Here is a 144179-nt window from a genome sequence, read left to right on the forward strand (position 1 = left end):
CATCCATGCAACAGAAAAAGCACAGGAAATCCGTCAGCCCCCACCACCCCAAAGATGTCACAGTTCTCATGGCGAAAGCAACGGAAAGAAACTAGTTGGCCATGGCGGCCGGAGTGTGCACCTGAACTTCTTGAGCAGCTCGAGGCCGCGGTAGAGCGCCATGAAGGCGTCGCGGATGTTCTTCTCGGCGTGCTGCACCTTCTTCCGGTGGACGAAGGCGGCGGCGGGGTCGGCGCCGTCCTTGCGCAGCACGTTCACCAGCTCCTCCCACACCTTGAGCGCCGCCCGCCCCGGGTTGCTCGCCGGGATGTCGATGCGCACCGTCGACGGCAGCTGCAGCCTCCCGCCCCTGCCGCTGCCCTCCTTCTTGCCGTCCTTTTTGCCGGGCAGCCCCACGAAGCTGACGCCGTTGCGCTCCAGCGCCGCCATCACCTCGTCGGCCACCGCCGCGCCCTCCGTCATCTGCGCCTGCTGCAGCTCCACGCTCCCATCTGCACCGTGCCATGCGTGTCAGTGTCAGAGACTCCGATCGATGGATCGGTCGAGATGGTGCTCACGTGCCATATTGCCATGCACACGCGTAAAGGATGATCGGGAGGCCGGTAGTGGAGTTCATGTGCTGGGACGTGACGTGGGTTGGTTGGGTGTCGTACGTCGACACCAACGGACGTGCGTGTGCGCGCACCGGTCTCGAGTATGGACACCTACCTGACATGGACTGCGGCGTGGCGAGGCCGGAGAGGAGGTACCGCCCGGAGCCGCTAAACGCCGGCGAGGGCGGCGCCACCGCCGGCATGGAGCGGCTGCGGCCCAGGAGGGAGCCCCGTGCGCGGCGGGTGGCCGCGTGGTCGGCGAGGATGCGCTTGACGTCGGCGAGGATGCGCAGCTGGTCGATGAGCGCCTCGCCACGGCCCAGCAGCTCCGCCTCCTGCGTCGCGTAGAAGGTGTTCACCTTGTCCAGCTCCTCGTCCGCCTTCTCCAGGAACTCCCGCTCCTGCACGGCATCAAACACTTCAGTTTCTTGCACAATTCAGACGGATAATCAGCCGCAGGTGCACCGATGAATGCATGCATGCATGCTCACATGCTTGTCCGTGGATCGAACGAGCTCCCCCGAATCGCCGCTCTCCTCGTCATCCTGCACGCAGAAATGCACGTCAGTACCGTGCACGCACGCACGTAGCCAGATGATCAACTCGTATCGCCTGACGCGCGCACGCACGCACCATGGAGGCCTGCACCCTGGGCGCGAACCGGGCGGCGAGGGCGCGGACGGGGTCGAGCACGGAGAAGCCGGCGCCATAGCCGGCGCTCTCGACGCCGGCGGCGAGGGCGGCGGTCTCCGGAGAGGAGTCCCCCGCGCTGCTGTCGTCGGCGTCGCGCCGTTCGACCTTGATCCTCTTGATGAGCTTCTTGAGGCCCCTGTAGTCGACGAAGGCGGGCTTCCACTCGGGGATGATGCTGGCATCGTACTCCCGCGAGAACTTCACCATGTCCTCCGCCTCCTATATACCACCACTCCAGCACTCCACTATGATCAGGCCGATCGATGGTCGGGGGTTGAAGCGGGTTGCTTCTTGTCCGAGCCGATCGATGGAGCGAGCTGCTCACATGCGGAGGACAAGAGGAGGAGGGAGGCCGGAGGGGACAGGGACAGGCAGGAGTGATGGGAGAAGCAACCGTGCTTATATAGACCGAGGGAGGGACACACGATCGGGGAAGCTACGAACGATGGGCACTCTTTCCCTCCCTTCTCTCTTTTTCCCTCTCTTCCCACTCACGAACGAACAAATGAATGTGTGTGTGCACACGATTGAGCACCAAAATGGGAGGCACTAGTGCTCGCGATGAGGGCTCGATCGCTAGTGCCGCGGAAAGAGGGAGGAGATACCCAAAAAGTATTAGGCCGGACGAATTAAAAGGCGGAACTAATCGTAAAGCAGCGGGGCCGATCGAGAAAGTCGACGAAAAAATTGTAGTGGACACAATGCGGTACGCGATGTATATATATTGCTGCTCGATCTGTAACTGGTTGCAATTTGCATGCGTCACTCAGGAGGAGAGAAAGCAGATGCAGCAAGGAAAGGGTGGCCAGGGGTAGACGAAGATGAAGATGAGAGAATTAAAGGTGGCACGTACTACGTTGCCTTGCCTGCTTTAGTTCGTTCGTTCGCTCGCTCGTCTCATATAATTTTGCTTCTGGAGCTGGCTAAGCTTGGTGCGGTGCCCCCATCTTTTGGGCGAAAAGACAGGGGAGCACGAGCGATTGCAGGGAGGGCAACACGCTCGCTTGGGCGACCCGCTCACGCACACACTCTGCCACTCATCCGGCCTGCCTGAAAACGCCAACCAACTGATCACAGCTGGACACATCACACGTTGATTATTACGTAGATCCATACGGTATGTATATGATGGATCCGCACCCCGTGCCGTGTCGCTATGGCCGTGTGCATCGCAATGATATATTAAGTTTTCTCAACTACAAGTATTTCGGTACCGAGGGAGTAAAGGCGAAAATCTCGGGGTCTCAACCTCTTTCTTTTAGAAAAAGAAAGGTACATACGACATGTCACCGCCATATCATGCATGCATCGTTGTTGCCTGTTGCCAGGATCATCATCGATGCGTAGCGTAGTAGCTAGCTAGCAAATTCGTTCTTGGGGAACACCGGGTTAATTAGCTAGGCAGGTAGGGCCTCAGGGCCGGGTTCAGTGGCCGGAGCACCCAAATTATCAGGGCAATCTGGTTTCTTCTACTTCTAGGTTAGCCTGATTGATTAATGCCGTGTGTAACTACATAATCACGCTTTCATTTAACTAATTTGGTGCAATGGCGCACGTTGTATGTGGATGGGTCGATGGGTGTGGTGTGCTTTACACATTTCGTGGGTGGATTGGGCGGCAAAGATCGACGGATTAGCTGCAAGTTGGAGGGAGATCTCCATTAGTTGTACGTACGTGTACGTGCGAGCGAGCAAGCACGCACTCACGTACGCCAGCGGCAGATGGTGGTGGCGGTGCGGGCGCGGCAGCGGGTGGTGGCGAGCGGCGGGGTCTTGACGTGGCCGTGACGCGCCGGCGACAGCCTCCGCACCTGACTGCGTGCATGCATGCATGCACAAGTGGGACGTGCCCAGCTTTTCGCCCTGCACGGGGCACACGCCCACGTGGCACACGTGCTGCTAACAAGGCTGTATCGGTCAAAACTGGTGTAAATATACCTTGTAAAAAAAGCAGACCGTGTCTAGCCAAAGAACTAAACGATGTCAGAAAAAAAGAGAGGAAAAACTACCACTACATGTCATGGACACGGCTCAAGTCAAGGCATTGGTGATTTTTTTTTCGAAAGGCAGCAAATGGCATTTTATATTTGATAGTTACGAAGGAAAACAGCAGTGAAAATAGTATGTATAATGAAAAGGCAACAAGGCACAAAACATCCCATAAAAACAAATACTTTGAAAACCGTACTGACCCTCTTAGGCCATCAAGAAAGCAAGTTAACGCTAACGACCCATTTGTCTGATCCGAGCAATGACATGTGTGCTTGTGCGAAAAATCCTCATCAGACAACCGTCGATATCGACCGAGAATAATCATCTGTAAATTTATGTAGATATTTGCTCCCATGGACATTGTTGTTCTAACTGCCACGGTTCGTCTCTTCTTCGTTCCCCCATCTACTATGGTAGTGTAGTGTCGTAGCTCGGCGTACGACAACCATGCCTCCTCTCCACTTCTCCTCTCGGATGGGCCTCCAACCCTCGACTCCTTCCGGCACGGCCGCCCACTACTCATATGCTCCGCATCTGGCTGCCCCACCTGTCGTCTCCTTCCAGCGCAATGGCCATATGCCTTGAGATATGGTAACTTTATTTTTTCCCTCATTAAATAGAGTGCCACCTCAAAATTTTGTTAGATGGCATGTTTAACATATACTCCTTCCGTCCAAAAAAACTTGTCCCTCAAATAAATGTATTTAGCATCAAGTTAGTGTTAGATACATCCATTTAAGGGACAAGTTTGAGAAAAAAAAAACCAGATGAAGGAAGTAGTACAGGAATATATGGTAAAGCATCAGGACTGCCATGAGACTGTGCGGCAGTGAGGCTTTGTTGGGGCCAGGGTGTACGCTGACCGCGTCGATCACCGGAAATTTTCAGACTCTACGAGTGCTTTTGACTCCTTCTAAACTCCTTCACGGTTGTCTCGAAGGAAATGCTTAAAGAAGGTGACAAGAAGAGAAACTTATTAGTAGTTGGGACCATCGGCCACACAGAAAAAACATTACCTTTTGGCAAAAAGAAGAGGAGAACTGCTCTGACCGGTGGGCCCGTAAGTGGATGCTAAGGAAGAGCGTGCGTGCGTTTTACACTTTGTCTTTTTTTTTTTACACTTGTCACCACCGGTCCATGTTTTCTAGACTCTGCGTATGTGCCGCGACGGAGCTTTGTTGGGGGCCGGAGTTGGTCCTGTCCACCTAGTAAATCACTGACAAATTTAGACTCGCTTGACCCCTTCTAAAATCCAGCCGAAGCTTTGAAATGTGCACGGCGCACGCACGTACGGCGGAACGGAAAAACAAGGATTGTTCTGATCGGTGGGCCCGGAGGTGGATTCGGGGGAAGAATGTTGCATTGCAGCACGAGTCAATGGCTGTTTTGTTTTGTTGACCCTGCGTGTGTGTGTGTGTGTGTGTGTGTGTGTGTAGTGCAGGCTGAGCGTTGTCCCACCTCACTGGAAATCTTCACTCTTTTGGACTCTTTCGAGTTTTGACCGCCTCCAAAACGCCGCTGCATGCAGGGTCAAGCTCTGCCACAACGGTCGCAGTGACCGGTGTGTGTGTGCCCCACGCTTCGAACGGTACGTCGTTCGTGCCCTAATTAAGCAACCTCCAAACCTTGGGCACGTCCACGCCTGGCTTCCGCTGTCCATGACATAATAAAACTACTGTATGTCCTTAGACCGTACCGTGTCAAAAAACAAGACGACCCGCTGCTCACTGGCGACGCTTCTCTCATTTTCCTTATAGTCTTGTGTGTGGGGCCAGACGTGGGCCTTGTCCCCCAATTTACTGTAAACCTTGACGGTGTCATTGATTCATTGTGTGCGTACATAACACAAAATTAATATTGCCAAATATGACGCGAATTTTCCAGAAGGGTGTGGGCAGGTCTCAGTCGTCGTCTGAGAAATCTCAATCAAATGACAAAGCATATAAAAAAGAAGAAACAAATATTTTAAAAGAAAACTTTACACGAATCTTTACACACAGGATCTCACGAACATAGCATCCACTTAGATTTAGCAATGCCGTTTGCGAAAAGTGCACATGATGGCCGAGCTTCAGGGAGCCATTTTATTTTTTCTTTCGAAGGAAAAATACTCTTTCCACTTCACAGATATTTGAACATATGTGATGTATATTAAAAAGATAAATACATGGATCAAAATTATATTTTTCTTTGTTGTATTTGGACCACATTTTTTTCCTGTAGCCTGCAAATAATTACATTAGTTAATGAAACTTCACAGATATTTGAAGAACATGTACCATATGTAATCGTGGAAGAAATTTTTGATATTTTCTAGACTTTCAATATACATTCGCAACTTTATTGGAAAACAGGCTCACTGGAGAGCCCATCCTATATAAGGCCGCTCTCTCGATATTTCAGAATATTCAATACTCCCTCCGTTTATGAATATAAGCTCTTTTAGAGATTTCAATACGGACTACATACAGATGTATATAGACATATTTTATAGTGTATATTCACCTATTTTGTTTCATATATGATCCATATTGGAATAGTGTATTATATTTAGGAACGGAGGGAGAGTACTCTTTTGACCCCTTCTAAAGTAAATCCTGTCGTGCGTGTGCATGCATGCATGCACGCACTGGCAAGCTCTGCCAGTGACTCCATGCCGGCACAGCGCGTGTGTGACATTTCTCTCGAGACCCGGCACATTGTTGGTGCCCTAAGCAACCCCGATCAAGCTTTGAGATATACTCCTCCATGGCATATATAATATGCACGGTGTCAAAATGACGGGACGACCCGCTGTCCTTCTCCGCGCCCCGAATCCGTTTGACTCGATCGGGCGCCACCGACGGCCGGTCACCCACGGCGAGTTCGTTCTCACCCAGTGGCCAGTGCGACGTGACGGCGGCGAGGGCGAAAAATCGTTAAAGCCCTCTAGCATATATACATGCACGCAATGAGCGGTCGTGGCGTGCACCGCGATCCGTTCCGTTCGCCCGGCGATCGATCGAGGTGGCGCAACGGAAAGCTTGTCCGGCCTGGCCGGTCGGCGACGGCACCGTCACGGAAAAGCAGGAGGAGCACGTACGTCACGCGACGCAAGTAACGGCGCCGTGCGTGCGGGCGTGACACGCGCGCGTTGGCTCGTTGGTTTGTTCTCGTCGCCGGTACGCATCGCTGTCACCGGCGCCCCTGGTTGTTGCCGCTGGCGACGACCCGACGAGATCTCACGTATTCCCCTCGATCGACCGGTTCCAAAATTACCACGGCGTTCCAAGGTCCTAAAGCACGCCCCAGATGCGATTATGATGTATCGTCGGTTTTATAATGAATTTCACTTTGGAATCCGTTTTTTATGGAAGCCTTGATGCTTTGTCAAACGGAGGTTGTAGAAATAGCTCTGTTTTTTCAATCCATTTGTCAAACGTTCAGAAGCTCCTTTTTGCGACGAATGCAGTGTCTTTTTTTTACGGACCGAAAAACATTTACATCCTTCTTTTGACAACTATTACCTCCGTTTCTAAATAAAAGCTCTTCAAAGATTTCAATATGAACTACATACAGATGTATGTAGTCATATTTTAAAGGGTAGATTCACCTATTTTGCTCCGTGCGTAGTTCATTGAAATCTCTAAAAGGACTTATATTTAGGATCTGAGGGAGTAGCAAGGCATGTACTCCAGCTCGCTGTACCAGTGATGATCTGATCGCAACCGTAGCCACAACAGACTAGTCTCACGTGTGCGTGTCACGTGATTCGTGACGTCATGTGTTTATGTCACATAAGTGTTTATTGTGTTTGCATCTTGTATTTCATATTTTTCCGCAATAAAAAAATGGCAAACCGCTTTGGTATGTCCGGTGGCACGTGGTGGCGTTGGCCTCTCCGACTGAAAATGATAAGCATACCCTGGCTATGTACACACACTTTTTAGTAGTTCGTATATACTCTTTTTCATTGCGGGGGCACACTCTGTTAATTATGCATATGCATTGGCTATCCATGCGTTGCCTCTCTATGTTACCTAAATATCAAATTTCAATATTTTTTCTATTATAAACATGGCATATACATTTAAAAAAAGAGATAAACTAATACAAACGTTGATGCTCACATACATATACAAGCAATCACTGCTACACACAGATAAGTAGAAATTGAAATTCATAATCAAGCATGATACTTCGCGAACACAACAGTTTTATAAAAACCCGAAGTATTATATTTCTCTCGTTGTAAGTCCTATCTGTATAATACTAACTCTAGTGTTTGGCGAAAGACCTACGGACCGCCCCGAGAATAAAAGCATCAAATGTCACACCTAATTGTAAGACTACACGATTCATCGTCTGCCTTGCGGCATACAAAGATGCACACAATCACATGAACCGTGTGAACATATAACTGAAGGTGTGAAATTACTTTTGGCGGATTGAGCACGATGATAAGAAAAAATTAAGAACAAGTGTCATATCATAGTAACTTCTATTTCATCACGTCAAGTATGCATTCTGCAATCTTTTTTCCTTCCTTTTGAGTCCCGCCAAGATTAAAGTTCATTCGCCAAGTGTGCACGGGCACGACATATGATTGTGGCATTTTGGTAGAATATTCTTTTCTTGATATGTTTCATGAGGTAATCAGGTACCATCCGCCTCTGCATGCAAAAATGCACACAACCACATGAATCGTTAAAAAGTATAACTGAAAGTGTGGAATCATGTTTTGACTATTTGAGCACGGTGATAACAAATGTAAGAACAAGTGTCACGCCATCGAAACTTATCTTTGTCATGTCTATTATCCATTGTAATCTTTCCCCCTCTCCTTTGAGTCCTGCCAAGATCAAATCAGTAGCCAAGTGTGCATGCGCACGACATACATTTGTGCTCTTCTTGATATGTTTGACGAGAAAATCACGTACGATCGGCATCTACATATGCAAATGCACACAACCACGTGAGCCATGTAAAAATATAACTGAAAGTATGAATCATGTTTTGGCTGTTTGAGCGCAATGATAAAAAATGTAAAGACAAGTGTCGCGCCATAGAAACTTCTCTTTCTTCACATCTAGTATGCATTCTCGATCCACACCCCCCCCCCCCCCCCCCCCCCCTCTTTGAGTCCTGCCAAGATAAAAATCAGTTTGCAATCAGAGCCAAAGTGTTGTGCACGGGCAGAACACATGATTGTGGTATTTTGGTAGAATATTCTCTTCTTGATCCGTTTCAGGAGGAAACCAGGTCACTGAGCACAAACCGTAAAGCCTCAAGATGAGGCTACAGGGATATCTTAATTAAACTTGAACATATACCACCTAGCACGCAAGTCACTGGCCAACGCCTACTTTATCTGAATTTTAATGCTCCCTGTAGACGAAAATGCCAAAGCCTAAGATGAGAGAGAGGGAGAGAGCTTTCTCCAGAAAGGAAAGATCGTTGTGAGCTTGCATGCTTTCTTCTGATAATTAAGGGCACCCTCTTATTGGGCCGTGCTTACACAAATCCAAGAAAGGACAACATGAAAGCTCCATCGCACTACGCTTAATTGTATAAAAATGTATACTTGATGAGTTGGCATCGTGCATGCATGCATGTTTAGGCTAACTCGTGCATCATTAGCATTGTGTGGGTTGGGTTGTGCTGATTCCAAACCGTGCACGTCTTGTTTTGTGTCCATATATGTTAGCGGGGAAGTATTCACATAGCACCAAGAAACCATGGCCAGTTATGGATGTAGCTTTACCTTGCTTGCACTTTAGTTTGTTAATTTGGTACTGTGGATAGGGTTAGTGTAGCTTAGAAAACTATAGTTTACTTTTGGAAACTAAAGGCGCGTTTGGTTACACGCACTCGAGTCTGAGGTTACGTGAGACAAACCACGGAAAGATCTTAGCTCTTTTCTTCTATAACGGAGATACATATGTTTTTTTTAGTAAACTACCCGCGATTTACTAGTTAGTCCGCGAGACTTCTCATTGGAGTGTACGTGTAGTATGAGCTAAAACAGGATAAACGCCGACCCAACAAATCTTCAGTGAATAGCATGTTGGAGGGTTTGTGACATCGGTGCACCCCGAGTAATAGGCCGTTGGTACACTTGTCGGAGGGTTGTATTGCGCGTTTCGTCTTCTCGGTTGAACACAAAGGGATGGAGCTATCGTGTAGCAACATGGGGCTCCGATCTCCTAGTGGTGTATAGTTCCGCCTCTATCCAGGTTGTTAAGGTATATTGCCCGCCTCTCTCCATCAGTTTGGACATTTGGATGAGTTGGCTGGAGGCCTGGAGCATGAATTCAATATGGTATTGGAGCCAGGAGGTCTTAAGTTCAACACCCTGCCAACGCAGTATTAAAAAAAGAGATTCTGTGGCCTACATAAATCCCACACCTAAGAGCTAAATAAGCCTAGACGTGAGGGGGGGTGTTGAGGTATATTGCCAGCCTCTCTCCATCAGTTCGGACTTTTGGATGAGTTGGCTGGAGCATGAATTCGATACAGGTATCTGAGGATGATGTTATGTTCAAGCACATCATCTAGCAAACAAAACTGGCCAGAACTGCCCGACAACCTGAGATAGTAGTGCAATTGTTAGTATTTGCCCAATATGGCCCGATTAGCTAGATAAAAAATGAATCTGCAAATACTGGAGGGTTTCGAACAGTCCGAAAACCCCGTTTATGAATGCCCATACCTACACATCCTCCCTAATGAACTTCTATCCTCACTCCCGCGTTGTCAAACAACATTTCTTATTTCGGCTTCTAGAATAAAGGTAGTATATAAAATAGGCTTCTGCGCCACTTTATAGATATAGTCAGGCCAACACAATATATAGGAGGAGCTGAGGACAAACCCCATACGGCCGAACCACTAGAATATGGAGCTTATTTGTTGAAGCTTCCGAAGTAAGAATAAAATAAAAAATAAAGTCAACTCCAGAATTCCACCCTCTCACTGACTCATGCCTACACACGATGAAAAGGTCAAGAGAACTAAAATAATGATATGAAAAACTCAATTTGAAAGCACCTTCCTCCTATTGGTTCATGCCTACACCAATGACATGAAAGTCAAACTGAAATGGCATCCACTTACTGGTCCATGCCTACCTACACAATTAAGAAAGTCCAATTGGGTTTTAACTCTTACTTGATGTGTCAGTGTACGTTGCATGTTTCGGGTAACCGCTGCTTAATTTTGCCCCGTCCGTAGCTACTTTTGATGCACTCTCAGCCTGATTTGCACACGTACAGGCTTCTTCTACATACCAGGTTTGTTCTTTCACTGGTAACATGGGACAATATGTGTACACTTGGAAGACACCGTCAAATGCGAGGTTGACAAGCTGTACACTGTAGAATGTTTGTTAGTGAGACAAAAAAAAAGGTTGCTTTCAAATGACACAATCTTTTTTGTCTGTTACTGGGAAGTTTGTCTACTGACAACAAAAATTTGGTTTAATTTGAATTGTTGACAGTGTGCTATCCTTTTAGTAAGATTCCCTTTGCCGATGGAAAGATCCCTTTTACGTATAAAAAGATTCCCTCTAGATTCCCTCAAAGATTGCTCAAGTGAAGAGCAACTTTTTTATCTTGTTACTGGGCAGCTTCTCTAATGACAACTGAAATTCAATTTAATTTGTTTTGTTGACAATGTGCTATCATTTTAGTAAGATTCCCTTTGCGTATGGAAAGATCCCTTTTACGTATAAAAAGATTCCCTCTACGTATGAAAAGATTCCATCATAGATTGCTCAAGTGAAGAGCAACCTTTGTTATCTTGTTACTGGCCAGCTTGTCTAATGACAACCGAAATTTGGTTTAATTCGATTTGTTGACAATGTGCTATCCTTTTAGTAAGATTCCCGTTGCGTATGGAAAGATCACTTTTATGTATAGAAAGATTCCTTGTACGTATGAAAAGATCCCATCAAAGATTGCTCAAGTGAAGAGCAATGGTGTAACATGAGATGGCAAAGGAAATTACAAAACTAATAATTTATGTCTTGTAAGAAAAGATGAGTGGATACTACCAATGGTGTTAGGACACTACTATTCATCTGGGCGCACAACCAAGAGGTGCAGTGGTCATCTCGGCGGAACATTACCCGCTTTGGTGCCGGCAAACGGTGTCACAATGCAGCCTCGAGGGTGGCCGTGACTCTCCTAGTTCTGCAAGGTGTAGAGTGATCCCTGGGCAAGCGGGCTGCATTTCCTGTTCGTTTTGGCGCGGATCGACCTAAACTCAGTAAGTGGCGCGGATCGACCTGGATAAGTTTGCATCAAAGGATACTAGCAAAAGAATGTGCGAAATGAAAAAGGAACGTGCAGTTCTTTTGACATTTTATCCGGATAAATGCACTCGCATGGATCTGGGAGAGTTTAACACGTTCCAGTAAGTACCCATATCTAGGAGCAATAAGAACCGACCTGAAGATGATAACGGAAGTTCATCTTGTAGCCGGCTTTGTCAATCCACCGGTTTGTTCACACCATTAGTTGTCGGTACAACCAAGCTGAGACAGCATGTTTAAATTTTCAAGAGAAACATACGTCTTCGAACTCTGCAGATTTTCTACTAATCAAGTGATGATGCACACTCTACTTCAAATTCCGCAGATTTGTTACTAATCAGGTGACGTACGACCTGGAATTCTGCAGATCTGCTACTACAAAAGAACTTGCTTAGCATGGAGGATTTACGAGTGAGTAATCGATGGCATTGCTGTCTACCTCTTCTTTTAATTAGGAAAAGCTTGAAGTGATAGGCGCTGTGTCGGGGACGATAAAGGAATTTGGTCCGGGGCCAGGCTAATGATTCGGCCCTTTTTTTTAGCAACGTACTAAATTTCCGCGTGCTCTTTTTTTCTGCAATAGTGGCTGAAATGGTTACTGAATTTTAGCTTTTCGCTTGAGAAATGAAGGTGTTGTGTGTGGGAATTTCCGTAATCCAAGGCTGCTCAAAATGACAATACTCAACTAAAGAAAATGTCAAAGCGGTGTTCCTTCATATGACACAATCTGTTTTGTCTTGTTACTGGGTACTTTGTTTGATGACAACCAAATTTGGTTTAATTTGATTTGTTGACAATGTGCTATCCTTTAAGTAAGATTCTCTCTGCGTATGAAAAGATCCCCTCTACGTGTAGAAAGATTCCCTCACACGTATGGAAAGATTCGACAAAATATTGCTCAGGACATAGAGAGAGTATTCTAGAGAGCAGATCTTAAGTCCAAAAACTGAGACACGTCTAAGTTTCTTAGAAAATAAATAAATACAAGTGAAGCGAAGACAAGTCGTAACATGGGAAAAGCAAAAGAAAACTCGAAAATTAGGAATACATGTATTGTAACAAAAGACAACAAGTAAATGGTACCAGTAGTTGTCAGGATAGTACATTCATTTGACTCCTGTCTGTCTTTTGCTTACATGTTATAGAATGCGCCACCTCAACTCAATATGCGGCGATGGGTCGATCTCGACAATTTTGCATCAGAGGTTACCACCGAAAGATTGTGCGAAAAGGAAACGGAATGTGTGGCTTTCAGCATTTTCTCCGGGTAAATGCGCATTGATCTGGGAGAGTGTCATACGTTTCTATAAGTAGGTTCAAGCAATAAAAACCGATCTGAAGATCATGACAGATGTTCATCTTGTTGCCACCTTTGTCAAACCAGCGTACCAAATTCAGACGTACGGCATGTTAATCAGGTGATTCACCAAATTGGTTTGCTCTACTTACTTAACATGAAGGATTTATCATTTATGAGTGAGGGACGACATTTCTATCTACCTGTCTTTATTAGGAAAAGCTCGAAGCGATTGGTGCTGTATCGTGTGCGAGAAACAAATTTCAGCTGGGGCCAAAAACTATTAATTCAGCTTTTTTTAGCAATGGTACTAAATTTTCCTGTACTCTTTTCTGCAAAAAGGCGTATAGTGCAACTGAAATGGTCACTGAATTTAGCTTTACATCCTAGAAAAGAAGATAGTGTGCGTGTGGGCGGCGTTTTCGGTAATCCAAAGCTGTTATCATTGCCGCAGTTCACTACTTTCAGTCACATTCCTTCTATATTTGCTTTAAGATCACCTATTCTTCTAAAGTATTTAAAAAATGGATGGCAAAAGCTCTGCCTACTCATATCACACACGAAAAGAATAGTACAAACATAGCCATATGTCCCAAAAAGACATGTTGAGAAAATTAAAACCATTGCACATATATATGATACTATAGGTGGAGTGAATTGCCGCTTTTAAGAGTAGATCATGATTTTATTTTTCAGAAAATAATAGTAGATGGTGATGCATAAATGTGTACACACCCAAATCCCATTAAGTGGGCTGTGCACAGGTAGGTGTGCTCAGAGATTACCAACAAGTTGTTGCAATATTTTTTTTTTTTTGCAAAGGAGGTTCAAACAAAATAATCTGCTGATTCTGATCTGCACTGCTGAGAAACTTGCAGCTGCTATGGTGAGCTTCAGACAGGGACTGCACTTAAATAGCTACCTTAATTCAGTGGGCAGGATGAGCCTAGCCGGTGCAGGTGTTAGTTGGGTGGAGGCTGACGTCCCCCAACTCAAGTGCCGCTCGCCTCTGCTCCTCACAATTCCGGCTGATCTGATGATACACGGCAAAAGGCGCCCGATATAGCGGTTTTCAGCTGTAAAGAGAAACGGCTCGTCTTTTTCTTGTTCTCCTTTTCTGCATTTTTTCTTCTTATTATTTCTATTTTTGTGGGAAATTAATCGTGAATGAGACACCGACCGACTCGACCAGATTTGCGACGCATCTGTCCAGTGAAGTTGTTCAGTCAGTTTATGGCCTTGAGATAGAGGCCAAAATTTTGCCGGAAATGCTTTGGCCAGTTGCAGTGAGCTGACCTTGGGGGGGTCTTGTCCTAGCGACTGAAACTGTTGGTGGCTTGCATGCTTTGTCACCAGCATGCAATGCAACCTCTTATCACCATGAGTGACATATCACATATCCATATCTCATATTTTGGCAGCATTTGGGTATTTGTTTTCCAAGGAGGGAAAAAAGGATCACCTGCTTTGTAGCGGTAGACCCTTTCTTTTCCATCTTTTCATTTGGAGAAAACAAAATTGAGTTGATTGTAGCCTACAGTCCAGATGAAAAGATGCATTCCACTCAGCAAAAGAAAAGGAGAAGACTGCACTCTCTTGATCTCTGTTTTTTGCTTTAGTTTCTTCAGAGCAACCTTGAGTTCCATCAACATACCAGTTTTTCCATGCAGTGATAGGCTGCTATGTAGAATCTCCACCTGTCAGATAAGGATGGCATCCATCAGGTACTCTCATGAGAATATACCACTATCTGATACCTAACATTGCCATTGAGGCCATCCCAATAATTTAACCATGCAGCAGTGCACACACTTTCTTCAGAAAGAGAAAAATGCAGTGCCCTTCTACTGCTTTCTGAATTTCATTGCATCCCAATCCAATTCACACAGTTGCTCCCACAAACACAAACCATTTGCTGACTGAACCCACTGCTGCATTGCCCCTCATCCAAGCTGAATCACCAGGTCAATGGATCCACCGAGGCGCCATGACGCTCTTGCGCCTCGCACACAGTCGACCGGTCGACCCATTGCCGACTTGGACCCGAAAGGAGCCTCACCACCCCACTTGAAGTGGCCAAGTGGGGAACAAGCTGAAACGCAGTGAGCTCATGGCCACTAGCACCCTGATTCAGATCATGCGATGTGTTGCACTCACCCGGTACTACGTTGTGCCGTCTTTTCCTTGAGGGCTGTTACAGTGTCCATTTCAGGGTCCATCCATCTATCTCCCGAAGCAGTGGGTGAATGGATGGTTGAGCAGGGACCAGGTGCGTCACCCTTGGCAAGGATCTGCATATTGACATGGAAAAGTTTGGACAACAATCTGAGTGCATGCATGCATGCTATACCATTCCTTTCTCTATTGAGAAATAGCACATTTGACATTCTTTTCGTATCACTTGCGACATAGGTTTCACATTCAGAAATATAGCACATTTGACATGCTATACATAGGTTTCATATACACTGAATGTTGGCCCAAATGACCACTCAAAAGTTAAATTTAAGTAAAGATGAGTGAGTACTTTCTCAACCTAGAGATGACCCATTAGTTATATTCACTACCTGAAGTTGGTGGGTAGAGTTTTCTGGTAAGATCTTGAGGAAATCAAATGGTTGACAATTAAAGAGGGAAAAGGCTCAGGTTATTCCAGGTTGCAGGAAACGTGTGCCTGTCAATCTCTTTTCCATGGGGGCAGCCGTTACTGTCGTACTACTATAGAGAAGTTGTGTAATTGGATCTCTCGTGTACCACTCATCCGCATTATGCGTGCCACTGAAAATCGAGTAAGTGCATCCTCTTTTCCTCAATATGTTGGTCCTCCAAGATAATATATGTGTATGGCCTTCAGTGGATACCAGATCAAAAGACATGGGCCTGATTTGATACCACAAGTACAGCATGCTCTCCTACCTGGTTCATAAGTTTCGTCATGGGCTAAAGGCTAGTACCTATATTGCTCTACAGACAAGCAATCAAACTGTGACATAACATCTTATATTTGTGGGCGCGACGAGACGGTCGACAAGGCATTGCTGCTTTCAGGTTGCTTACTTACCAGAATCTATCTCTGTTCACCGGTAGATATTTGGACACGACCTTTCCTCTGGCGTTCCTCATTCCATCGACGAGGTAGCACCACGTCGATCCCAGCACTCGGACGAAGGAATCTGCTCATCATGAAGTTGACGAGGGGGTTGTTCGTGCCGGTCTCGCAGCCTAGACTGGCTTCGTGCATCTCCGTGGTCACGTTGCTGCCATGTTGCGCCACGTTTGTGAAGTAGAAATTCCAGTTGGGATAGAGTTCATTCAGTTCTGCCGATAACTTCCTGCGTTTCAAACATTATGAGAGCTGAGGTTCAGACTAACTGCAGAAATGCAATAAAAAGCAGGATATATTGCAATAGCACCAAATGGAGGAACTGGGAGCTAAGTTTTGCCAGATGTTCCTGAGACTCCTTCGGCAGAGGCACGCAGCCACTGCCATTTCACAAGCCTTGTCCCCCATCCTTACATGCATGCTGAGAAGAGGTCTGGGTATACATGGTTCATGCTCTGACCACACAAGACGTCAGACGTCAGATTCCGAACTTCCCACAATATTGTTATCCTGCAATTGTGACTCTTCTGTTTACCTAATCTGAAAAGGTAGAACTCAGAGCAATAAAATTAGATGGCAGCTTTCGCTGCAGAACCTCCAGTGGATCAAGATCGTTCTGAACATTTTCAAGAACCAACTTTGCCACCTGCATACCGAATGCAGAAAGCCTGGACACATTCAGTAGTCTGCACATATACTCGGTCCGGAACATCATTAGGGGCCAGTTCTTTTGGGCGGCTTAAAAAATAAGCTGCCTCTCCCCGGCTTAAAAAATAAGCCACTCCCAAAATTTGTTGATACTTCTATATTAGTTATCCCATAACTAGTTCAGAAGCCCCAATGAATGAGGGAGGCGGCTTATAGAAAAAGTCGGGGAGGAGACGGCTTATTTTTTAAGCTACCAAAAGAACAGGCCCTAGGTATCTTACTGGCTGATGCATGCAATCAATAACATTGTCATAAACAGTGATGGCCAATCACATAAATATAGAACCAATGCTGTTTGGAATAGCAAGGCATACATAGAGGGAGGCACAGCTTGGATCAAACTAGTGCAGCTGCAAATTAGATCAAATGGGACCACAAGGCTCGCTCAACACATAGGAAAACAGAACACTGTTGTCCAAAGTAATTGGTTCTATGAATTTCGTACCAAGTAGACTTAAAAAATGGGAAGGCAAATCTGAATAAGGGAGGAACCCCTAGTAAGAACTAATTGGTATTACACGTTGCTTTGCAAAAGCAACATATATGTCACTCAATATAACTCCTGGAGCAATCCCAAATCTGGGCAGCTGGCAGGCAGGCATAGCAAAATTATTTGTTTGACTCAACCAAAACTACATGCGGCCACCTTTCTTCAGGGGAAGATACTCTCACTGTAACAATACTACGTAGGATAAGACAGCATAAGCTCCATTTCCATTACACATTCTAACTGACCTGGTGCGAAATTCTGTCTTAGAAAATCCAAAGTTCCAACCTGAAGACACCGCAGACAAAAACGTCGTTTCTGGACAGCACCCCCATGGCAGTTTTTTGCTACATCCAGTAACTTTCTGGCATCCTTGTTCTTCACATGGCATTTCCGTGGAACAGCAGGCAGAGGGTAACTCTTGCATCAGCAACTTGCAACGCATGTCTCAGCTATGCAAAGGGCGTGATCTGGATAATTTAAGAGGAACGAAACAAATGCATTGCAAGCACCAAAAATATGGAAGACTAATCACAGTTGCTGATGGAATCCATTACCCGAAACAAGACCTCCGTTCGCTTTGCAGAAGGTAATCATCACCACGGTTACTCCGCTATCATGAAAAAAGCAACGCATCCTTCTGTACTGAATAAGAAATCACATCATTCAATGGTGTAAACTGGAGATGTGGACTATTGCAGTAGAGCAATCTCAATTGCAGTACAGCAGCCAATCTCAGAGTGCACGGTCGCCGGCGTCTCCCAATGCTCCGTTCCACGTGCGTCTCCGCCGCGTGGAGCTAGGATGGTTAATCCCTAGCCGAAGCGCGCATCGCCTCCATCTCCCTCGCCCTCTCCGGTCTCCGGCGAGTCCTCCCCCGTTTCCGGCCGGCCACCTCTTCTGCTCCGCGGTGGCGCAGGCATCCTCCAAGAGGTCAGGGATGGGTAAGAAGGAGCTCGCCAAGGGGATGGATGAGAAAGAACTCGCGGCAGCGGCAGCGGCGACGGAGGGTCCCGGCCGGCCGGCGGTCTGCGCGATTTGGGGACGAGGCAGTGTTGGGTGTTTTTTTTTCTCTTTCTCTTTTTTTGAGGTTTTTTTTTTCTCTTTCTCTGACGGGAATGACGAGGCAGCGGTGTGTTTCTTTATGCCCACTGGTCCACCTATTCTGGTCCACTATGATCCAGCCCACGAAACAGCCGAAGGCCCAATAAAATAATCTCTTATTTTCTTCTCAAAAAATAGTAATCTCTTATTAATTTCTGCACACGCATCCGAAAATTTTGAAAAATGATAATTTTTTTTCTAAAAAGGAGCATATATATATATATATATATATATATATATATATATCGCTGGCATCTCATTCCCCTCTACATTATTGATGTTTCCGGTATATAAAAAAAAGCATAATTATCCAAGTAGTCGTTGTTTTCTTTTTAATGACTCATCAGGGAATTTTCACCTGTCTATACTACTCACAGGTGCAAACGAAGTTCAGTGTGAGAAGTGGTTATTATGACGCCATGACATGGCGTCTACCTTTTGGCGGAAGACTTAAACGTCTCTTCGGAACCTTTGCGATCATGCCGGCTTGAGTTTGGTCTTCTATGGATTTTCTGTCATAGTTTTGGGAAATATCAAGGTGCAAAAGATGAAGACTATAAATAAATTTGAAGGGCTTTGATATAATCTGTAGCTTTATCACAGACTCTTGTTGTTTACATGTGTCCCGGTTTAGTTGTTTGAACTCAGTACATGCTTCTACATTAGCTCATATACTCACCCTTATAAACACACGCACACCCTATCCCTACATAAATCTAGAAAAATACGAGCACGAGCGCCAAGTCTAGAATTTGAACCCTGATGGGCTGGTTCCACCATAAAGAACCCAACCATCTGAGCTAAGCTCAACTCGCATGTTCCAGTAAATCGAAGTATCCAAAGACCGTTTTTTTTTGGGAAATGATTCAATACGACCAACCGACCCAACTTTGCGCCGGCTGCTTCGTGCGTCACTCGATCTAAACTAATTGTGCCTCTCACAACCCGCCTTAGAGCGTCTCTAGGAGATCCCGTATATCACGGTACCGTAAAAACATTACATGGGAAGCCTAAAACCTGTTTTGCGATCCCATGCAGGCTGCAGCGGAAAAAATCCCGTAAAAGTTTACTGTAAAACTGAATATTTCCCATGGTCTTCTTCTTCTTCTTTCTCTCTCGCGTCTGCCCGGCCGCGCGAAATTTAGTTAGCCCCAATCACCAAAAACCGAACATAGAGTTGAGAGGGACTCGTAGGCATCCACCTAATGACACTGCACGATGAGAACTAGTGCAGCACGGAGGGACATGGTGGTCGCGACGCACTCTACTTCCGCTCGTTGCGGGCCACGAGCGCCACGCTGCTTCAATTCGCCACTGCCAAGGCCGACAGCCTGCAAGGCTCACGGCCCCGCATGGACCTGCTCACCCAACCCTGGTCGCCAGCATCAGCTGCGCTGGAGTTCCTCCGCCTCGTGTCGGGTGACAACGAGACCATGTCCAGGACGCGAAATCCAGGTGGCTGGGCAGGGCGGTGGCTGCCGAATCCGGGCGGGGCAGCAGGCGGAGCGGTGTGGTGCAGAGTCGACGGGAGCGCCCGGATCCGGTGTCGACGGGATGGGAAACGAGGAGAAAAGCTTGCGCTTTAATCTCCGCGGCCTTGTAAATCAGAACACCCCGCTGTGGCTCATGGGACTTATATATCCGGACTGAGGTAGAACCGTGGAACGCGGCGCCACGGCCCGAAGAGGCGACGCACCGGTGACGCGGGTCGGTGCAGCCGGGAGAAAAACCACGGGGCGGCGGCGCTGCGGTCCGACGGGGCGACGCAGCGACAGCCCGTTGCTCGATCGATGGAGAGGCGCGCTTGTACTCGATACGGTCTTCACGGGACCCGCGGAGGCACCCGCAACAGACGGGCCAAGTCGGTCGCGCGGCGGCAAGTGGGTGATCAAGCCGATCGCGCGCGAGGTCGATGACGCCGCTCGATGAAGGCGGGGTGGCGGCGGAGTCCGAGAGGAAGCCGCCGACGACGGACGGCGTTGGATGACGTGCGGACGAGTGCATCAGCATCGAAACCCAGGCTGCCAAAGCAGCGCCGGCGCCCGGGCAGCAAGGCCCGAGCTACCAACGGAGTAGCGGCGCCCAAACTCGAGGCAGCCGACGAACCTGACGCAGCTGGGAACGAGGCCGGCGAGGCACACCATAGGGCCGCCGTGCAGACGCGGTGGAGGCGGGAGCGATGGATGGCATGGATCGATGGGCGGGCCGGTGCGCGAACGGCGGCTGTGATGGGCCGCCGCATCACGCGAGGCCGCTGGGTCGGGGCGATGCAGGAGTCCAGTCGGAGCAGGGCGGTGATGGCCGGCGCAGGGCGACGGCGGGCCGATGCGCGAACGGCGGCTAGCCCTGAAGGGCTGCCTCGACGCGCGTGGCCGCCAGGTCGGAGGAGAGGTCGGCCGATCGCGCCGGTGTTGAAGTAGAGGCGCGCGACGGGGGTCGACGGCGACGGCGGGCGACGCAAACCGATCAAGCATAGATCGGAAAACCAAAAAGAAAACACCGATCAAAACGAGCGGCGAGAGAGCGAAAAAACCCGGAGCAAGGGCTCGGGAAAAAGACTCTCTAGAGCAGTCGGTCAACACGACCGGCGGACGAACGCTAGGTACGGGCGGCGTGGCCCCCGTCGGCGATCATGGAGGCTGACCGTCCCGGGAGCGGCGCGCGGGTGCGGAAGTGGCGGCTAGGGTTTAGGATCGGGGTAAGGCTGATACCATGTTAGAAGGAAGAGAGGGATTTGGTGGAATAGTTCGTTATATTGATTGAGCCTCGTAGGCATATACATAGGAGTACAATGACCAACTTGGGATACAAGACAAGGCATGACCAAATCCTAGTCTATCATATACTTCCTAATAATCATATACTCAACATCGAGCACCGCTGGACGAAGCCCGTGCGGCACTGGCGGCGGTGGGGCGGCTGGTTCTGCTCCTGTGTAGCACTCGAATGGCACGGGATGCTCAGCTGCGATGGGAGACGGGTCTCGTCTAGGCAAGCGGCGGCTGGTCTCGGCGGTGTGTGCATGTCATGGCTGACACACCAGGTGCGCATCGTGGCGGCGACGCGCGTGGGGACCCAGTGAGATCCGGTGGACGTGGTGGATTGTGGGACCTCCCCTTACGGGCCGGTCTCTAGCCAGATCCGTCTGGATTTGGCACGGGAGGGGCATTGTGCATCAGGCTCTCTACTGGAAGTGGACCGCGGCGGCGAGGTGCTGGCCTTCCACGCATGTGATGGCCACCGGAGGCGCTACGGTCCACAGCTTGGCGGTGGTGATCTAGATCCGATTGGGCGGATGGTGGTGACTGCAGACTGTACTGCAACGACTTCCTACGACTCCACGACAGTGGTGGTTATCAAATGGTCTTCGTGGAAGGTAATCTCTTCTGATCCGATGGTTGAATTTGTCAGTGAGATAAAAATTATGGACGACAACTTGACGCAGAGTTATGGTGGTGCAGTGGCAGCGGCCCCATCATATGTAGCTGCCGGGATTGTGGAAAAGTGATGGTAACAACACATAAGGGACATCGATGGTTGTGCTACTTGGCCACCCGGTCTCGAGCTCCGCGGTGAAATCTAGGCCTGGCCGAGGTGGTTATATCTGACAATGACGATGTTTTTATGTCGTTTACCTTGTTGAAGGCATTTCTCGGATATGCTTGGACTGGTTTTCAGGGTGAAAAGTCTAGATTCTAGCCTTGAGTGGTTGGATCCGATAACGGTGGCGCTTAAGCGTCGCTCCGTTCCTATAGGCGATGTTGTTGAAGAACCTTATTGTTGGTGTGATGTCATTAGATGGTTGGTGTGGATATAATCATTGTTATAGTCTGTTGATCGTGATATGATCGCTTTGTGTTTTTCCTCGCCGACACATAGCTTTGGTCATATATAACTGTGCTATTTGTCAACGTGTTTTTGTGTGCGTGTGTTGGTGTTACCTATATGCATCCTAATTATGCAAAAGCCGGTTGTGAGTTCATTATGTTTGTATTATCTTGATGATCCATTTTAAGCCAATAAAATTCATCTTTATCATAAGAAGTACAAGTTTGCCAATGAGTGCAGCTAGTTGTACAAAATAAATTAATATGTACTCCTTCTCTTCCGGTTTATAGGGATCGATTCAAAATCTCATCAATCAAGATAGATGATGACTGATGAAATATTTTTTATAATTTGCAGAAGTACTCACCTAATGCGCTTGTTTAAAAAAAATGTATTTACCAATGCATTAATTGCAATGCATGCATGTGTGGTCAATAAATAACCAAGTAGTTTCACATGCATAGGTCACTTTTATCATAATTTTTGTTTGCAAAGATTTAATGCACCTTAAAATCTAAACATATGATGAAAAGTAATAAAAATAAAATTTATAAAATGAAAAAAAATAAAATTTTGAGACGAGCCCTATACACCATAACCCAGAATGAAGGTAGTAGAATGGGAGTTGCGCTTGACCACCTAGCTCTGTGATGGTACCCTCAGTGACACGCACACGAAAGCAGCCAGGCTTTTCTCTTCAAGTTTTTTTTATTTTGCGGGGTGCTTTTCTCTTCAAGTTGGTGCAATTGTAAATCAAGACAGAGACTACATCGAACCACGACACGATCACTCTGCCAGAAAGGACATGGATAGCGAGCGTTCGTTGGCTTATCCGTCCTCCACAGCACACACACCCCCAAAAAAAATCACCACCCGGTCCACCATGCGCAATCGTAATGCAAAAAATCACCACCCGGTCCACCATGTGGTCTCCCTGATTAGTTTCGTACTCCATGGTAGTGACGCCACAATGATATATTAGGAGGTAATAGCATCCCAGATACCCTAACTTGCACCCAATGTGATGATTCAGTCCCAAAGTTGCAAAACTTGACCAAACCGTACCCCAACTTGCATCTCATGTGATGATTTAGTCCCAGGCCAATCAGAGCTCGCCAATTGGCTGGACCGGTCAGCGCACGCAGTTTTGCACAAAACCCCCTGGCGTTTCCCTGAATCAACCCGCAGTATAGCACACCTGAATTAAATCTGTCGGAGGAATCGAGTTCACGTCCGGTCCAGATCCAGCTCCACTCGTTCCCCATCTGCCCCCTTGCCCCCTCAGCTCCAGCATCAGCTTCTCCACGCCGCCAGCAAGCTCGCCGCCGCCGTCCAGGTCGCCCCCATGGTATCTTGGAGTGAAGGATCGAGCTCGTCGTCCGACGGCTACTCTCTGACAAGTGAGGTTAGTTCTTGACTATGTCTGTGACAGTTAGGGATTGAGCAAAAATGGGGAAGGGTGTATGTTCTTGAGTAGCAAAATTTCAACATAGATGATGCCTGCCTCTTTGCTGACTAGAATATGTTGTAGGCTCCTGCTCCTGCCACCATTTTCTGCTCTGAGTGGACAGGCCTTGCTCCAGATCTTGCAGCTAGATGTGAACACCAGTGTGTGTGTGAGAAGTTTGTGTGCTTTGAATCAGTTGATAGTGGAAGGAGGTATCTTGCTTGTGCACAAAAGGTTAGTAGATCTACCAAACTTGCAATGTGTCATCTTACTTTGATCTGTATAAGAGTGTGCCATCTAAATGTGGAGGAGTGCATTTTCAGTTAAGAGCATCTAGTTTGTGAACTTAATTGAATCTTTGAGTTAACAGCATCTTGTTAGTGAACTTAACTGAATTCAAATGAACTAACTGAACTGAACTGAATTTAAATGAAATAACAGAACTTAACTGAATTAGAATGAAATAGCTGAACTTATCTGAATTTAAATTCAGTTAACTGAACTTAACTGAATTCAAATGAACTAACTGAATTCTATCTTATCTGTTAGGAAATACCTAAATGCAAGTTTGTGGAGTGGATTGACCCTGAATGGCCTGCCACTCTAAAGATGAGTTTAGCCAGGGTTTGGGGCATGTATGATGATGAGAACAAGCTAAGGCTCAGGGAAAGTGTAGTTCTTGCTGAAGAAAATTTTAGGGTTGTGAAAGAGAAGGAAAAGATGGAAAATGATCTGAGGTTTTTTAAACTAGATTTTGCTAAGATGGTGGGTGACAAGGAGTAGGCAATTACTGAATTGGGCAATGCAAGACTTGCTCTTTCTGACCTAAAGGAAGAGCTTGAGAAGAAGAAGATGTCTGATAAATCTACCACTAGCATTCATCAGGTTGTGAGGGCTAAGGCAGAGAAAGAGAGGGATGAGATGAAGCAACAGATGGACAGCATGAAGGAAGAGTTGGACAAAGTGGTGTCACAGAGGGATGAGCTGAAGAAGGAGAAGAAGAAACTAGAGTATATGATTGGTGATCTATTCAGGCACAAGGAGGAGACCAAGAGCAAGATAAGGAGGGTGAAGGAGATCTTAGATGAATTTGAGTAATTCATTGTTGGTGCAATGCTGCCTTAAGTTGGAGCTATTAATTAGTCGTACTTCTTTACTGAACTTGGTTTATTTGTATGCCAGTATCATCTAAGGCACTGAATTTGTCTGACTGCTTTTAGTTAACTGAATTTGTATGACTGCCCAAGTTATGTTGTTGCAAGGTGTTATTAGACTGAATTTGCTTTTAGTTAACTGAATTTGTATGACTGAATTTGCAAGGTGTTATTAGATAACTGAATTTTTGACAGTGTTACTGAATATTCAGTAAACTGAATGACCAGTTCACTGAAGATTCAGTTACATGCAAATGTAGTTAACTCAATTTGTCTCTCTCTGTTTGCATGTCCAGTTTCCTGAATTTATAGTTAAATGAATTATGAGTCTAACTGAATTCTAGTTAACTGTATCAGTTAACTATACAGTTAACTATATTTGTTTCAGTTAACATGACTTTAACTGAAGATAAGTTATTTAACTGTATTTGTTTCAGTTAACATGAGTTTAACTAAACTCTAGTAAAAATGTGCAGAATTGGAACTAAATAGAGAATAAGTAGTATAGATTTAGTACATACTTACCACCTCCTTCTTGACAATGTCAGGCACCTCTGGCAGCAGGTCCACGCCAATGGGGAGGTCCCTATCGCCCTCGTTGCCGACGACGACGGGAGCCAGCATGACGACGTCGTCCGGCTCGTCGTCAGATAGCACCACCACCTCTATCTCCTCCTCGCCTGAAGACTCGCTATCCGGCTTGTAGCCAGAGTCAGAGTCGAAGTCGTCAGAGTAGGATTCATCGTCGGAGGAGGGTTGGACGTCGGAGACGTCGTCGTGGACGAGCAGGTCGGGCTTGAAGCGGTCCCAGTAGGCGGTGTTGACCGGCGCGGGGAGGGCAAGGACGACGTCGTCGACGCGCTGCATCCTGGAGGCAACGCGGAACGGATCCGGGTGCGGCGACGGCGTGGTGGCGGAGCGGTACATCCACCACCGCGCGCGCTGCCTCGGATCGTCCGACCGCGTCTCGGCCATTGCGAAGCGCAAGACCAGGACCGGAGCTATGCCGGGTGCGGGCATGGCGCGACGCTTCTCGTGGTCAGTCATGACCTTTACGAGGCCACGCGCGTGGTGGAGGAGCATCTCGCCGAAGGGGAACCACCGCGCTATCTCCTTCAGGTCCGCGCGGAGCGCGTCGTCGTCGCCGGCCAGATCCTCGATGGCCCTCTGCCATGCGGGGGTGTTGTCCATGGCGGCGGCGGTGGCGTGGAGCTCGGCGGCGAGGGTTTTCTTGGTGGAGCGGGGTGGCGGGGAGACCGAGGAGCGAGCTGCGACGTGGGTGGACTTGGAGCGAGGTGGAGTTGAGTGGAGTTGAGGTGGTTGGCTTTAAAGGCCTAGGAAACCGAATCGGCGGAGCGACCGAGCTAGTGGAACGGTGGGTCTGCTTAACTATAGTGCGTGGTACTATCTAAACAAATCACTACTACTATCACACTGGCAATGCAGTTAGGTTTGCTATTCACAGGTCCTGGGTTTGATACCCAGGACAAACTTTTTCAAAAATTATTTTTAATTAACAACAGCAGTATTCACTCCAGTACTCACTTAACAACAGCAGTATTAACTCCAAAACATTTTTTAAAGTTTTTTTTCAGTCAATAGCAGCAAAATTCACTTCAGTTAACACCACAGAATTCAGTTAAATTCAGTGAACAGCAAAATTCAGATATGTTGCAACATTCAGATATCTTCCAAGATTCAAATGTCTTCCAGCATTCAGTTAACTCATAATTATAATATTTAATTACAAAAAGGGCAATGTATGCCATGGTTTGCCATCCAGAAATTAGGCAATATATGCCACATTTTGCCATCAAAAAAGAGGCAATTTATGCCACAGTTTGACATAACAAAAAAGGCCAGTTTATGAGTTACATAAGTATAGGCCTTGTCAAAAAATGGTGCCTGAGAACTACCACTAGATCAGGCAGCAGGAAAATCATCAGGAGGAGCATTTTGGTCAGGAATATGACTGGCAATGTCATCTCCAAACATCAGCCACCATGCCCTCTCACCTGCTTGGCCTCCTCTTCCTCTCCCTGCATCTGAATTTTCTCCTCTCCATGCATTCACATTACTACCTCCTCTCCCTCTCCTAGCACCTGGATTTGCTCCTCTCCCTCTCCCAGCACCTGGATTTGCTCCTCTCCCTCTCCCAGCTTCTGGATTTGCTCCTCTCCCTCTCCCAGCACCTGCATTTGCTCCTCTCCCTCTCCCAGCACCTACACTTCTTCCCTCCACTGACCCTGCATCTGCACCGGCACCTCTTCCTGGAGCTGAGACTGCACTTGCTCCCCTTCCTCTTCTTGCATTTGGATGTACCTCTCCTCTGCCTCTCCTTTTCTTTCCTCTTGCAATGTCAGCTTCAGTTCTTGCCCTTGTCTGCCTAGCAATATTCATTTCTGTAGTCACCCTGGGTTGTGGTATTTCAGCCCCAGCAGTAGCAACAAATGAAGAGAGCTCAGGCAGTGGGCCATGGACCCTTTGAGGAGGTCTTCTTGCTCTTTCCCTGCTGGCCATGTTAAAAACCATACTAGTTGGTGACTCAGTAGGATCCAACCTAGGATCTGGCCTGTTTGGAAAGATGTTCTGCAAAGAAAGATGTTCAGATAAGCTCATTTTAGGGAGTTCATGCATTAGAGCCAACTGTGCAAAATGAGATGCAACAGAAGCATACCTGAAGAAATGTTGGATCATCATAGTTATCATCAACAAGCTCTACTCCTTCTGCAACTAGTGCTTCCTGCCACCTGTAGTGCCCTTTCCTGTTGTGGTCAGCTCTGCCACAAATTGAGCAGTGCATTGCCACACCTTTTTTGTTCAAATATCTAACACCATTCCTGCTTCTCTTTTCTTCTGGTGTTTTCTTCCTGTTTTTCTTTGGCCTTCCCAACTGTTTAGTGAAAACTGGTGGATATACTTTGTCTCCATTCTGTTTCTCCCAATGCTTTGGATCTCTAAGTGGAACCAGAGTGTATCCATATGCTTTCAGATAATTCTCCACAGTGTAGCAGTCATGAACCATTGTCACTGGGTCAATTCTCTCCTCCCTGCAGCATGCTATACTATGGCCACATGGTACTCCAGAGAGCTGCCATCTCCTGCAGTCTCAAGTGTGCAAGCACAAGTCAACTGTATAACTAGAGTTACCAGACTGAACTCTGAACAATTGTTGGCCAGCTTCAGAGACATGGCAATTAGCAGCAAACTCAGTGTTCTTGTCTAGTTTCTTCTTGATCTTTGGGCATATTCTCTGCCCTGCCCACTTCTCTATGGCCTCTCTCTGTTTACTCACTAGCCTTTGCATGATCTTGTAAAAAATGTATTCCAGCATGGACAACACTGGCATCTCTCTGCCCTCCAGAATGTAGCTGTTAAATACTTCAGAGTTATTGTTCAGCAGAATATCACACTTGGGAAAGACACTAAAAATGATTTACACCATGTCTTTGGATCAAGTCTTTCAGTCCAGTGGATGGCAGCTGCACTGTGTCCATCCATTTTCTCACAGTTTTGGCTCCACTTAACCCTGTTTGGTGCTCTTGCAATGGCCCACAGATCTTGCTTCAGTTGCTCTCCTTTGTGCTTCTCATTGAAATTCTGATAAATATGCCTAACACAAAACCTATGCTCAGCATCTGGCCAGATTTTTTGCACAGCATTGATCAAACCTTTCTGCTTGTCACTCATAATAGTGAAAGGAGCAGTATTTGTGATGTTAAGGTCATCTCTCAATGTAGTGAGAAACCACTCCCAAGAACTGGTGCACTCTACTTCTACCCAACCCATTGCAATGGGGAAAATGCAGTCATTAGGATCAATACCCACTGCACTAAGCAACACTCCTTTAAACCTATTTTTCATGTGACAACCATCAATGAGAATAATAGGCCTGCATCCCTTGAGCCAACCCCTTTTGCATGCATCATAAGACCAATATAGTTTCAGACATTTCCTGCCCTGTGGGAAATCTTTGTCTCTAACAACCTCAGTTGACAGAAGAAATGTAGACCCAGGGTTGGTATTCCTCAATTCATGACCATAGTCCCTAAGCCTACTGAACTGTTCTTCTTCATCACCATGGATCTCCTTAGTGCTGCAGTTCTTGCCCTAGCTAGCTTCCATCTGTTAGGGGTGACATGAAATTCATTGGTGATCTTTCTTGAAAATGTACCTAGTGACATCTTCTGGTCATCTCTGAACTCATTTATGAAATACTTGCACAGGAATTTTGCTGTCAGTGACCTTATCTTCCATTTCTTCTAACATATATGTTCTCCATAGTAAGTCTTGATGACAAACCCCCCCTATCCTGTTGTCATTGCCAGCATACAGATACCATGGGCAACCATTTTCACAAACTGCTTCAAGTCTCCTCTTGTCATTCTTTATCTTCTTGATCTGCACTCTGTTTCTAACTGAATATGCAGTAAGTGCATGTCTTAGCTCAACCACATCAGCAAATACCATCCCTACTTTAAACACAGGGGAAATCATGTCCACCTTTGCATTGAAAGCTTTAAACTTGTACCTAAGTTCATCTGCTTGCTCAGTTGATAGGTTGAGATCTTCATCCTCAAGCAAGTATTCAGGCTCCACATCATCCTCATCTTGATCAGCTTCTTCATCAACATCAAAGTCAATGTTGTCATCATAAAGATCATCATCACCATCATCTATGTCATAGTCACTGTCACTGAAATCAGAATCTGAAACAACTACATCTTCAATAACTGTTTCTCCATCTTCAGTTAGCATGTTGTGCTCAGCACCCTCAATAAGCAAACTATGTGGGTCTGTTCCAATTGGTGCAATCTCTAACAAGGGATCTTCAGTTAGCATGTTCTGCTCAGCACCCTCAATAAGCAAACTCTCTGGGTCTGTTCCATTTGCTGCAATCTCTGACAAAGGATCTTCTACAAAGACTGAAACTAGGCTATGGGAAGGGGATGCACTTGCTGCTGCAAAACTTGTTGTTGATGTTATGAAAGATAGGGGCAATGTGCACACCAAGTCAGACCTGAAGTTGCTGATGAAATCTGTATGGTCAACCATGACTACAAGCATCTTATGCTCAGCACTAGCTCTGATAATATGTTGCACATCCTCATCACTGCTAATTCTGATCAAACCATCTGAGATTGGTTTATTTGGTTTGCTGAAGTAAATGATGTGCTCACTCACAGGATATCCCAACCAAACCAAGTGTTGTTCAAGGAATGCATAAGAGAAAGTGCCAGAGTCAACAAAGTCTAGCACCTCAACAGAAGGGTTCCAGTACTCCAGGTTTCTGATTGGGCCACAGAAAATTCCACCATGCTCAAGTTTCAGTGTAAAAAATGGACTGTCCACCCTTTCTCCATTTGTTGCATCACACACTGTATTCAAAACAAACATGCATCAGTTGAGAAACAAATATTCAGTTAACTGAATATTTAGTTAACTGAATAAATTAGTCAATTGCATCAGATTTAACATACTTGAACAACAGCTTAACCTTTCAGTTACCTACAGTAAGCTGAAAAAGATTCAGTTAACTACAGTACTTGACAAAATTCTGATAACTACAGTAACTGGAAAATATTCAGTTAACTACAGTAACTGAACATATTCACTGAACTACAGACAACTGGCATATTCAGTGAACTAAATATAAACTAACCATAAATGAATACAACATTAGCACAACATTAACACAAACCATTCAATTCACTGAAACTTAGCTGCACATACCATTAGCATTACCAAAAAACTCACTAAACGGTGTAACAAAATAGCCAAGTTTATGTTGGGGAACGTAGCAGAAATTCAAAATTTTCTACGCATCACCAAGATCAATCTATGGAGTTTACTAGCAACGAGAGGGAAGGAGTGCATCTACATACCCTTGTAGATCGCGAGCGGAAGCGTTCAAGTGAACGGGGTTGATGGAGTCGTACTCGTCGTGATCCAAATCACCGATGATCCTAGCGCCGAACGGACGGCACCTCCGCGTTCAACACACGTACGGAGCAGCGACGTCTCCTCCTTCTTGATCCAGCAAGGGGGGAGGAGAGGTTGATGGAGATCCAGCAGCACGACGGCGTGGTGGTGGAAGTAGCGGGATCCCGGCAGGGCTTCGCCAAGCGCAAGCGGGGAGGAAGAGGTGTCACGGGAGGGAGAGGGAGGCGCCAGGGCTTAGGATGTTGCTGCCCTCCCTTTCCCCCACTATATATAGGGCCAAGGGAGAGGGGGGTGCAGCCTTGGCCCTTCCTCCAAGGAAGGGTGCGGCCAGGGAGGAGTCCTTCCCCCCCAAGGCACCTCGGAGGTGCCTTCCCCCTTTAGGACTCTCCTTTTTTTCTTATCTCTTGGCGCATGGGCCTCTTGGGGCTGGTGCCCTTGGCCCATATAGGCCAAGGTGCACCCCCTACGGCCCATGTGGCCCCCCGGGGCTGGTGGACCCCCTTGGTGGACCCCCGGACCCCTTTCGGCACTCCCGGTACAATACCGATAAAGTGCGAAACTTTTTCGGCGACCAAAATAAGACTTCCCATATATAAATCTTTACCTCCGGAAATCCTCGTGACGTCCGGGATCTCATCCGGGACTCCGAACAACTTTCGGGTTACCGCATACTAATATCTCTATAACCCTAGCGTCACCGAACCTTAAGTGTGTAGACCCTACGGGTTCGGGAGACACGCAGACATGACCGAGATGACTCTCCGGTCAATAACCAACAGCGGGATCTGGATACCCATGTTGGATCCCACATGCTCCTCGTTGATCTCATCGGATGAACCACGATGTTGAGGATTCAATCAATCCCATATACAATTCCCTTTGTCTATCGGTATGTTACTTGCCCGAGATTCGATCGTCGGTATCCCTATACCTTGTTCAATCTCGTTACCGGCAAGTCTCTTTACTCGTTCCGTAACTCACATCATCCCGTGATCAACTCCTTGGTCACATTGTGCACATTATGATGATGTCCTACCGAGTGGGCCCAGAGATACCTCTCCGTTTACACGGAGTGACAAATCCCAGTCTCGATTCGTGCCAACCCAACAGACACTTTCGGAGATACCTGTAGTGCACCTTTATAGCCACCCAGTTACGTTGTGACGTTTGGTACACCCAAAGCATTCCTACGGTATCCGGGAGTTGCACAATCTCATGGTCTAAGGAAATGATACTTGACATTAGAAAAGCTCTGAGCAAACGAACTACACGATCTTGTGCTAGGCTTAGGATTGGGTCTTGTCCATCACATCATTCTCCTAATGATGTGATCCCGTTATCAACGACATCCAATGTCCATGGTCAGGAAACCGTAACCATCCATTGATCAACGAGCTAGTCAACTAGAGGCTTACTAGGGACATGGTGTTGTCTATGTATCCACACATGTATCTGAGTTTCCTATCAATACAATTCTAGCATGGATAATAAACGATTATCATGAACAAGGAAATATAATAATAACCTATTTATTATTGCCTCTAGGGCATATTTCCAACAGTCTCCCACTTGCACTAGAGTCAATAATCTAGTCCACATCACTATGTGATTAACACTCATAGGTCACATCATCATGTGACCAACATCCAAAGAGTTTACTAGAGTCAACAATCTAGTTCACATCACTATGTGATTAACACTCAATGAGTTCTGGTTTGATCATGTTATGCTTGTGAGAGAGGTTATTAGTCAACGGGTCTGGACCTTTCAGATCCGTGTGTGCTTTACGAATATCTATGTCATCTTGTGGATGCTACCACGCGCTATTTGGAGCCATTTCAAATAATTGCTCTACTATACGAATCCGGTTTACTACTCAGAGTCATCCGGATTAGTGTCAAAGTTCGCATCGACGCAACCCTTTACGACGAACTCCTTTTCACCTCCATAATCGAGAAAATCCTTAGTCCACTAGATACTAAGGATAAGTTCGACCGCTGTCATGTGATCCATTCCCGGATTACTATTGTACCCCTTGACCAACTCATGGCAAGGCACACTTCATGTGCGGTACACAGCATAGCATACTGTAGAGCCTACGTCTGAAGCATAGGGGACGACTTTCGTCCTTCTCTCTCTTCTGCTGTGGTCAGGTCTTGAGTCTTACTCAATACTCACACCTTGTAACACAGCCAAGAACTCCTTCTTTGCTGATCTATTTTGAACTCTTTCAAAATCATGTCAAGGTGCGCGTTCTTTGAAAGTATCATCGGGCGTCTTGATCTATCTCTACAGATCTTGATGCCCAATATGTAAGCAGCTTTTATCCAGGTCTTCCTTTGAAAAACTCCTTTCAAACAACCCTTTATGCTTTCCAGAAATTATTACATCATTTCGGATCAACAATATGTCATTCACATATACTTATCAGAAATGTTGTAGCGCTCCCACTCACTTTATTGTAAATACAAGTTTCTAACAAACTTTGTATAAACCCAAAAACTTTGATCACTCCATCAAAGCGTATATTCTGACTCCGAGATTCTTGCTCTAGTCCATGGAAGGATCGCTGGAGCTAGCATACCTTTTAGCATCCTTAGGATCGACAAAACCTTTCTGATTGCATCACATACAACCTTTCCTTAGGAAAACTGGGAAGGAAACTTGTTTTGACATCCATTTGCTAGATTTCATAAATGCACCTAATGCTAACATGATTCCGACGGACTTAAGCATCGCTATGGATGAGAAAATCTCATCGTAGTCAACTCCTTGAACTTGTGAAAATACTCTTTGCCACAAGTCGAGCTTCATAGACGGTAACATTACCGTCCATGTCCGTCTTCTTCTTAAAGATCCATTTATCTCAGATTTCATGGCTTCGAGCCATTCGTCGGAATATGGGCCCACCATCGCTTCTCCATAGCTCGTAGGTTCAGTATTGTCCAACAACATGATATCTCAGACAGGATCACGTACCACTCTGAAGTAGCACGCATCCTCGTCGTCCTACGAGGTTTGGTAGTGACTTGATCCGAAGTTTCATGATCACTATCATAAGCTTCCACTTCAATTGGTGTAGGTGCCACAGGAACAACTTCCTGTGCCCTGCTACGAACTAGTTGAAGTGACGGTTCAATAACCTTATCAAGTCTCCACCATCCTCCCACTCAATTCTTTCGAGAAAAACTTTTCCTCGAGAAAGGACTCGTTTCTAGAAGCAATTACTTTTGCTTCCAGATCTGAAATAGGAGGTATACCCAACTGTTTTGGGTATTCTCATGAAGATGTATTTATCCGCTTTGGGTTCGAGCTTATCAGCCTGAAACTTTTTCACATAAGCTTCGCAGCCCCAAACTTTTAAGAAACGACAACTTAGGTTTCTCTAAACGGTGTCGTCTCAACGGAATTGCGTGGTGCCCCTTTTAAAGTGAATGCGGTTGTCTCTAATGCCTAACCCATAAACGATAGTGGTAATTCGATAAGAGACATCATGGTATGCACCATATCCAATAGGGTGCAGTTATGATGTTCGGACACACCATCACACTGTGGTGTTCCAGGCGGTATTAATTGTGAAACACTTTCCACAATGTCTTAATTGTGTGCCAAACTCGTAATTCAGATATCTCTATGATCATATCATAGACATTTTATCCTCTTGTCACGACGATCTTCAGCTTCACTCTGAAATTACTTGAACCTTTCAATAATTCAGACTTGTGTTTCATCAAGTAAATACACTCAGCATCTACTCAAATCATCTGTGAAGTAAGAACATAACGATATCCACTGCATGCCTCAGCACTCATTGGACTGCATACATCAAAATGTATTACTTCCAATAAGTTTCTCTCTTGTTCCATTTTACTGAAAACGAGGCGTTTCAGTCATCTTGCCCATGTGGTATGATTTGCATGTCTCAAGTGATTCAAAATCAAGTGAGTCCAAACGATCCATCTGCATGGAGTTTCTTCATGCATATATACCAATAGACATGGTTCGCATGTCTCAATCTTTTCAAAAACGACTGAGTCCAAAGATCCATCTACATGGAGCTTCTTCATGCGTTCTATACCAATATGACTCAAATTGCAGTGCCACAAGTATGTGGTACTATCATTACTATTTTATATCTTTTGGCACGAACATGTGTATCACTACGATCGAGATTCATTTTAGGTGCAAGACCATTGAAGGTATTATTCAAATAAACAGAGTAACCATTATTCTCCTTAAATGAATAACCGTATTGCGATAAACATAATCCAATCATGTTCAACGCAAACACCAAATCTCGATAGTAGAGGGAGCATGTGATGCTTGATCACATCAACCTTTGGAACACTTCCAACACATATCGTCATCTCACCTTTAGCTAGTCTCCGTTTATTCCGCAGCTTTTATTTCGAGTTACTAACACTTAGCAACTGAACCGGTATCTAATACCCTAGTGCTGCTAGGAGTACTAGTAAAGTACACATTCATATAATGTATATCCAATATACTTCTGTCGACCTTTCCTGCCTTCTCATCTACCAAGTATCTAGGGTAGTTCCGCTTCAGTGACCGTTCCCCTCATTACAGAAGCACTTAGTCTCGGGTTTGGGTTCAACCTTGGGATTCTTCACTAGAGCAGCAAATGACTTGCTGTTTCATGAAGTATCCCTTTTGCCCTTGCCCTTCTTAAACTAGTGGTTTTACTAACCATCAACAATTGATGCTCCTTCTTGATTTCTACTTTCGCGGTGTCAAACATCGCGAATAGCTCAAGGATCATCATAACTATCCCTGATATGTTATAGTTCATCACGAAGCTCTACTAGCTTGGTGGCAGTGACTATGGAGAACCATCACTATCTCATCTGGGAGATTAACTCCCACTCGATTCAAGCGATTGTGATACTCAGACAATCTGAGCACATGCTCAACGATTGAGCTTTTCTCCCTTAGTTTGCAGGCTTAAGAAACTTGTCAGAGGTCTCATACCTCTTGACGTGGGCACTAGTCTGAAATCCCAATTTCAGTCTTCAGAACATCTCATATGTTCTGCGACGTTTCAAAACCGTCTTTGGTGCCACAATTCTAAACCGTTAACATTACGCACTGAACTATCACGTAGTTATCAAAACGTGTATGTCAGATGTTCCGCAACATCTACAGACGACGCTGAGGTTTAGCACACCGAGCGGTGCATTAAGGCATAAGCTTTCTGTGCAGCAATGAGGACAATCCTCAGTTTACGGACCCAGTCCGCATAATTGCTACTACCAACTTTCAACTAAATTTTCTCTAGGAACATATCTTAAACAGTAGAACTAAAGCGCAAGCTATGACATAATTTGCAAAGACCTTTTGTCTATGTTCATGATAATGAAGTTCATCTGAATGAACTCCCACTCAGATAGACATCCCTCTAGTCATCTAAGTGATACATGATCCGAGTCAAACTAGGCCGTGTCCGATCATCACGTGAGACGGACTAGTCATCATCGGTGAACATCTCCATGTTGATCGTATCTTCTATACGACTCATGCTCGACCTTTCGGTCTCTTGTGTTCCGAGGCCATGTCTGTACATGCTAGGCTCGTCAAGTCAACCTAAGTGTTTTGCATGTGTTCCGAGGCCATGTCTGTACATGCTAGGCTCGTCAACACCCGTTGTATTCGAACGTTAGAATCTATCACACCCGATCATCACGTGGTGCTTCAAAACAACGAACCTTCGCAACGGTGCACAGTTAGGGGGAACACGTCTCTTGAAATTTTAGTGAGGGATCATCTTATTTAAGCTACCGTCGTTCTAAGCAAATAAGATGCATAACATGATAAACATCACATGCAATCAAATAGTGACATGATATGGCCAATATCATTTTGCTCCTTTGATCTCCATCTTCGGGGCACCATGATCATCTTTGTCACCGGCATGACACCATGATCTCCATCATCATGATCTCCATCATTGTGTCTTCATGAAGTTTTCACGCCAACGATTACTTCTACTTCTATGGCTAACGCGCTTAGCAATAAAGTAAAGTAATTTACATGGCGTTATTCAATGACACGCAGGTCATACAAAAAATAAAGACAACTCCTATGGCTCCTGCCGGTTGTCATACTCATCGACATGCAAGTCGTGATTCCTATTACAAGAATATGATCAATCTCATACATCACATATATCATTCATCACATCTTCTGGCCATATCACGTCACATAGCACATGCTGCAAAAACAAGTTAGACGTCCTCTAATTGTTGTTTGCAAGTTTTTACGTGGCTTGTATAGGTTTCTAGCAAGAACGTTTCTTACCTACGTAAAACCACAACGTGATATGCCAATTTCTATTTACCCTTCATAAGGACCCTTTTCATCGAATCCGTTCCGACTAAAGTGGGAGAGACAGACACCCGCTAGCCACCTTATGCAACTAGTGCATGTCAGTCGGTGGAACCTGTCTCACGTAAGCGTACGTGTAAGGTCGGTCCGGGCCGCTTCATCCCACAATGCCGCCGAAACAAGATAAGACTAGTAGCGGCAAGAAGAATTGGCAACATCGACGCCCACAACTACTTTGTGTTCTACTCGTGCATAGAAACTACGCATAGACCTAGCTCATGATGCCACTGTTGGGGAACGTAGCAGAAATTCAAAATTTTCTACACATCACCAAGATCAATCTATGGAGTTTACTAGCAACGAGAGGGAAGGAGTGCATCTACATACCCTTGTAGATCGCGAGCGGAAGCGTTCAAGTGAACGGGGTTGATGGAGTCGTACTCGTCGTGATCCAAATCACCGATGATCCTAGCGCCGAACGGACGGCACCTCCGCGTTCAACACACGTACGGAGCAGCGACGTCTCCTCCTTCTTGATCCAGCAAGGGGGGAGGAGAGGTTGATGGAGATCCAGCAGCACGACGGCGTGGTGGTGGAAGTAGCGGGATCCCGGCAGGGCTTCGCCAAGCGCAAGCGGGGAGGAAGAGGTGTCACGGGAGGGAGAGGGAGGCGCCAGGGCTTAGGATGTTGCTGCCCTCCCTTCCCCCCACTATATATAGGGCCAAGGGAGAGGGGGCGCAGCCTTGGCCCTTCCTCCAAGGAAGGGCGCGGCCAGGGAGGAGTCCTTCCCCCCCAAGGCACCTCGGAGGTGCCTTCCCCCTTTAGGACTCTCCTTTTTTTCTTATCTCTTGGCGCATGGGCCTCTTGGGGCTGGTGCCCTTGGCCCATATAGGCCAAGGTGCACCCCCTACAGCCCATGTGGCCCCCCGGGGCTGGTGGACCCCCTTGGTGGACCCTCGGACCCCTTTCGGCACTCCCGGTACAATACCGATAAAGTGCGAAACTTTTTCGGCGACCAAAATAAGACTTCCCATATATAAATCTTTACCTCCGGAACTCCTCGTGACGTCCGGGATCTCATCCGGGACTCCGAACAACTTTCGGGTTACCGCATACTAATATCTCTATAACCCTAGCGTCACCGAACCTTAAGTGTGTAGACCCTACGGGTTCGGGAGACACGCAGACATGACCGAGACGACTCTCCGGTCAATAACCAACAGCGGGATCTGGATACCCATGTTGGCTCCCACATGCTCCTCGATGATCTCATCGGATGAACCACGATGTTGAGGATTCAATCAATCCCGTATACAATTCCCTTTGTCTATCGGTATGTTACTTGCCCGAGATTCGATCGTCGGTATCCCTATACCTTGTTCAATCTCGTTACCGGCAAGTCTCTTTACTCGTTCCGTAACTCACATCATCCCGTGATCAACTCCTTGGTCACATTGTGAACATTATGATGATGTCCTACCGAGTGGGTCCAGAGATACCTCTCCGTTTACACGGAGTGACAAATCCCAGTCTCGATTCGTGCCAACCCAACAGACACTTTCGGAGATACCTGTAGTGCACCTTTATAGCCACCAAGTTACGTTGTGACGTTTGGTACACCCAAAGCATTCCTACGGTATCCGGGAGTTGCACAATCTCATGGTCTAAGGAAATGATACTTGACATTAAAAAAGCTCTGAGCAAACGAACTACACGATCTTGTGCTAGGCTTAGGATTGGGTCTTGTCCATCACATCATTCTCCTAATGATGTGATCCCATTATCAACGACATCCAATGTCCATGGTCAGGAAACCGTAACCATACATTGATCAACGAGCTAGTCAACTAGAGGCTTACTAGGGACATGGTGTTGTCTATGTATCCACACATGTATCTGAGTTTCCTATCAATACAATTCTAGCATGGATAATAAACGATTATCATGAACAAGGAAATATAATAATAACCTATTTATTATTGCCTCTAGGGCATATTTCCAATAGTTTATACTCTGTACAAAACATCTTCAACAGCAAAAAGGAGTTAAATTTCACAACACGAACAGATGCTTGAGTAGAGTACATGCTAAAGCAGAACGAAAAGCCAACTACAAAGGCATTAACATCTAATTTGTCCGCCATAAACCCTAGCTATCGTGTCGAACCCAAACCTAAATTCATCGGCCGAAACCCTAGCTCCACTTCGCCATGCATGACCCTACTCAGAAAACACCACTAGATGACCCCGATTCGAGCACAAATGGACGCGATTCGAGCTGCAAACGGCGGGGCGATGAGCCCAGAGGAGCAAAGCAGAGGAGAGGAGAGGGAGGAAAAGAAAGCGGGGCGTCGAGCTCACAGTAATCAGGAGGGAATGCACCCAACGGCCGGACGAGATGAGTAGATGCCGGCGTCTCCACGCCGCTGGCGAACGGCGGCGACGACGCCTCCGTCGATGATGTCACTATCGCCCCGCCAGCCCGTGAGCTCTGTCGCCCAGACAGCGACCAACTGAACCCTCTCGAACGGACGTGAAGTGGATTCCGACAGATTTAATTCAGGTGGGGGTGACTGCGGGTTGATTCAGGGAAACGGCAGGGGGTTTTGTGCAAAACTGCGCGCGCTGACCGGTCCAGCCAATTGGCGAGCTCTGATTGGCCTGGGACTAAATCATCACATGAGATGCAAGTTGAGGTATGGTTTGGTCAAGTTTTGCAACTTTGGGACTAAATCATCACATTGTGTGCAAGTTAGGGTACCTGGGGTGCTATTACCTCATACATTAGTAAATTTCTGCACACTTATCAAAGAAAGTAGGATGAAAACGTGTATCAATCCTTATGCCTAGGTTACCCAATGTCACCACGGAAATCCGCAAGTTGATTACCAAAACATACATCAAATGATCTTAATAAATTACCCCATTGTCGCCACGGGTATCCACAAGCAAGACATACATCAAGTGATCTCAAATCTAGAGTATTCAATCTGATAACAAAAAGACCTCGAAGAGTAATACTCAATTCACCACAAAAGAGATAGAGGAAAAGAACTTCATATGATCCAACTATATTAACAAAGCTCATAATACATCAAGATCATGCGAAATTAAGAACACGAGAGAGAGAGAGAGAGATATCAAACACATAGCTACTGGTACATACCCTCGGCCCCGAGGGTGAACTACCCCCTTCTCGTCACGGAGGCACCGGGGATGATGAAGATGAACTCCGGTGATGACTTCTCCCCTTCGTCAGTGTGTCGGAACAGGGCTCCAGATGAGATCGCTTCGGAATAGATGCTTGCGGCGGCATAAAAACTCATCTAGGTTAACTTCCGGGGGTTCTCAATTTATAAAAAAATTCAGCGTCGGAATCACGCCATGGGGAGTTACGGGGGCCCCACAAGCTCAGACAACACTCCTGACACCCTGGGGTACACCATGCAAGCTTGTGGCGTCCTCGTGGATCTTCTGGTCTCTTATCTTTCAAAAATATCACCGTAAATTTTTATCACGTTTGGACTTCGTTTGGTATGATTTTTCTGTGAAACAAAAATATATGCAAAGAAACAGAAACTGACACTAGACATTAGAGCTATCAAACAAGCATCCTTCTAATAAAAAAGAGTAACGCAACCACTATCTCCGGAAATCTATTCTTATGGTATTTTTTTGGTGTGCACGTGTTGATCCATGACGTACCTCTACATTACTACTCCCTCCTTTCCGGTTTATAAGGCTGGTCATAGTGGGGAGTAACTTAGACTAGTGTCATGCATATGACACTAGACTAAGTTACTACCTTCATAATGCAAAGTAACATAGTAGTAGTATCATAGATGACTTCATTTATTAGCTCGTAGACTCATCTTGTCTTGAAAAGTGTTATGTTACAGTAACATATTATGTTACCACCTCTCATTAATTACTTGCCACATAAGCAGAATTTTCTCGAAGTGCGGTATGTTACTAGCTAAGTTACTCCCACTATGACTAGCCTAAGGCTCAATTCAAAAATCTCACCAACCAAGGTAGATGGTGAGTGGTGGAATACTTTTTGTAGTTTGCAAAAGCACCCAATTAATGCTCTTGTTTTCCTCAAAAAAGTATGTTTACCAATGCATTAATTGCAATGCATGCATGCATAAATTACATGCATTGGTCAATTTTCTCTTTATACTTGCATGCAATGATTTAATGCACCTTGGAATCTGAACATGTGATGGGAAACAACCAAATTGAGCCTTATAAAATGGAAAACTAAAATTTTGAGATAAGCCCTATAAACCAGAAAGGAGGGAGTAGTGTGTACAATAAATTGTGTGCATTGATGGGAACGTATATCTGCATGCTACATGATTATCTATATAGGTCATTAATTTGATAAATAGTATTTTAATGTGGCAAATTCAATATAAAACGGCTTGTCCATTATGTTGGTTCTCCTTCAGAGCTCACAGATTAGGCAACTATCGGCAAGTCTTTCCTTCAACTCAACAACTAGCTAAGATGAGGTGTACCCAAATGTTGCTCCTGCCCATCGCCTTCCTCGTGCTATCATCAGGTACTCATTTATTCATGTAATATGTTTCTTCGAAACCTCGTCCAATAAATAATGATCATGTTGTGATCGTCTCTTCCTCATGTTGGGATTTTGCAGATGTGATAATGGAGGCGTCGGCGGGCATTGGCATTGATCCCATCTCCTGTATGTCAAACATTATTCAGCCATCGCCAAAGCCATGTAATAACCAAACTTGTCGTAAGGCATGCGTCGAACGTATAGGGTATGGCACAGAAGGCGAGTGTGTTACCAAGGGGTGCAAGTGTACGTACTGCACAAACTGGCCTCCACGACAATCAACAAATGAGCCCTGATTTAGATAGGATGGGATGTCATGTTGGATTGAATAATGCAAAAGAGATCATAAATGGTGTAATAGCAAGGTTGTTCACTGATAAGTCATATGAAGAATCATGAATTTGGACTTGCTTCTTGAATTATTTGAGGTTGTGAGGTGAGTTATGTGATGTTTACACGTACCTCTACAGAAATATTATATGTACTAGTAGACTGCCCGTGCGTTGCCATGGGCCAGCGAATAAATTTGCAAACAATGCTCAAGTAACCCTTCCCGAACAAAGACATTGCACGCAATGTTCAATCAAAACACAAATGCAAGTATCTTCTCTCTATTCCAACAAATGCCATGCACCCCATCTAGCCTCTCTTTTCTGTTGAACTTCTCCCTAGCCCTCTTTGTCCATACATCAACCATCCTCTCAATCTACTGCCCCTTGATTCTGCATGTGGCTTCTATGTCATTGTTTTGTTGTCTCGCTCTACTACGTATGTTAAAAATATGGCATATACAAGGCACCTCACCTTGGTAGAAATAGTAAGAAAATGCGGCATATGAACATGAAAACATTCTTTCCATCACAAGTTCATTCACAAACTGATAATGCTCTGTTTATCTCTAGGCTCTGCTTCCATCTCCACCTAAGATGCATCTCCATCACTTTATCTCACTAATACATATTTTCCTACGGACCTCAAATATACATACAAGAATCACACGACAAGGTTGCATCATTGTCATTCCATCTCTTCTTTCACTTTGGCTCTTTTTAGAGTCTCCACACAAATGGAACCAGGGGTGGAGGCAGCATTCTGCCACTCCCAAAGCTTGCTTCATATTGTAGCGACAGAATGTTGTGCAATGATACTACTGGAAACTTGTGTGCGGTCGCCGTGCGGCCCTAGGTGACCTGGTATGGACACTTATAGGATCAACTAAAGAGGAAGTAATTTGCAAATCTACATTTTTGAAACCAACCCCAGCCATGGCATAGGAATGTAAGGCGAAAACAACACAAGAACTATAATATTTTACTTGCATAGAAGCATCCTTATTGCTCTACTGCTAACATAGGACAATGAACGTGCATTGGTACAGGAAAAATACGAGAATTGCCTCAAGCACACTACAACAAGCGCTAAAGTTCGTCTCTCCACATCTCACCTTTTCATCGACCATTGTGATTCCCAAACAAGCTTAAGTTTTGAGATCGAATGGGAAATTCAAATTGAAGCACTTCCGAAGAGAAGCGAATGATATGATACAAGAGTTAGCTACGTTCTTGGATTTATTATAAAAAGCGTCATAATCGTGTCAATGAACCCCCCTCCCCCTTCACTTTTTCCATGTAATATCATAAATAATGTAATTATTATTGATAGTAGAAAGCCCGTGCGTTGCCACGGGCTTATGGATACATTTTTTGATGGTTGCACATATGAACATAATGCATGTCAAATGTCGCGTGTAATAAAATGATAGCCATAAGTTTTTTTTAATCCACATCGCTTGTGATGTAAGTTGATAAAAAATCTAATAGAAAGTTGTGTATATAGAGAGAGCAATGATCCAACTAATTATTTGCTACAAACTTATATCTACTTGATGGGTTTCATATATTTTCATAAAATGTGAGCAATGTTGTCTTTACCTTCGTTTGCATCGTACAATGTCAATCAAATCCCTATTTTAATGAGATATAGATTGTAGGCTACTTATACATCACTTGGATAGTATTTCCTCTAAAAATGTCTTGTTAGGGTATGTGACATTTATGTCACCGCATAACAGCTGCTCCTTTCTCCTCTTCTTGAAGGAAAAAGAAAGCAGACACTCCTCTCACTCGCACCGCATAGCCGATTCCTTCTCTCCCCACAAAGACAGCCAACAACGAGGTGTCTCTACATCTCATCTCCCATCTCTTCTCACAACCCCCCTTCCAACGTAGCTCCCCCTCACACAAGCTTTGTAATTTTGTTGTCGATTACATTAGGTTAAACTCGCTCCCTTCAATACTACAATCAAACTACAGTTCCTTTCTCTCTCTCACCACAATATAAAAAATCAAACAACAGTCTCTCTCCCTCTCAAGCTCTCTGTAGCTCTACATGTCTCTCTCTTCTCTCTTATCTCTTCTGCACAATGTTACAATCCACTCTGTCAAGAATTTGTCGCCTGTATTTGAAAGTTCACTGCCAACTTATCATATGTGGCCACATGTATATGTAGTTGCAAGCGTATGCAAAGGAAAGCTACATAATATCAATGAACAACCGCTGCAGCACCTGCATTTTAGTATTTCATAGAGCACCACAATCACTCTTTGGTGTTCAACCTACGTAGACTCAAGCTCATTAAGAAATCCTTTGTGGGTCTCTCACACACAAAGGAACTACACTACTTCCATGATCGCCCTGAGCTTGCAAGACCATCACTCAATCTTGTGTATCACCTTGAGCAGCATGCACAAGTGTCTCCTCTTCTTACAGGAAGCACTCATAGAGCGTCGTAACGGGGTTGGTTGGGTGGGGGGGAGCTTTTCACATCCCATCACATATCTCCCTAAGAAAGTTTGCAATTTCATTGTTTTTATATTGTAGGCCCAAAATCGTTTCGGCATGTTCCATCAGATATCTCCCTGATCACTTTGCAAATATTTGGTCACGAAGACATCTTCAGACCACTTGCATCGTCATAAAAAAATCTGCAAGAGGTAGAAGAAATTTTGCGTCAATATGTGATTGTCAAAACTGAAATACCGATATGTTGAATTCCTACACACAAGCATTCAACAGTTTTCTGTGGACAAATAGACCTTCCCAAACCAACCTACACCCTTTTGCACAACCCTATGAGCCTTAAGCCCTGATCAACCAATGACCAATCATGCACTTAATCAACCACATTATCAATGAGCGAAAGGGAGTGTACATTTGTCAGAACAAAGGGAAACCAAATCCAACAACACCCAAAAGAGTACAATTTTAGGGAAAAGAAGAGAAAACAATTCCATACCCGGTGGCCGTTCATGCCGACTACTTCAAGATCGTGTCCTTCTCCAGCAGCACATCAGCCACACTCGTGGCACCATGCTTCACCACTCACTGCAAGTGAGGTGCAGCGCCATCTACTACACATGATGTTTCGTTGCTGTCTCAGACCAACAAAACACACATGCGCGTGAATCAATCAGCAAGGATGGTGGTACAATGATTTTCTCATGTTAGCAAACAAAGACAGTTATAGTTTGCAGTAATAACTCAACACATGCTTACGAGGTATATATGTTGTCTACCATGCAAGGCCAGGAGCATCGCCTAAGCGGGAGGGTCGTTCGACGGCAATGAGTCACTATTGTAGCGCCCTGTACCTAGTTGCGCCTCCCTGCCGCTTCACATCTCTCCAGGAACATCATCGCCGCTACATCCAGCAATGAGAGGTTCTCCTGCATGGCGGCAGCGATGGGGACATGGCAATGATTGCACCCTCAGTGGAAAGTGACGTGAGCTAAGGTTAAGCACACTGGTATGGATTCCCTTGAAGAATGATTCGGCGAATAACCAATGAATCAATAAATATGCGGTGCTACTTTGATAATCTATTACTGTAGGCAAACAAATAATCGACCAAAAAAAGAGTGTTTCATCATTTACTGAAATGGTAATTTACTCAAATGCATTTTGATATGGTGTTTTGCAAGCATAGTTAGATGTTTTGAAAGTTCTTTTGACATCTTAGAGTAGTAGTTATTACTATACGGCTATACCATAAAGCACAACGTCACTTTGATTATTCCACAAACTGTATGAATCATAAGGCTAATTAACTTTGCATCAGAAGACAAAGTGGAAAATAAGAGCCTATTGGGCAACGACTGGACATCTTTTTTCAGTTGGAACCTTCACATGTTGGACAGGGTTTTTTACTCAATTGTAAGAAACTGATTAGCAGTGACATTTAATGACATAATGCAAATATCAACAATCTATGCACAATTGTTCCATGCAAGAACCATAGTGATGGACAACTTCAAATTTTCCATTAGCACATAATGCTGAAATTTAGGAGGGTTATCAGATTGTGCTAATCTTAGAACATGGATACACTATTTTGTGCTAATTCTGATTTTGATATTTAAATGAGAGACCACATATTTAATCCGCCTATGTTTCAGTAAATTAGTTGATGCAAAATCTTTTTTGCAGCTTTATGGAGTTCATAAAAATAGCCAATTACTATATAGCTCAAAAAGGCAAAGGCACCTTCTACAAAAAAAGAGAGGCAAATGTACAAGCAATAAGCTATTATTACTTCCTAATTATAATAAATAAATTCACAAAAAAACTACTAACAGACATTACAACTGCCAAACACATAGATGGTTACTACGTGTGTGAACTTTTGATTAGTGAAAAATGTAAGATACCATATCATCCACATGAATTCACATGAGTTGCAACAGGCCAGGTTGCTCCCCTTTAATAGTGAGCATGGTCTGTAGACAGAGAAGAAGATGTCAACAAACAAAGTAATACCAACATGCAGACCTGCTTAGGAAGACGCATTCACACGAGGGAACAAAAGAACGTCTTGAGAATAAAGAACTCGCATTGTTGAAGCAGATTTCAACCAACAATAGTGAAAAAACAGAACAGTTGTAGACACACAATTAATAACTGTTAAACTTGCACATTGTGTAGTAAATAGATGTTATGCTAAGTTTTGTAACTTCCTCTCATTTTATCAACATTACAATCTGACAATATATCTGACAGTACATATATGCTTATATACACAAGCTATGAGGCACAAAACTTCTTAGAAATAATGCAAACGCTATACTCAAAATAGTTGAAGCATGAGTAAAATCTGAGACCTACCTTTAAGGCTGATTTTGGCTCAAAATTACCTGTCTGGACATCACAGCCAGCTAGCCTCCAAAATACCACAATGATGATAAATCCACAATGCTTTGCCCCCTAGAGATAACATATATGTTCCCATGTTGTACACACGCTGAAATGCAAAATGTATTGGGTTGAATCAGTAGCGTCAACAGCAACAAGAAGTTGTTCCTTTCAATTTCCTTACTTCTTCCATCACTACTCACCCTCCCACTCCTGTTCTGAATCCTGCACAAATGGCACACAAGATCAGCCCAAGATGTTCATGCCACCGATCCCATGCCTTTCAACTAAATTGCGCTAGCTCTAGCATGACCACTTCTGCTTTTTCTAAAAGCACCCCACAGATACCTGATCGCACTTTCACAAAGTATAAATTAACAAGACCAGATCATGAATTAATGTATAATGAAAAATTCTTTTGAGTGAGTTTCCCGTGGGCATCTGGTGGTGCTCGAAGGCCATGCACCCAAGGACACGACCATCCTGATGGGCAACTTAAACGCGGCAAGCACCAAGCCAAGGTCCAAAACAATCTTGTCCTTCACATGTGGCACATATAAGCCCCACGAATCCTCACAGTGAGATACTGAGATGTAGGAGGCACCTAGTTGAAGAAGCTGATCTTACCTTGCACCTCACATGGTGGTGGCCGTTGAATTGTTCTACACCCAGTGCCGCACGCACACGCCCCATCACCAACCTGATTTCTTTCCTCATGTTCGTGTTCCCATGTAGGATGTGAAAAGCATGATGCCCGCCTTCCTCTCCCTGCTCCTCGTCGTCTCAGGCATGAGGCCCGCCTTCATCTCCCTATCTCATCATTTCAGGCATGAGGCCCACCGTCCTCTCCTTCCTTGTTCTTGAGGCAGGTGGCAGTCCCTTCGATGCAAAGTGATGGAACTTGATCTTGTCTTCGCCATGCTTTTAGGGGATCGGAATCCCATCAGACTTCTAACAACGATCCTCTTTGAAAAGAAATATGTTAATAGATATTGGAACAAAGCTTTGACAACATGAGGTTTGTTATCCTGCACCAATCTTTGAAATGAATAAATGTTAACAATTATACGAACACCGGAAGATGAACAACACTACTGGTCTCTCCATCACATACATCGATAAATTCTAGTCTCTAACAATCTAGAATAGCTGCGCTCTATGGTACACGATAATTAACAGTTTAACACTACTCAATAAACATAAAACTTGGTAGTGATTATGAATGTACGAAAGAATGACTCTTTGCCAAATAGTGAAGATGAGAGAAGTAACACAAGACAGTGAAACTTGCACAGTAATACTTCACCATGGTTTTGACTACCCCTGAATATCAGGTGAATCATGTCTCCAATCGTTTTCAATCTAGACAGAGTGGACTTTGTCTTAACACCCGCTTTAGCTTCACAACGAAATTCCTGAATATGTAGGAATAAAACAACAAAGCTCAGTACTTTGCAAAAACCATGAAAATCTATAGAAAGTCCATTGTGTTCAACTGAAAAATAACACATCAGTATAGAAAGAACTATATGTTTAATAATAACTAATCCAAAAGAAACCCGAGTGCATTCAATTGGAAAAAAGAATGAAATAGAAAAACTATTAACTTCTTTGATTAGTAGAGAAGCACTATAGAAAAACTATTGACTATCAATATTTAAATAAGCTTTTTGGATATTTGAGACATGATATTCAGTACAGAGAGGTGGACATGGCTGAGGTGATGACGCAGGTGGCTTTCGTCTCACCGTTTCTTACATAACTCAGTAGTGAAGCATTATCATCAGTCCAGAGAGGCGGACATGGCCAAGTCAAGGTCGTGTCTGTCTCACTGTCACGGGCTCACGGTCGTCCCCAACTACAAGAACAACAAACAACACATCAATTCACATTACTACTTTGCTTGTCAAATTACTGGGTCCTGATATTTTCAGTTAGCAGTTCAGTGGATAGGCTGCCAAGGTCTACTCAATCTAAAGTTTACCAACATTAGAGGAAATGCATATAACAAAGGAAAGGAGAAGGCATTGGCATCACAAACAAATATGTGCTAATACAACAAATAATATGAGCTAAAACTGATAAAACAGAGTAAAGGAGTAGGCATTTGCATCACGAACCTTCTCTGATACAGAACGTTGTGTGATGTAGAAGTTGACGTCGAAGTCAGCTCCCCCCAAGCCACCAGCAGCGCCAGGGCCCGCTGCAGCCCGATCTCGGGCATCCGAAGCGCATCTCGCCACAGCGCCTACGCCTCCCGTGCACCTCCTCCTTCTTGCTCGCCCCACCAGGGAGGACGCCACATGCGCGCCGCCGTCACCGTGTGACCCAGCCGCCAGCCAGCCTCCGGCAAGCATCGCCGCGTCAGTGAGCCCCTCCCCGGTCCCTTCCTCTTGCCCTCCCATATCCTCCTCTGATTCCTAGCCGCACCTTTGATGCAGGACGCGGCCGCCACTGTACCTCCGATGTGCGCGAGCGCCTCAAACCGCCCCTGTCCAGATCGTCGTCGGCCCTATGTAGCCCGACTGGGGATCGCCACCAGCCCCGCCCATGTCGACCGATCTGCGTCACAGAGTGGAGGGACGCCGTTAGCAGGAGGAAGGGGAAAAGAATGGCGTGAAGCTGCAGTTAGGGGAGGAGGGGAGATCAGCGGCGGCGGCGGCGGCTAGGGTTATCGGGAAGGAGACCTGCGTCTTCGTAGGTTATTCGTTGTGACGAGCATGGGACTGAAAATAGGTGTGAGGCAAAAATAAACCAATGGAAGTGGCGGTGGTGGTGGGAGGCTGGACGAAGAAAAACCGGACAAAAAAAAACCAGACGAAAGTGGTGGGACTATTCAACCAACTCATCCATTAGGAGTAGAGATTAGGCTTGAAACCATGAAAAACACTAAATCTGGAAGGGCCACAATGTATACTGTATTCCACTAATGCATGAAAAACACAATGCTCTTCTTTTTTTATCTTTACCGGATGTATTCAAAACCATATATAAAAAAATCGGCAGCACAAGGAATAATTTTTGTATTTTCTTCTTAAAGCATGACAATTGGCCTAGCTAGTCTGGGATATGTGTGCTACATCAAATGTATTGTCTTAATATTTTGTTGTACAAGAGCATTGGGCAGACAAACTTACATGTGCTGCATATCCAAGCACAACTGCTGACCACTGAAGCTCCTTGTGGCTGTAAGTCCGCTGCTTTGTCCTGGGCTTTCCAATTTGCCAACCAAAAAATGTCAAGGGTCCAACGCTGCTTACATGTGCTTTGTCCTTGATAACGCTGAGCAAATGTGTTCCATTTCCATTCTCTTGCGTAAGTGCCCCATTCTCTTCCGAAGGTATTCGACACTCTCCTGAAAATGTGGTGTAATATGGCTACAGGAAGCAGGAAGTTCTACAAGGATCGATTGAAGTTGTACATCATGTGGTGTAATTTGCCAACCAAAAAAGAATCATATGACAAAATGATTGTTATTGCTTATATGGGCCTATGGGGCACACACGCTAAAATCATGCACATTATATCAGACACTGTTGCTCAGGGGAGGCACATGGATACTGAATTCTCACCATTGGTACGGGAATGGTGGTTTTGTGCAACCGGCAGGTCACGGAAGACCCTGACAGGGTACAGGGCGGCGACCTGGGCTACCATGGACTGCTGCCTCGTCGTGAGCAGCCTCTGCAGATCCCCAAGCCGCGCCCTCTCCACGGATAATCCCTCCTTGGCATCCTGCAATCGGCAGATGATATTGGACCAAACGCAGGCAGCCACAATAGCCAAAGCATTCCAGTCTCGCGTTGAGAGGAAGAAACGGGCGGGCAGGGAGGTACCTGCACTTGCCGGTGCGCGGCGGCGAGGGCCCTGGAGAGCGGCAGCACCCGCTCGATCTGCGCCTGCATCTGCTCCTTGCGGCGCTCGACGCCCTCGGCGGCCCTCCGCCTGGCGACGAGGAGCTCGTCCGCGCGCGCCCGCCGCCGCTCGAGCCGCCGCCTCAGCTCGTCCAGCGCCGCGCCCTGCCGCACCGACTCCCTCCTCACCTGCTCGAGCGCGGCCTCGAGGCGGCGCGCCAGGTGTGCCCGTTCCTCCGGCGATGTAGAGGAGGGTGGGGGTGGCTGAGCGGGTGATAGTGGAGGCGGGGGGCGGCGGCGGCGGAGCGGGGAGATTGGGGCGGCGCTGCATCGCTAGACGAGGGAGATAGGGCGGCCGCATCGGGTGGATCGAGAGACGGATGGTGGCGTATGTTTTTTTTTTTTTTTGGTTTTGCACAGGGTGGTGGGAGGTGGGCGAAAAATAACCGAAGAAAAAAACCGGACGAAAATGGTGGGACGAAAATAAACCCGTAACGGAGACTATCAACTGAGACATTAGGAGTAGAGATTGGAAAGGGAAGAAATAGAAGCGGATACCCTATATGCTTCTAGTACTATAAGAAGATAATTTGGTCCCCTGGAAAAATAATTTGGTTTATGGAATACAATGCTTAAACACTGGTTTGGTTATTTGGACCAAAGGCTAGAAGACATGGTACCGGCTCGGTTGGAGAGTGCTCTGCAAGTTCGTAAGATGTACTACCTTTTTTTAACAGCTCTGCACATAGGAGCTCCTATGCGACGCATTCTGCGACAAAGGCATGCCCCATCGCACAGGAGCTCCTATGTGACGCCCATTTGCGGTGCGCTGCAAATGCATTGGTAAAAAATCAAAAAAGTTCATTCGCGGTAGCTGGGATTAAAACGCACGCCTGCCTGCTCAAGCACGCTTGCTGCTACCACAACGACCGAAGAGGTCTGGTGGCAGATATGCATCGCAAGTATTAAAAAGTATAATGGGGATTTGTAACTTCCTTACCTGAGGATTTTAGCATTAGATCCGAACTACGTGATCGCCGTTGGATGCGCTCGCTACGCACGCCGCCAGTTTCCTTTTTTTTGGCAATTTTCTTTTATTACGGTAACTATTTAGTCTGCGCATATAATTATATTTCCTTTTTCTATTTAATTTCTCAGTTTTCTTTTTCCCAACCGTTTCCTTTTTCTCGACCAGGCAGTTTCCTTTTTTTCCGGCAATTTTCTTATACTCCCTCCGTATCAAAATACTTGTAGTTGGGGGCGACCGTTTCCTTTTTTTCGATCACTAATTTCTCAATCGCGCATATGTTTACTTTTCCCTAGCTGGGATTCGAACCTTCTACCTATAACTAAGCTCACAACCCAATAGAAAAAGGAAAAAAAAATCTCACAATCCAATAACCACCTGAGCGCGAACCAACCTGTGGTTGAGATGGTTAGGTGGATAGTGGTATTCCCAACCCACCAGGGTTCAAAGCCTGGTGCTCGCATTATTTCTGTATTTATTTTAGAATTTCCGGCGATGCGCTTTCAGTGGAAGAAGACGTTCCCATCGACGACGATGCGCCTACGATGACTTCGTAAATCTCAAGATGATATGCCGGCTCAGTCTCTCGGATGTGCTCATAGGGGTAGGGTGTGCGTGTGTGCGTTCATAGGGGTGAGTATATGCACGTGTATATGAGCGCCTGTGTCTATACTGATGCTAAAAAAATAACCACATGAGCTATCACGATTTTGTGCTTAAATTTTGTTTAGTTTCGTTTTTGTACCTTCTGATGCTAAAAAAATAACCACCTGAGCTATCACGATTTTGTGCTTAAATTTTGTTTAGTTTCGTTTTTGTACCTTCTGATCTTTGGCCAGAAAAGAAAAAAAATCTCACCTTTGTGAATGGTGCGTATTCGAACCTGAATTTTCTAAGCTTATGTGTACATTTTATATGAACACTATCCTTTTTAATACAAGAAAAACTAAAAAATATTACTAGTATCGAGAAAGCTAATTTTCAAACCACGTCGTTTTGTAACACATATGAACGATGTCAGATATGTATTTGATGGCCACTGTTTGTCTTATGTGGAACGTGCAGACGAGGGGGGGGGGGGGGGGCAGACTGGAATTTGTTGAAGACAAAACCCTGATAATTTACGCGCACAACGGAACTGATAGCCTGTCTATGACCACCTCGATAACTTTCTACCTAAAAGAGAGGGGGTTGTTGAAAACATACCAACCGATAACTTCTGTGTAACAACAAGATAATTTGCGCACACGGAGCTGCTAACCTACGTACAAACACCGCGATAACTTTTGATTTAGAGGGAAAAGAGTTGTTGAAAACATACCCCGGTAACTTCTGTGTTAAATAGCACGGTAATACACACACAACAGGGCTGGTAGCTCACACACAAATATCGTCGACCTGATAACTTGCATATAAACACCACGGGGACTTTCACTCGGGGAAAAGTTGTTGAAAATACCTTGGTAACTTCCGCGTTAAATAGCACGGTAATACACACACAACAAGGCTGGTAACTCACGCACAAACATCGCGGTAACTTCTTGACCCGAGAGAAAAAGATTTTGAAAGACATACCACGATGACTTCCACGAAAATAACATGGTAATATACGCACAACAGAGCTGATAACTTACTCAGTCATAGTGTGATAATTTTTTGACCCGGAGGTAAGTTGTTGACAAACACCCTCAGTAACTCATGTGTAAGTAAGACCGTAATATACGCACAACATAGTTAAAAATATTCCCCGATAACTTCTGTGCAAATAACACGCTGATGTATGCACCGTAGAGTTGATAACTCACATACGAACACCATGTTTACTTTTTGAACCGGGTGAAAAGTTGTGGGATCCATGCCCCGACGACTTCTACCTAAATAGCATGGTATTGTACACACATCGGGCATGGTAACTTACTGACAAACACCAAACTTTGACATGGAGAAAAAATAGTTGTTGAAACCATACCACCGGTAACTTCTGCCTAAATAACATGGTAATATACACAACGTGGATGTGGTTACTTATGGACAAATAGCGCGGTAACTTTGACCCAGAGAGAAAAACAGTTGTTGAAACCATACCCCTGGTAACTTCTGTGAAAATAACATGGTAATATATATATGCATCGTAGACCTGATAACTTAGGTACAAACACCGTGATAACTTGTTAACCCAGGGGAAAAAGTTGTTGAAAGTTGAAACATATGCCCCGGTAACTTCTATGTAAATAACATGGTAATATACTAATCATTGACCCGACTTATGCATAACCACCATGGTAACTTTTGACCGGGGCAAAAAAAGTTCAAAACACATATAGTAAATTCTGTATAAATAGCATGGTAACATACACATACATTACTAGGGAAAAGCCTAGTAGTAGCGCGGATTTAATGCCTACTAGTAGCCCGGGGCCCCGCGCTACTAGTAAGGCGCTACAGCTATTTCTTAGCAGTAGCGCGTGTAACACACGCTACTGCTAAGACATATAGTCGTAGCATGTATTATTTCCAGCGCTACTGCTAATCTAACTATTAGTAGCGTGCTTCCTGTCCAGTGCTACTAGTATTCTGTTTTCCAATTTTTTAGTGTATTTATACGCCATTAAACAAATTTTGATACAGTACCAATTAAGAGGCTGTTATATCATTATGCCCATGATGAATTAATATATCATTGTGAGGAAGAAACATGGATTAGATTCATTTGGATGAATCAAAAGTTGAATTAGGACGACGATCCTACTAATTCAACTTTTGGTCGCTTTTGATACATCCACATGAATCTAACCCGCTTTCCTTCCACCAATGATATAATAACTAATCATGATCATAATAACAAATCATCATGATAATCATGATCAACATCATCATCATATTAATATAAAAACTCTTGCATCATATCGTCACCAACAACACTAGCTAATAATCATCATAGTCATTACCACCAACACTATTTAAACATCATAGTCATAGTGTAGCTATCTAATCAGCACCAACACTAGCTAATCATCATCATCATAGTCATTACCACCAACACTAGCTATTTAATCATCATAGTCATAGTGTAGCACATCATCATCTTCAAACTCATTCTAGCTAGCTAATCACTCATGCTGCTCTCTCTCAGGTAAAACAGCATAAAACATTTGTAGCACTCCTGCTTCATCATATTGGAGAATGCAGATGAACATGTCTCCTAATTGTGGGTTGCGCTTCTGATTGCTGCCCCTAGTACTTCTCTGTTGTGATCCTTCACAATTTTGCTCTAGTCTTTGACTATTAAGACTTGTTGGCTTTGAGAAATCATGAATGCACTCATGTGCGATGCAGGATATCTTGGCCGTAAGCTAACCATTGTCATGCGACCTTTAGGCTCGATCCAACAAGGCACAACATTCATCGGGAGTCCCAGTTGAAGAACATCGTAGTAACATACTTAGCAATGAAGTTCAGCTTAAAAAATAATGTATGAAAAAGATGCACTGAGGACAAATAGTAAAAATCTTACCATTTTTCCTAAATAGATGTGACCGTAGTTCAATAGCACACTAGTGGTCGCACATATTGAGTACTAATATTTCGAAGTCCAGAAAAATAACCTCTCTTGACAGTATCAAGATCCTCAAGCCATGAAACATAATGACTTATCTCCTCGCAATTTAGTTCAGCCTCGGGACAGTAGCAGGTATTGTCTACCAAGCGCCGGACATGTTTGCTTGAATGGAAATAAGTTGTCAATAGAAATTAGTTGTTAACTATTTTTAAATAAACAATATAAATTACTTAATAAATATGATTGAGAAACTCACATAATGGTAGAACTGGAGGCGTCTGCACATCGACCCAGATGTCGATATTACCTTCAATTTCATCTTCCGGACAAATATCAAAGGTGATAAGCATATTAGGCTCAAATGCATAGCCCTTTTATAGTGCTTTCCAATTTTTGCATTCAAAATAGGAGTAGGTGTCTGCATTGTATAATTTTACGTCAAAAGTATAACCATGCTCGGTCCTCAAGTGAACTCTCTTTACCTCCATACTGTCCATAGTACTGAAACCAATCTTATCCAAGACATAAATTCTTGCATGGCAGGGGATACGCTAGTAGAATTGTAAAAAATAAAAATTATAAGTTGAAGCAAAAGAAGCAGAAGTCATGCTTAATTACGAAAAATGACTTGTCGTTGTGACTTACTGTATCCACTTCGGATGTCTCATCCAGTATGATGCTGAAGCGCCTACCACCAACTAGGTGAGGCCTTTCGTCGTCAGACATTTCCTATGTTCATAGTTGAAACATTGAAAATCGATTGAAGGCAACTACCAGGAAACTCAACACACAGATCAACTCGTTCCATATATCGAGCAATGATATAGAAAAAATGCCCTATGTTTTGTCGAAATATCATTGAATTCCCGTTCTAGAAAATCACAAGCACTCGATATGTCCTACATTGTAGCACAAGTCATGCTAAAATTCATGAAAAAATTCGGCATGACCTTTGCTAAAGACAAGACATAACGAGCGCCTGAAATTTGCCGGAACGGGAATGAATCAACATTCCAGCAAAACATAGGCCACTCGGAGGTACATTGCAAACAAGAACACCAAGACACCCTCTATATTCAGAATGCATCATCATCGACATCAATGACATGGCGACTAGCACTAGCATTTTCATCATCGACATTTACAACACATTATCATCTATATCAACAACATGGGGATTTGGCTATTCTCACCTATAGGTCTTAAGGGGTCGGCGATGGGGACGACTGCGGGGATGAGGCAGGGGCAAATACTTGATTTCTGCATAAACAAAATATATTCTATCAACATGTATCTGAGTAGTCTTTAATCACTTATGTTCTGAAGCATAACTAAATTTGGCAATATAGGTCTCTCTCTCTCTAAACTAGTTGTATTAAGCACTTACTAAATAAACTAGTTGTATTAACTACTTACTAAATAAACTAGTTCTATTAAGCACTTACTATAAATATACTAGTTCTATTAAGAACTTATTAAAAATAAACTAATTATTAACCACTTACTAAATAAACTATTTGTATTAAACACTTGCTAAAAATTCTAGTACCTTAGTTCTGCCCTAAATGTTCTTACTTCTATTTTATTCAAAACACCTAAAATAGTCTACATTTAAATTACCTACATTCTACAAGAACAGAGACAAGGGAGGGAGGGAGGAGGGAGGGAGGAGGGGGAGGAAGGAGGGAGGAGGCGGGAAGGAGGGAGGTAGGAGGAGCTACCTCGGTGGCGGTGACAGCGGGGGGAGGGGTGACGGCGGCGGGATGGAGGAGGGGGATGTAGGAGGGAGCTAGGGAGGGGGCGGCGGCGGCAGCAGCTGGCGGCAATGCGGCGGTGGCGGACGACGGGGTGCGGGGGAGAGTGAGTGGAGTGGAGAGGGGAGAGTAAGGGGCGGCCGGGCCGGGGGGAGAAGATAGGATGGCTTTAGCAGTAGTGCTCTTTAGGGCAAAGCGCTACTGCTAAGCTCAATAGCAGTAGCGTGTTTACTAAACAGTCGCTACTGCTAAAACTAGTTTGGCGGCAAGGTCGTGGCAATTATAGTAGTAGCGTTGTTTCCTACTAACGCGCTACTGCTATGTGTATATCAGTAGCGCGTTTTGTTGACGCACGCTACTGCTACCTTATTTTAAACCGTGTTGCTGGTAAGATTCTGCGTATAAGGTTTTCCCTAGTAGTGATAACAGAGCTGATAACTCACGCACAAACACCACGGTAACTTTGACCCGAAGGGGTTGTTTAAAACCACACCCCTAATAACTTTCGTGTAAATAGCTTGGTACTATACGCATTGTATACATGATAACTCACCAAGAAACACTATGGTACTCCCTCCGGTCCTTTTTACTCTGCCCATTGGATTTGCCGAAAGTCAAACTTTGCTAAGTTTGACAAAATTTATATTAGAAATTATTAGCATCTATAATATCTAATAAATATAATATGAAAATATATTCCAAGATGAATATAATGATATTGGTGTTGTTATGTGCATGTCTATAAATTTTTATATAAATTTGGTCAAAGTTGGATGAGATTGACTTCAGACAAACCTAATATGCAGAGTAAAATGGACCGGAGGGAGTAACTTGGACCAGGCATAATAAGAAGGTTAGAGAAACCAGTTTTATTTCGGACAATATCTGTGTAAACAACATGGTAACATATGTAGCACATGCGTGATAACTTACATAGCCCAGCCGTGGTAACTTTTGATCAAAAAAAGTCGTCGGAACATATGAACATGGGTTCTAGTTTCGACTCGTTATGATGGATTTTTTACGTGAAAACAATTTTTCGATCGGACTGACGGTTTGAGCTACAAAATATTTTGAAGTTTTGAAATAGGGGATCTAGGATGACATCAAATTTTTGTCTGCTAGATCATTTCCACATCGGGAGAAAGTTGGAGGACCATTTTTATGCCCCGGTAATTTATATATAAACAAGATGTTAACTTAGTTATCACAGACGTGATAACTTACTCAGCCTGGGGCTGGTAACTTTTGACTCAAAAAAAAGTCATCGAAACATATCAACATGGAATCTAGTTCTGAAGATCTCGTCGCGACGAATCTTTTATGTGAAAACGGTTTTTCGATCTAAGCGACGGTTAGAGCTACAAAATATTTTGAATTTTTGAATTCAGTGGAATCTTTGTTACATCAGCATGTTTGTCCTACATGCATGCATGCAACAATTAGGAGGGAAGTAATAATATTGTGTTTAGTTTTGTCTAAAAAAGGAAAATAGGACAAGATTAACCACTCGATCGATCGCTCGGTTTGGTCGTTTGCGCACTTGGCCTCGCGAAGTACTGCGGGTTTGATCGTTCGGATCAATCCTAGAGATACAAATGCTTCGAACATATCACTGTCCAAAACTAATAGCCGTAGCCAATGCTCTCATTAGATGGGCCAAGCCCAAACTTTGCGCTTGCTCGGCTGCTGAATCGGAAGCTAACACTATTTGAAAAGAATCCCGAACAATATTGCAAAATTTGAGTTATTTTCTGAACTAACGAACAATTTTCTGGAATGGCGAACACAATTTGCAATTTCCAAACTTTTTTCATAAACATGAACACTTTTCAAATTTGTGAATAAAATTCAAATGGGAACGCTTTTTAAAATTGTGAACATATTTTTAATTTGTAGAACAAATTTTAAAAAGGAGATCAATTTCGAAAATACTAAACAAATTTGAAACGTGATTTTTTTTAAACGTGAACAAAAATTTGAAAACAAGGAAAAAAAATCAGATTTGTAAACAATTTTTAAAAACGGGGACATATTTTGAAGTCCCGGTGATTATTTGAAAAGTTCTGAAAATTTTGAACAAAAATATGCCAAACATTTTTTTAAAAACAAGAACAATTTTCTAAATGCCCGAATTTATTTTTTGAAAATGCAAACATTATTTCAATTTATGAATACTTTTTTAAAAACATGACCATTTTTAATAAAAAATGAAAAAAATCTAGAAGGACGAATTTTTTTAAATTTTCTGAACAATTTTCGGAACATGATTTTTTTAAATAAAATAAAAAATATACTTGAAAAGTAAAAAATAAAATAAACGGTAAAGGAAAAGAAAAGAAAAAGAAAGAAAAAAAGAAATAAAGAAAAAGGAAAAAAAGAAAAAGAAAAACCAAGAAGAAACAAGAAAATCGGTAAAATAAAAAATAACCGGTTCAAGGAACCTTCTAGAAGATTCCTAAAACAAGAAAAACCCGGCTAGGAAACTCTGGTAGGTTCCCAAAACCGAAAAACGCTGCAACACACAATGGGCCAACCCAGGTCACTGCTCGATTGCCAGCTCTGTGTGTTGCGTCGACGGTTCGACACAACAAGCGGCAAACAGGGAGTTTATTTTAACTTTTTTAGGGGTAAAGCCACATTTTATTGATCAAAGTCCATAGAAAGTGGGATACAGACTGGATCGTGCGGCTGGCCAAGCCATACATGGCACCCCTGAGCTAGAGTAAGAGCAAACTTAGCTAATCTATGAGCTTCAAAGTTAATAGCAGGACTCTCAAAAGTATAGATACAAGAAAAAGGAGCTGATCTAGACTTGATTTCATTGATAATCGTTTCGTAAGCACCTTGGTTGCCCTTCAAAATGTCACTCACCACTTGCTTACAGTCTTAAGCTATTATGAAGTTGTGGATTTGGAGGTCTTCCGCCTATGAAATTGCCTCACAACAAGCTATGGCCTCCAAAGTTGCAGGATCACACACACCTCAAACAACGAGTGCAGAACTTAGCAGATAATTATCATGGTTGTTCGAACTCCCGCATCCACGTGTATCTTAGCGAAGTTCTCTGGGGGAGCCTTTGGACGAAGGGTAACTCCTGCACCCACATTGGTCGCCGTGTGGTGCGGTGGCCTCCTCTCCCGAACTGCATCTAGATCAGCGATAAACCTCGTTATGAAAGATTGTTCTGTATGCGGGGTTTGAAAGATGTAAGTGCATCTAGTGCCCCTTAGTGATTTTGGTGTATTGAAGACTTATAGGTTAAGGGACTAATGCGTTTATGAGTGTACACAGGTCTATAAGTCTATGAGGAGTTTGATATTTACAGAGAAAGTCGACCCCTAAAAATGAAGTTCTTCGACTGAAGACTTTGGATTTCTGAAGAATTTCTGAAGACTTTGAAAGTGAAGAAATTGGGGGCCCTGAAGACTTGGTATTCATTTGAGGAATATGAAGCGTGAAGACTTTTGTTTTCGTAGTTTCATTTTCTCTTTCTTGAGTCATAGGAAACACCGTACTGTTAAAGGGGGTCGAGGAAATACTGAGGAAAAATTTCCATGTGATGCTCAACTCAAAATCCTACACCTACCAATTCCTTCGAGTGAAGCCATTGAGTCATAGGAAACACCGTACTGTTAAAGGGGGTCGAGGAATTTGTTCTGACTGAGGAGTTAGGAATTCGCCAGTGCGAATTGCCTACACAGTGAGGAACATGATAGCCCTGAGGAATTTGAACCTCAAATTTCCGACAGTTGTTGTTCTATGCGCCAGCTGTCCCAAAATATCTACCCACCTAACGGTCATATCATTGAAGGGCATTTATGTCTTATCATGCGGGCTGCTCCCTAGGCTATAAATAGCCACCCCTACAACCACTAGCTGGTTGGCTGCTCCAAGAGAAACTGACACTTTTCATTTGAGAGCATCCCATCCTCCGAGGACTTTGAGCGAAAATCATCAAGTGAGGAAAACCCAAACCCAAACACCTACAAACCCAAAGTGATTGAGCATCACTGAACAGATTGATCCTGCGTGGATCCGACGCTTGTTACCTTTGAAGACTGTGCTTCTTCCAGACGGTTAGGCGTCATGGTCTAGAGCATCCAAGAGGAAATTGTGGATCACCGAGTGACCGAGTTTGTGATGGTTCGGAAGTCACCTGAGGACTTACCACGAGTGATTGGACGAGGTCTGTGTGACCTTAGTTCAAGGAGAATACGGTGAGGACTAGGTGTCCTGGACTGTGTGTTCAGGACTGGGTGTCCGGGACTGTGTGTCCTCAGGTTTAAATACCTAGCCGCTCCAACCAGACGTACAACTGAGACAGCAGTTGGAACTGGTCTACCAAATCATTGTCTTCACCAAGCCAACTGGTTCTATTTCCTCAACTCTTTCATTTCCTCATTCCTGTGTTGTGCAATTGTTCATATCTGTGTTTGAAGACTTTGACTGAAGACTTTCTCAATTTCCTCAGTCTGTTTGTCTTCATCCTGTGTTATCCTGTGTTTACGCTTTCTGTACTCTGTGCTTGTTTTCATTTCATCATGATGACTATGCTTGTGTTCTGCTATGCATACTTTTGAGTACTTATTCCGCTGCAAGTAGTTCTTCGCTAAGGAATTTCCTCACCCACAAATTCCTCAGTGAAGAATTCATAAAAATCGCCTATTCACCCCCCCTCTAGTCGATATAACGCACTTTCAAAAGATCGCCTCATGGATAGCTTTCCGTCTTGATGACCAAATCACCCATCAGGTTACTACCATGCAAACAAACTGCTCATGTGATAGCGACTCTCGGAGGGTGAAAACCCGTTCTTCGCGCTTGGTTCTGTGGTCACCACCAGATTGCATCTGAGGTCCTCATCAACAAGTGCCCATGTACATCGTGAGATTGTGCACTCGAGGAGAGAGTGCCGCCAAGAATCCGGCGCACCATACAGTCCGCAGGAGCACATGGGAGACATAGGATGATGTGCCCTGACATCCTCTGTTGGGAGGGAGTGTTTAGATAGTCTCCGAAATCAGACACCAGTCCAGATGAACGTCCGGACTTGTTCCCCAATTCAAAATCCGGCCTTGAGCCAATCCAGACGCATACCAGTCCGGATCCGAGCCCTGCACGATCGAAGCCGGACACGGCTCAACCACCCATTAAGGATAGTTGATGACCCACAAGTATAGGGGATCTATCGTAGTCCTTCTGATAAGTAAGAGTGTCAAACCCAATGAGGAGCGGAAGGAAATGACAAGTGGTTTTTAGCAAGGTATTCTCTGCAAGCACTGAAATTATCGGTAACAAATAGTTTGGTGATAAGATAATTCGTAACGGGTAACAAGTAACAAGTGTAAATAAAGTGCAGCAAGCTGGCCCAATCCTTTTTGTAGCAAAGGACAAGCCTGGACAAACTCTTATATAAAGCAAAGTGCTCCCAAGGACACATGGGAATTGTTGTCAAGTTAGTTTTCATCATGCTCATATGATTCGCGTTCGTTACTTTGATAATTTGATATGTGGGTGGACCGATGCTTAGGTGTTTTCCTTACTTGGACAAGCCTCCCACTTATGATTAACTCCTCTCGCAAGCATCCGCAACTACGAAAGAAGTATTAAGGTAAACCTAACCATAGCATGAAACATATGGATCCAAATCAGCCCCTTACGAAGCAACGCATAAACTAGGGTTTAAACTTCTGTCACTCTAGCAACCCATCATCTACTTATTACTTACCAATGCCGTCCCCTAGGCACAAACCATGGTGAAGTGCCATGTAGTCGACATTCACATAACACCACTAGAGGAAAGAAAACATACATCTCATCAAAATATTGAACGAATACCAAATTCACATGATTACTTATAACAAGACTTCTCTCATGTCCTTTTTTTTTGGCCTCTTTTTTTTAGTTCGGAGTCTCATCCCGACTTGTGGGGGAATCATAGTCTCCATCATCCTTTCCTCACTTGGGACAATGCTCTAGAAAATGATGATCATCACACTTTTATTTACTTACAACTCAACAATTACAACTCAATAGTTAGAACAAAATATGACTCTATGTGAATGCTTCCGGCGGTGTACCGGGATATGCAATGAATCAAGAGTGACATGTATGAAAGAATTATGACCGGTGGCTTTGCCACAAATACGATGTCAACTACATGATCATGCGAAGCAATATGACAATGATGGAGCGTGTCATAGTAAACGAAACTGTGGAAAGTTGCATGGCAATATATCTCGGAATGGCTATGGAAATGCCATGATAGGTAGGTATGATGGCTGTTTTGAGGAAGGTATATGGTGGGTGTATGATACCGGCGAAAACTGCGCGGTATTAGAGAGGCTAGCAATGGTGGAAGAAAGAAAAGTGTGTATAATCCATGGACTCAACATTAGTCATAAAGAACTCATATACTTATTGCAAAAATCTACAAGTTATCAAAGCAAAGTATTGCACGCATGCTCCTAGGGGGATAGATTGGTAGGAAAAGACCATCGCTCGTCCCCGACCGCCACTCATAAGGAAGACAATCAATAAATAAATCATGCTCCGACTTCATCACATAACGGTTCACCATACGTGCATGCTACGGGAATCACAAACTTTAACACAAGTATTTCTCAAATTCACAACTACTCAACTAGCATGACTCTAATATCACCATCTCCATATCTCAAAACAATTATCGAGCATCTAACTTCTCATAGTATTCAACACACTCATAAGAATTTTTTTTACTAATCTTGAATGCCTATCATAATTAAAGCAAATTACCATGCTGTTTTGTAGGACTCTCAAAATAATCTAAGTGAAGCATGAGAGAACAATAGTTTCTATAAAACAAATCCACCACCGTGCTCTAAAAGATATAAGTGAAGCACTAGAGCAAAAACTATATAACTCAAAAGATACAAGTGAAGCACATAGAGTATTCTAACAATTTCTGAATCATGTGTGTCTCTCTCAAAAGGTGTGTACAGCAAGGATGATTGTGGCAAACTAACAAACAAAGACTCAAATAATACAAGACGCTCCAAGCAAAACACATATCATGTGGTGAATAAAAATATAGCTCCAAGTAAAGTTACCGATGGAAGTAGACGAAAGAGGGGATGCCTTCCGGGGCATCCCCAAGCTTTGGCTTTTAGGTGTCCTTAGATTATCTTGGGGTGCCATGGGAATCCCCAAGCTTAGGCTCTTGCCACTCCTTGTTCCATAATTCATCAAATCTTTTATCCAAAGCTTGAAAACTTCACAACACAAAACTTAACAGAAAATCTCGTGAGCTACGTTAGCGAAAGAAAACAAAACACCACTTCAAGGTACTGTAAAGAACTCATTATTTATTTATATTGGTGTTAAACCTACTGTATTCCAACTTCTCTATGGTTTATAAACTATTTTACTAGCCATAGATTCATCAAAATAAGCAAACAACACACGAAAAACAGAATCTGTCAAAAACAGAACAGTCTGTAGTAATCTGTAACTAACGCAAACTTCTGGAACTCCAAAAATTCAGCCAAAATAGGACGACCTAGAAAATTTGTTTATTGATCAGCAACAATTGGAATCAATATTTTATCACGTTCTGATGATTTTTAAAAATTATTTTCGTGATCAGAAAGTTTCTGGAATTTTCAGCAAGATCAAATAACTATCATCCAAGAAGATCCTATAGGTTCAACTTGGCACAAACACTAATTAAAACATAAAAACAAATCTAACCAGAGGCTAGATCAAATATTTATTACTAAACAGAACCAAAAACAAAGAACAAAAATAAAAATTGGGTTGCCTCCCAACAAGCGCTAACGTTTAACGCCCCTAGCTAGGCATGATGATTTCAATGATGCTCGCATAAAAGATAAGAATTGAAACACAAATAGAGCATCATGAAGAATATGACTAGCACATTTAAGTCTAACCCACTTCCTACGCATAGGGATTTTGTGAGCAAACAACTTATGGGAACAATAATCAACTAGCATAGGAAGGCAAAACAAGCATAACTTCAAAACTATAAGCACATAGAGAGGAAACTTGATATTATTGCAATTCCTACAAGCATACATTCCTCCCTCATAATAATTTTCAGTAGCATCATGAATGAATTCAACAATATAACTAGCACCAAAAGCATTCTTTTCATGATCTACTTGCATAGAAATTTTACTACTCTCCACATAAGCAAAATTCTTCTCATGGATAGTAGTGGGAGCAAACTCAACAAAATAACTATCATGTGAAGCATAATCCAATTGAAAATTAAAATCATGATGACAAGTTTCATGGTTATCTTTATTCTTTATAGCATACGTGTCATCACAATAATCATCATAAATAGGAGGCATGCTTTCATCATAATAAATTTGCTCATCAAAACTTGGGGGACAAAAAATATCATCTTCATCAAACATAGCTTCCCCAAGCTTGTGGCTTTGCATATCATTAGCATCATGGATATTCACAGAATTCATACTAAACAACATTGCAATCTTGTTCATCATACAAAGATTTAGTGCCAAACAATCTATAGACTTCTTCTTCTAGCACTTGAGCACAACTTTCCTTTCCATCATTCTCACGAAAGATATTAAAAAGATGAAGTGTATGAGGCAAACTCAATTCCATTTTTTTGTAGTTTTTCTTTTATAAACTAAACTAGTGATAAAACAAGAAACTAAAAGATTCGATTGCAAGATCTAAAGATATAGCTTCAAGCACTCAACTCCCCGGCAACGGCACCAGAAAAGAGCTTAGTTGACGGGGTGTGAGTGCCGCTTACCTAGCCTCCCCGGCAACGGTGCCAGAAAAGAGCTTAGTTGACGGGGTGTGAGTGCCGCTTACCTAGCCTCCCTGGCAATGGCGCCAGAAAAGAGCTTGATGTCTACGCAACCTTCTTCTTGTAGATGTTGTTGGGCCTCCAAGTGCAGAGGTTTGTAGGACAGTAGCAAATTTGCCTCAAGTGGATGACCTAAGGTTTATCAATCCGTGGGAGGCATAGGTTGAAGATGGTCTCTCTCGAACAACCCTGCAACCAAATAACAAAGAGTCTCTTGTGTCCCCAACACACCCTAATACAATGGTAAATTGTATAGGTGCACTAGTTCGGCGAAGAGATGGTGATACAAGTGCAATATGGATGGTAGATATGGGTTTTTGTAATCTGAAAATATAAAAACAGCAAGGTAGCAAGCGATAAAAGTGAGCGTAAACGGTATTGCAATGCTAGGAAACAAGGCCTAGGGTTCATACTTTCAATAGTGCAAGCTCTCTCAATAATAATAACATAATTGGATCATATAACAATCCCTCAACATGCAACAAAGAGTCACTCCAAAGTCACTAATAGCGGAGAACAAACGAAGAGATTATGGTAGGGTACGAAACCACCTCAAATTTATCCTTTCTGATCGATCTATTCAAGAATCCGTAGTAAAATAACATGAAGCTATTCTTTCTGTTCGATCTATCATAGAGTTCGTACTAGAATAACACCTTAAGATACAAATCAACCAAAACCCTAATGTCACCTAGATACTCCAATGTCACCTCAAGTATCCGTGGGTATGATTATACGATATGCATCACACAATCTCAGATTCATCTATTCAACCAACACAAAGTACTTCAAAGAGTGCCCCAAAGTTTCTACCGGAGAGTCAAGACGAAAACGTGTGCCAACCCCTATGCATAGGTTCATGGGCGGAACCCGCAAGTTGATCACCAAAACATACATCAAGTGGATCACGTGATATCCCATTGTCACCACAGATAAGCACGGCAAGACATACATCAAGTGTTCTCAAATCCTTAAAGACTCAATCCGATAAGATAACTTCAAAGGGAAAACTCAATCCATTACAAGAGAGTAGAGGGGGAGAAACATCGTAAGATCCAACTATAATAGCAAAGCTCGCGATACATCAAGATCGTGCCGAGTCAAGAACACGAGAGAGAGAGAGAGAGAGATCAAACACATAGCTACTGGTACATACCCTCAGCCCTGAGGTGAACTACTCCCTCTTCGTCATGGAGAGCGCCGGGATGATGAAGATGGCCACCGGTGAGGGATCCCCCCTCTGGCAGGGTGCCGGAACAGGGTCCTGATTGGTTTTTGGTGGCTACAGAGGCTTTCGGCGGCGGAACTCCCAATCTATTCTATTCTCCGATGGTTTTAGGGTATATTGGTATATATAGGAGGAAGAAATACGTCAGGGGAGCCACGAGGGGCCCACGACGGTGGAGGGCGCGCCCAGGGGGGTGGGCGCCCCCCCTGCCTCGTGCCTTCCTCGTTGCTTCCCTTACGTACACCCCAAGTCTTCTGGATTGCTTCCGTTCCAAAAATAACTGTTCCGAAGGTTTCATTCCGTTTGGACTCCGTTTGATATTCCTTTTCTTCGAAACACTGAAACAAGGGAAAAACAGCAATTCTGGGCTGGGCCTCTGGTTAATAGGTTAGTCCCAAAAATAATATAAAAGTGTACAATAAAGCCCATTAATGTCCAAAACAGAATATAATATAGCATGGAACAATAAAAAATTATAGATACGTTGGAGACGTATCAAGCATCCCCAAGCTTAATTCCTGCTCGTCCTCGAGTAGGTAAATGATAAAAACAGTATTTTTGATGTGGAATGCTACTTGGCATAATTTCAATGTAATTCTCTTAATTGTGGTATGAATATTCAGATCCGAAAGATTCAAGACAAAAGTTTAATATTGACATGAAAACAGTAATACTTCAAGCATACTAACAAAGCAATTATGTCTTCTCAAAATAACATGGCCAAAGAAAGTTATCCCTACAAAATCATATAGTCTGGCTATGCTCTATCTTCACCACACAAAGTATTGAAATCATGCACAACCCCGATGACAAGCCAAGCAATTGTTTCATACTTTTGATGTTCTCAAACTTTTTCAATCTTCACGCAATACATGAGCGTGAGCCATGGACATAGCACTATATGTGGAATAGAATGGTGGTTGTGGAGAAGACAAAAAGGAGAAGATAGTCTCATATAAACTAGGCGTATCAACGGGCTATGGAGATGACCATTAATAGATATCAATGTGAGTGAGTAGGGATTGCCATGTAACGGATGCACTAGAGCTATAAGTATATGAAAGCTCAACAAAAGAAACTAAGTGGGTGTGCATCCAACTTGCTTGCTCACGAAGACCTAGGGCATTTTGAGGAAGCCCATCATTGGAATATACAAGCAAAGTTCTATAATGTAAAATTCCCACTAGTATATGAAAGTGACAACATAGGAGACTCTCTATCATGAAGATCATGGTGCTACTTTGAAGCACAAGTGTGGTAAAGGGTAGTAGCATTGTCCCTTCTCTCTTTTTCTCTCATCATTTTTTTTATTTGGGCCTTTTCTTCTTTTTTTGGCCTCTTTTTTTTTTAGTCCGGAGTCTCATCCCGACTTGTGGGGGAATCATAGTCTCCATCATCCTTTCCTCACTTGGGACAATGCCCTAGAAAATGATGATCATCACACTTTTATTTACTTACAACTCAACAATTACAACTCAATACTTAGAACAAAATATGACTCTATGTGAATGCCTCCGGCGGTGTACCGGGATATGCAATGAATCAAGAGTGACATGTATGAAAGAATTATGAACGGTGGCTTTGCCACAAATACGATGTCAATTACATGATCATGCGAAGCAATATGACAATGATGGAGCGTGTCATAGTAAACGAAACTGTGGAAAGTTGCATGGCAATATATCTCGGAATGGCTATGGAAATGCCATGATAGGTAGGTATGGTGGCTGTTTTGAGGAAGGTATATGGTGGGTGTATGATACCGGCGAAAAGTGCGCGGTATTAGAGAGGCTAGGAATGGTGGAAGAAAGAAAAGTGTAGGCATTCCAACAAGCGCTAACGTTTAACGCCCCTAGCTAGGCATGATGATTTCAATGATGCTCGCATAAAAGATAAGAATTGAAACACAAAGAGAGCATCATGAAGAATATGACTAGCACATTTAAGTCTAACCTACTTCCTATGCATAGGGATTTTGTGAGCAAACAACTTATGGGAACAATAATCAACTAGCATAGGAAGGCAAAACAAGCATAACTTCAAAACTTTAAGCACATAGAAAGGAAACTTGATACTATTGCAATTCCTACAAGCATACATTCCTCCCTCATAATAATTTTCAGTAGCATCATGAATGAATTCAACAATATAACCAGCACCAAAAGCATTCTTTTCATGATCTACTTGCATAGAAATTTTACTACTCTCCACATAAGCAAAATTCTTCTCATGAATAGTAGTGGGAGAAAACTCAACAAAATAACTATCATGTGAAGCATAATCCAATTGAAAATTAAAATCATGATGACAAGTTTCATGGTTATCTTTATTCTTTATAGTATACGTGTCATCACAATAATCATCATAAATAGGAGGCATGCTTTCATCATAATAAATTTGCTCATCAAAACTTGGGGGACAAAAAATATCATCTTCATCAAACATAGCTTCCCCAAGCTTGTGGCTTTGCATATCATTAGCATCATGGACATTCATAGAATTCATACTAACAACATTGCAATCTTGTTCATCATACAAAGATTTAGTGCCAAACATTCTATAGACTTCTTCTTCTAGCACTTGAGCACAACTTTCCTTTCCATCATTCTCACGAAAGATATTAAAAAGATGAAGTGTATGAGGCAAACTCAATTCCATTTTTTTGTAGTTTTCTTTTATAAACTAAACTAGTGATAAAACAAGAAACTAAAAGATTCGATTGCAAGATCTAAAGATATACCTTCAAGCACTCACCTCCCTGGCAACGGCGCCAAAAAAGAGCTTAGTTGACGGGGTGTGAGTGCCGCTTACCTAGCCTCCCCGACAACGGCGCCAGAAAAGAGCTTAGTTGACGGGGTGTGAGTGCCGCTTACCTAGCCACCCTGGCAATGGCGCCAGAAAAGAGTTTGATGTTTACTATGCAACCTTCTTCTTGTAGATGTTGTTGGGCCTCCAAGTGCAGAGGTTTGTAGGACAGTAGAAAATTTGCCTCAAGTGGATGACCTAAGGTTTATCAATCCGTGGGAGGCGTAGGTTGAAGATGGTCTCTCTCGAACAACCCTACAACCAAATAAAAAAGAGTCTCTTGTGTCCCCAACACACCCTAATACAATGGTAAATTGTATAGGTGCACTAGTTCGGCGAAGAGATGGTGATACAAGTGCAATATGGATGGTAGATATGGGTTTTTGTAATCTGAAAATATAAAAACAGCAAGGTAGCAAGCGAGAAAAGTGAGCGTAAATGGTATTGCAATGCTAGGAAACAAGGCAAGCTCTCTCAACAATAATAACATAATTGGATCATATAAGTATCCCTCAACATGCAACAAAGAGTCACTCCAAAGTCATTAATAGCGGAGAACAAACGAAGAGATTATGGTAGGGTACGAAACCACCTCAAATTTATCGTTTCTGATCGATCTATTCAAGAATCCGTAGTAAAATAACATGAAGCTATTCTTTCCGTTCGATCTATCATAGATTTCGTACTAGAATAACACCTTAAGATACAAATCAACCAAAACCCTAATGTCACCTAGATACTCCAATGTCACCTCAAGTATCCGTGGGTATGATTATACGATATGCATCACACAATCTCAGATTCATCTATTCAACCAACACAAAGTACTTCAAAGAGTGCCCCAAAGTTTCTACCGGAGAGTCAAGACGAAATCGTGTGCCAACCCCTATGCATAGGTTCATGGGCGGAACCCGCAAGTTGATCACCAAAACATACATCAAGTGGATCACGTGGTATCCCATTGTCACCACAGATAAGCACGGCAAGACATACATCAAGTGTTCTCAAATCCTTAAAGACTCAATCCGATAAGATAACTTCAAAGGGAAAACTCAATCCATTACAAGAGAGTAGAGGGGGAGAAACATCATAAGATCCAACTATAATAGCAAAGCTCGCGATACATCAAGATCATGCCGAGTCAAGAACACGAGAGAGAGAGAGATCAAACACATAGCTACTGGTACATACCCTCAGCCCCGAGGTGAACTACTCCCTCTTCGTCATGGAGAGTGCCGGGATGATGAAGATGGCCACCGATGAGGGATCCCCCCTCCGGCAGGGTGCCGGAACAGGGTCCCGATTGGTTTTTGGTGGCTACAGAGGCTTGCGGCGGCGGAACTCCCGATCTAATCTATTCCCCGATGGTTTTAGGGTACATTGGTATATATAGGAGGAAGAAATACATCAGGGGAGCCACGAGGGTGGAGGGCGCGCCTAGGGGGTGGGCGCGCCCCCCTGCCTCGTGCCTTCCTCGTTGCTTCCCTTACGTACACCCCAAGTCTTCTGGATTGCTTCCGTTCCAAAAATAACTCTCCGGAAGGTTTCATTCCGTTTGGACTCCGTTTGGTATTCCTTTTCTTCGAAACACTGAAACAAGGGAAAAACATCAATTCTGGGCTGGGCCTCCGGTTAATAGGTTAGTCCCAAAAATAATATAAAAATGTATAATAAAGCCCATTAATGTCCTAAACAGAATATAATATAGCATGGAACAATCAAAAATTATAGATACGTTGGAGACGTATCACCAGGGGGCCCACAAGGTCGGGGGGCGCGCCCAGGGGGTAGGGCGCGCCCTCCACCCTTGTGGCTGGCTGGTGGCCCCCCTCTGGTGCTTTCTTCGCCCAATATTTTTTATTAATTCTAAAACCGATCTCCGTGAATTTTCAGGACTTTTGGAGTTGTGTAGCATAGGTCTCTAATATTTGCTCCTTTTTCCAGTCCAGAATTCCAGCTGCCAGCACTCTCCCTCTTCATGTAAACCTTGTAAAATAAGAGAGAATAGGCATAAGTATTGTGATATAATGTGTAATAACAGCCCATATAATGCAATAAATATCAATATAAAAGCATGATGCAAAATGGACGTATCAACTCCCCCAAGCTTAGACCTCGATTGTCCTTAAGCGAAAACCCGATATCGAAAAATATGTCCACATGTTTAGAGATGGAGGTGTCGATAAAATAAAATACGGACATGAGGGCATCATGATCATCTTTAGAACAACAACATATATTGTCATATAATTTCTTATGATAAAGTAACAATTCGTTCACAAAGCAAAGTATGAATTAGAAGTTTCATTGAAAACTAACAAACAATGATCTCAGTCATCGAAGCAATTGCAATTTATCAAAACATCGGAAAGAGTCAATATAAGAGCTTTTCAGCAAGTCCACATACTCAACTATCATGTAGTCTTTCACAATTGCTAACACTCACGCGATACTTATGGGTTCAAAGCTTCAATCGGACACAGAGAAAGATAGGGGCTTATAGTTTCGCCTCCCAACCTTTTACCTCAAGGGTAATTGATACGTCTCCAATGTATCTACTTTTCCTAACGCTTTTCCTCTTGTTTTGGACTCTAATTTCCATGATTTGAATGAAACTAACCCCGGATTGACGCTGTTTTCAGCAGAACTACCATGGTGTAGTTTTTGTGCAGAAATAAAAGTTCTCGGAATGGAACGAAACTTTGCGAGGAATTTTTATACAATAAATAAGAATTTCTGGAGCCAAGATCCACCGGAGAGGGGCACCTGGGTGGGCACAACCCTCCAAGGCGCGCCCCCCTCTCCTGACGCGCCCAGGTGGGTTGTCCCCACCTGGTGGCCCCGCAGACCCTGAAACCGACGCTATAAAATCCTATTTTTCCAGGAAAAAAAATCAAGGAGAAAGAATTATCACGATCCACGAGACGGAGCCGCTGCCACCTCATATTCTTCATCGGGAGGCCAGATCTGGAGCCCGTTTGGGGCTCCGGAGAGGGGGGTCTTCGTTCTTCATCATCACCAACCCTTCTCCATCGCCAATTCCATGATGCTCCCCACCGGGAGTGAGTAATTCCTTCCTAGGCTCACTGGTCGGTGAGGAGTTGGATGAGATTCATCATGTAATTGAGTTAGTTTTGTTAGGGCTTGATCCCTAGTATCCACTATGTTCTAAGATTGATGTTGCTATGACTTTGCCATGCTTAATGCTTGTCATTTTGGGCCCGGGTGCCATGATTTCAGATCTGAACCGTTTATGTTATCACCATTATATCCATGTTCTAGATCCGATCTTGCAAGTTATAGTCACCTACTACGTGTTATGATCCGGCAACCCCGGAGTGACAATAGTCGGGACCACTCCCGGTGATGACTGTAGTTTGAGGAGTTCATGTATTCACTATGTGTTAATGCTTTGTTCCGGTTCTCTATTAAAAGGAGGCCTTAATATCCCTTAGTTTCCAAAATGGACCCCGTTGCCACGGGAGAGTAGGACAAAAGATGTCATGCAAGTTCTTTACATAAGCACGTATGACTATTTACGGAATACATGCTTACATTATATTGACGAACTGGAGCTAGTGCCGTATTGCCCTAGGTTATAACTGTCTCATGGTGTATCCAACAAGTCATGGTGAATGCATGCTTGAATTTATCTTATATTGTTCTTGCTAAGTTACTACTGCTATCATCACTCTTACACTTGCTACAAAATTACTGCCATCACTGTTACCGTTACCATTACTGCTTCTACTATTATCAAAACTATCATACTACGTTGCTACTGATCACTTTGCTGCAGATAATTAATCTCCAGTTGTGGTTGAATTGACAACTCAGCTGCTAATACCTTCAAATATTCTTTGGCTCCCCTTGTGTCGAATCTATAAATTTGGGTTGAATACTCTACCCTCGAAAAGTGTTGCAATCCCCTTTACTTGTGGGTTATCAAGACCTTTTTCTGGCGTCGTTGCCGGGGAGCATAGTTATATTTGTTGAGCCACTTGGGATTATTATCATATTATCACTATGAAGAATCTGAAGGATGCTAAGACTAAGATATTTCCCTCAAAGATGAGGGGAGGTAAGGAACTGCCATCCAGTTCTGCCTTAGATTCACCTTCTGTTAGAAGTAAACTTGCAACACCACCACATGCTATCAATTCTAATATGTCGCAAGTTGTTGATGATGCTACTTTTGCTATGAATGATGCTAGTACCTTGCTTGATAATGATGATGTGCCACTTGGTGAATTTCTTGATGAACAAATTTCTAGAGTAATACAACATGATGTTGTTGAATCTGAAGATGAACTTGAAACTGAATCGCCTGAAACACCTGCTAGAACTAGCCCTCCTAGATATGAATTGCCTAAGGTAACGGAAGGTTATGTTATGAGTGAGGAGACACCTAGAGATATTCTTGCTTGCAGAGATAGAGATGATCTAGAGAAATTATTATGCAAGTATGAAGTAAAATCTCTGAATGCTAGAATGAAATATGATCCTAAGTTTGCTACTTCACCTATCTTTATTGATGATAAGGATTGTGAATTCTCTGTCGACCCAGAGTTAATTACTTTGGTTGAATCTGATCCTTTCCATGGTTATGAAACTGAAACTGTTGTGGCACATCTTACTAAGTTGAATGATATAGCCACCCTTTTTACTCATGATGAGAAGACTCACTATTACTTTATTCTCAAATTATTTACTTTCTCATTAAAGGGTGATGCTAAAGCTTGGTACAATACCCTTACTCCTGGTTGTGTGCGTAGTCCCCAGGATATGATTTATTACTTCTCTGAAAAATATTTTCCTGCTCATAAGAAAGAAGCTGCCTTACAGGAAATATTTAACTTTGCTCAAATTAAAGAAGAGAGTCTCCCAAAAGCTTGGGGGAGGCTTTGCCAATTACTTAATGCTTTGCCTGATCATCCTCTTAAGAAAAATGAAATACTTGATATCTTCTATAATGGACTAACCGATGCTTCTAGGGATTTAATAGATAGTTGTGCTGGTTGTGTTTTCAGGGAACGAACTGTTGGGCAAGCTGAAGAATTATTGAATAACATATTGAAAAATTATGATGATTGGACTATTCCTGAACCACCGCCTAAACCTACTCTGAAGAACAGGGGTATATTATATCTAAGTCCTGAAGATATGCAAGAGGCAAAGCAATCTATGAAGGAAAAAGGTATTAAAGCCGAGGATGTAAAAAATTTACCTCCTATTGAAGAAATACATGGGCTTAATACACCACCACTGCCTAAGGTGGTAGAGGTAAATTCTCTAATGAAGGTCAGTGATAATGACAATCCTCACAATATGCACCCTAGCCAATGCCTTTATGAGTTTGAAAACTGTATTAGGAAACAAGATCACTTCAATGCAAATGTTATGAAACAATTGAAATACAATACTGATATGATTGCTCGCTTGAGTGACTTGTTATTTAGAATCTCAAATGATGTTAGAGGTGTTGGAAAGCATGCTTCTATGGTTCAAACTCAGTTAGAACAAGTTGCTAAATCTCAAAACGAGTTGCTAGATGAAATGAATTATAATAATATACATGACTTTGCTGTTAGAGTTGCAACTAGAGGAGGTAAAATGATTCAGGAACCACTTTATCCTGAAGGACACCCAAAAAGAATTGAACAAGATTCACAAAGCGTTAACACTGATGCACCTAGTCCTTCTAGAAAGAAAAAGAAAAATGATAGGACTTTGCACACTTCTAGTGAACCTGAAATAGAAAAACCTCCTGATAATGATAATGAAACTTCTATCTCAGATGCTAAAACTCAACCTGGTAATGAACACTCACCTAGTGATAATGAAAAAATATAATGATGATGTTCATGAAGACTCTCAACCAAATAATGAAAAAAACCAGATAATGATGTTGAGATAGAACCACCTGCTGATCTTGATAACCCACAACCTAAGAATAAAAGGTATGATAAAAGAGACATCATTGCTAGAAAACATGGTAAAGAAAGAGAACCGTGGGTTCAAAAACCTATGCCTTTTCCACCCAAGTTAACTAAAAAGAAAGATGATGAAGAATTTGAACGATTTGCCGAAATGCTGAGGCCAGTATTTTTGTGGCTTGACTGATATCTTGAAGATGCCTCCTTATACAAAGTATATGAAAGACATCATCACTAATAAGAGAGAAATACCGGAAGGTGAAATCCCCACTATGCTTGATAATTACACTTTTAAAGATGGAGTACCGAAAAAACTTGGAGATCCGGAAATACCAACTATACCTTGCTCTATCAAAAAGAATTATGTGAAAACTGCTTTATGTGATTTAGGAACTGGTGTTAGTGTTATGCCTTTCTCTTTATATAAAAGACTTAACTTGAATAAACTCACACCTACTGAAATATCTTTGCAAATGGCTGACAAATCAACTGCTATACCTATCAGTATCTGTGAGGATGTGCCCGTTGTTGTTGCTAATGTTACTATTTTGACTGACTTTGTTATACTTGAGATGCCCGAGGATGACAACATGTCGATTATCCTTGGTAGACCCTTCTTGAATACTGCAGGGGCTGTTATTGATTGCAATAAAAGCAAGGTCTCTTTTCATATCAATGGTAATGAGCATACGGTGCACTTTCTGAAGAAACAATTCCAAGTGAATGGTATTAATGTTATTGAAAAATCTCTGACAATCACTATTGGAAGTTTTCCAATACCTCTACCTACTGTCAAAAAGAAATATGAAATGATTATTGTTGGGAAATGCATATCCCCGTTGAGGTAACTTAGTGATTTACGAAAGTTCTTCGGTTTCATGCTAATCGAAAGTGGTTGTTAATAAGAGCTGATCAACCTTATTAATGGATCATTTTTTAGTGGTATGAAGTTGATGAATTTAGTAAGCACTACCTTCTGTCCCTACTTTTTGTTTTCTGTTTTTATTAGTTAAATAAAATAAAATGCCATGCTTTGTCTATTTTCTGAATTTCCCGTGAAATAAAAAATGACCCAAAAATAAAAGTTCTCAAAATGCTCTGAAAATTTAATACAATTTTTTTCTGAATATTTCTGAATTTCTGGTGCAAATAATATCAGAGGGAGGTGCACTAGGTGGGCACAACCCACCTGGGCGCGCCAGGACCCCCAGGCGCGCCCTGGTGGGTTGTGGTCCCCACGTGGGCCCCCTCACTTATCTCTTCACACCACATCATCACTTACCTCCAGAAAAAATTCTCCATTGCTCTCTCTCTCTTGTGTTCTTGCTCTCAAACCCGCGGATTTCGATCTCTTTGCTCGAAGCTCCGTTTCCGAAACTGTTTTTGGGGATTGTTGCTTGGTATGTTATATTACTCCACCATTTGTCCAATTAGTTTTTGTTTTAGTGGTTTATATTTTGAATAATTAGCTACTCTTGGTGCTGCTGTAGATGTGCTTGCATGTTGAATTTTTAGAGTTCTAAGTAGTTTGGATGCTTGCTATAGCCTCTATGTATCCCTATGATAGTTGCTATCAATCTTATAAAGTTTTGTTGATAAATTTTTGACATTCGGAAATTTTCAGAAAATTGTATGCGAACATGATGAACCTTTTTGGAAGGAGTTCTTCGAGGAGGCGATCCTCGGGGCATCTTCTAGTGACAGCTCCGCTCGCCGGTCATATGTTGAACGAAGTGAAAGTTCTACTCGAGATGCCGCCACCAAAACATGCTTATGGCCTTGCGATGAGTATATGATGCGTGTGGGTATTAAAGAGGAATTTGAGCAATATGTTCACAATGCTGGTCTCGGTCCCTACCTTTTAGATAAGTGCGAACAACGCCACCTTCTCACTGAATCATTTGTCAAAGGATTTAAATTCCTTCCCCGTGAGTCTAGGGTGTCGTTTATGCTTTATGATAATCCATTTACCATCTCACTAGAGAATTTTGCTTACCACTGCAAACTCCCGTTCTAGGGTTCGCTTGACGAACCGCCAAGGGTTGAGCACCAATTATTCTTAACTAGTCTTTGCTACGGTGAGACGAGGGGAGTGACACAAGGTAGAATAAAGAGCATCCATTTTCCCGCAATTCAGTACTTTGCATTATTTCATGGGAAATGTATAGTAGGCAAGTAAGACTGTAGTACACTCTATGCTCCAGACTTGAGCCTCATTCGCACTGCTCTCACCGGTGAAAGGAATTATAACCTTGGAGCGATTGTTGCACGCAGACTTCAGGACAACACTAACAGTGGCTATTTCTATGGTGGAATATCCACGCGTTTAGCATGAGGACTGGGTGTTTCACCTTTGCCCTTTGATCCTATCCTACCCACACAGTATTTAGATTTTGAGACCTTAAAAGGTCATATAATTCTCAAGGGAAAGGTTGATAACTTCACTTATAATCTATTATTTAACCAAAAATTTGTTGTGCACACATATTTGCCTCTGCCTGCTCTTTTTGACTATCACAGCAAAGGAAGATATTTTGTTCTTGAGAGCGAGGCCCGAGCTCACCACGCAGCAGTGGAGGCAGCACGACAGGCCGAGGCATCCGCACCGAGAGCCTCCGTGAGCTACCACGCCAACTACTATCCAGGCTACTGATCGACTACCAAGTTAGGCCGAAAGCCTAAGCTTGGGGGAGTACATGTTTCCACTGACTTTACATTTATGTTTTCTTATTTCATTTGTCAGTGTTCACACTTTTTCATTGTATCATCCATTTCCTTAGATTTATTTTTCTTGCTTTCTTCTTGTGTGTTTGAAAAACTTTAGAAAAACCAAAAGAAAATTAGTTGTAGCTAGTTTACTTTCTATGCATGCTTAGTAGTAATATTTAAAAAACCAAAAAGATTTTCTTGTTTTTCTTTTGCTTGTTGGGAGCTTTCCCGTGTAAATAGTTTTTCTTGTTTTTGCTTTTCCCTTTTTATTTGCTTGTTCAAGTAAACCAAAAACTCCAAATATTCCAGTGTGCTTGTCTGAATTTCTTTTCTTTTTATTCGAGTTGTAACGAGGAGAAGACCACGATGAAAATGTTGAGTGGCTCTCATATGAATAATTGTTGAACTAATAAAGATCCCATTTTACCTTGTCTTCTCCTGTTGAATAAAATGTTTGCAGATTCCAGCTTAGTCCACGGCACTCTTGCACCATTATTATTTTCATAATCGTTCGGTCGTGCAAGTGAAAGGCAATAATGACGATTCTCGATGAGCTGGCCGTGGCAGAGAGAAACTGGTATGAACTTGATTTCTTCTGTTTGTGTAAATATGTTTAACCTAGTATCCATGCTTGAGCCCATTATGATTAAACATGTTTGCAATGACAATTAGAGATTATAGTTTCTCATGCTATGCATAAGTAGCTGGGAGTGGATAATGATTTATCTTGGATATCATGTGTTAAAATGATTGTGATGTAGTATGATGATATGGTATCCTCCTCTGAATGTTCGAGTGTCTTGACTTGGCACATGTTCATGCATGTAGTTGAATCAAAACCAACATAGCCTCTATGATATTTATGTTCATGGTGTTCATATCCTACTCATGCTAGTGTCCAATGTTACTTATGCATAATGCATGATCATGACTGTTGTTGCTCTCTAGCTGGCCGCTTCTCAATCTAATTGCTAGCCTTCACCTGTACTAAGTGGAAACTCTGCTTGTACATCAAAAACCTTGAAACCAGAGTTATTCCAGATGAGTCCACCATACCTACCTATATGTGGTATTACCCTGCCATCCTAAGTAAATTTGCATGTGCCACCCCTAAAAAACTTCTAAAAATATATATCCTTTTTGTGTGCCTGGATCGTTCATGGAACGACAGGAGGTGGTGGATATCTTCCATGCTAAGCGGGTTATTCTCAGGTCGAGTGTTTATTCACTCGCCATCGCACAAGAAAAGGGCTGTAATAGGGATTCCCAGTCCCGAACTCAAAAATGCAAATAATTAAACAAAACTCCCCCGGGACTATTGATTGGAATGGACGGCACCCGTTGTTTCGGACAAGCCATGGAGTGTGATTGTTGGTGGAGAGGGAGTAAACCTTTACTTTTATCGCTTGGGAACCGCCACTACCGTTCTTAGCATGGAAGATATTGATAACTGATGGTCGTGAAGTAAATGAGAAGGGTGCATGTCTCAAAATATCATTTACCTCTACTTTAAAAACTTGAGCTCTGGCACCTCTGCAAATCACTGTTTCCCACTACGAAGGAGCTATCTATTTACTTTTATGTTGTGTCATCACCTTCTAAAACAAGCGCTGGAACCTGAGAGCACAACTGTCATGACATATGCATTGTGTGTAGCTAATGTTGGGTGCATCATGACTGGGTCTTTTCTATCATGAATTACAATGTTTAGTTGCTGCTTGAACTTTGGAGGTGCTCTGCATTTATGTTTTGCAGTCTCAGAAAGGGCTAGCGAGATACTAGTATTGTCATATTATATCATGGTTGTTTTGACAATGTGTTGCTGTTTGAGATACCTTATTATTGCTCGCTAGCTGATTATGTCATTGATATGAGTCATTATAATCTTTAAGAGTTATTGTCGGTATGGTTAGTTATAATGTTGGCTGAAAACCTTGGTGCTGTTTAAGCTTATTTATGCAAACAAGAGCAAAAGTGTTCGTAAAAGTTTTTCTTTTTCACTTTCAGTTTATCAACTAAATTGCTTGAAGACAAGCAAAGGTTTAAGCTTGGGGGAGTTGATACGTCTCCAACGTATCTACTTTTCCTAACGCTTTTCCTCTTGTTTTGGACTCTAATTTGCATGATTTGAATGATACTAACCCTGGACTGACGCTTTTTTCAGCAGAACTACCATGGTGTTGTTTTTGTGCAAAAATAAAACTTCTCGGAATGGAACGAAACTTTGCGAGGAATTTTTATACAATAAATAAGAATTTCTGGAGCCAAGATCCACCGGAGAGGGGCACCTGGGTGGGCACCACCCACCAGGGCACGCCTCCCTCTCCTGGCGCGCCCAGGTGGGTTGTCCCCACCTGGTGGCTCCACAGACCCTGAAACCGACGCTATAAAATCCTATTTTTCTAGAAAAAAATCAGGAAGAAAGAATTATCGTGATCCACGAGATGGAGCCGCCGCCACCTCCTGTTCTTCATCGGGAGGCCAGATCTGAAGCCCGTTTGGGGCTCCGGAGAGGGGGATCTTCGTTCTTCGTCATCACCAACCCTTTTCCATCGCCAATTCCATGATGCTCCCCACTGGGAGTGAGTAATTCCTTCGTAGGCTCGCTGGTCGGTGAGGAGTTGGATGAGATTCATCATGTAATCAAGTTAGTTTTGTTAGGGCTTGATCCCTAGTATCCACTATGTTCTAAGATTGATGTTGCTATGACTTTGCCATGCTTAATGCTTGTCACTTTGGGCCCATGATTTCAGATGTGAACCCTTTATGTTATCACTATTATATCCATGTTCTAGATCCGATCTTGCAAGTTATAGTCACCTACTACGTGTTGTGATCCGGCAACCCCGGAGCGACAATAGTCGGGACCACTCCCGGTGATGACCGTAGTTTGAGGAGTTCATGTATTCACTATGTGTTAATGCTTTGTTCCGGCTCTCTATTAAAAGGAGGCCTTAATATCCCTTAGTTTCCAAAATGGACCCCGCTGCCACAGGAGGGTAGGACAAAAGATGTCATGCAAGTTCTTTCCATAAGCACGTATGACTATTTACGGAATACATGCCTACATTATATTGACGAACTGGAGCTAGTGCCGTATCGCCCTAGGTTATAACTGTCGCATGATGAATATCATCCAACAAGTCACCGATCCAATGCCTATGAATTTATCTTATATTGTTCTTGCTAAGTTACTACTGCTATCATCACTCTTACACTTGCTACAAAATTACTGCCATCACTGTTACCGTTACCATTACTGCTTCTACTATTATCAAAACTATCATACTACATTGCTACTGATCACTTTGCTGCAGATAATTAATCTCCAGTTGTGGTTGAATTGACAACTCAGCTGCTAATACCTTCAAATATTCTTTGGCTCCCCTTGTGTCGAATCTATAAATTTGGGTTGAATACTCTACCCTCGAAAACTGTTGCGATCCCCTATACTTGTGGGTTATCAGTAATGTCAACGATAATACTTTATGAAAACCTACATCTGAGTGGATATATATATCTGGATCTTTCCAACATATAGTGCTTGCCAAAGGAAAAAGTGTAAAAAGAAAAGGTGAAGATCACCATGACTCTTGTATAAGGGTAGAAGATAAAAGTAAAAGGTAGGCCCTTCGCAGAGGGAAGCAGAGGTTGTCATGCGCTTTTATGGTTGGATGCACAAAATCTTAATGCAAAAGAACGTCACTTTATATTGCCACTTGTGATAAGGACCTTTATTATGTAGTCCATCGCTTTTATTTCTTCCATATCACAAGTTCGTACAAAGCTTACTTTCTTCACATTAATAGATCATACATATTTAGAGAGAAATTTTTATTGCTTGCACCGATGACAACTTACTTGAAGGATCTTACTCAGTCCATGGGTAGGTATGGTGGACTCTCATGGAAAAACTGGGTTTAGGGATGTTTGGAAGCACAAGTAGTATCTCTACTTGGTGCAAAGGATTTGGCTAGCATGAGGGGGAGAGGCAAGCTCAACATGTTGGATGATCCATGACAATATAACTTCTATTCGGATATAAGAAAACATAACCCATTATGTTGTCTTCCTTGTCCAACACCAACCTTTTAGCATGTCATATTTTAATGAGTGCTCACTATTACAAAAGGTGTCCAAGATAGTATATTTATATGTGAAAACCTCTCTTTCCTTATTACTTCCTATTAATTGCAACAATGACCAAAACTATGTTTGTCAACTCTCAACAACTTTTATTCATCATACTCTTTATATGTGAAGTCATTACTCTCCATAAGATCAATATATGATCTTTTATTTCTTTCTTTCTTTTATTTTATTCTCTCAAGATCATAGCAATAAAGCAAAGCCCTTATCTCAAAACTACTCTTTATTATATATCTCATGGACTCGATTACATAGAGGGATCATAAAGCAAAACTCAAAGCTAGATCATACTAAAAACTTTTATTCTACTAGATCAAGATATAACCAAAATGATCAAACTAAGAAAAACGATAAAGATAGAGATGTGATGGTGATACGATACCGGGGCACTCCCCCAAGCTTGGCAGTTTCCAAGGGGAGTGCCCTTACCCATGTATTTAGATCTCTTTCTTCGGAGGCGGTGATGTGATATTCTTGGTGATGATGCCCCTTAGGATGAGATTATCTTCCTCGAGCTTATTAATTTGCTGCTTAAGGTCCATTACTTCCTTGCAAAGTTTACCCATCACGGTTAGGGCTGCATTCACCCATGGATGTTTCATAGCCGCGGGAGAGAAAGCAACACTCTTTTTCATATTTTCATAAGAGAGAAATCTAGCATTAGGAGGGATGACCGAGTTTGGTATTGCTGAGCTCTGAAGTTCCTCCAACATGAATCCAGCTTGAAGACGAGAGGTAACTTCATGATCCTCCTCCATGGCATCCACTCTTTTCAAGTCAGTCTCCATCTCTTCCTCCGTTGCTTGCCCAAAGTGATTAGCTTCACTGTATGCTCTTGGCCCTGGTGTCGGCTGAGACACACGACTCTGCCCAACTGACTCTTGCGAAGACATCTTGCTTCAAATCTATTGCAGAAACAACTTAAAACAACAACAGAGGATTTTGTCGTGGTACTGTGGTCAAAACCTTCGGGAGATTATATAATGATTTTTTACTGACCATAAGAAGTATCGTGCAGGAAAACGGAGTCCGGACATTAGTAGAAAAAGGCCCATTTGTCCCGGTTCCAGAGGCCCATTTGTCCCGGTTCTAGAACCGGGACTAAAGGGTCGATACTAAAGCCCAATACCTTTAGTCCCGGTTCACCTATGAACCGGGACAGATGGGGTTCCACGTGGCCACTGCGGCTTGCCCAGGCAGGAGGGCCTTTTGTCCCGGTTGGTAGCACCAACCGGGACCAAAAGGCATCCATGCGTCAGTAGTTCAGGGGCTGGGTTTTTTTTGAAAGGGGGGGTTGGGGGTTTTGTAGGGTTAATTTAGGGATTTCATATATTGTGTTAGCTAGCTAATAGAGAGAAGTGTCCTCTCTTATCTCCGTGCTTGGTCGACTCTATGTACTATAGGTATAGAGAGGACTCGACACGCTAGCTAGTAAGCAAATGAAGGAAACCATGAAGTACACAAGATCGTCATGAACATATACAGAGAGAAGTCATCGACCTCTCCTTCTCTGAGAGATTGGTCGAACAAAAAGTTTACGTATATCTATCCGATGCTACTGGGTACATATATATAATATAAGATCTCTTACAATTCCCTAACATCTAATGTCAAATTCCACATGGTATTCTCCGGCTTTATTTATGACGTGGTCAAGAAAGAATCCCGCCAATTCCTCTTGAATTGCTCGTATGCGATCTTGTGGTAGGAGTTCATTCTGCATCTGCCACACCTAATTTGAAGAAGGGGGGCAATACATATATATGAATGAAAGTCAACACAAATGATGGTAATAAAATAAAATTCTGAATATTATTGCTTACGCACTTCATATTGTTTTTTAGAGTAGCCCCGCTTATTCTTGGTCGTCGCATTGTAGATGAACTCGCAAACGTAGTATCCACAGTAATCATTCCCGGGTTCCTGCCACAAGCACTTTACGAGAAATAGAGGTCAATCAAACTGATAATCAAGCATTATAAATGGTATTGATGAAAGTAGCTAGAATCAATGGGAGATGCGCGGAACTAGCTAGTAGTACTTACTTTCGGGTGTGTAAATCGCAGCTCCCCCGGCAGTCCCGGAGCTTCTGCGGTGAACTTTTTCCAAACCCTGCCAGACAAAAACAATTACTTGATATCAGGAAATGAACAAAGTTGCCGATATGGTGCGATAATGATCAATTGAACTTACTTCTCGAGCATTTTAGTCATGGCCGCATACTCCTGGGATCTTTTCGTCTCGAGTCTAAGACGGTTACTAGTCCCAGCTCAAGCTTAATCTCTAGGAGAATAAAGTGGAAGCTGCGCACGCATGCATAACTCATCAATTACATTACTATAACCTCGAGTAATAAGGGAAACCGAATTTGCACAAGACAGTAACACTCACTTGAAGTTGTAAGGAAAGAGTATTTTCTCTTTGTTTTGATTTTGAAGCAACGATCGTAGCAAGTTGGCCTCGGTTTCTGTCGCATCATATTTAACCAACCATTCATCTATGAGATTTGTGTTAATGAACCCAATATCATAGATTTGTGCTTTTCTGCATTCGACAATCTTCAATCTGCACAATATAGTGAGGATAATTATATATACATGCAATGAAAGAGCTGAGCTATATATAGAGACTTAATTACAGAAGTAGTACTTACAAATAGTAGAAAGTGATGATTATTTTATCGAGGGCCTTTTGATTGAAAAACTGGAAGAACTCCTCAAATGGAACAGACAACAGATCAATTCCAACGAGGTCGTGCTCCTCTTTAACTCTCACCGTCAAAGTATCCTTCCTAGACTCGCTATAGGTTTTCATGTACCACTCATGGAATCTTCACATCATCGTTGTTAGAGGAGGATGACCAGGTTTGACGAGAGGCTTCCTGTACCGGTATTTGAATTCGTCCACCTCCATTGTATCAAAATGTGCATCGTCGGGCAGGTAATCTACAGGATTGGTACCGGGCACCATCCCCGGATGATTAGCGATGATATCGCTAGACACCTTGATCGGGGGCACGATTGGTTCGCTTGTTCGCCGAGCTGGGGAATTTTTCCCCACTTCTTCGTTCTGCTAACCTTCGATCACTGCAAGTACTTCCCGACCGCTCCGCTTCCATATATGTCCTTTCAATGATGTGCTCATAGTTGGTTTGCGGCGGAGACGGTGGTGGTCGCTTCAGGGCATCGATAGTGCGCTAAACTTTCACGAAATCTATCTTCTCCTCCGGAGGTGGATGTTTCATAGCTCTTCGCGTTTCAAAGAAGTCCTTCACATAGGCTTCATAGATCTCCGCGTTTTCCTCCACAGTCCTCTTGTATGGTAACTTCTCTAGAGGGTTGAGAGATGGACCAAATCTGTATTGCCTCCCGCCTTTGGCTGTACTGCTAGATGCCGGAGCAGCTAGAGTGGCGGCGACTGTCTTCTTTCGTTGCTTACGAGGCGGAGAAGGAGGCGGAGTGCTACAACGCGCCGGAGCAGCCGGAGCGGCGGCAGCTGTCTTCCGCCGTTGCTGACGAGACGGAGGAGGAGGCGGGCTGCTCGGACGTGCCGGAGCAGGCGAAGAAGGAGGCGGAGTGCCCTGACTCGCCGGAGGAGGAGGAGGAGGAGGTGGCGGAGGCGTCCAGTTCGGAAGCTTGATGTACTCCTTATGCCATAGACATGGAGTCTTTAGAGCAAGACCCAGCTGAGTCTCCCCTTCACCGTTAGGGTAGTCAAGCTCGAGCTCCTCAAATCCCTCCGTTATTTCATCAACCATGACAACAGCATAGCCTTGTGGAATCGGAAGGCAGTGAAAAGTTGCGCCGGGTTCAGGTGCAACAGAGCCGATAGCCGCCTTGACTTTGAGGTTCTGCCATTGCGTCATAAGGTGGCAATCTTGAGCCTCCGTGATAGCATCCACGGGGTAGCTAGGAGCCATGAAGTCAGGCTGATGAAGGAGCTTGGTGGAAGCCACGCTGCTTCTCTGCTGAGATGGCGGGGTAGCTTCTGGGGTACCTCCGACAGGTCGCTGGTTGTGAACTGCTTGTTCCTCTAGCGCTCGTACCCTTGCATTCAGCTTCTACAGTTTGGTCTGCTCCACTTTCCTCCTCCTCTCCTGGGTTTTGTAACCGCCAGCGCCAGGAAACCCAACCTTCCACGCAACAGAGCCTGTCGTGCCTCCTATTCGTCTAGGGTGCTCAGGATTCCCGAGGGCCTGTGTGAGCTCGTCGTTCTCTCTGTCGGGAACGAACGTCCCTTGCTGCGCTGCGGCGATATACTTCTGAAGCTTCTTGACGGGTATTTCCAGTTGCTTGTCCGTCCAAACGCACTTCCCTGTTTCAGGGTCCAACGTTCCCCCAACCCCGAAGAACCAAGTCCTTGAATGGTCTGGCCAGTGGAATGTCTCTAGTTCGACCCCTTTAGCAAGCAGGTCATTCCCAGCCTTGTCCCACAACGGCCGGGATTTGAGGTAGCCACCTGACCCTGTGCGATGGCGATGCTCCTTCTTTGCAGCATTTTTCTTGTTTGTCGCTGACATCTTCTTACTCTTCTCCGATGTCTTGTAGGCCACAAATGCGGGCCATTGATCTCTTATCTTCTCAAATCGGCCGGTGAATTCTGGAGTCTTCCCTTGGTCGACAAACATTGATTTCAACTCATTCTTCCACCTCCTGAATAGATCTGCCATCTTCTTAAGAGCATGAGCCTTGACCAATGGCTCTATAACTGGCTTCTCCGGATCCTCCTCTGGCGGTAGGGTGAAATTTGCCTTTAGCACAGTCCAAAGATCATGTTTCTGCCTATCGTTGACATAAGACTCTTGAGGGTCTTCGTTCTTAGGCTTATTTCATTGGTGGATGCTGATCGGGATCATGTCCCTAACAAGAACCCCGCACTGAGCAGAAAATGCTTCCTTGGTCCGGCTGGGTTCAATCGGTTAGCCATCGCCCGCGATTGCTGTGATCGTGAACCTTTCATCCTGGCGCAATCTTTTCTTCGGGCCTCGTCTAGTTACCGAAGTTTGGCTTGATCCGGAGGGCTAGAAAAGAAGAAAGAAGAGAGTTAATATGTGTACATACCAAAACAATTAATGCATCAATTAGCTAGTCAGCACAGGCTTAATTAATATATATACCTCGCCGGACTTTGCAACAGCTCCCTCCTCCGTTCCGTCACCGGAGCCGTCATCACGGTGGCCTTCTTCCACCGGCATTCGGTCACCGGAGCCATCATGATCATGTCCTTCCACCTCCATTGTTCGATCACCGGAGCCTGCTTCACCCTCTCCTTCCAGATCATCGGTATCGTTGAGATACAACATGACATCACCTCCGCCGAAGATTATATCCCCCAACAACTGTTCTTTTTCCAAGTCTCTTTGTTGATCCATAGTTCCTGCAAATATTACAACATGGCAATTAATATACAAACATGACAGATGGATATATTAGTGGTAAACGTAGACCTAGGTAGCTCGACGCTTCTATGGTTTGGGGTGGCCTCGACAACGCTTCTAGGGTTTGGGGATCAACTTAATTATGCACATCCATAATGGGGGCATTCTTGATAGATCACTTATAAATCTCGAGAGAGTTTGTCGGGTAGGGGCGGGAGGGGGTAGGAGACCGACATCGTTTTTTTTCTAGAGTTTGGGTGTCCTCGAGAGTTGGTCGAGCAAGAGGGGGGGTGCTCCCGTGGTCTAAGTTATCGGGGAGGGGGTATATCGACCCCCCCTCATGTTGAAGTTATCGGGGAGGGGTTTATATCGACAACGACATACCAGATAAAAAATAAGAAGAGGAAGAAGAAGAAAAAAAAGGGGAGAAGAAAAAAGGAATAGAGGAGAAGATCGAAGAAAAAAAAGGAGGAGAAGAAGAAGGAATATTATTCTATTTTTTTCTTCTTCTCCTCTTTTTTTTTTCTTCTTCTCCTCTTTTTTTCCTTCTTTTTCCTCTTCTTATTTTTCTCTCCTCTTCTTCTCCTTCTTCTTCTTCTTATTTTCCCTTTTCCTCTCCTCTTCTTTTTCTTCTTCTTCCTTCTTCCTTCTTCCTAGATAAAACTTTTCTAAAAATGTAACTTTTGCATATATAAAAGTTTTTCTTCTTCTTCCTTCTTCCTTCTTCCTAGCTAGATATATAAAACTTTTTCTAAAAATGTAATTTTGCATATATAAAACTTTTTCTTCTTCTTCCTTCTTCCTTCTCTTCCTTCTTCCTAAATATATAAAACTTTTCTTAAAATGAAACTAACCTAAAATGCACTAAATCAGAGAACATACATAGATAAAACTTTTCTAAAAATCTAACTTTTGCATACATGAACATATACATATAATCTGAAAAAAACATATACATATAATCTAGAAAAAAACATCATATACATATAATCTGGAAAAAAACATCATATACATATAATCATATATACACACATACATATAATCACACATATACATATAATCTGGAAAAAAAACATCATATATATGTGAAAAAAACAGGGAGGAATCGAAGGGGGCGCCGGCCTGACCAAGGAGAGGTGCGGGGTGGTCGGGCAAGGGCAGAGTTTAAATTTGAATTCTTTTAAATTTGTGTGAATCACTAGTTTGTGAATAACTTTACTATAAAAATAGTTTTTTGAGTGATTCTTTTTCCTTCTATTTAATATTATTGTGTTTTATCGTCATATTAAATTTGGTAATTTTTAGGTTATTTTAAATGTCTGTTTTAATCAAGAACAGATTTTGTTATTTTAGTTTGCTATTAAAGTTACAAAGGAATTTCATTTTTTTTGAACTTATTTGAACTCCAGACTTTTTGTGTGATCAAAATGCACCATTCAAAGCCACATCATCAATTTTCAACCCTTTCCGACTTCATTTGTTATTTTTCATGCATTTACTGATTTTTTGAGCTATATGACCCTGAAATTGAAAAGCACTACAAATGAACTCTGAAAAGGTTGACAGTTGGCATGGTATCATCATTTCACCCACATAGCATGTGCTAAAAAGTTGAGAGAGTTACGGCAAAAACTGGATGCACTTCGTGTACAAAACGGGCAATCTCTTTCGAAGTATCAGGGTTTCAAACGAAAACTCGTGTGTTACAAAGGGATTTCATTTTTTTAAACTTATTTGAACTCCAGACTTTTTGTGTGTTCAAAATGCACCATTCAAAGCCACATCATCAATTTTCAACCCTTTCTGACTTCATTTGTTATTTTTCATGCATTTACTGATTTTTTTGAGCTATATGACCCTGAAATTGAAAAGCACTTCAAATGAACTCTGAAGAGGTTGAAAATTGGCATGGTATCATCATTTCACCCACATAGCATGTGCTAAAAAGTTGAGAGTGTTACGGCAAAAACTGGATGCACTTCGTGTACAAACCGGGCAATCTGTTTGAAGTATCAGGGTTTCATACGGAAACTGGTCTGTTACAAAAGGCATTTCATTTCTTCACATGTAACTGCAGTGATATTCTAGATCAAAGGCATCATCATAATAGTTGTGGAGAGAAAGTCTTCAATTTTCTTTGCTAGTGTCCTTTGCTTATTGCGCCGTAACCATGGATATTCTTCATCGCTTAACAGGGTGCTTGGGTCAGCCTTGACTTTGAAGGGAGGAATTTCATGAAACTTTTCATAATCTTCAAACATGTCTGTCTTGCCCTCCAATCCCATGAAGTCTCTTTTTCCTGAAAGAACTATGTGGCGCTTTGGCTCATCATATGATGTATTCGCTTCCTTATCTTTTCTTTTTCTCGGTTTGGTAGACATGTCCTTCACATAGAAAACCTGCGCCACATCATTGGCTAGGGCGAATGGTTCATCTATGTACCCAAGATTGTTCAGATCCACTGTTGTCATTTCGTACTGTGGGTCTACCTGTACCCCGCCTCCTGACATATTGACCCATTTGCACTTAAACAAAGGGACCTCAAAATCATGTCCATAGTCAAGTTCCCATATGTCCACTATATAACCATAATATGTGTCATTTCCCCTTTTGGTTGTTGCATCAAAGCGGACACCGCTGTTTTGGTTGGTGCTCTTTTGATCTTGGGCGATCGTGTAAAATGTATTCCCATTTATCTCGTATCCTTTGTAAGTCAATATAGTCAAAGATGGTCCCCTGGACAACGAGTACAGCTCATCAGAAACAGTGTTGTCACCTCTGAGACGTGTTTCCAACCAACTGCTGAAAGTCCTGATGTGTTCACATGTAATCCAGTCGTCACACTGCTCCGGGTGTTTGGAGCGCAGAATGTTCTTGTGTTCATCGACATATGGGGTCACCAAAGGTAGAGTTCTGTAGAACTGTGTAGTGTGCTTGAGACCAAGAATGCCCGTCCCTACATATTATTGAGTCCCCTCCTAGTGTGCCTTTTCTAGTCAGTCTCCCCTCATACCGTGATTGAGGGAGACCAATCATCTTAAGTCCAGGAATGAAGTCAACACAAAACCCAATGACATCCTCTCTTTGATGGCCCAGGGAGATGCTTCCTTTTGGCCTAGCGCGGTTACAGACACATTTCTTTAGGACTCCCATGAACCTCTCAAAGGGGAACATATTGTGTAGAAATACGGGGCCCAGAATGACAATCTCGTCGACTAGATGAACTAGAAATTCTGGATCGATCACCTTCTGAGAGATTGCATTGAGGAATGCACATAGCTCCACAAGGCCCCTCAATGCAACCGGAAGCAGTTGCGTCATAATCACGTGGCACTCATGAGACTTTAGGTTCTGGAACTTTTTCTCTAGCATATTTATTATTCCCTTTATATTCGACGAGAAGCCAGACGGGACCTTCATACTGAGCAGGCATTCAAAGAAGATTTCCTTCTCTTCTTTGGTAAGAGCGTAGCTGGCAGGACCTTCATACTGCTTTGGAGGCATGTTGTCTTTTTCGTGCAAACGTTTTTTTGAATATTTACTGTAGGGTAAAAACCCCACAGCCCTTTATTGCATCAATCAGAAACAAACTGTACAGAGGAGGTTAAAAGTTACAAGGCTAACCTAAGTCAGAGGAAAAACTTACATTTACATGAGGGCATTAACCCAATCAACAAGCCTAGACTTTATGCTATCTTTAAGCCTATGAGACAGCAGAAGGATATCATGTACAAAGCTACACCTCCAGGCGGCAAAAGTAGCCCGTGTCCCCCTAAATGTTCTTCCATTTCTCAGAATCCATATATTCCAAGCAGCTGTGAGCATCACTTCAAAGAAGAAAGGATGACCAAATCTCTGCCTTGCTTTAAATATACATTGTTGTGCCTCTGGTGTATCTTTTGTCTTCCCATACACGCCCAAGAAGCCTAGCAGGTTCACGCAAAGGTTCTTCGTCACGTGCATCACGTCGATTGAAGAGCGGACCTCTAGGTCTTTCCAGTAGGGTAGGTCCCAAAATATAGATTTGTTCTTCCACATGGGTGCACGTCCCTCGGCATCATTCGGAACAGATAGTCCACCAGGACCCTTTCCAAAGATTACGTGTAAATCATTGACCATAGCAAATACGTGATCATCGGTACGCATGGCGGGCTTCTTCCGGTGATCTGCCTCGCCTTTGAAATGCTTGCCTTTCTTTCGACATTGATGGTTGGTCGGAAGAAATCGACGATGCCCCAGGTACACATTCTTCCTGCATTTGTCCAGGTATATACTTTCGGTGTCAGCTAAGCAGTGCGTGCATGTGTGGTATACCTTGTTTGTCTGTCCTGAAAGGTTACTGAAAGCAGGCCAATCATTGATGGTTACAAACAGCAACGCATGCAGGTCAAATTCCTCCTGTCTGTGCTCATCCACACACGTACACCCTTTCCATTCCACAGCTGTAAAAGTTCTTCAACTAATGGCCTTAGGTACACATCAATGTCGTTGCCGGGTTGCTTAGGGCCTTGGATGAGAACTGGCATCATAATGAACTTCTACTTCATGCATAGCCAAGGAGGAAGGTTATAGATACATAGAGTCACGGGCCAGGTGTTGTGATTGCTGCTCTGCTCCCCGAAAGGATTAATGCCATCCGCGCTTAAACCAAACCATATGTTCCTTGCGTCACCTGCAAACTCCTCCTGGTACTTTCTCTTGATTTTTCTCCACTGTGACCCGTCAGCGGGTGCTCTCAATTTCCCGTCTTTCTTACGGTCCTCTCTGTGCCATCGCATCAACTTGGCATGCTCTTTATTTCTGAACAGACGTTTCAACCGTGGTATTATAGGAGCATACCACATCACCTTCGCAGGGGCCCTCTTCCTGGGGGGCTCGCCGTCAACATTACTAGGGTCATCTCGTCTAATCTTATACCGCAATGTACTGCATACCGGGCATGCGTTCAAATCCTCGTACACACCGCGGTAGAGGTTGCAGTCATTAGGGCATGCATGTATCTTCTGGACCTCCAATCCTAGAGGGCATACGACCTTCTTTGCTGCGTACGTACTGTCGGGCAATTCGTTATCCTTTGGAAGCTTCTTCTTCAATATTCTCAGTAGCTTCTCAAATCCTTTGTCAGGCACACCATTCTCTGCCTTCCACTGCAGCAATTCCAGTATGGTACCGAGCTTTGTGTTGCCATCTTCATAATTGGGGTACAACACTTTTTTGTGATCCTCTAACATGCGATCGAACTTCAGCTTCTCCTTTTCACTTTCGCACTGTCTCTTTGCATCAACAATGACCCGGCAGAGATCATCATCGAGCACATCGTTTGGTTCATCTTGATCTTCAGCTTCCCCCGTTGCAGCATCACCATATTCAGGGGGCACATAGTTCTCATCATCCTCTTCTTCTTCGCTGTCTTCCATCATAACCACTATTTCTCCGTGCTTGGTCCAAACATTATAGTGTGGCATGAAACCCTTATAAAGCAAGCGGGTGTGAAGGATTTTTCCGGTCAGAGTAAGACTTCGTATTCCCACATATAGGGCATGGACAACACATAAAACCATTCTGCTTGTTTGCCTCAGCCACTTCGAGAAAATTATACACGCCCTTAATGTACTCGGAGGTGTGTCTGTCACCGTACATCCATTGTCGGTTCATCTGCGTGCATTATATATAATTAAGTGTGTCAAAAAACCATTACAGAACATCATGAATAGATAAGTGACCAAATTAATAGAAGTTCATCATCACATTAAAACCAAAGTACATACATAGTTCTCATTGAACAACATATAGCTCTACAGAGCATCTAATTAAACCATACATTGAAACTATGTAAAACATTTCAATGCAACAACAAATGCGATCATAATCGCAACCAAGGTAACAATTGATCCAACGGCATAATGATACCAAGCCTCAGTATGAATGGCAATTTTTCTAATCTTTCTAATCATCAAGCGCATTGCATCCATCTTGATCTTGTGATCATCAACGACATCCGCAACATGCAACTCCAATATCCTTCTCCTCCTCAATTTTTTTATTTTTTCCTTCAAGTAATTGTTTTCTTCTTCAACTAAATTTAACCTCTCGACAATAGGGTCGGTTGGAATTTCCGGTTCACATGCCTCCTAGATAAATAAAATCTATGTCACGTTGGTCGGCATAATTGTCATAAACAATAAATGAACCAAATAGTTATAAAAGATAATATATATACCACATCCGAATCATAGACAGGACGAGGGCCGACGGGGGCGGATACCAAAACCATCGCACTATATAATAACAAACAATAATAAAAGTAAGAAAATTAGACAAGTATCTATCTAATCATACAAGTAAGAAATTTTTTTCTTTTAGAAAGAAGATAAGAACAAGAGGCTCACCACGGTGGTACCGGCGACAAGATCGGCGCGGGCGATCGACGGCGGTGAAGACGGGGACGGGACATGACGGACTGCTAAACCTAGACAAATCTCGAGGAAAATGGAGCTTGGAGGTCGAGCTTCGAGAGGAGAAAGCTTAAGTAGTGTGGCTCGGGCATTTCATCGAACACCTCATGTGCATAGGAGGTGAGCTAGAGCACCAAAAAGCTCTCCCCTCGCCGACCAGAAAAACAGGCAGTGGAGTGCTCTGCTCGCGGGCGAGGGGTATATATAGCGACCTCATTGGTCCCGGTTCGTGGCTGGAACCGGGACTAAAGGCCACCCTTTGGTCCCGGTTCCAGCCACGAACAGGGACCAATGTATGTGGGCCAGGAGCGAGGCCCATTGGTCCCGGTTCGTGTACAGAACAGGGACCAAAGGGTCCAGACGAACCGGGACCAATGCCCCACGAGGCTCGGCCGGCCCCCTGGGCTCACGAACCGGGACGTATGCCCCCATGGGTCCCGGTTCGTGACTGATCCAGGACTAATGGGCTGGCCAGGCCTGGACCAAAGCCATGTTTTCTACTAGTGGGAGGGCACACGAGGTGGCCACAAGGTCGGGGGGCGCGCCCTCCACCCTTGTGGTGGCCTCGTGTCTCTTTCGGACTACTTTTAATTTTCCTATTTTTTAAAAATTCCAAAATGGAGAAATTTTATCATTGGAAACGTTTTGGAGCCGGTTTACTTACCGTACCACATACCTATTCCTTTTCTGAGTATGAAACGTTCTGGAAAGTGTCCCTTATGTACTCCTCCGGTGTTACGGTATCAATTATATTGGTCTCAACATTTATGGGAGTACCTGAGATATAATGTTTAAGTCTTTGACCGTTCACCACCTTCGGATTCGTGCCGTCGGCGTTGTTGATCTTGATGGCACCGGAACGACAGACCTCCTCGATGATGTATGGACCTTCCCATTTAGACAGAAGTTTCCCTGCAAAAAATCTTAAACAAGAGTTGTATAGCAAAACATGATCACCTACATTAAACTCATGCTTTTGTATCCTTTTATCATGCCATCTTTTAACTTTTTCTTTAAACAACTTGGCATTCTCATAAGCTTGGGTTCTCCATTCATCAAGTGAGCTAATGTCAAATAACCTCTTCTCACCAGCAAGTTTGAAATCATAGTTGATCTCTTTAACAGCCCAATATGCCTTATGTTCTAGTTCAAGAGGTAAATGACATGCTTTTCCATAAACCATTTTATACGGAGACATACCCATAGGATTCTTATAAGCAATTCTATAAGCCCATAATGCATCATCAAGTTTCTTTGACCAATTCTTTCTAGATCTATTAACAGTCTTTTGTAAAATTAATTTAATCTTTGTATTGCTCAATTCTACTTGACCACTAGACTGAGGATGATATGGAGATGCAATTCTATGGTTGACATCATATTTAGCAAGCATTTTACGGAAAGCACCATGAATAAAATGTGAACCACCATCAGTCATTAGATATCTAGGAACTCCAAACCTCGGAAAAATAACTTCTTTAAGCATTTTAATAGAAGTGTTATGATCAACACTACTAGTTGGAACAGCTTCTACCCACTTAGTGACGTAATCAACAGCAACTAAGATATGTGTATACCCATTAGAGGAAGGAAAATGTCTCATGTAATCAAAGCCCCAAACATCAAACGGTTCAATAACAAGTGAATAGTTCATAGGCATTTCCTGACGTCTACTGATATTACCAACTCTTTGACATTCAACACACGACAAGACAAACTTACGAGCATCCTATAAGAGAGTAGGCCAATAGAAACCGGATTGCAATACCTTGTGTGCAGTCCTATCTCCAGCGTGGTGTCCTCCGTAAGACTCGGAGTGGCACTTGCGTAGGATCTGTTCCTGTTCATGCTCAGGTACACAACATCTAATAACACCGTCTACTCCTTCTTTATAAAGGTGTGGGTCGTCCCAAAAGTAATGTCTTAAACCATAGAAAAACCTTTTCTTTTGCTGGTATGTGAAACTAGGTGGTATAAATTTAGCAACAATATAATTAGCATAATCAGCATACCATGGAGCATTGTGAGAAGCATTTATGACATTTAATTGTTCATCAGGAAAGCTATCATCAATAGGTAGTGGGTCATCAAGAACATTTTCTAACCTAGACAAGTTGTCTGCAACGGGGTTCTCAGCTCCCTTTCTAGCAATAATATGCAAATCAAATTCTTGTAGCAAGAGAACCCATCTAATAAGTCTAGGTTTAGCATCTTTCTTTTCCATAAGATATTTAATAGCAGCATGATTAGTGTGAACAATTAGTTTGGAGTCCACAATATAAGGTCTAAACTTATCACATGCAAAAACAACTGCTAAAAATTCTTTCTCAGTAATAGCATAATTTCTTTGGGCACTATCTAGAGTTTTACTAGCATACTGAATAACATTTAATTTCTTATCAACTCTTTGTCCTAGAACAGCGCCAACAGCATAATCACTAGCATCACACATAATCTCAAAGGGTAGGTTCCAATCAGGTGGTTGAACAATAGGTGTAGAAATCAAGGCTTTCTTAAGTATTTCAAATGCTTCTACACAACCATCATCAAAAACAAAAGGAACATCTTTTTGTAAGAGATTGGTGAGAGACCTAGAAATTTTAGAGAAGTCTTTAATAAACCTCCTATAGAAACCAGCATGACCAAGGAAACTTCTTATACCTTTGATATCTTTAGGACACAGCATCTTTTTAATAGCATCCACTTTAGCTTTATCAACTTCAATACCTCTTTCAGAAATTTTATGCCCCAAGACTTCATTAACCATAAAGTGGCACTTCTCCCAATTCAAGACAAGATTAGTTTCTTCACATCTCTGCAAAACTCGATCAAGGTTGCATAAGCAATCGTCAAAAGAAGTTCCGTAAACGGAAAAATCATCCATGAAAACCTCAACAATCGTTTCACAAAAGTCAGACAATATAGCCATCATACATCTTTGAAATGTGCCGGGTGCATTACATAAACCAAAAGGCATACGTCTATAAGCAAAGGTACCGAAAGGACAAGTAAAAGTGGTCTTCTCTTGATCTTCTTGTGATACAGGAATTTGAGAGAAACCAAAATAACCATCTAGAAAGCAAAAGTGTGTATGTTTGGATAGTCTTTCTAGCATTTGGTCAATAAAAGGTAGAGGGTAATGATCTTTTCTAGTAGCTTTATTCAATTTTCGGAAATCAATCACCATTCTATAACATGTAACTATTCTTTGTGGAATCAATTCATTCTTATCATTAGGAACAACAGTAATATCTCCTTTCTTAGGGACACAATGAACAGGACTTACCCACTGACTATCAGCAATAGGATAAATTATACCTGCCACCAGGAGCTTTAGTATTTCATTTCTTACCACTTCTTTCATCTTAGGATTTAACCGATGTTGATGATCAACAACTGGTTTAGCGTCCTTCTCCAATTTTATTTTGTGCTGACATAGAGTGGGACTAATGCCCTTAAGATCATCAAGAGTATATCCAATAGCGGCACGGTGCTTCTTCAGAGTTTTCAATAATTTCATTTCTTCATGCTCTAAAAGGTTAGCACTAATAATAACAGGATATATCTTCTTTTCATCGAGATAAGCATATTTTAGAGTATCAGGTAATTGTTTAAGCTCAAACACGGGATCACCCTTAGGTGGAGGAGGATTCCCAAGGATTTCAATAGGTAAATTGTGTTTCAAAACAGGTCCTTGCTTAAAGAATACTTCATCTATTTCTCTTCTTTCGTTCATAAACATATCATTTTCATGGTCTAGCAAATATTGTTCTAAGGGATCAGCAGGAGGCACGACAATAGAAGCAAGACCAATTATTTCATCCTTATTAGGCAATTCTTTATCATGGGGTTGTCTATGAAATTTAGAGAAATTAAAATCATGAGACATATCTCCCAAACCAATAGTAACAATATCTCTCTCGCAGTCTATCCTAGCATTGACAGTGTTCAGGAAAGGTCTACCAAAAATAATGGGACAAAAATTATCTTGTGGGGAACCAAGAACAAGAAAATCAGTAGGGTATTTTACCTTCCCACACAAGACTTCAACATCTCTAACAATCCCAATTGGTGATATGGTATCTCTATTGGCAAGCTTAATAGTAACATCAATATCTTCTATCTCAGCAGCTGCAATATCATTCATAATTTCTTTATATAATGTGTAAGGAATAGCACTCACACTAGCACCCATGTCACATAAGCCATGACAACAATGATCCCCTATTTTAACGGAAACAACAAGCATGCCAACAACAGGTCTATGTTTATCTTTAGTATCGGGTTTAGCAATTCTAGCAGCTTCATCACGGAAGTAAATAACATGCCCATCAATATTATCAACCAAGAGATCTTTAACCATAGAAATACTAGGTTCAACTTTAATTTGTTTAGAGGGTGTATGTGTTTTAGTATTACTCTTACGAACCACAGTTGAAGCTTTAGCATGATCCTTTATTCTAATAGGGAATGGAGGTTTCTCAATAAGTAATAGTTTCTTATTCAAATATAATAGGTTCAACTACTTTAACTTCAATGGGAGGATGATATTTAAACCACTTCTCCTTAGAGAGATCAACATGAGTAGAAAATGATTCACAGAAAGAAGCTACTATCTCAGAGTCAAGTCCATATTTGGTGCTAAAATCTTGAAAAGCATCGGTATCCATAAAAGATTTAAGACAATCAAACTTAAGGTTTATACCTGACTCTTTACCTTCGTCGAGATCCCAATCTTCAGAGTTGCGTTTAATTCTTTCCAAAAAATCCCATTTGAAGTCAATATCCTTCTTCATATAGGAACTAGTACAAGAAGTATCGAGCATGGATCGATCATTATGAGAAAGTCGAGCATAAAAATTTTGAATAATATTTTCTCTTGAGAGCTCATGATTGGGGCATGAATATAACATTGACTTAAGCCTCCCCCAAGCTTGAGCGATACTTTCTCCTTCACGAGGACAAAAATTATATATATAATTCCGATCACGATGAACCAGATGCATAGGATAAAACTTCTGATGAAATTCCAATTTCAATCGGTTGTAGTTCCATGATACAATATCATCCAATAGCCTATACCATGTCAGTGCCTTTCCCTTCAAAGATAAAGGGAAGACCTTCTTCTTGACAAAATCCTCGGGCATACCTGCAAGCTTAAATAATCCACAAACTTCATCCACATAGATTAGGTGCATATCGGGATGTAACGTTCCATCTCCTGCATAAGTATTAGCTAGCAGTTTCTCTATCATACCCGAAGGAATTTCATAATAAATATTTTCAGTAGGTTGAGGAGCAACTAATTGTGGTTCTGGTCGAGGTGAAGATAACCCGAACAAACCCCTCAAAGGATTATTTTCCATAGTAACAAGTGACAGTAAATTTCAGCACACTATATAAATGTTTCCTTACCAAAGGCGCTTCACTCCCCGGCAATGGCGCTAGAAAAGAGTCTTGATGACCCACAAGTATAGGGGATCTATCGTAGTCCTTTTGGTAAGTAAGAGTGTCGAACCCAACGAGGTGATAAAATAATTCATAACGGGTAACAAGTAACAAGTGTAAATAAAGTGCAGCAAGGTGGCCCAATCCTTTTTGTAGCAAACAAGCCTGGACAAACTCTTATATGAAGCAAAGTGCTCCCAAGGACACATGGAAATTGTTGTCAAGTTAGTTTTCATCATGCTCATATGATTCGCGTTCGTTACTTTGATAATTTGATATGTGGATGGACTGGTGCTTGTGTGATGTTCTTACTTGGACAAGCCTCCCACTTATGATTAACCCCTCTTGCAAGCATCCACAACTACGAAAGAAGTATTAAGGTAAACCTAACCATAGCATGAAACATATGGATCCAAATCAGCCCCTTACGAAGCAACGCATAAACGAGGGTTTAAACTTCTGTCACTCTAGCAACCCATCATCTACTTATTACTTCCCAATGCCTTCCCCTAGGCCCAAAAAATGGTGAAGTGTCATGTAGTCGACGTTCACATAACACCACTAGAGGAAAGACAACATACATCTCATCAAAATATCGAACGAATACCAAATTCACATGATTACTTATAACAAGACTTCTCCCATGTCCTCAGGAACAGACGTAACTACTCACAAAGCATATTCATATTCAAGATCAGAGGAGTATTAATTGTCATTAAGGATCTGAAAATATAATCTTCCACCGGATAAACCAACTAGCATCAACTACAAGGAGTAATCAACACTACTAGCAACCCACAGGTACCAATCTGAGGTTTTGGGACCAAGATCGAATACAAGAGATGAACTAGGGTTCGAGAGGAGATGGTGCTGGTGAAGATGTTGATGGATATTGACCCCCTCTCGATGAGAGGATCGATGGTGATGATGATGGCAATGATTTCCCCCTCCCGGAGGGATGTTTCCCCGGCAGAACAGCTCTGCCGGAGCCCTAGATAGCTTCTGCCCAGGTTCCGCCTCGTGGCGGCGGCGCTTCGTCCCGAAAGCTTCCTTATGATTTTTTCCAGGGTGAAAGACACCATATAGCCAAAGATGGGCACCGGAGGCCTGCCAAAGGGGCCCACAAGGTCAGGGGGCACGCGCAGGGGGTGAAGGAAATATGCCCTAGAGGCAATAATAAAGTATTATTTATTTCCTTATATCATGATAAATGTTTATTATTCATGCTAGAATTGTATTAACCGGAAACATAATACATGTGTGAATACATAGACAAACAGTGTGTCACTAGTATGCCTCTACTTGACTAGCTCGTTAATCAAAGATGGTTATGTTTCCTAGCCATAGACATGAGTTGTCATTTGATTAACGGGATCACCTCATTAGGAGAATGACGTGATTGACTTGACCCATTCCGTTAGCTTAGCACCCGATCGTTTAGTATGTTGCTATTGCTTTCTTCATGACTTATACATGTTCCTATGACTATGAGATTATGCAACTCCCGTTTACCGGAGGAACACTTTGTGTGCTACCAAACGTCACAACGTAAATGGGTGATTATAAAGGTGCTCTACAGGTGTCTCCAAAGGTACTTGTTGGGTTGGCGTATTTCGAGATTAGGATTTGTCACTCCGATTGTCGGAGAGGTATCTCTGGGCCCACTCAGTAATGCACATCACTATAAGCCTTGCAAGCATTGTGACTAATGAGTTAGTTGCGGGATGATGTATTACGGAACGAGTAAAGAGACTTGCCGGTAACGAGATTGAACTAGGTATCGAGATACCGACGATCGAATCTCGGGCAAGTAACATACCGATGACAAAGGGAACAACGTATGTTGTTATGCGGTCTGACCGATAAAGATCTTCGTAGAATATGTGGGAACCAATATGAGCATCCAGGTTCCGCTATTGGTTATTGACCGGAGAGGTGTCTCGGTCATGTCTACATAGTTCTCGAACCCGTAGGGTCCGCACGCTTAAAGTTACGATGACAGTTATATTATGAGTTTATATGTTTTGATGTACCGAAGGTTGTTCGGAGTCCCGGATGTGATCACGGACATGACGAGGAGTCTCGAAATGGTCGAGACATAAAGATTGATATATTGGACGACTATATTCGGACACCGGAAGTGTTCCGGAGAAGTTTCGGATAAAACCGGAGTGCCGGAGGGGTTACCGGAACCCCCCGGGGAAGTATTGGGCCTTAGTGGGCCTTGAGGGGAGAGAGAGGGCAGCAGCCAGGAGGTGGCGCGCCCCCTCCCATGAGGAGTCCGAATTGGACTAGGGGAGGGGGCGCAGCCCCTCTTTCCCTCTCCCTCTCCCTCTCTTTCCTTCCCCCCTCTCTTCCTAGTTGGACTAGGAAAGGGGAGTCCAACTCCTACTAGGAGAAGGACTCCCCCCCTCTCCTTGGCGCGCCCAAGGCAGCCGGCCTCCCCCTTGCTCCTTTATATACGGGGGCAGGGGGCACCTCTAGACACAACTTGATATACGGTATTTTAGCCGTGTGCGGTGCCCCCCTCCACCATATTACACCTCGATAATACCGTCGCGGAGCTTAGGCGAAGCCCTGTGTCGGTGGAACATCATCATCGTCACCACGCCGTCGTGCTGACGAAACTCTCCCTCAACACTCGGCTGGATCGGAGTTCGAGGGACGTCATCGAGCTGAACGTGTGCTGAACTCGGAGGTGCCGTGCGTTCGGTACTTGATCGGTCGGATCGTGAAGACGTACGACTACATCAACCGCGTTGTGATAACGCTTCCGCTGTCGGTCTACGAGGGTACGTGGACAACACTCTCCCCTCTCGTTGCTATGCATCACCATGATCTTGCGTGTGCGTAGGAATTTTTTTGAAATTACTACGTTCCCCAACAGTGGCATCCGAGCCTGGTTTTATGCGTTGATGCTATGCACGAGTAGAACACAAGTGAGTTGTGGGCGATATAAGTCATACTGCTTACCAGCATGTCATACTTTGGTTCAGCGGTATTGTGAGATGAAGCGGCCCGGACCGACATTACGCGTACGCTTACGCGAGACTGGTTTCACCGTTGCGAGCACTCGTTGCTTAAAGGTGACTGGCGGGTGTCTGTCTCTCTCACTTTAGTTGAACCGAGTGTGGCTACGCCCGGTCCTTGCGAAGGTTAAAACAGCACCAACTTGACAAACTATCGTTGTGGTTTTGATGCGTAGGTAAGAACGGTTCTTGCTAAGCCCGTAGCAGCCACGTAAAACTTGCAACAACAAAGTAGAGGACGTCTAACTTGTTTTTGCAGGGCATGTTGTGATGTGATATGGTCAAGACATGATGCTATATTTTATTGTATGAGATGATCATGTTTTGTAACCGAGTTATCGGCAACTGGCAGGAGCCATATGGTTGTCGCTTTATTGTATGCAATGCAATCGCCATGTAATTGTTTTACTTTATCACTAAGCGGTAGCGATAGTCGTAAAAGCAATAAGTTGGCGAGACGACAACGATACTACGATGGAGATCAAGGTGTCGCGCCGGTGACGATGGTGATCATGACGGTGCTTCGGAGATGGAGATCACGAGCACGGTGCTTCGGAGATGGAGATCACAAGCACAAGATGATGATGGCCATATCATATCACTTATATTGATTGCATGTGATGTTAATCTTTTATGCATCTTATCTTGCTTTGATTGACGGTAGCATTATAAGATGATCTCTCACTAAAATTTCAAGATAAAAGTGTTCTCCCTGAGTATGCACCGTTGCGAAAGTTCTTCGTGCTGAGACACCACGTGATGATCGGGTGTGATAGGCTCTACGTTCAAATACAACGGGTGCAAAACAGTTGCACACGCGGAATACTCAGGTTAAACTTGACGAGCCTAGCATATGCAGATATGGCCTCGGAACACGGAGACCGAAAGGTCGAGCGTGAATCATATAGTAGATATGATCAACATAGTGATGTTCACCATTGAAACTACTCCATCTCACGTGATGATCGGACATGGTTTAGTTGATTTGGATCACGTAATCACTTAGATGATTAGAGGGATGTCTATCTAAGTGGGAGTTCTTAAGTAATATGATTAATTGAACTTAAATTTATCATGAACTTAGTACCTGATAGTATCTTGCTTGTCTATGTTAATTGTAGATAAATGGCCCGTGTTGTTGTTCCGTTGAATTTTAATGCGTTCCTTGAGAAAGCTAAGTTGAAAGATGATGGTAGCAATTACACGGACTGGGTCCGTAACTTGAGGATTATCCTCATTGCTGCACAGAAGAATTACGTCCTAGAAGCACCGCTAGGTGCCAGGCCTCCTGCAAGGGCAACGCCAGAAGTTATGAACGTCTGGCAGAGCAAAGCTGATGACTACTCAATAGTTCAGTGTGCCATGCTTTACGGCTTAGAACCGGGTCTTCAACGACGTTTTGAACGTCATGGAGCATATGAGATGTTCCAGGAGTTGAAGTTAATATTTCAAGCAAATGCCCGGATTGAGAGATATGAAGTCTCCAATAAGTTCTACAGCTGCAAGATGGAAGAGAATAGTTCTGTCAGTGAGCATATACTCAAAATGTCTGGGTATAATAATCACTTGATTCAACTGGGAGTTAATCTTCCGGATGATAGCGTCATTGACAGAATTCTTCAATCACTGCCACCAAGCTACAAGAGCTTCGTGATGAACTATAACATGCAAGGGATGAATAAGACAATTCCCGAGCTCTTCGCAATGCTAAAGGCAGCGGAGGTAGAAATCAAAAAGGAGCATCAAGTGTTGATGGTCAGTAAAACCACTAGTTTCAAGAAAAAGGGCAAAGGGAAGAAGAAGGGGAACTTCAAGAAGAACAGCAAGCAAGTTGCTGTTCAGGAGAAGAAATCCAAGTCTGGACCTAAGCCTGAAACTGAGTGCTTCTACTGTAAGCAGACTGGTCACTGGAAGCGGAACTGCCCCAAGTATTTGGCGGAAAAGAAGGATGGCAAGGTTAACAAAGGTATATGTGATATACATGTTATTGATGTGTACCTTACTAATACTCGCAGTAGCACCTGGGTATTTGATACTGGTTCTGTTGCTAATATTTGCAACTCGAAACAGGGGCTACGGATTAAGCGAAGATTGGCTAAGGACGAGGTAACGATGCGCGTGGGAAATGGTTCCAAAGTCGATGTGATCGCCGTCGGCACGCTACCTCTACATCTACCTTCGGGATTAGTTTTAGACCTAAATAATTGTTATTTGGTGCCAGCGTTGAGCATGAACATTATATCTGGATCTTGTTTAATGCGAGACGGTTATTCATTTAAATCAGAGAATAATGGTTGTTCTATTTATATCAATAATATCTTTTATGGTCATGCACCCTTGAAGAGTGGTCTATTTTTAATGAATCTCGATAGTAGTGATACACATATTCATAATGTCAAAGCCAAAAGATGCAGAGTTGATAATGACAGTGCAACTTATTTGTGGCACTGCCGTTTGGGTCATATCGGTGTAAAGCGCATGAAGAAACTCCATACTGATGGACTTTTGGAATCACTTGATTATGAATCACTTGGTACTTGCGAACCGTTCCTCATGGGCAAGATGACCAAAACACCGTTCTCCGGAACTATGGAGAGAGCAACAGATTTATTGGAAATCATACATACAGATGTATGTGGTCCAATGAATATCGAGGCTCGTGGCGGATATCGTTATTTTCTCACCTTCACAGATGATTTGAGCAGATATGGGTATATCTACTTAATGAAACATAAGTCTGAAACATTTGAAAAGTTCAAAGAATTTCAGAGTGAAGTTGAAAATCATCGTAACAAGAAAATAAAATTCCTACGATCTGATCGTGGAGGAGAATATTTGAGTTACGAGTTTGGCCTACATTTGAAACAATGCGGAATAGTTTCGCAACTCACGCCACCCGGAACACCACAGCGTAATGGTGTGTCCGAACGTCGTAATCGTACTTTATTAGATATGGTGCGATCTATGATGTCTCTTACTGATTTACCGCTATCGTTTTGGGGTTATGCTTTAGAGACGGCTGCATTCACTCTAAATAGGACACCATCGAAATCCGTTGAGACGACGCCTTATGAACTATGGTTTGGCAAGAAACCAAAGTTGTCGTATCTTAAAGTTTGGGGTTGCGATGCTTATGTGAAGAAACTTCAACCTGATAAGCTCGAACCTAAATCGGAGAAATGTGTCTTCATAGGATACCCAAAGGAGACTGTTGGGTACACCTTCTATCACAGATCCGAAGGCAAGATATTCGTTGCTAAGAATGGATCCTTTCTAGAGAAGGAGTTTCTCTCGAAAGAAGTGAGTGGGAGGAAAGTAGAACTTGATGAGGTAACTGTACCTGCTCCCTTATTGGAAAGTAGATCATCACAGAAATCAGTTTCTGCGACACCTACACCAATTAGTGAGGAAGTTAATGATAATGATCATGAAACTTCAGATCAAGTTATTACTGAACCTCGTAGGTCAACTAGATCAAGATCCGCACCAGAGTGGTACGGTAATCCTGTTCTGGAGGTTATGTTACTAGACCATGACGAACCTACAAACTATGAAGAAGCGATGGTGAGCCCAGATTCCGCAAAATGGCTTGAAGCCATGAAATCCGAGATGGGATCCATGTATGAGAACAAAGTATGGACTTTGGTTGACTTGCCCGATGGTCGGCAAGCCATTGAAAATAAATGGATCTTCAAGAAGAAGACTGACGCTGATGGTAATGTTACTGTCTATAAAGCTCGACTTGTTGCGAAAGGTTTTCGACAAGTTCAAGGGATTGACTACGATGAGACCTTCTCACCCGTAGCGATGCTTAAGTCTGTCCGAATCATGTTAGCAATTGCCGCATTTTATGATTATGAAATTTGGCAAATGGATGTCAAAACTGCATTCCTGAATGGATTTCTGGAAGAAGAGTTGTATATGATGCAACCGGAAGGTTTTGTCGATCCAAAGGGAGCTAACAAAGTGTGCAAGCTCCAGCGATCCATTTATGGACTGGTGCAAGCCTCTCGGAGTTGGAATAAACGCTTTGATAGTGTGATCAAAGCATTTGGTTTTATACAGACTTTTGGAGAAGCCTGTATTTACAAGAAAGTGAGTGGGAGCTCAGTAGCATTTCTGATATTATATGTGGATGACATATTGCTGATTGGAAATGATATAGAATTTCTGGATAGCATAAAGGGATACTTGAATAAGAGTTTTTCAATGAAAGACCTCGGTGAAGCTGCATATATATTAGGCATTAAGATCTATAGAGATAGATCAAGACGCTTAATTGGACTTTCACAAAGCACATACCTTGACAAAGTTTTGAAGAAGTTCAAAATGGATCAAGCAAAGAAAGGGTTCTTGCCTGTACTACAAGGTGTGAGATTGAGTAAGACTCAATGCCCGACCACTGCAGAAGATAGAGAGAAGATGAAAGATGTTCCCTATGCTTCAGCCATAGGCTCTATCATGTATGCAATGCTGTGTACCAGACCTGATGTGTGCCTTGCTATAAGTTTAGCAGGGAGGTACCAAAGTAATCCAGGAGTGGATCACTGGACAGCGGTCAAGAACATCCTGAAATACCTGAAAAGGACTAAGGATATGTTTCTCGTTTATGGAGGTGACAAAGAGCTCATCGTAAGTGGTTACGTTGATGCAAGCTTTGACACTGATCCGGACGATTCTAAATCGCAAACCGGATACGTATTTACATTGAACGGTGGAGCTGTCAGTTGGTGCAGTTCTAAGCAAAGTGTCGTGGCGGGATCTACGTGTGAAGCGGAGTACATAGCTGCTTCGGAAGCAGCAAATGAAGGAGTCTGGATGAAGGAGTTCATATCCGATCTAGGTGTCATACCTAGTGCATCGGGACCAATGAAAATCTTTTGTGACAATACTGGTGCAATTGCCTTAGCAAAGGAATCCAGATTTCACAAGAGAACCAAGCACATCAAAAGACGCTTCAATTCCATCCGGGATTTAGTCCAGGTGGGAGACATAGAAATTTGCAAGATACATACGGATCTGAATGTTGCAGACCCGTTGACTAAGCCTCTTCCACGAGCAAAACATGATCAGCACCAAGACTCCATGGGTGTAAGAATCATTACTGTGTAATCTAGATTATTGACTCTAGTGCAAGTGGGAGACTGAATGAAATATGCCCTAGAGGCAATAATAAAGTATTATTTATTTCCTTATATCATGATAAATGTTTATTATTCATGCTAGAATTGTATTAACCGGAAACATAATACATGTGTGAATACATAGACAAACAGTGTGTCACTAGTATGCCTCTACTTGACTAGCTCGTTAATCAAAGATGGTTATGTTTCCTAGCCATAGACATGAGTTGTCATTTGATTAACGGGATCACCTCATTAGGAGAATGACGTGATTGACTTGACCCATTCCGTTATCTTAGCACCCGATCGTTTAGTATGTTGCTATTGCTTTCTTCATGACTTATACATGTTCCCACTAGTAGGAAAAGGGGCTTTTACCCCGGTTCATAAGGGCCTTTAGTTCCGGTTCAGGAACCGGGACTAAAGGGTCGTTACTAATGCCCTAGCCCTTTAGTCCCGGTTCTTACACGAACCGGGACTAAAGGCCGTCCACGTGGCCGGTGCGGGGAGCCCAGGCAGGAGGGCCTTTGGTCCCGGTTGGTGCCACCAACCGGGACCAATAGGCATCCACGCGTCAGCACCTGGCAGGAGCTGAGGTTTTTGTTTTTTTTTTGAAAGGGGGGGGGGTTGGGGGTTTTGGGGGGTTAATTTAGGTTGTTATTAGGTAGCTATTAGAGAGAAGTGTCCTCTCTTATATCTCCGTGCTTGGTTTACCAACGCTACGTACTGCTATGCCTAAACATGGCTTAGATTGAAGTGAAGGCAACATGTGGTGCATGTCGAAAGTAATACTAATCCGGACTTGATCAAGTTTGGATTGTACTACTTTCGACACGCACCACATGCATGTTGCCTTCACTTCAATCCAATCCATGTTCATTTCACCCGCTGATATATAATAACTCTTCATGCGCGCATCATGCATCATCATATATAATAACAAGTCCTACTAATCATCATCATACAACTTCTACTCGTTATTAATAACAAGTCATACGATCATCATCCTCACAGTCATTGAACCAACCCTACTTAATTGTTCTTAGCACATGATCATCAGTATTAGGTAGGACCGAAATACCCTCTTTAAGGTAAAATAGCATAAAACAATATAGACCCTGACTCTCCATTATGGAGAATGGAGATCATCCTGTCTCCAATTCTTGCGCCTCGCTTCCTTTTGCTTCCAAGAAGCTCCTTGCGACTGTCCATACATTTTTTCCATTCTTTGATTTGCATGTCTCCACTTCTTTTAGAAATCTGGTATGGACAGTTGAGATTCGTAGGATGACCTGGTTGTATATTCAAAACATCAAGCCTACCATTCTGATACATCAAATGAGGCACACAATCCTCTGGGATTATCTGTTGAAAAACATAGTAATAACTTCATAGTTAGCAATGATAATGTACTAGTTTTAGAACTATGCAAAATATGCACGGATGTCGTAATAGTAAGAAATCTTACCAGGGTATCTCCATAGTAGTTACCGTAGTTCAACACGTGCACTAGTGGCACGTATGGAGGACCATAATGATGAGGAGTTTGATTGTAGATATTGTAATTCTCAATATCAGTACAAAATCCGACCAGATGAGTTTTCTCCTTATAAGTTAACTCAGAGCCATCGGTGTAGTAGGTTCTGTCTACCATGTTCCGCACATTGTTTGAACAATCAAAATAAGCTGTCAATGAAAATAAGCTGTCAACTATTTTGAAATGAACAATATAAATTAGCTAATAACTATGTTTGATAAACTCACATAGCGGTAGAATTGGAGGAGTGTCAACAAGGTCCCAAATGTCCATATTGTCTTGCTCGATGTCAGGATCACCAAGATCCATGGTGACAAGCATACCCTCATCAAAACCATACATCTTGCAAAATGCTTCCCAATTTTTGCAACCAAAATGGGTTACGCTCTCAGAATTATACAGCTTTACTTCAAAATCTATATCATGATAGGTCCTTAGGTGAATTTTCTTTGTTTCCATACTTTCATGGTCTTCAAAACCCATCCTCTCCAAGACGTAGCGTCTTGCATGGCATGGGATAAGCTAGCCGAATTGTAAAAGATGAAAAGTACACGTTGAAATAGTTGAAGTCGTGCTTAATTACGAAAAAATAACACTTGTCGTCGTTGCGTACCGTTTCAACATCGAACGTCTCCTCCAGCTTAATACTGAAGCGCCGATCTTCGTCCAGGTGAGGCCTGTCGCACTGACCTCGGTCGTCGTGGCACCAGTCGCACTCCCCCGGGAGACTTTCGTCGTCCGAGTACGACATTTCCTATGTTCATAATTCAAATATTAAACATCTACAATTAAATATATGTACTAAAAACCTAAGTTAGATCATTATTATTCATCACGGGTTGACTATCGATTTGTCGAGTCTTTTCTTGAAAACTCTCAGCTCACGTAGTGTATACATTTGACCGATGGTGATGGTCGCTCCTCCCTTTTTCCCCGTGTGCATTACACCAAAATGTCTAGCTAGCACACGGGAACAAAGGAGAAGCGACCCCCACGACAACAGTCGGGATTCTTCGTCCTCTCATATATATATGGTGGAACTCTCCCTCACTGATTCCTCTCTGACATTTGCGACCGTCGGTGATGGTAGCTCCTCCTTTCGTTCTCGAGTGCATTACACCAAATTGTCTAGCACACGGGAACGAAGGAGAAGCTACCCCCACGACAACAGTCGGGATTCTTCGTCCTCTCATATATGGTGGAGACTCGACAGACTTACAGTCAACCCGAAATATAGTTTAATTATCTTTCTAAAAGAGGATTTGGCTGGTCTCACCTTGATGTCGGAGGGGGCGGTGACGGGGACGACGGCGGGGATGATGGAGGGGCCGGGGGCTCCTAGATTTCTGCGAAAACAAAAACCCTATAAGCTATCAACTAATCATAGTGCTCTCCAATTTTAGCATTCAAAGTAGGATCGGAGTAGTTTTCCACTTTGAGCATTCAATAAGCAAAATCAAATCACAAAATAAAGTAGTATTCAAATTAGGATGCATTCAATTATAAGCAAAACTACATCATCTCCATGTGTCCGTACATCGCCGAATATTATCACTAATACACCTCGAATACTATCATACATATAGCATCGCTAGTACAGCTAGAACAGTAGCGCCCGACGGGTATCGGCGCGGGCGGTGGACACCCAAAGGGACGGAACCATCACAGGATCATAGCTCCAGTGAGATCCCTGAAGAACCTGCCAGGTATTGTCGAACCTGCCCTCCAACGCAACCATGTAGTGACGGACGTGCTGGTCCTCCTCGCTGACACGGTGACGTACCACCTCTGCGGTGTCCGGAAGCCTCGGCACCGTCACTGGCCCACGCGAGCGCCACCAAACAAGGATCGGGTCAACGACGGGCTGGTTCCTCACCAACCTACGCCCACCGGAAGGTAGCACCTCCCAAAACCAGCCCGGCGGAGCCCAGTCCCGGACATGGCCCCTCTGATCAAGCCGGCCTCCTCCGCCGAGTCGACGACGAGGATGCGGGATAGGCATCGTCGACGTCGATGCGGGAATAATTGCTTTAACTAAAAAACAAACTAGTTCTATTAATTTCCTTACTATAAATAGAATAAAGTAGTACTTACTAAAAATAAACTAGCTAGTTTAACTAGTTCTATTATTTTTCTAACTAATTCTATTAAACACTTTCTAAGTAGTACTTACTAAAAGTTATCGGGGAGGGGGGTACATATATCGACAACGACATACCCGATAAAAAATAAGAAGAGGAAGAAGACAAAAAAAGAGGAGAAGAAGAAAGGAATAGAGGAGGAGATCGAAGAAAAAAAAAGAAAAAAAAGGAGAAGAAGAAGGAATAGAGGAGAAGAAGAAAAAATAGAATAATATATTATTCTATTTCTTCTTCTTCTCCTCTATTTCTTCTTCTTCTACTCTTTTTTTTCTTCTTTTTCATCTTCTTATTTATTTCTCCTCTACTTCCTCTCCTCTTCTTCTTATTCTTCTTCTTCTTCTCCTTCTTCCTCTTCTTATTTTCCTTTTTTCTCTCCTTCTTTTTCTTCTAAATATGAACATACATAAATGACTTCTAAATATGAAAAATCTAAACTACACATCTAAATTAATACATCTAAATTACAACAACTAAATTAACTACACATCTAACTACACATCCAAATTAATACAACTAAATTACAAATCTAAATTAAACTACGTACAGTACTATAGCTAGGGGGCGCGGCGGCAGCGGCGGCGGCCATTACAGGGAGGAGGAGGAGGGGATCGGGGCGACGCTCACAGGATGGCGGAGGGCGACGGCTCGGGGCGCGTGGCGGAGGCCGACGGCGACGGCGGCGGGGGGCGGAGGACGACGGCGACGGGCGATGGCGTGGGCTCGGGGGCACGGGCGACGGCGACGACGGCGGGGCAGCCTGGCGGTGTAGATCGAGCTCGCGGCGTCGTCGGGCGGGGGGACACTGGCGATGGAAATCAGAAAATTTCCAAAGTGCTACTTATATGCAAAGGCTTTGGTCCCGGTTGGTGGCTCCAACCGAAACCAATACCCACCCTTTGGTCCCGGTTGGTGCCACCAACCGGGACTAAAGGCCTCTTTTCACCAGCGCAAAGGGCGGGAAGCAGAGGGCTTTGGTCCCGGTTGGTGGCACCAACCGGGACAAAAGGGGAGCATTGGTTCCGGTTGGAGCCACCAACCGGGACTAATGTGCTGGCGCGGTGCGGTGGGAAGTTTAGTCCCACCTCGCTAGCTGAGAGAGCTCAGCACCTGTTTATAAGCTGCGTTGCAGCTCAGGTGCTGAGCTCCTCTCTAATATGCAGGCATTATACATGCCTACCTTTGTCACTGCCATGTTGGGCCTATTGGGCCTGCGGGCCTGCATCCTGGCCCATGTGCAGATGGGTTTCTAGTCGTATGCAGGCCGTGTGGCCCATTAGGCGGCATTTTTTTATTTTTTCCAGTATTTTTTTGTTTTTTGAATTATTTATTTTCTTTTGATTTTTGCTTTATTTTTTTATTCTTTTTGCTTTTAGCTCAGAATAATTATAAACTTTCTGTTACTCCATTAGTTTCCAAATTTGAATAGTTTAAATTTCATCCGGAAACTCGTCTGTTACAAAGGGATTTCATTTTTTAAAACTCATTTGAACTCCTGACTTTTTGTGTGTTCAAAATGCACCATTCAAAGCCACATCATCATTTGTCAATCCTTTCTGACTTCATTTGTTATTTTTCATGCATTTACTAATTATTTTGAGCTATAAGACCCTAAAATTGAAAAGCATTTCAAATGAACTCTGAAAAGGTTTTCTTTCTACTTACAACAAAAAACTTATTTATTTTATTTCTAATTACTTATGTCTTTTACTTTAATTATTTTATTTTTATTTATTTTACTACTGCTATTTTTATTTATTTTACTGCTGCTATTTTTACTTAATTAATTAAGGGTTTTTTATTGTAGTTACTATAGTTTATTTTATTTTATTTTATTAAGGTTTATTTAGTTTTATTTATTTTATTAAGGTTTATTTATTTTATAAATATAAAAAATGAACATAGATGCACTTATAGAGAAAATTCAACCTAAATTCATCTTAAATTTCTATGAAATTTACTATGAATTTAAGTCAAATTTCCTGTATAAGGGCATCTATTTTCACTTTAATAGAAGCTCAACGAGGCATAGAGGGACGGGCTTATAAACTGGTGTGAGCGCCCTTCGGTTGGCGAGGTGGGACTAAACACTGGCCGCAACTAGGACCAGCCCTTTAGTCCCGGTTTGTGGTATGAACCGGGACTAAAGGGTGGTGGGCCAGGAGCGTGGCCCATTGGTCCCGGTTTGTACCACCAACTGGGACCAAAGGGTCCATACGAACCGGGACCAATGCCCACGAGGCCCCGGCCGGCCCCCTGGGCTCACGAACCGGGACCAATGCTCACATTAGTCCCGGTTCGTGACTGAACCAGGGCTAATGTGAAAACTGCCCTGTGACCTAAGCCCTGTTTTCTACTAGTGTCCTATGACTATGAGATTATGCAACTCCCATTTACCGGAGGAACACTTTGTGTGCTACCAAATGTCACAACGTAAATGGGTGATTATAAAGGTGCTCTACAGGTGTCTCCAAAGGTACTTGTTGGGTTGGCGTATTTCAAGATTAGGATTTGTCACTCCAATTGTCGGAGAGGTATCTCTGGGCCCACTCAGTAATGCACATCACTATAAGCCTTGCAAGCATTGTGACTAATGAGTTAGTTGCGGAATGATGTATTACGGAACGAATAAAGAGACTTGCCGGTAACGAGATTGAACTAGGTATCGAGATACCGACGATCGAATCTCGGGCAAGTAACATACCGATGACAAAGGGAACAACGTATGTTGTTATGCGGTCTGACCGATAAAGATCTTCGTAGAATATGTGGGAACCAATATGAGCATCCAGGTTCCGCTATTGGTTATTGACCGGAGAGGTGTCTCGGTCATGTCTACATAGTTCTCGAACCCGTAGGGTCCGCACGCTTAAAGTTACGATGACAGTTATATTATGAGTTTATATGTTTTGATGTACCGAAGGTTGTTCGGAGTTCCAGATGTGATCACGGACATGACGAGGAGTCTCGAAATGGTCGAGACATAAAGATTGATATATTGGACGACTATATTCGGACACCGAAAGTGTTCCGGAGAAGTTTCGGATAAAACCGGAGTGCCGGAGGGGTTACCGGAAACCCCCGGGGAAGTATTGGGCCTTAGTGGGCCTTGAGGGGAGAGAGAGGGCAGCAGCCAGGAGGTGGCGCGCCCCCTCCCATGAGGAGTCCGAATTGGACTAGGGGAGGGGGGCGCAGCCCCTCTTTCCCTCTCCCTCTCCCTCTCTTTCCTTCCCCCCCTCTCTTCCTAGTTGCACTAGGAAAGGGGAGTCCTACTCCTACTAGGAGGAGGACTCCCCCCCTCTCCTTGGCGCACCCAAGGCAGCCGGCCTCCCCCTTGCTCCTTTATATACGGGGGTAGGGGGGCACCTCTAGACACACTTGATATACGATATTTTAGCCGTGTGGGGTGCCCCCCTCCACCATATTACACCTCGATAATACCGTTGCGGAGCTTAGGCGAAGCCCTGCGTCGGTGGAACATCATCATCGTCACCACGCCGTCGTGCTGACGAAACTCTCCCTCAACACTCGGCTGGATCGGAGTTCAAGGGACGTCATCGAGCTGAACGTGTGCTGAACTCGGAGGTGCCGTGCGTTCGGTACTTGATCGGTCGGATCGTGAAGACGTACGACTACATCAACCGCGTTGTGATAACGCTTCCGCTGTCGGTCTACGAGGGTACGTGGACAACACTCTCCCCTCTCGTTGATATGCATCACCATGATCTTGCGTGTGCGTAGGATTTTTTTTGAAATTACTACGTTCCCCAACAGGGGGTAGGGTGCTCCCTCCACCCTTGTGGCTGGCCGGTGGCCCCCCTCTGGTGCTTTCTTCGCCCAATATTTTTTATTAATTCTAAAACTGATCTCTGTGAAGTTTCAGGACTTTTTGAGTTGTGCAGTATAGGTCTCTAATATTTGCTCCTTTTCCAGTATAGAATTCCAGCTGTCGGCATTCTCCCTCTTCATGTAAACCTTGTAAAATAAGAGAGAATAGGCATAAGTATTGTGATATAAGTGTAATAACAGCCCATAATGCAATAAATATCAATATAAAAGCATGATGCAAAATGGACGTATCAATAGTCCGGGTCCACGGCAGGAGGGAATCCTCCAATTTTTTCCACCCACCCACCATACTAAATACTCCCCGGATTTGGGAAAACCGGACATATGGGACTTCATCTATGTCAAACAGCTGTCAAACGGGACAGTCCATCATTACTGGGCTAGATTTCTCCTGGTGAAGAACAGGATGGCACCCTGCTGCGACAAAGACATAATTAAAGCCTTCTAGTTCAACTGCAAGGACGAGGGCCTCTTAAATGCCCTCGCACGGCGCTGAATTCAAAGCTTCACCGAACTATCGGATATGGTACGCAAGTACTGTGCCATGGAGAACACGTGGAGAGCGCAATAGATGAACATGGGGCCGCCACCCGCCGCACAACACGAGAAGTCTCGGGTCAAGCGAGCATACACACATTGGTCGCTGGAACACAAGCCCGACGAAAAGAAAGGCAGACCTAGATCAGTGTTAGACGAGTTGCTGGATAAACCATGCCCAATACACGTCGTCTCGATAGACGCAAACCCAACCCATAGACTTCGAGCCTGTTGGGTGGTAAGACAAGTGGCCAAATATGGCGAGCCAATCTTGGGCCTCACACCTCCAGATAAACAGTTCGCAGCTCCACCACAGGACCACAATGTCCTCACGGTTTATGAGACATTCGCCTCAAATAGTAAAAGGTAAAAAGGCTCTTCGAGAGCTCAGCCAAATATATCAAGTGTCGGCCGCACAGCCATGGGCAACCACTCCTATCACCTTCGACAAGAAGGACGAGCCAAGCCCCCATCTCAATCACGCACCGGTCGCACTAGTCCTCGACCCTAGCGTCGATAGTTTTTGGTTGACTAAAGTGTTGATGGACGGAGGCAGCGGCCTCAACCTCATCTATGAGGATACGCTCGACAAGATGCAGTTCAACAAGTCTCGCATCGAGCGCAGTCACACCACATTCCGAGGTATAATACCCGGTAGGGAGGCACACTATTCGGGACGCATAACTCTCGACGTTGTGTTTGGCACACCAGATAACTACAGATCCGAACCCTTGCTATTTCACATTGTGCCCTTCCGTAGCGGATACCACGCCCTTCTAGGGCATGAGGCATTCTCAAGATTTCAAGCCATACCACACTACGGGTATATGAAACTCAAAATGTCAGGGCCCAACAGGGTAATCTCACTTAAAAGCGACCCAAGAAAAGCCTCGCGAGCCGAAAACAAAACGGTATCCCTCGCCCTAGAGGCACTATCTGCAGCCCTTGCGGCCGAAGAATTGACTGCGCTATGGACTATAGTCGACAGGGATGATGTGGTCCTTAGTAAAAGACAAAAATCCACATCATTTAAGCCAGCAGATGAAATAGTAAAATTCAAAGTGCACCCAACAGATCCCAACAAAACGGCATCCATAGGGGCACAGCTAGACCCCGCAGTCGACGAGGTGCTAAGGACATTCCTGCGTGAAAATTGGGACATGTTCGCCTGGCACCCCTCAGACATGCCAGGAATCCCACGCAGGCTAGCGGAGCACAGCCTCAACATTCTAACGGGCTTCAAGCTAGTGAAACGGACTCTACGGCAATTTTCCGAACCCAAACGACAAGCCATGGGTGAAGAACTAGCAAAACTGCTGGAGGCCGGATTCATCCGCGAGATCAAACACCCCGAGTGGTTAGCAAATCTGGTTATGTTACCCAAGAAGGATAAATCCTGGAGGCTCTGTGTCGATTTTAAAGACCTTAACAAGGCCTGCCCCAAGGAATCTTTTCCCCTACCAAGAATAGACCAGATCATCAACGCCACCGTTGGACAAGACTCGCTATGTTTCCTTGACACATACTTTGACTACCACCAGATCAGGATGAAAGAGTCCGACCAGGCGGCAACCGCATTCATCACCCCCTACGGGCCCTTTTGCTTCAACACCATGCCGTTCAGACTGAAGAACCCAGGAGCCACATACCAGCGAATGATTCAAGCATGCCTCGAAAACCAAATTGGTAGAACAGTCGAGGCATACATGGACGACGTGGTTGTCAAAACCAAACACATAGACCAACTGGTAGACGACCTACGCCAAACCGTTGACAACTTGCGAGCTTACGACATACGGCTCAACCCGGAAAAATGTGTCTTCGGGGTCCCCGCCGGAAATATGCTCGGATTCATCGTTTCCCATAGAGGAATTGAGGCCAATCCAGCAAAAATTAGAGTGCTATCTCAGTCGCAATGCCAACAGAGCTCAAGCATGTCCAGAAGCTGGCAGGATGTGTGGCAGCCTTGAGCCACTTCATATCTCGCCTCGGAGAAAAGGCACTGCCACTCTACAAGCTGCTCAAAAATACCAAGAACTTCCAATGGACAGCCGAAGCAACTACGGCACTCGAGGAGATTAAAACGCTCCTCGCGAGCAACCCTATCCTAGCCGCTCCCGGCGGCGGCGAGCCCATGTTATTATATATTTCAACCACCAATCAGGTGGTCAGCGCGGTGCTCGTCGTAGAATGGGAATCTGACGGCCACAAGTTTCAAGTACAGAAGTCGGTCTATTATGTGTCTGGGGTGCTAACGCCATGCAAATCACGCTACCCGCACTATCAAAAGATAGCTTACACGGTCATTATGGCGTCCCGAAAGCTTCGACACTACTTTCAAGAATGCTCGGTCACAGTGGCATCGGAGGTCCCCTTGAACGATATAATCAATAATAGATATGCCACGGGCCGCATCGCCAAATCGGCCATTGAGCTCCTCCCATTCGAGATAACATACAAACTAGGCCGAGCCATTAAATCTCAGGTGTTGGTTGACTTCATAGCCGAATGGACCGAAGCCGAATTACCCCGGGAGTAGAGTACATATTCACACTGGACAATGTATTTTGACGGCTCAAAGATGTTAGCTAGACTGGGGGCTGGGGTCATCCTAATTTCCCCCATAGGCAACACTGTTCGGTATGTCCTACAAATAATGTACATGGACTCCAACAATGCAGCCGAGTATGAAGCACTACTACACGGCGTCTGTATGGCCATGTCAACGGGAGTGCAGCGCCTCGAGGTAAGGGGAGATTCAAACCTGGCGATCTCTCAAATCAATGGAGAATTCGACGCCAAGGACCCCAAAATGGCAGCATACAGAAATGCGGTCCTCCGAATATCAGCCTGATTTGAGGGCCTAGAATTTCACCATGTCGCTAGAGACAGCAATCAAGCAGCGGACGTCCTCGCCCGCATGGGCGCCAAGCTCGACCCAGTTCCCAAAAACACTTTCCTCGAGCGGCCTTTTAAGCCCTCCGTGGTCTGGTAGGACGACGGCACCGGTGCACCAACCACTGAGCCCGCTCACAACGCCTCGCCAGAAAATGACCATGTCATCGGCGGTTCCGCACTAAAGGAAACACCTTCCGCCCACGACGTCATGGCCGTAATCCCACCCTGGACAGAACTCCCGTTGGCCTATGTCACACAACATCAGCTTCCAGATGATCAAACCGAAGCACGACGTATAGTTCGGCACTCTAAAGCATACAAGGTCCATGAGGGGGAACTCTATAAGAAAAGTACCATAGGAGTCTTACAAAGATGCATCTCCGAAGAAGAGGGGCAGCAGCTCTTGGCAGAAATACACACAGTCATGGGCGAACACCACGCGGCAGCTTGGACTTTGGTCAACAAGGCTTTCCGAGTAGGTTTCTTCTGGTCTACCACCCGTGAAGATGCCCGGACATTAGTCCAACATTGCGTTGGATGCCAGCTGTTCGCAAATCAAAGCCGCATGCCCCCTACAACTCTTCGGACGATACCGATAACCTGGCCTTTCGCGGTCTGGGGTCTCGACATGGTCGGGCCATGCTACCTCTTGAGCACTGCGTTGGTTTTCCCTTGAAGAGGAAAGGGTGATGCAGTAAAGTAGCGTAAGTATTTCCCTCAGTTTTTGAGAACCAAGGTATCAATCTAGTAGGAGACCACGCTCAAGTCCCACGCACCTACACAAACAAATAAGAACCTTGCAACCAACGCGATAAAGGGGTTGTCAATCCCTTCACGGCCACGTGCAAAAGTGAGATCTGATAGAGATGATAAGATAATATTTTTGGTATTTTTATGATAAAGAGTAAAAGTAAAGAAAACAAAATAAACGGTGATAGAAATAACGAGAGATTAATATGATGGAGAATAGACCCGGGGGCCATAGGTTTCACTAGTGGCTTCTCTCAAGAGCATAAGTATTACGGTGGGTGAACAAATTACTGTCGAGCAATTGATAGAAATGAGCATAGTTATGAGAATATCTAGGTATGATCATGTATATAGGCATCACGTCCGTGACAAGTAGACAGACTCCTGCCTGCATCTACTACTATTACTCCACACATCGACCGCTATCCAGCATGCATCTAGAGTATTAAGTTCATAAGAACGGAGTAACGCTTTAAGCAAGATGACATGATGTAGAGGGATAAACTCATTCAATATGATATAAACCCCATCTTTTTATCCTCGATGGCAACAATACAATACGTGTCGTTTCCCCTACTGTCACTGGGATGGAGCACCGCAAGATTGAACCCAAAGCTAAGCACTTCTCCCATTGCAAGAAAGATCAATCTAGTAGGCCAAACCAAACTGATAATTCGAAGAGACTTGCAAAGATAACCAATCATACATAAAAGAATTCAGAGAAGATTCAAATATTGTTCAGACACAATCTTGATCATAAACCCACAATTCATCGGATCTCGACAAACACACCGCAAAAGAAGAGTTACATCGAATAGATCTCCAAGAGAATCGAGGAGAACTTTGTATTGAGATCCAAAGAGAGAGAAGAAGCCATCTAGCTAATAACTATGGACCCGAAGGGCTGAGGTAAACTACTCACACATCATCGGAGAGGCTATGGTGTTGATGTAGAAGCCCTCCGTGATCAATGCCCCCTCCGGCGGAGCACCGAAAAAGGCCCCAAGATGGGATCTCACGGGTACAGAGAGTTGCGGCGGTGGAAATAGGGTTTTGGCTCTGTATATGATGTTTCCAGGGTATATGAGTATATATAGGCGAGAGAAGTCGGTCAGGAGAGCTACGAGGGGCCCACGAGGGTGGGGCGCGCCTCCCTGCCTCGTGGCCTCCTAGTTGATTGCTTGACGTCCACTCCAAGTCCTCTGGATCATGTTTGTTCCGAAAATCACGTTCCCGAAGGTTTCATTCCGTTTGGACTCCGTTTGATATCCTTTTCCTTCGAAACACTGAAATAGGCAAAAAAAATAGCAATTTGGGTTGGGCCTCCGGTTAATAGATTAGTCCCAAAAATAATATAAAAGTGTATAATAAAGCCCATTAAACATCCAAAACAGAATATATAATAGCATGGAACAATCAAAAATTATAGATACATTGGAGACGTATCAAGCATCCCCAAGCTTAATTCCTGCTCGTCCTCGATTAGGTAAATGATAAAAACATAATTTTTGATGTGGAATGCTACTTAGCATAATTTTCAACGTAATTCTCTTAATTGTGGTATGAATATTCAGATCCGAAAGATTCAAGATAAAAGTTTAATATTGACATAAAAGTAATAATACTTCAAGCATACTAACTAAGCAATTATGTCTTCTCAAAATAACATGGCCAAAGAAAGTTCATCCCTACAAAATCATATAGTTTAGTCATGCTCCATTTTCGTCACACAAGAATGCTCACAACCCCGATGACAAGCCAAGCAATTGTTTCATACTTTAGTAATCTCAAACTTTTTCAACTTTCACGCAATATATGAGAGTGAGCCATGGATATAGCACTATGGGTGGAATAGAATATGATGATGGGGGTTATGTGGAGAAGACAAAAAAGGAGAAAGTCTCACATTGACGCGGCTAATCAACGGGCTAGGGAGATGCCCATCAATTGATGTCAATGCAAGGAGTAGGGATTGCCATGCAACGGATGCACTAGAGCTATAAATGTATGAAAGCTCAACAAAAGAAACTAAGTGGGTGTGCATCCAACTTGCTTGCTCACGAAGACGTAGGGCATTTGAGGAAGCCCATTGTTGGAATATACAAGCCAAGTTCTATAATGAAAAATTCCCACTATTATATGAAAGTGACAAAACAAGAGACTCTCTATCATAAAGATCATGGTGCTACTTTGAAGCACAAGTGTGGAAAAAGGATAGTAGCATTGCCCCTTTTTATTTTTTTTTCTTTTTTTGGGCCTTCCTTTTTTTGGCCTTTCTCTTTTTTATTTGGGACAATGCTCTATGAATGATGATCATCACACTTCTATTTATTTACAACTCAATGATTACAACTCGATACTAGAACAAAGTATGACTCTATATGAATGCCTCCGGCGGTGTACCGGGATGGGCAATGAATCAAGAGTGACATGTATGAAATAATATGCATGGTGGCTTTGCCACAAATACGATGTCAACTACATGATCATGCAAGGCAATATGACAATGATGAAGCGTGTCATGATGAACGGAATGGTGGAAAGTTGCATGGAAATATATCTCGGAATGGCTATGGAAATGCCATAATAGGTAGGTATGGTGGCTGTTTTGAGGAAGATATAAGGAGGTTTATGTGTGATAGAGCGTATCGTATCACGGGGTTTGGATGCACCGGCGAAGTTTGCACCAACTCTCAAGGTGAGAAAGGGCAATGCACGGTACCGAAGAGGCTAGCAATGATGGAAGGGTGAGAGTGCGTATAATCCATGGACTCAACATTAGTCATAAAGAACTCACATACTTATTGCAAAAATCTACATGTCATCAAAAACCAAGCACTACGCGCATGCTCCTAGGGGGATAGATTGGTAGGAAAAGACCATCGCTCGTCCCCGACCGCCACTCATAAGGAAGACAATCAAAGAACACCTCATGTTTCAAATTTGTTACACAACGTTTACCATACGTGCATGCTACGGGACTTGCAAGCTTCAACACAAGTATTTCTCAAATTCACAATTACTCAACTAGCAAAACTTTAATATCACTACCTCCATATCTCAAAACAATCATCAAGCATCAAACTTCTCTTAGTATTCAACGCACTTATAAGAAAGTTTTTACTAATCTTGGATGCCTATCATATTAGGACTAATTTCACAATTTAAGCAAATTACCATGATGTTTTGTAGGACTCTCAAAATAATATAAGTGAAGCATGAGAGAACAATAATTTCTATAAAATAAAACCTCCACCGTGCTCTAAAAGATATAAGTGAAGCACTAGAGACAAAACTATATAGCTCAAAAGATATAAGTGAAGCACATAGAGTATTCTAATAAATTCCGAATTATGTGTGTCTCTCTCAAAAGTGTATTCAGCGAGGATAATTGTGGCAAACTAAAAAGAAAAGACTCAAATCATACAAGATGCTCCAAGCAAAACACATATCATGTGGTGAATAAAAATATAGCATCAAGTAAAGTTACCGATGGACGAAGACGAAAGAGGGGATGCCTTCCGGGGCATCCCCAAGCTTAGGATTTTGGTTGTCCTTGAATTTTACCTTGGGGTGCCTTGGTCATCCCCAAGCTTAGGCTCTTGCCAATCCTTGTTCCATAATCCATCAAATTACCCAAAACTTGAAAACTTCACAACACAAAACTCAACAGAAAATCTCATGAGCTCCGTTAGCGAAAGAAAAGAAAACACCACTTCAAGGTACTGTATTGAACTCATTCTTTATTTGTATTGGTGTTACACCCACTGTATTCCAACTTATCTATGGTTTATAAACTCTTTTACTAACCATAGACTCATCAAAATAAGCAAACAACACACGAAAAACAGAATCTGTCAAAAACAGAACAGTCTGTAGTAATTTATAACTAACGCAAACTTCTGTAACTCAGAAACATCTACCAAAATAGGAAGACCTAGATAATTTGTTTATTGATCTACTGCAATTGGAATCAGTATTTTATCACGTTCTGGTGATTTTAAACAATTGTTTTCGTGAACAGAAAGTTTCTGGAATTTTCAGCAAGATCAAATAACTATCATCCAAGAAGATCCTATAGGTTTTACTTGGCACAAACACTAATTAAAACATAGAAACACATCTAACCAGAGGCTAGATCAAAGATTTATTACTAAAAAGAAATAAAAATATTGGGTTGTCTCCCAACAAGCGCTTTTCTTTAAAGCCTTTTTAGCTAGGCATTGAGATTTCAATGATGCTCACATAAAAGATAAGAATTAAAGCGCAAAAAGAGCATCATAAAACACGTGACAAACACATCTAAGTCTAACATACTTCCTATGCATAGGCATCTTATAAGCAAACAAATTATCAAGGCAAGCAAAAACTAGCATATGCAAGGAAGCGGAAAGAAACAATAGCAATCTCAACATAACGAGAGGTAAATTAGTAACATGAAAATTTCTATAACCATATTTTCCTCTCTCATAATAATTACATGTAGGATCATAAGAAAATTCAACAATATAGCTATCACATAACATATTCTCAACACGATCCACATGCATGTGAAGTTGACACTCTTCCAAAATAGTGGGATTATCATTAACTAAAGTCATGACCTCTCCAAGCCCACTTTTATCAAAAAAATTATAAGATTGAACATACTCCAAATATGTGGGATCTAAAGTTGACACTCTTCCAAACGCACTTTCAATATTATTGCAAACACTATTATCAATCTCATATTCATCATGGGGCTTAAATAAATTTTCAAGAACATAAGAAGAATCACCGCAATCATGATCATTGCAATAAGTAGAGGACATAGCAAAACTAGCATCCCCAAGCTTAGGGTTTTGCATATTATTAGCACAATTGACATCAAGGGAATTTATAATAACATCATTGCAATCATGCTTTTCATCGAAGGAACTATCAAGTATGGGTGCAATTGCAACGTTCTCATGTTTAACAGAAGGAATTATAGCAAATTCATCTTCATAAATATTGGCATCATGGCCACAAGAATAGCAAGCATCATGTTCATCAAGGGATATTTCAATCAAATCATCGGAATCATAATTATCTATAGATTCATGCATATCATTATTTTCTTCCTCCATAGACTCCTGCAAAATATTAGCCTCTTCTTGGACAGCGGAGGAGTCCTCAATATATGGTTTAACATAGGCATTGGAAGCATAATTATCATAACAATATTTAAGTATGGCAAAAATTTCAGATTTGTAAAGAGTAGCATCATATGTTTCAATCAAAGAAGCAATTTCATAAGCATCATATGTTTCAATCAAAGAAGCAATTTCATAAGCACCCTTAAAAGCAACAAATTCTTCAATTTGTTGAACATCATAGTAATTATAAACACCCTTAGCATACGAAGATACGATTCCATTATCACTAAACTCACATTGGTAGGGAAGGTGTTTCTTAATGTTTTCAGAGCAACAAGTAAAATCATAAATTTCACAAAGATTCCAAGCATAACACATCAATCTGTTTATTTGATCCCATAAGAGTCTCCCTTTTTCAGACAAATGGTGACGCACAAAATGAGCATGCTCATCTAAAGATTTCCCATCAACAAGGCTAGTTGGGGTTTCAGCACGAGCGCATAAGGATCGAAGATGATCCAAGTAGAACACTTTAAGTGGATCCATATCAATAGATTTTTAGCAAGCAAAGATGCAAGCAAATAGAAGGCACATGGTAACACAAGCAAACAATAGATCTGGCGAGAAAAAGGCAAACGAAAAAGAAAGCGAATAAAACGGCAAGGGTGAAGTGGGGGAGAGGAAAACGAGAGGCAAATGGCAAATAATGCAATGCGAGGGATAAGAGTTTGTGATGGGTACTTGGTATGTCTTGACTTGTGCGTAGACTCCCCGGCAACGGCACCAGAAATCCTTCTTGCTACCTCTTGAGCACTGCGTTGGTTTTCCCTTGAAGAGGAAAGGGTGATGCAGTACAGTAGCGTAAGTATTTCCCTCAGTTTTTGAGAACCAAGGTATCAATCCAGTAGGAGACCACGCTCAAGTCCCACGCACCTACACAAACAAATAAGAACCTTGCAACCAACGCGATAAAGGGGTTGTCAATCCCTTCACGGCCACTTGCAAAAGTGAGATCTGATAGAGATGATAAGATAATATTTTTGGTATTTTTATGATAAAGAGTAAAAGTAAAGAAAGCAAAATAAACGGTGATAGAAATAACGGGAGATTAATATGATGGAGAATAGACCCAGGGGCCATAGGTTTCACTAGTGGCTTCTCTCAAGAGCATAAGTATTACGGTGGGTAAACGAATTACTGTCGAGCAATTGATAGAATTGAGCATAGTTATGAGAATATCTAGGTATGATCATGTATATAGGCATCACGTCCGTGACAAGTAGACCGACTCCTGCCTGCATCTACTACTATTACTCCACACATCGACCGCTATCCAGCATGCATCTAGAGTATTAAGTTCATAAGAATGGAGTAACGCTTTAAGCAAGATGACATCATGTAGAGGGATAAACTCATGCAATATGATATAAACCCCATCTTTTTATCCTCGATGGCAACAGTACAATACGTGTCGTTTCTCCTACTGTCACTGGGATCAAGCACCGCAAGATTGAACACAAAGCTAAGCACTTCTCCCATTGCAAGAAAGATCAATCTAGTAGGCCAAACCAAACTGATAATTCGAAGAGACTTGCAAAGATAACCAATCATAGATAAAAGAATTCAAAGAAGATTCAAATATTGTTCATAGATAATCTTGATCATAAACCCACAATTCATCGGATTTCGACAAACACACCGCAAAAGAAGAGTTACATCGAATAGATCTCCAAGAGAATCGAGGAGAACTTTGTATTGAGATCCAAAGAGAGAGAAGAAGCCATCTAGCTAATAAATATGGACCCGAAGGTCTGAGGTAAACTACTCACACATCATCGGAGAGGCTATGGTGTTGATGTAGAAGCCCTCCGTGATTAATGCCCCCTCCGGCGGAGCGCCAAAAAAGGCCCCAAGATGGGATCTCACGGGTACAGAGAGTTGCGGCGGTGGAAATAGGGTTTTGGCTCCGTATATAATGTTTCCAGGGTATATGAGTATATATAGGTGAAAGAAGTCGGTCAGGAGAGCTACGAGGGGCCCACAAGGGTGGGGCGCGCCCAGGGGGGCAGGCGCGCCTCCTTGCCTCGTGGCCTCCTAGTTGATTGCTTGACGTCCACTCCAAGTCCTCTGGATCACGTTTGTTCCGAAAATCACGTTCCCGAAGGTTTCATTCCGTTTGGACTCCGTTTGATATCCTTTTCCTTCGAAACACTGAAATAGGCAAAAACACAACAATTTGGGCTGGGCCTCCGGTTAATAGATTAGTCCCAAAAATAATATAAAAGTGTATAATAAAGCCCATTAAACATCCAAAACAGAATATATAATAGCATGGAACAATCAAATATTATACATACGTTGGAGACGTATCAGGCCACTCAAAGGGGGGACAAACAAAAAGAAGTACCTATTGGTCATGGTCGATAAACATCACCAAGTGGATCGAGGCAAGGTCCGTCACTTTGGCAGAATCAGCACCAGTTGTCGACTTCATATCCGACATTTTACACCGTTACGGTGTCCCCCACAACATAATTACCAATGATGGTACCAACTTCACGGCCAGGAAGTTAAAGACTGGTGCAGCAAAATGGGCATTAAGCACGATTACGCTTCTGTGTACCACCCACAGACCAACGGACAGGTTGAACGAGCCAACGGGCTCATTATGAGCGGCATTAGGCCTTGCTTAGTCCGATCCCTTAAACAATCAGACTGCCATTGGGTCGAGGAACTCGATTCCGTACTATGGGGGTTGCGCACTACTCCTACCCGATCAACCGGATATACACCATTTTTATGGTATACGGTGCGGAAGCTGTCCTCCCATGCGACCTTATCCATGACGCGCCTAGAGTATGCATGTATGAAGAAAAGGAAGCCGAGCTAGATCGGCAGGATGGTCTGGATGCTCTGGAAGAAGAGCAGGATATAGCTCGTGCTCGATCTGTGTTTTATCAACGGCAAGCATGGCGCTATCAAAACCGCGAAGTCCGGGTGAAGACATACAACAAGGGCGACCTTGTCCTCCGGCTCCCCAAAAAGCAGAAGCATAAACTATCACCCAAATGGGAGGGACCGTACATCATTGATGAATTACTCATCGGAGGAGCATATCGCCTTCGCCGGCCGTCCGATGACTGCCTTGAGCCGAACCCGTGGAACGTAGCCCGGCCGCGGTGTTTTTACGCTTGAGTTTGATATACATCCTCACCTTTTCCTTCCTTTATTTTTTATTTTTCTCTCTTCGACCTGGTGAAAGTTCGGCTAAACCGAACCATACTAAGCTCGTCCTATATAGTTCAGTAGATGTAACGCCAAATTTTGCATGGGGGCTCCCTGCCGAATAATGTATAAATCGCATTCGTACTGATTGCATCCTTCTCATACACGTAAGGCCAACATATGCACTTATTTGACTTAAGTTCTTTGTCAAGCTGGGTTGCCTGGCTCCTGTGCTTACCCCTACGTTCCCGATTGTTCGGCTAGGGAGTAAAGGGAGCACCTCTGCGATTGTTACGACCGGGTCATCCGGGACCGTACCTCAGACGGGTGAATCCAAAAGCTAGCGTTCTTATACAGAATACAATAAGTTGGCCTAAGAGAAGTGAATATAGCTTCAAGCTTACCACCAGGGTTTTTTCACAGCCATTGGTTTCTGTTGATCTTATGTATCCGGACTATAAATCTACCCGACGAAAGGAACCCTTATAGGGATTATTTTCATCAGAAGATGTTTCTTACATCAAACAGTAATATAACATAACTCTCCGCACATGTTTCGTCTGTTCGAGCCAGATGGCCGGATTGCCTAGTTCCCGAAGTGTTGACATGTTTCCCAAGGCACCAAGTACGAAGCACTTCCCGATCACTGGTCGGAGAGGTAGAAGCCGATGGCTGGTTAAGACAACATTGTTTAAAAATAACAATTAGAAAGCCGATTGAGCTCGGTCCATGTAAAGTACATAGATACATAGAATTGACTAAACTACTCCTGATCGACATTGTCTATCAACTTCTCTAAAGCGCAATCCTTCTAAGAATAGCGAGCGGCGGGCATAACATCATCATACACCGAGCTTAGAGGTATCTCTTGGCCGTCAGGGCCCACTAGACCAACCCGAGCCATATGATTCGGGCCAAGCTTGGTGAAACGGGTCTTTACCATAGCCCACGCCTCGCACGCTCCTTCCCGGCAATCTGAGATCTTCCATAATTCGAAGCGTCGTCAGGCTCCTTTAAGGCGTTCAGCTAGTTCGGCCATACTCTGTGACGGCACATCTAATGGCCATAACGCCTTGACCAGGCTCTTCATGGCCTTACGAGCCCTCTCATGAGTCTTTGTCAGCTCTTTTAAAAGATTCCCACCATATGTGTTGACTTCTTCCTCGGGCCGCCCAGTCAAGAGACCTAACCAGCAGGCATTGCATTTCGTTAAAAACACCAATGGTACTTGCTCACAAAACGGTAAGATCAGTACTTACCAAATATGTCGCCTTTTAGCTTCTGGTTTTTCCTCCAAATCTTGGGCCAGCTGAGTTTTCGAACTCTCAATTTCCTCAGCTTTCCGCTCATTCGCCGCCTTGAGCTCATTTTTCTCTTCATGACTTCGCGTTAGCCCTCGTTTACCAGCCTCCAGCTCCGTGCGCAACTCATTTGTGGCTTCCGCGGCTATATGAAGACACAGGTATGAGTACATAGAATACACCATATACCTTTCCACGCGTTGAGTAACGGTTCCTCTTACTTACCGAACACATCGCTGCTGGCTTTTCGAGCCGCATGCATCCAGTTCGGCCTTGGTTTCGACCAACTGTGTCCGGCTAGCCTCAAGATCCTCGAACAGCTTTTTGTTGTGCTCTCTTGCGGCCTACAAAATCATATGATTAGAAATCCTTAACTCGGCCATCCTGCCCTAATTAAGGCTTGGGGCTAGTTGGTTAGGGAACGTGATCTGCTTTCAACCTATTTCAGTTACATACCTGCACTTTGGTGGCAAAAAGACCGGCGATCCCTACAAGACCTGTCCGGGCCGCCCCAAGGTACGCACCCACCGAATTGAAGGCACTAAATTCCTGGTCGGCAAAGGCAGTATGACGTAAACCCTCCAGCGGTGATGATTCATCGCGCTCTCAACTTCGGAATTGGTAACCGAAACATCATCGGAATCCGCTAGAGGCACGCCGGCTGCCGTGTGTTCGGAGGAAGCTCCAACTTGTGCCGAAGAGCTAGGACCAGAGCTGCGATTCGGCGTGCCTGGGGAATCTTTGGACTGATGCCGGGGCATACTTCTTCTGCAAAATTAAGCAAGTTCCAATAAAAAGGTGTCAAGAGCAACCCTCGCTGTGATTCTGAAATACGTCACCTCTAGGCCGAGGAGGTTGGCGCTTCCGCTTCGGTGGAGGCCTTTTGCTTTGATCTCCCATCAGAGGCCGAGGCTGGCGCAGTTCGCGCTCCTCCCTAACCGGTCTGACGCGTGGTGCGGCGACCCTTGGGAACAGAAGTCAGCACGTGGGGAACAGCGCGAGTTGAGTGACCTGTTCGGGAGAAGTTCTTCTTTTCACTTACTTTGGAAGAGGGAAGAGCCCCAGGGTGATCAGCGGTCAGGGCGACCTTGGTGCCGTCAAGGCTCTCCTAATAAAACACCCCGTCTTCGAAATCAATCAACGTCTCTGGGTCGTCATGATACCCCGGATCGTCGTTGCGGGTTTGATCCTCCGGTTGAGGAGGGCAATTAATGGACGCGACTTGATGCCTCCATCCCTGTTCGAATACAACCAGTTAGAGCTCGGATGTAATCCATATGCTCAAGTTAGTGGATTGTCGCTTATCCAGTCCACCGGATTGTATCCACATCAACCTTCCCGAATACTCATTCGGGCGAAATCTGCCTCCTCTCCCTTGAAGAGATCGGCCAATATTTTGGCCAGGGCCGCCTTGTTGTCTGGCCCTTGTCGTTGGTAGTGGGTTACATCGTTGGTCCCATTGCAGCACCACAAGGGATGACCCCTTTGCTGGAGGGGTTGCACACGTTGGGTAATGGCGATGGCCATCACTTCGATTATGGTCAGCTTGTAGCTGGTCAGCAGCCTAACCTTGGCCGCCAATGCACACACCTCTTTGTTGTCCTTCTGGGAGGGGCCTTTGGGCCGCTAGTTGAACCGCTTTATAGGCGGGTTGTTTGAGTATTCGGGCAAACCTTGCCGAATTGGATCGGTGAGGGGAACGTCCTCGATATAAAACCATTCTTAGGTCCATCCTTCGGGATCTTTTCGTGGGGTTCCAATGGGGTACCCGGTCCCGGCTATCCGCCATACTTCGGCGCCGCCCACCTCGAATATGGATCCTTCCCGGAGGCGAGGGACGAGACCGAAATACTTCCTCCACAGGTCGAAGTGGGCCTGCAACTCAAAAATATCTCGCAAAGAGCCACAAAGCCGGAGATGTGCAATATGGACCCCGGAGTGAGATTGTGGAGCTGGATCCCATAGAACTCCAACAACCCCCTAAAAAGGGATGGATAGGAAAGCCTAAACCTCTTAGAAGGAAGGGCACGAGACATACCCTCTCCTCCTTATTTGGGCGGGGGAATTCTCAACAAGGGTGCGACCATCGATGGAGATGAGGCCAGCACAGACGGGAACCAGATCTACCGGGGGAAGAAGGCACTGCGTCTGCAAGCACCTTAGTCGAGGGTGAGAAACTGAACAGCTCAACCAATCGCCTGGGAATGGGCCGTGTGGGTGCGAGGATGAACCTGGGAGGTCGGCCATGGCGCCAGGTAATTTTTTCGGTGTTGGGAAGGAAGGGTAAAACTGTTCCCGGCACCTTTGGATCTATAAATAGGTGTCTCATCTTGAAGCTGGAAGGGTGGGCTCATGAAAAGATGGCATTGGGCCACACGCCTTCTGAAAAGGTGCATGAAGCCCTCGCCCCAAGAAGTGGCATTAAACTCTGATGGTCACACCTCGATCTTGAGGTGTCTTCGGATCCAAGAATCTTGAAACTGTCCGGGCCCGAGCCCGTATTAGTCCGGGCTCCGGATAGTGTTCGACATAATTAATATTGCTTAGAACTAAACAAAGGGACGGAAGAACTCGTCTCACAAGCCGACGATGTGAAGATTCTAGAAGACAATCCCGACATTGGAGGCTAGTTCAGGGGCTATTGCGGGAGTCATGGATTATGGGGTCCTCAAGGCATCGGCCCAATGGATATGGGTGTAAGTGCATCTAGTGCCCCTAGTGATTTTGGTGTATTGAAGACTTATAGGTTAAGGGACTAATGCATTTATGAGTGTACACAGGTCTATAAGTCTATGAGGAGTTTGATATTTACAGAGAAAGTCGACCCCTAAAAATAAAGTTCTTCGACTGAAGACTTTGGATTTCTGAAGACTTTGAAAGTGAAGAAATTGGTGTGACCTTGAAGACTTGTTATTCATTTGAGGAACATGAAGCATGAAGACTTTTGTTTTCATAGTTTCATTTTCTCTATCTTGAGTCATAGGAAACACCTTACTGTTAAAGGGGGTCGAGGAAATACTAAGGAAAAATTTCCATGTGATGCTCAACTCAAAATCCTACACCTACCAATCCCTTCGAGTGAAGCCATTGGAAATCTCATACAGTTCAGTCATATTCTTCAGTGACAGAGACGAAGTTCTTCTGGTCTCTGAGGAATTTGTTCTGACTGGGGAGTTAGGAATTCGCCAGTGCGGATTGCCTACACAATGAGGAACATGATAGCCCTGAGGAATTTGATACTCAAATTTCCGACCGTTGCTGTGCTATGCGCCAGCTGTCCCAAAATATCTACCCACCTAACGGTCATATCATTGAAGGGCATTTATGTCTTATCATGCCGGCCTGCTCCCTAGGCTATAAATAGCCGCCCCCTACAACCACTAGCTGGTTGGCTGCTCCGAGAGAAACTAACACTTGTCATTTGAGAGCATCCCATCCTCCGAGGACTTTGAGTGAAAATCATCGAGTGAGGAAAACCCAAACCCAAACACCTACAAACCCAAAGTGAATGAGCATCACTGAAGAGATTGATCCTGCGTGGATCTGACGATTGTTACCTTTGAAGACTGTGCTTCTTCCAGAAGGTTAGGCGTCATGGTCTAGAGCATCCAAGAGGAATTGTGGATCGCCGAGTGACCGAGTTTGTGAAGGTTCGGAAGTCACCTGAAGACTTACCACGAGTGATTGGGCAAGGTCTGTGTGACCTTAGCTCAAGGAGAATACGGTGAGGACCGTGTTTCCAGGATTGTGTGTCCTCAGGTTTAAATACCTAGCCGCTCCAACCAGATGTACAACTGAGACAGCAGTTGGAACTGGTCTACCAAATCATTGTCTTCACCAAACCTACTGGTTCTATTTCCTCAACTCTTCCATTTCCTCATCACTGTGTTGTGTGCGTGTCATATCTGTGTTTGAAGACTTTGACTGAAGACTTTCTCAATTTCCTCAGTTCAATTTCTTCAGTCTGTTTGTCTTCTTCCTGTGTTATCCTGTGTTTATGCTTTCTCTACTCTGTGCTTGTCTTCATTTCATCATGATGACCATGCTTGTGTTCTGTTATGTTTACTTCTGAGTACTTATTCCGCTGCAAGTAGTTCTTCGCTAAGGAATTTCCTCACCTGCAAATTCCTCAGTGAAGAATTCATAAAAATCGCCTATTCACCCCCCCCCTCTAGTCGATATAACGCACTTTCAATTGGTATCACAGCAAGGTACTCCCTTGTTCTGTGTGATTTTAGTTTAACCGCCTGGAGTTTTAGTTATGTCGACCGCAGGTATGATCAAGGTCTCTGCTGGGTGTCCTACCTTCGATGGGACGGACTACCCCTACTGGAAGAATAAGATGCGAATGCATCTTGAGGCAATTGATAACGATCTCTCGTATGTTGTGGAAAATGGCGTTCCCTTAGTCACACCTTCTCTGAACGCTACTGATGTGAAGAGATTCAAGCAACTCGATTCTCAAGCGAAGAATATCATATGTGGCCATCTGAGCAAAGGACAGTATGGAAGAGTGGGTGCTTTGGAAACTGCTAAGCTTATCTGGGATAGGCTGTCCAAAGTGAATGAAGGAGTCTCAACTCAGCGTGACTCTCGAGTTGATGTTCTTCGCAATCTCTTCAACCGCTTCAAAAGACTCGACAATGAAAATGTTCAACAAACCTTCGATCGCCTCACTGACATCTCAAATGAGCTTCAAGCGCTTGGTGCCACTGACATCACCGACCATGAGGTGGTGAAGAAATTGTTGAGATCGCTTGATTCCTCATTTGATACTCTGGCATTGATGATACAAGAACGTGCTGATTACAAGTCACTTGATCCCATTGTATCCTCGAGAGGCTGAATACTCATGAGTTCCAGCTTGCTGAAAAGAGAGATCTCTATGGTTCGAGCTATGGCAGATCACGTGCACTGAAGGCCAAGGCAGTTTCTGAGTCTGAAGATGAAGACTCTGGCAGCAGCCTTGGTGATCCTGAAGAACTGAGCCATGAACTAGCACTGCTCGTGAAGAAATTTCAGAAGTTCTCAAGACGTGGTCGCTTTGGAAGACCCTCAAGGAGCAATGATTCCTCGTCCAGTGACTACAAGAAAAGGCTTTGTCACAAATGCAAGAAACCTGGACACTACATTCAAGATTGTCCTCAGTGGGAAAAGGAATCAAAGAAGAAGAAATACAAGGATTATAGTTCTGATGATGCAAAGAAAAAGAAGAAATCCTCAAAATCTTCATCATCAAAATCCTCAAAGTCTTCATCGCACAAGAAGAGCAGCTCCAAGAAGGCTCGGGCATTCATTGGCAAGGAAATGGACTCTGAGGCTGAATCTGAAGAAAATGAGGAAGAGGAGGCATCTGAGGAGTCCGAGTCTGGTGTGGCGAGTCTACCTCTCGCTACTGCATTTGTCAGCAAGTCTATCTTCAACTCTGAAGAAAATGGCTTCACCAACAGGGCTGATGAAGGCAATGATGACTACGCTCCCATATTGCTTCATGGCAAAGGGTGCCAAGGTACTCAAATATACCTCCTCTGAATCAAGTGAGAATGAATCTGATGAAAACCTCAAGCCCAGCTATTCTAAACTTGCTAAGATTGCTGTGAAACAACAAAGGGCTTTTGAAAAGGTTCAAAACATGCTAGACAAAAGTGATGATATGTTGGGTGAAGAAATGGATCGCACTAAAACCTTGACTGAAAATCTTCAGAGACTTCAGACTAGGTTTGACAATCTTCAAGGTCATCATAACACTCTCTTATCTGATCATGAGAAGCTTTCTTATGAATTTCTTCAGAGAAAGCAAGATCTTGAGAAGTTAAGAGTGAGTTATGAAGATCTTCAGAAGGAGCGCGATTCATTACTTGCTCAACAAATCAGCGCTTCTCAAGAAGAATTTGTTCCTCCATGCTTAAAGTGCATTGAACGTGAATCTGCTAATTCTTCACCTGAATGTTCAAATGCTTCTAATGCTACGAATTCTTCAACTGTCTCTGCTATCACTAATTCCTCATCTGAGGACATTGCTAGTATCACTGACAATGCAGGGCTGAAGGAATTGTACATGACAGGCATGTACAAAAGCCTCAAAGGGCATCAGACTCTTTGTGATGTGCTTAAAAAGCAGATCCTCAACAGGAACCCTAGGAAAGAGGGTATTGCCTTTGAGAGGAAACTCAATGTTGATGGTACATATCGGAAGCCTGAGCAGTACCCCAAAACCTCATGGGTTGCTGCAAAGGGACCTCCAGTTGATCCATCTAATCTATCTGGCTTTACATGTGAATCTTCTCATTCGTATGATGAGTCATTTGACTCCAACTATGAACTGTTTAAAAATCAGAATGGTGAAGTATTTGCTAGATATGTTGGCACTAACTGCAGGAACGGTTCCCCTATGAAGAAAATCTGGGTTCCCAAAAGGTGCCTTGAAAGTCTTCAGGTGAATGTCCTCATGACACCACCTGTGAAGAATAGGAACCCCAGATCAAATTCTTCATATGGATCCAAGTCCTCATACGGACCAAATTCCTCACGTGGATCAAATTCCTCAAAAGGATCAAAGTCCTCATATGAACATCATCGTGCTAACCTCTCTGTTTCGCAGGGAAGAGCTAAGGGCTATGAATATGAGCATTATTCTTCTAATCTTTATGTTCATAAGTCCTCGAAGAATTTCTCTGCTTATTCATATGCTTACCCTAACTCCTCTTATGTGAAACGAAATGGATTGGCTTCTATGCCACCTTTCTCGTATGGAGCTCACAGAGTGATGAACTCTTTGCCACCCCTTCAGATATGGGTGGTGAAGAAAAAGAACTAATCTCTTATGCAGGGTCAGGTCTCCAGACGTGCGTGAACGTCTGAAGAATTTGCTGGAGACCTGAAAAGTGCCTGATAGGACGCAGGCTAATCATGAAGAAATGAACTTTCATTTCTCACATCCTCATACTGATTTATCTGTTCTATTGCTTGATGAAATTGACCTGATGAATTGATGTCATATTCTTCACTGACGAAGTATATGAGTTCGTAAGCTGCACTAATTCATCTGCAGGATGATCAACCCAAAGCCACTGAGTGGGTCCTCGATAGTGGATGTACAAATCACATGACTGGTAACAAGAATCTATTGATGGATGCTCCGTTATCTCCATCGCATCTGAAGCATATCATCTTCGCTGACAAAGGCAAAAGTCAGGTATTGGGTCTAGGTAAGGTTGCGATCACAAAGGATCGACACATGGACAAAGTCATGCTTGTCGAGTCCTTAGGATACAACCTCATGTCTGTCTCAATGCTTTGTGATCTTGATATGGTTGTTGTCTTTGGCAACTATCGTTGTGTTGTGGTTATGGAAGCTGACAACTCCAAAGTCTTCGAAGGCTTTAGGAGAGGAGACTTGTATATTGTTGATTTCTCTACAGGACCGCAACCAGCCGTGTGCTTACTTGCAAAAGCTTCAGAAGGCTGGCTCTGGCATCGACGACTTGGTCATGCAAGCATGAGGAATTTGCACACGCTTGCGAAGAAGAAGCATGTCATTGGCATTGAGAATGTCAAATTCCTCAAGGATCACTTATGCGGAGCCTGTAAAGCTGGAAAGATGACAAAGGCTAAGCATCCAGCGAAGACTATCATGACCACTACTCGACCATTCGAATTGCTTCACATGGACCTCTTTGGTCCTAATCATTACTCAGCAGTCACAAATGATGCATCTCTCTATGGCTTTGTTATTGTTGATGATTACTCTCGTTACACTTGGGTACATATTGTCACTTACAAACATGAAGTGGAGGAAGTCTTCAAACGATTTTCCTCGAGGGCTTCAACCAACTTTGGTGTGAAGATCAAGCACATCAGAAGTGACAATGGAACTGAGTTCAAGAACTCTGTTCTTGATGACTATCTTGATGAACTTGGTATTACTCATGAGTTATCTGCTCCTTATACCCCTCAACAGAATGGTGTCGTGGAGCGCAAGAACAGAACTCTTGTTGAGATGGCTCGCACTATGCTTGATGAGTACAAGATGCCTCGTCACTTCTGGATTGAGGCAATTTATACTGCGTGCCACATCATCAACAGGGTATATCTTCACAAATTCTTCAAGAAGACTGCCTATGAACTCCTCACTGACAAGAAACCCAATGTGAGTTATTTCAAAGTCTTCGGTGCTAAATGTTGGATAAGAGATCCTCATCACAATGCTAAATTTGCACCGAAAGCACATGAAGGTTGTATGCTTGGTTACGGAAAGGACTCGCACACCTACAGAGTCTTCAACAACGTTCTTCACAAGGTTGTTGAAACTATAGATGTGCGGTTCGATGAAACTAATGGCTCGCAAAGAGAGCACCTACCTTCTGTGATAGATGAACCGGCACCTGAGGAATCTATCAAGTTCAAGGCTACTGAGGATGTCATTCCTACCGAAGAATCCACTGAAGAATTCATTCCAGAACGTGAAGAACGTCGAGCTAATGCACCTGAAGAAAATGCTGAAGAAAATGGTGCTGAAGAAAATGCTGATCAAATTCCTCGACGACAACCAGCTCATCCTCGCGTTGCAAAAGAAGTGCAAGTTGAAAAGATCATCGATGACATTGAAGCACCAGGTCCTCTCACACGCTCAAAAGCTTCACATTTATCTATCTTTTGTGGGCACTATGCTTTTGTCTCTATCACAGAGCCCACTAAGGTAGATGAAGCATTTCTGGAGCCTGAGTGGATTCAGGCCATGCAAGAAGAATTACATCAGTTCGAGCTCAACAACGTCTGGGAACTGGTTAAACGTCCAGATCCTCGCAAGCACAATATCATTGGCACAAAGTGGATCTACCGCAACAAGCAAGATGAAAATGGCCTTGTGGTGAGGAATAAGGCACGGCTTGTAGCTCAAGGCTACACACAGGTTGAAGGAATTGATTTCGATGAAACTTTTGCACCTGTTGCTAGACTTGAGGCTATTCGCATATTACTTGCTTATGCTAACCATCATGATATCACTTTATATCAAATGGATGTGAAAAGTGCATTCCTCAATGGTAAGCTTGAGGAAGAAGTATATGTTGCTCAACCCCCAGGTTTTGAAGATCCAAAGCATCCTGACAAAGTCTTCAGACTCAATAAGGCCCTCTATGGCCTCAAGCAGGCCCCTCGGGCGTGGTATGATACTTTGAAGGAATTCCTCATGAAGAAAGGCTTCAAACCCGGTTCACTCGACCCTACTCTTTTCACTAAGTCTTATGATGGTGAACTGTTTGTGTGCCAAATATATGTTGATGATATTATCTTTGGCTGTTCTGACCAACGTTATAGTGATGAATTTGCCTATATGATGAGTGAAGAATATCAAATGTCTATGATGGGAGAATTGAAATTCTTCTTAGGTCTTCAAATTTGTCAACAGCGCAATGGCATATTCATATCTCAGGAGAAATACCTCAAGGATGTACTGAGGAAATTCGGCATGCAAGATTGCAAAGGCGTCAAAATTCCTATGCCCACAAATGGCCATCTGTGCACTGATGAAAATGGTATTGACTTCGATCATAAGGTATACCGCTCCATGATTGGTTCTTTATTGTACTTATGTGCATCTAGGCCAGATATAATGCTTAGTGTTTGCATGTGTGCCCGATTTCAAGCTACACCAAAGGAATCACACCATAAGGCTGTGAAGCATATTCTTCGATATCTAGCTCACACACCAACACTTGGATTATGGTACCCCAAGGGCTCGGCTTTTGATCTCATTGGATATTCTGACTCTGACTATGCTGGTGATCGTGTGGACCGCAAGTCAACATCTGGTACATGTCATTTCCTCGGATGATCTTTGGTCTGTTGGTCCTCGAAGAAACAGAACTGCGTATCACTGTCTACTGCTGAAGCTGAGTACATTGCTGCTGGTTCTTGCTGTGCTCAATTGCTATGGATGAAGCAAACTCTCAAGGACTACGACGTCACCGTGAAGAATGTGCCTCTTTTCTGTGACAATGAGAGTGCCATCAAGATTGCTCACTACCCAGTTCAGCACTCGAAGACAAAGCACATTCAGATTCGTCATCATTTTCTTCGTGATCATGTGTTGAAGGGCGACATTTCTATTGAGCATGTGAAGACTGAAGAACAGCTAGCCGATATCTTCACAAAGCCCTTGGATGAGAAGAGATTTAGCAAGTTGCGGTGTGAGCTAAATATCTTAGAATCTTCGAATGTTCTTTGAAAAGGACACTCATCCTAACACTTATGCAAAATTGATGACTTAGATGTGCAACACATGAAGAAACGTTTTTCTCCAATCAATGAAGAATAACACTCTAAGTGTGAAGAAATTAACGAAGAATTTGATTCTCGGAACCCTATGACAATTGTACGCGGTGTCTGAAATCATCATTCTTATACGGTGGGTCACGCCACCACCAAAAGTTGAAAATCTTCAATTTGAGTTTTTTTTCCTCAGTTTGAAATTCCTCAGTTGTTCATGTTCTTCAACTTTGCAAAATCTTCATTGTTTCCGTCGTTTTTCTTCATTGGCTATATATATATATATATATGAGTTTATGTCCTCTACAGCATTCACTTATGGCTAATTCTTCAAGTTGTTTTTTCTACTAAGTGAATGTGATCGGACCCTACCCCCCTTTATGCTAAACTCAACCCATTCTATTCACAAATTCTTCACGTGCGTTTTATTTGAAACTCGTTCAAAATCTTCACTGTGTCCTTGTCAGCTGAAGAATTTGCGAACGGAACTTTTTAACTTATCTTATCCAAATTTTCGGCTTTGCCGCTCAAACCGTTCCGCATCCCACAAAACACTTATCTATTCACCCACGATCTCCACTTCTCAGTACGTGGGTGACACATGTCAAGCGAAAGAGAAGGGTCAGGGGCACGTTCGTCCAAATTCTTCGGGCGAACAGTTTTTCACCGTGGCTATAAATACCCCCTCCCCTTCCTCACTTCCTTTACTCCGCTCGATCTCTCTCTCTCGCTCGAGCTTCTCAAACCCTAGCGCCGCCGCTACTTCATCGTCGCCAGTGAGGAAGAGCTTCACTGCCTCGACCTCGTCGCCGTCGTACTCGCGCAGGCCGCGGATTTCTTCACTCCGTCGCCGCCGTAGCTGTCTTCCTCCAGCAAGTTAGGGCGTGGAAGATCTGCACTGACGAACTTCACATCTCCACATCCCAGTTCGCCGTGTTCTTCGTTCAGGGTAATTAAAAGTTACTTTTACTGCCCTCTTTGATTCAAATGATTTCTACAAAATCTTCAAAGGTGTTTTTCTTCAAATCTTCACACGCAAAACACCTCACATGTCATTTGTTCTTGATACATTTCTCTAAGCTACGTTTTTTCTTCAAGATTCCTCAATTGTGTGGATCTTCGATCTATACAACTCTGGAACCTAAGACAAAGAAAGCTTAGTGAAATTCTTCAAGACTCATCTGGTCAAAATCCTCAACTTTGTTCTTTTTACAAAACCTTCTGAGGACGCATATGACCTCTCCAAATTCCTCGCGACTATACTCTGTTCACAGGTACTCATGTCCGCTGCTGAATCACTAGGTTCTCATCAACTTAACTCATTTGTAGCGTTCCTTGAAGAAAAGTTGCATACTTCTTCAGAGAATTCCATTGTTCAAATTCCTCATCTGAAGAAAATGGCTGATGGAAAGAAGCCACAGAAGGGAGGAAAGAAGCCTGAGGTTAATACTGCTTTTGAAATCCCTGATGACATATACAAGGATTACTGCACTCCTGATGAGGACAAGTTTGGAAAAGAGGACAAAAATTAGCGCAAGGTGCGCATCCAGAGGATAGAAAGGAGATGGGCACGAGAGTGGAGGGAGTACAGATATGTTACTCCCAAGTACATGAAGAAATTCGCACTCAATCCTCCATGCCCAAGACCTCCACTGGCACCTGGCCAAATAGCTGATCCCACCAGCCTCAACCGTGGTGAGGACTATCCTGAAGAATGGGCCAAGCGCCAAGCCAAGCTGGCTAGACAAGCCAGAGAAGTAGTGAGGAAATTCAACGAGGACTCTGCTGCTGCTGCCTCTGCTGAGGCCTCTGCTAGCAAGCCGAAGAAATCCATGGCAAAGAAGTATGTGCGTAAGCCAAGTGCTTCACCTTCAATGCCCTCAAGGCCGAGTTCCTCAGCTATGCCCTCAAGGCCAGAATCCTCAAAGCCCTCACAGCCAATTCCTCACGCTGCTCCTGCTCCTCCAAAATCCTCAGCTCCTCCGCCAAAGTCCTCAGCTGCTCCGACCAAATCCTCAGCACCTGTGCATCTTGCCACGTGCCAAAGGACGACAGGCATCTCTATTGCCTCAGGAGCTTCTGCTAGTTCCTCAACTGCACCAAATTCTTCAACAGGACCCTCTCTGCTGAAGACCAAGACCACTGCTGGACGAGGTTCTCGACCAAGTCCTCACAAGAAGCAGGTTGCTTTCCAAGTGCCCTCTGATGATGATGAGGCTGATGAAGAAGAACTTGCTGAAATCATCAGAGATAGGCAAGTCAGGGCCGCTAGAGCCAAGGGCACAAATGTGCCACTGCTTTTGGATCCGAAGTTGATGCTCGACTACATTGATCTTTGGCACAAGGACTCAAACACTCCTATGCCTGATTTCAAGTTGACTCCTGGCCAGAATCATATGCTGACTGCCTTCATCCAAGAAGAGAAATGGAAATTTGAAAAGGCCAGGCATATCAAGAAAGCGCAGTACAGGAAGGAGAAATTCCTGAAGAACAACGTTGTCTCTATGACAACTGACGAACTTGTGAAGATCCAGTCTGAGATCAAAGTCCTCGGCGATGACTTCAACGCTTACTATGCTGATTGGCAAGGAGCCAAAGTCAGGTTTGTTAGACAGACTGAAAAGTTCACGTCCAATGTTGCAGCTCCAACGCAACAGGAAAACCCTCAGGCTGAAGCATCTGCTCAGCCGACTGAAGAACATGCCAGCACCGCTGATGACTTTCAGGCTGCTGAAGAAAATGTGAGTTCCAGGGCTGATGACTGCATTCCAGCCGCTAAAGAAATTGCCAGGGCATCCACTAGTGGTGCGCCTGAAGGAAATGAAGAAATCAGGGCAACTGCATGAGTTGTGCCTAAAGAAAACCAACCACATTCCTCTGCTCCTCCTGCGCCTACACCAACTCCGATCCTTCCATCTGCTTCAGATGTGAAGAAGACTAAGGCTGCAGAGCGTGCAGCTGTGAAGAAAAGGAAGGCATCTACTTCATCAGATTCTTCAGCTCCGAAGAAGATGAAGACACTGACAAGCTCACTCCAGAACCCAATTGATGCCGTTCCTCTCACTGCCTTACCATCAAAGGCTCTAGTTCCTTTTGATGAAGAATATGTGATCCCTTGCGGATCTGATGAAGAAAATCCTTCTGCTGCTTCGTCAGAGCAGATGGATGAAGAAATTAAAGTGGATGAAATCCCTTCAACTCCTGTTGTTTCCTCGCCTATGCCTCAGTTTACTGCTGAAGAGGCCGGCGTTGAAGAAATAGAAGATGAAGACGTGGACATTGGCTGTACCACACCTGTGATGAATGATGACTTTTGGGAAAGTCAGCAACCCAACTCTCCACTCTTCACACCATTGCAACAAATTCCTCAGTCCCCAGCAACTACAGTTCAAATGGGATCTGATGAACCACATGCCACACCGTCTGTCCATGAAGAGATTCCAGCCACTAGTGCTGAAGAAAATTTAAATGAAGAACTGAAGACCTAGGTTGTCACTGGAGTAGAAGCTGAAATTCCTCAGCCTGAAGAACCTGAGATTGCGATTCCTGAGGTGATAATGCAATTGGCTGACACTCCTCGACCCAAGCCAAAGGATCCATTCTCAAAGAAGCATAAATTCAAGGCTGATGATTTCTTCGGCGAGCATGTGTTCTTCACTGACTACAATCCTTACGATTCTATTCGTCTTAGAAGGAAGCGCTTCTGGACCGCCAGCCAGGCCAACTTCTATTCCTCAATACTCTTCAACAAGGACAAAGTCTTCGACCACGAGCATATTCCTCATGTGGACATGGAATCACTGCCATGCTTCCCTCCTGTCCTCAGTGTGCTTCATGACGCAGGCCTCCTCAACTTTTGCACAGACATAGTTGATTGGAATGAAGAACTCATTCTTCAATTCTACGTAACACTGCACATCACAGGAGATGCTGACGATGTGAACTCCTGGGTTTTGGACTAGATGACAGAAAACACCCACTACAAAGCAATGGCCTCTGAATTACTTCACACCCTGCCCATCAGTCCTCCACCCGAAGGAGCTCGTTGCATGTACCACGAGCCTGAGCTTACAGATCACTATATGCAAGTGTTGATGAAGCCATTGAAACCTGGTCAAGCCTCAAGGACACAATTCCTCGTGAAGGAATTGCAGTATGTACCAAGGACAGTCTATCGCATTCTGACGAAGACTATGAGTCCAATCAAAGGCCACGACTCAACTGATGAGGAAATTGTTGGCATCATGAAGAATCTGGTATTCAACATCATTCATGGCATACCCGTCAACTATCATGATTTCTTCATGAGGACTCTGGCAAATGTTGCACTTTCTCCGTTTGAGCTGAAGCCTTATGCACCTTGGATTATGAGATTCCTCAGGACAAGGTCTTCACTCAACTACAAAGCTGATTTTCAGAATCACCTCAGCTACTTGCCCCCGATTGAAGTCCTCAAGCGGACTTATTCTTCTGCTGATGAAAAGGGCAAGGCACCAGCTA

At 43.6% G+C, this 144179-nt stretch overlaps 2 protein-coding genes across 3 annotated transcripts in view; both read right to left on the bottom strand.

Moving 5' to 3' along the window:
* Positions 1–1673, bottom strand: part of LOC123146075 (phosphate transporter PHO1-2) — a 5032-nt gene extending 3359 nt beyond the window's left edge. Inside the window, exons 1-4 of one of the 2 annotated variants that reach the window (XM_044565654.1) lie at positions 1227–1673; positions 1085–1138; positions 709–994; positions 122–491 (exon numbers count right to left, since the gene is read on the bottom strand). In XM_044565654.1, coding sequence (XP_044421589.1) covers positions 122–491; positions 709–994; positions 1085–1138; positions 1227–1493 — 977 coding nt within the window. In that variant the 5' untranslated portion in view covers positions 1494–1673. The remainder of the gene's footprint in view (positions 1–121; positions 492–708; positions 995–1084; positions 1139–1226) is intronic. The other variant, XM_044565655.1, reaches the window with a different exon arrangement.
* A 42332-nt stretch (positions 1674–44005) lies between these two features.
* Positions 44006–119177, bottom strand: LOC123142746 (uncharacterized). The gene is made up of 10 exons (XM_044561514.1): positions 118995–119177; positions 50591–50941; positions 50327–50489; positions 49892–50109; positions 48875–49316; positions 48503–48612; positions 47382–48169; positions 45123–46979; positions 44863–44997; positions 44006–44551 (listed from the first exon to the last, which is right to left on the bottom strand). The coding sequence occupies exons 1-5, from the start codon at positions 119175–119177 to the stop codon at positions 49119–49121; spliced, it is 1113 nt and encodes a 370-aa protein (XP_044417449.1). The 3' UTR covers positions 44006–44551; positions 44863–44997; positions 45123–46979; positions 47382–48169; positions 48503–48612; positions 48875–49118.
* Positions 119178–144179: the final 25002 nt, after the last annotated feature.

The sequence above is a fragment of the Triticum aestivum genome, chromosome 6D (genome assembly GCF_018294505.1).
Source record: "Triticum aestivum cultivar Chinese Spring chromosome 6D, IWGSC CS RefSeq v2.1, whole genome shotgun sequence".
NCBI classification, from domain to species: domain Eukaryota; kingdom Viridiplantae; phylum Streptophyta; class Magnoliopsida; order Poales; family Poaceae; genus Triticum; species Triticum aestivum.

What these genes read in the sequence shown, in the direction of transcription:
- LOC123142746 (XM_044561514.1), bottom strand. Translation starts at nt 119,177, where the DNA reads ATGGTCATTTTCTGGCGAGGCGTTGTGAGCGGGCTCAGTGGTTGGTGC. An exon ending in TTGCTGTCTCTAGCGACATG is followed by an intron (nt 50,942 to 118,994) that starts GTGAAATTCTAG and finishes TCCCTCGTCTAG; the next exon opens with CGATGCAGCGCCGCCCCAAT. An exon ending in TGCTTGGATATGCAGCACAT is followed by an intron (nt 49,317 to 49,891) that starts GTAAGTTTGTCT and finishes TCTGTGACGCAG; the next exon opens with ATCGGTCGACATGGGCGGGG.